Source organism: Dermacentor silvarum, chromosome 5, assembly GCF_013339745.2.
Source record: "Dermacentor silvarum isolate Dsil-2018 chromosome 5, BIME_Dsil_1.4, whole genome shotgun sequence".
NCBI classification, from domain to species: Eukaryota; Metazoa; Arthropoda; class Arachnida; order Ixodida; family Ixodidae; genus Dermacentor; species Dermacentor silvarum.
The window spans coordinates 30,894,617-31,038,795 of NC_051158.1; the positions used below are offsets into that span (position 1 = coordinate 30,894,617).

General features: G+C 47.4%; 2 protein-coding genes and 1 non-coding gene across 3 annotated transcripts; 2 read left to right on the forward strand and 1 right to left on the reverse strand.

The window, feature by feature from the left end:
• The first annotated feature begins 5,760 nt into the window (after positions 1-5,760).
• On the forward strand, positions 5,761-73,470 carry LOC119453222 (serine/threonine-protein kinase SBK1-like). The gene is made up of 6 exons (XM_037715246.2): positions 5,761-6,329; positions 57,764-57,888; positions 59,136-59,324; positions 64,727-64,906; positions 66,359-66,540; positions 67,080-73,470. The coding sequence occupies exons 2-6, from the start codon at positions 57,769-57,771 to the stop codon at positions 67,462-67,464; spliced, it is 1,056 nt and encodes a 351-aa protein (XP_037571174.1). The 5' UTR covers positions 5,761-6,329; positions 57,764-57,768; the 3' UTR covers positions 67,465-73,470.
• On the forward strand, positions 25,597-25,669 carry Trnap-cgg (transfer RNA proline (anticodon CGG)). Its single transcript has one exon. It is a non-coding gene; the product is annotated as a tRNA-Pro (tRNA).
• A 6,580-nt stretch (positions 73,471-80,050) lies between the features above and the next one.
• Positions 80,051-81,818, reverse strand: LOC119454043 (putative Dol-P-Glc:Glc(2)Man(9)GlcNAc(2)-PP-Dol alpha-1,2-glucosyltransferase). The gene is given in 2 exon segments (XM_037716055.2): positions 80,051-80,629; positions 80,631-81,818. Coding segments are annotated over 2 exon segments (1,743 nt in total). The 5' UTR covers positions 81,795-81,818.
• Between the last annotated feature and the right edge of the window lie 62,361 nt (positions 81,819-144,179).

Genomic DNA, 144,179 nt, shown 5'->3' on the forward strand with positions numbered 1-144,179 from the left:
TTTGTATTTACTTTGCGCTTTGTTGTCGGTACTCTCTTCTTTTCACAATTTTTATTTTTATTCATGTATTTTTTAATGATTTTTCTCTGAGTGTCTTGTATTTGGTTTGTAATGCATCCGTGCGCCAGCACTCAGACCTTAGGGTTGTTCCTGGGCACGTTAAATAAACATGATTGATTGATTGATTATTATAATAACGCTTCTTTGCAAGTTGTGTTAAAAACATATCATGTACTTATCCGTCCTATGTAATCCCCCTATGTCATGCCTTTAGGGTAAATAAATGAAATGCAAAAAAAGAAAAAAAAAGTCACATTCCTGAAACAAATTTTCCGAAATACATTACTGATCTCCGAAGCTGATTGTAGGCTCAACGCGTGCGCACACATCACGCTGGGTGCTGCCTCCTCCTAAACGCCAGCAGAAACTCCGGTCATGCCGACTCAAACACTGAAGGTGTTCAAGTCTTGGCTATCTATAAGTGCTATCTTTTTATCTAGTGCCGTCTAGAAGGCGTTTGGCATGTGCGGTCTTGTGGGCGGAGCCTAACTGCGCTGAATTAAGTTCATGCAGAGTATATATATCGCCGAGATTGGGGCCACAAATACCGAATAATAATTTTTTTAATACTGCCATACCAATACAACCACCGGGCGGGCGGTCATGCAATTTTTTTGCATCACCGCTCGAACTTCTCCCATTTCAGGTTCCTGAAAGCGCGCTTCTCCACAATAAGTATCTATGTGCGGGGAAGACATTCACCTGGTGGAGGCATTGGTCGGGACGCTCTGCTGAACTAAACTGCACAGCTCTTTTTATCGCAGTCTTTTACTGCTTATTCTTATATGCTTATCGCAATGACACAAAATTCTTTACGATTAAAGCACATTCCGTAACCAGCACAATGTTACCAGACTTGTGTTCGTGTTCGCAGTAGACAAATAAAACGCGAACACATTAGGGCTAAATAGAACGCGTCATTTCGTTCCTGGCTTAGCGACTTCGCACGGTGAAGGCGCGGTTTCGGCTTGTTCGCACAGTTTCAGATCTGCGCTATCTTTAGTAACAGAATATGTGTGACAGTGCACAACATCGTGCTCTCATACCGCTAAGGGACGTTCTAGTTAATAACTTTTTTTTTTCGCGTCTCGTAATCTCTCGTTTGTACACGATGTTAAGTACTAAATCCAGGCGCGGATCCAGGGGGGATGTCCGGATGTCCTGACCCCCCCCCTCAGATTTCCGCATCGGCCCCTCGCTGACAGGGGGACGGCCCTGTCGCGAAAAACTGAGGCCACCAGCATTCTTCAAAAGTATTTTTCGCGAGTACCAGTGATATCAGCCATGTGGTAGTAAAGCTAGCTCGCTCACAAGCTTAGTTGTATTCCGTCGGGGTGTGGTGTTGCGAAGTTGCCGTAGTTATTTTTCTCATGAACACCTCGACCTCTTGGCGCCGGCGGTGCCTTACTCGTCCCGTCGGTGACGTCGAATGAACGAGGAGACGTCCCTTAACTCCCTTTTGCCAAGCACGCCGATGTCCGCGCGAGTGCCTTCGCGCCTGATCAACTTAGTTGCCCCTTGGGGTGTCATCGGTTGCCTCATTGGCTGTCATCGGTTCCGCGACCAACCTGCTTGATGAAAGAGATCACTTGCTGAAGTGTTCATATACAGGGTTTGTCCGAAAAGTAGTGCCAGTGAGTATATTGTGAAGCGACTATAAGTCGCAGCGCGCTAAGACCAGTTGCGATTGGTGTAGGGGGAAGTTAGCTTACGCACGCGCGGTCGCTCAGTCGTCTGCGACCATCTGGAGAGTAAGGACAAGGTTTTACAGCGTAAGCTGTTATGGGCTCATTCCAATAGCCGTTTCGGGTCGCGATGATGCCGCCGGCGATGGAACGCGTCGGCTTGCACGCGCGACGTAGTCCCAAGCAGGCCGCGTCGAGCGCGTTGCAGTGGGAGCGAATGTGACAGCCGTAGTTGCATTGTCCGCCGCTTGGCTGGGCCGAACGGCGCTAGCCATCGGCGATGGAACGCGTCGGCTTGCACGCGCGACGGCGTCCCAAGCGCGTTCCTGACGCATTCACTCAAATTACTAGGCAGTAACGCTCCTCTAGCTTATGCTGTGACTGTGCTGCGTGTGCCGCGCAGGCCTGGCATTTTTTCGTCAACTCATTTTCATTGACCGTGCAAGCCGTAATGTAGCGCTCCTTGGAACAAAGGACCGCCATCGAGTTTTGTGTGAAACTCGGCAAAGTCTGCAGAGGAAACTATTCCTATTATAAAGACAGCTTTTGATGATAATTGTTTGTCACAACATCAAGTTTACCGGGGGCACGGTCTTTTTAGAAGGCTGTGAAGAGGTCAGCGATGAAGCCCGCGCTGTACCGCCATCAACGACCATCACCGACGAAAATGTGACGCCCGCGAGAGATCTTTTGTACTCATACCCTCGTTTGAGTGTCCGTTTAGTGGCACAGACAGTAAACATTCCAAAAAGTGCCGTTCACAAGATTTTGACGAATAATTTTCAGATGCGAAAGTGTGCGCGAAGATCTCGCGCAAAATGTTAATGGACGACCAACAATCGAACCGAGTTGAAACGTGCCAGGAGGTTTGGAACTTGTGCGAATGTGACCCCCACGTTTTGCACAATGTCATCACAGGTGACAAAAGTTGGGTGTTTGAATACGACCGCGAAACAAAAAGGCTAAGTGCCAAGTGGCACAACTCGGCGTCTCCTCGCCCCAAGAAGACCAGAATTATCAAGTCAAAGGTCAAAAGTGCTCAAGCGACTGAAACGAAGGATTCATCGCACCTGGCCTGATATTGGGGGTGATTCGAAACTTCACCATGACACTGCACCATGCAGCCTGCACTGCCTTCCTCGTGACCCGCTTCCTGGCCAATTGAAAGATGCCAATGGTTCCCCAGCCGCCCTTCTGTCCTGACGTGGCTCTCCCATGCTTCTTCTTCTTTCTGCGTTTGAAAATTCCCATGAAAGGACAACATTTCGCGACAGTTGGCAAAGTCGAAGAGGCTTGCAACAAGGCTATAAAGGGCATTCCTAAGGAGGCCTACCGTCAATGACGCCTTCGATGGTTGGAAATATCGCTAGCAGCCATGTAACGACGCAGGAGGAGCCTATTTTGAAACATTTTATTGTGTTGTACCAATCTGATGAATAGTTTCTTTTTAATCGACATTACTGACATTACTTTTCGGACAAACCCTGTATAAATAATAACAACTAACAGCTAAACTAAGAACTACGCATGGGCAACTTTTTTTTAACTGTAGCACTCTTGTGATCACAGTTAGACGTTGACAATATCCAGTACGAGCGCAGTACGCTACAAGTTTTTTATTGTAACTTCGCAGTTTAATTGTCATACATTAAGCATAGGAGGCTCAAAGCAGCCGGATCCGTTTATCTGAGTGGGCGTTCTTGCGGAGCGGGGCGAAGCCTCGAGCAGCGGCTGCGAAGTGGCGGAGCGTGACGGCCAACGCCAGCGCGCGGGCCTAGGGGGGCGTCGCGTGGTTAGAGAAACGGGAGCAGATGCGCGCCTTGTGTAAAAGGATGGCGTCGCGTGGGAAGCAAAACATGAAGACGCTGGCTCGCGCTCTCGGCTACTACGCCGCATCTTTCACTTGTAGGTGGCCTCGTGAGTCTTCATACGCGGTGATTCGCATATCGTGAACAACCAGCGTAGTGGTTGCCGCGTTGTAGCTCCAAAGCAAACGACGGTGTCTCAGCCGAACACATAGCATCTCCTTCAAGAAAACAAGGTGTCCCAACAGAACTCCAAAGACGGACCCGTGCTTACGCATTTATAACGAACCTGCAACAGATCATCCCAAATTTTATTTTAAGAAACATTACAGGCTAGATATACCAGGTGTTCAAAATTAAGCTTTATGGTTTTCTTAAAATTAGGCACTGGGAGGCACGTGAAGACCACCTGCGCAAATAAGTCATGTGGCCAAGGGGGGCACAAAGTGAGATCATAATTATCGCTGTCAGCAGCCGAACTGACTAAAATTGAATAATTAGCTTTTTATTGAGTGCAGTAATAAACACGACTGCCTCCAAGTTTTCAATACAAACATACCCACTTACTGCAGTCGACAAAAAAATAATTGTTCAATTTTAGTTAATTGGGCTGCTCACAGCGATAATTATCATCTCACTTTGTGCCCCCCTGGCCACATAACTTATTTGCACAGGTGGTCTTCGTGTGCGTCCCAGTGCCTAATTTTAAGAAAAGCATAAAGCTTAGTTTTGAACACCCGGTATTATCAGGCGCTGCCGCCAAGCACATGGCTGTATTGGGTAACGTCCTTTTCCTATAAGCTCGAGAAACCGATACCTGGTTTCGCTACAGGTCTTCTTCCTCTTTCTGGGGTTTTATGTGCCAAAACCAGTTCTGATTATGAGGCACGCCGTAGCGGAAGGCTCCGGATTAATTTTGACCATCTGGGGTTCTTTAACGTGCACTACAACGCAAGCACACGGGCATTTTTGCATTTCGCCTCCATCGAAATGCGGCCGCCACGAATCCCGCGATCTCGTGCTCAGCAGCGCAACGCTGTCTGAGCCATCACGGTGGGCTACAGGTGTTGCTCTAGCCGTATAAAACGCGGTTTTATCGTGAGCAGAAACGGTGAATTTCGGTAAATAAGAAAGGCTACTATCATCATCATCATCATTGATAGAAGCTGACCCCCCCCTCAGAAAAAACCTGGATCCGCCCCTGACTAAATCACTCTAAGAACACGCGCTATGTATTCACCGAATATCACTCCCGTTTCTGTAGTTTTCTTGCGCCGTAATTTCTTGTGGTCATGCACCGTGATGTCAAGAAAAAGCGAACCCATATTAGTTTTAAATATCGATTTTCCATGCCTGCGCGAAACTGAAGCGTCACGAATGAATCGAAGTTCGTTGAAAATGACATATCACAGTTCATCCGAGCTGACGTCAATAAAAATTAACAGCACGCCAGCTATTTCTTATTTTCACATAGAAGAAACAGGCCCGTAGGGTTTCGTAATCTCCCCAAAATATTCGGATGGGCCTAGTCGATCGCTCCAGGCGCGCCAGCTGTCTTTGCAGCAAGATGCCGGCGCCACTTGAAGCAAAAAAAAAAAAACACACACACACACACACACACTCCGAAACACACACGTGTGCGTGAGAGCGCAGCCTTTCTCAAGAACTGGCACCCGGTTTTCTCACGTAGCGCCGTCTATAGTCGCTGTATTGCAAACCCTGAGTCAGCGTTAATGCTCCTACCTACCGATCCCCGCCGTCACTACAACTTCGGCAGCAGGATCCCTTCTTCCCGTCGTATTACTCTTCGTTGCTTCCCCATCGGGATAAAACGTGGGGAAGGGAGGTGAAGGGCCATCGACGGCCCGGCACGTTCCCCCGTGACGCGACACCGACGTCACGCCCGGTGACGTCACTCTCTGCGTCACCACCTCCGCCGTCCCATTGACGTCACGGCCCTCGCCGTCTCCCTTCCCCCTCCTCCTCGTCCTCTTCCTTCTCTCTTCTCCTTATCGGTCTCGCTCTTGCTTCTTCTGGCCGTGTTGCATCCCTCCCGGAGCTTGTTTTTAGCTGCAGTCTCGGCGCAGAGACGAAAAAACTCCGGGTCCGAACACGCCCGCGCCCCCTCTCCCTCGTGCGCGTTCCCTTTCTCCGCTCCCGGAGCCCGAGCTGAGCGCGAACCGTCGCTTCGTCGTCGCCGTCAACCCCGTGGCATTTTCGGGTTTCACTCCGCCCAGTGGTTGGCTGGCTCTCTGGCTTACGTTGCTCGCCTGCACTCACTCCTCGCTCGCTCGCCAGCCCGCCCGCCCGCCGCAGAGCGCAGACACTCTCCTCCGGTAGAAGAACGGCGGGCACTTTCGTCCATGTTGCCCGTGCATCAGCAGAAGCAGCCGCGACCGCATGTTTAGTTCGACGCGGACAGCGGAACCGTTCGACGGGTACCGTCACCATGGAGTCGACGAAGGCTGTGGCGTCCTCGACAGGACCGCTGAGAAGCGGGAACGAAGCCGGTGTCGTCTGCTTAACGTCGTCTGCTGCCGCTGCCCGGTGAGAGGGTAAAAAAAAAAAAGACAGCAGCTCCTGCGTCAGGGGCCTGCGCTGTAGTACGAAAGAGAGAGCGATAGCGCGCCGCATTGGTGCCGGGACGCTTCTCGCGCCTAAAGGTCAAACTGCGCTCCAGTCGACGCCGTCGGCGAGGGCGGTCGGCCGGCCGGACGGACGGACGGTTCGGGGATTTTCTGACGTTTTCGACGCGGTTGGATACGACGGCGCCGGGCAGGTGAGTGCATACTTCAATGACCTCTGTTTTTTTTTTTTTTGCGTTTGTGCCGCGTGTATACAGATACGAACCTTGACCTGAAGACCGGCAGGTATGTGCTATTTAGCCTGACTGCAACCGGCCGCGCCGCTTTGGGAGCGCGAGGTCGGTGTACGCACTTGCGAGAACACTACGGGACGGGACTCTAGGGAACCAGTTTGTCGTCGACTCGCGCCCTTAGTTGACATTTTGTTTCGACGATGTCAAGCTCGGCTAGCGATCCGTCTCACGAACGAAAGGAATTTGCGAATACGGGCCCTACGTGTTGCACTCATAAAGGTGTACTTGCAGGTACTTAAATGCCTTCAGTTTGGAGTGTACGTATAGTTTTGTCCCAACAGTGTTTTTTTTTTCTCGTGTGTTTGCGTGTGTAACGAGAACGAACGAGAGTGATATCGGTAATAAAGCGACGACGAGTGGCAGTTGTGTCAAGAGGAAGTAACGCAAGCCTTGAAGTGGCATCAAAATGACACTTTAGGCTTCTCATTTTTTTTCGTTACGTGAAGGCCCTAACCTCATGATTTACAGAAAAAGAATACTGCAAAGCGTCAGAGCGCCCCAAATAATATACTATATAGTACTTGTTTCTGCGAACCCGTTTTGGTTTCGTTACCCAGGTGGTGGACGTATCATGTCATGATACATTGGCTCGCTCATTTCCTACGATTGCTGCAGTTGCCACATGCGAGTACAGTCGAAAGAAACGTGCGCCGCACTCTTGCTTACATTTTTTTTATGAGCAACTTCACCGTATCCAACATTATAGCTACACGACTTCAGAAAATGTGTTGTGACGTCACGGTAACGTCGATGAAGTCAGGTTCGGCATTTCGAGACAATTGGGTATCTAATTTTAAGTGTTTCCAAACCTTTGTACATGCTATGCGTCGTCCAATGTGTGGTGTGCGAATCCACGCCCCAGCGAAGTTTGCCTCCGAATAACAGGACATGATCTCGAAGGCTACGCTTTTGCTGACTGCATGCGCCGGAAGTGATTGCGGAGCCGGAAACACGTAATGACCGCCACGTGTGTACACACGACTTGGTAGGCGCGAGAAGCGCGTGGTACAGCATCTACAACTTCGAAAATGCGTCAGTGACCTCTTTAAGCAGAAGGCGTGAAGGCAATATCGAGCAAGATAAGATCTCAGTGACAACGATATGTGAAAGGAATGCGTGAATGACGCTGCAAAATTGAAGACATATCGATAACGGCGACCCCACGCGGAAGTGTGACCTAGCTGACGTAAGAAGGTCCACGTGTTTCAGTTTCCTTCGAACGTTGTACGCGTACGATAATTTACTGCCAGGAACGTCACGTGGGTCTCAACATTCCTGAGCTGTTCGTAACGGGAAAGCGGCGTGCACACGGATTTCAAATAAATGAAATTGCACGAAGACCCCGCAAGGTGTTACACGACAAGATCACGTACCGAAAGAACTGCATTTTTCGGGGGTTTTACGTGCCAAAACCAGTTCTAATTATGAGGCACGCCGTAGTGGAGGGCTCCGGATTAATTTTGACCACCTGGGGTTCTTTGACGTGCACTACAACGCAAGCACACGGGCATTTTTGCATTCTGCCATATCTAAAGAGTTGTATACAACATTGACGGTTCCGTAAAGTTAAGTGTAAGTGTGGGCTAACTGATTCCGTATATCATGGCGACCAGCGCTTTAGAACGAAGGACTGTGCCCGCGTCCCCTTCGTTCAAAGTTTACGCGATACCAAGTGTGCGCTTGAAACGTCAAGCGAACATCAACGTACCGAAGGTGTTCGTAACACGAAAGAGCCGTGCGCACATATTTAAAAGAAATGAAATGCGCGAAGTGTTACACGACGAGATGCCCGTCACTTATCTGTCGCGAGGCGTAGATGCCGCTTTGGAATTGCTATGGCTACGGCGGCAGCTGACGATTTTGGTTCCGTGGTTTAAACTTATATTCTTACGATTGATATTACGAGTGAAGATACTAAATTAAAGGTCTTGCTCAGTTAACGAACTTATTTGTTTCAGCTTAATTGCTTTAATTTCTTCTAAAGGTTAAGCGTAAAGTTTTCTAAAAAGAGAGCATACTCTGCCAGCGATCCTACGTTTGTTATACTGGTCGGTTAGCAAAACAACTTTTTTCTGTAGATGACGTCGTACCTCAAACGTTTCAATTCTCGAAAATGCTGCATGATGTGATAAAATAACTAGCATGTGACCATGTGAATTACTTAACAAGCTTTGTACGTGCTCCAATAAACTTCCCCTATACTAGTAGTGCAGTCGGTAGAATTCGGAGTTATCTCTCAAATGCAACGAATTTCAATCATAATCGGTTCACCAGGTTGTCTAATGAGACCATTCGCGCGTTTTACACGTATCGCTCTCAAATGCAACGAATTTCAATCATAATCGGTTCACCGGTTGTCTAATGAGACCATTCGCGCGTTTTACACGTATCGAAATAGGTGGTGTCCGAAATGCACGCCCCAGTGACGGCTTCTTAGTGCCTGATATCGAAGGCTAAGCTTTTGATGACTGCAAACGCCGGAAGTGATTCGTGAGCCGGGACCATGTCATAGGTGCCATGTTCTTAGACACCACCTATTGGGAAGTCAGAATTGCTCATGAGGTAACGCTTCCTCTTAAAGAACAACGCGATTGGCCCATGCTGGCATCCTTCAGTGCTTTCCAACCCCATTAGTCCTGCAATGAAATGAACCATGATAAAACAGCAAACCACGACCTATATGAAACATTAAGTTCACCGCCACTTTCGCTTTTCTTAACGATGTCGGCGTCTTTTAGGTTTCAACTTACTTACTAGATAGTACGAAACTGAGTCGATTATCTCCCACAAAGCGAGATGGTCACTCCTTAGCAGCCATCTTTCGCAAATGCCCGCACGTGTCCAAGACTGACGGGTTGTCACTGGCCTTCTCCTGAGCATGCGCAGATTTGTGTCCCAATTCTTTTCGGTCATTGCGCGACCTTTAAGTTGATAGTCGGCGTTCTTTGTTGTCCATTTCGTTCCTGCTAGTGTCCGCGTGTTGGTACGCCTGCCTGCAGTATAACATGAACAGACACACATCGTGCTCTGTTATCAGGATCAGCCCAGTCAAACACACCTCTTATTACATTGCCTCCGGGATCGGGCCGCCTTCATTCTGCGTCGACACCAAGAGCGAAGGCCGGCGAGTGTCCGCTAAATGCTATTGCATTTAAACATTGCGAGGCAGGCTTACTTAGCATACTTCATAAGAACAGACATTTGGGCGAGTTGGTACAGATACACGGTGGAACTATACAGCGCAACTTTTACGCAGACCGTATAGGACAGGAAGACACACACAAGCGCTGATTGTTGAAGCTCACCACATTCAGAAAGCACTAGGACAGATGCATCAGCCATTCATCAATCGCATTAACAGAAAAAGAAATACAGTATCTTGGCAAGTGGCAAACTCGTTCATTGTGTGTGCACGCGGAACGGAGCGGCATGTGCAAGATGAAGATTTTCTTTTGTTGCGCATGAGTTTTTAAATCTTTTCTTGTGTGCTGCATTGTGGTAATTTTTCCGTATATATGTCTCTGCGTTTTCAATAAAAATTAGCTGCGAGTTCAACGTGTATGTGTGTGTGTGTGTGTCTTCCTGTCCTATGGTGTGGCGTAAAACTTGCGCTGCATATTTCTATCTTAGCATACTTAAAGCACAAATTAGACGCGCCAATTCAGCGGACGCTGAATGAACGCGGGGTGAACTAACGATTGCGCTGTTTTTTTCTTTCCTTTGTTTCTTTTTTTGCTTTCTCGATTATGCCGCACCCGTTTGAAGCGTCGCTTTTACGTCCCGACTATTGTGCACGCTGGACGCGAGAAACCTAAATCTATCTTCTTGCACGAACTGTATTTCGCGACGTAGAATGCCGCGGCAGGCAGGGGGCGCCACCGCGTATCGCTGGCGCGTCACGTGCTATACTATCCTGATATCCTGCAAGTTTCTGGGATGCTTCGCGCCACCCCGCGCTTCAAGTTGTCACGACTCCTTCCTTCGACCACGTTGTTCATAGGAGGAGAAAAAGGGGAGGGAATGCCAGGGATGTTAGCCAGTGTAAATACCAGCTTGCTATACCTGTGCTGGGGAAAGGGTTAAATGGAATAAAAGGTGATAGGATAAATTTACAAATGTAAGGGGGGGGGGGATGCACACAATAAGCGCGACTGCAACGCGCTACAACTTTCAAAGTAGGTCGGACAATTCACAAATCCTTAAGAACTTGAGCAGAACATCCACTTCCTTGAATGCCGAAACCCGTCTCCATCCATGGACCAGTGTTCTATCGAACTTTTTCCTCAGTCAAGGGGCGATCGTCCATTTTTTTTTTTCGAGCGTGGTCGCGATCACTTTTCTTGCCTCACTGTAACGAGGACAGTCACAGAGGAAGTGCTTGATCGTCTTCTAGCGCATCCACAGTTGTCGGCAAGCCGGGCTATCGGTCATTCCAATGCGGAAGGAATAGGCGTTCGTGAAAGCCACGCCGAGCCACAAGTTGTTCAATAAACGCGACTAGATTCCGTCCTTCGAATATTTCGGCGAATACTCCAATTTTAGATTCTCAGAGAAAGTTGGCTAAGACCATCGGCATGGATTTTATAATTTCAAGCGATATGTCGTCGCTGGTGTTAAACTATACTGCGAGATCCAGTTGTGCTTGATGCGAGCGCGTGAAATGTGAACGACAGACATGACGGTGGCATGTCGAAGATGGTGACAAAGGCTGAAAAAAAAATGTTTTGGCGCTTTACTTGCCAAAACCAAGATATGAGGCACACTACAGGGGAAGACTCCGTATTAATTTTGACCATCTGGGAGTTCTTTAACGTGCACTTCAATTTAAGCACACGAGCGTTTTTTGCATTTTGCCTTCAATGAAATGTAGCCGCTGGAGCCGAACCTGCGACCTCGAGCTCGGCAGTGTACAACGCCATAGACACCGGGCTACCGCGGCAGGTGACAAAGGCGTGACGACCAATTTTTGGTGACGAGGGAACGACCGCGATATAATGGCGATGACGGCGTGACAAATGCGAAGAAATGACAACGACGGATCGACGGCGACGGTTTTGGCAGTGTCCGTGCTCACGCCACCGGCGGCGCTTCTATATGGGCCAGATAGCGCCCACACAGAAAAAACCGGGGAAAGTACCGCAAGAATCCCCATCGCTTCCAAAAAACAAAACAAAAATATGCAGATCACACGCACTGCGCCAATCAACGTTGGTATGAGGGCGACGGTGACAATGAGATGACGACGACGATGACATGCATGACGGCGACGAAGGCACGAGGACCTGACGTCATCAATACGTCACGACGACGGCGGCCACTCCTGAAGGCGGTGCGCCGGGTATCAAGGCGATATGGACGCATGCGTGTGGAGGGATTGAGGCGAACAATGCTTCGCATTAAAAAACAGCGCAGTAGCGACAACACGGGTTTTAGACTCGGCGACCGGACATCACCAGCGCGTCGAAGATGAGTATTGACCTGAAGCACCGGAAGAAACAATGAAAGATCACACAATAGGCAAATACACCCACTCTTGTGTATAGATGTCGCTCTTGCTCCCGACGCTGTAAAATCTACGGGACATTACTACAAGTTCAAAATCATAACGTGACGAGGTCGTAAATTCAGAGTACGCACTCGTCATCTATATATATAAATAAATATAAAAGCCTATTAGGGCACATGTTTTCATTTCGAAATACTACGCAGCCGATGCTCAAGGCACGTCCAATTACTAGTAAACTTGAAGAGCGAAGGAAGATCAGGGACGACGAGGGCGGACACGGATAAACACTGGATCGTGTCTTCTCCAGTCTTTCTTGTTTTTACTTGGCGCTTTAAGTTTACTAGCGGTAGGATATACCAAGTAGCCCGCTCTCGAGTCTTGCTTGATATCCAATTACCTGGCGCCCAGGGACCACCACTCGTTTTATGAAATATTTGTTCCCAAAATCTCATACATATATCTACGTTCGTGTTCCGCATAGTTCTGTCCCGCAGGAAGTAAGGCGTAGAGACTGCTGGCAAAAAAAAAAAAAAAAAAAAAAAAAAAAAAAAAAAAAAAAAAAAAAAAACTAAGCGGTATGTCAGTGCATTTCGCGGTAAGTTCGTGGAAGGATGGCCGTCGTGTAACACCTGTCCAAATTAGAAGGCTGTGCGCTCGGAGGTCTAATATTGTGGGATGTTAGGAACGACTTCAGTGACTCGTTTTACGCGCCTCTGTGATCTTAGCAGGAACGAGCTGACGCGTTACGACTTACCACATAAGCCTCCGTTAACTGCACACACACACAAGACTCACGGTGAAAGGGGGTGAAACGACACTTTGCATATTATAGTGGCGCACCTTGCATACCAAGTTGCTGCTGTATGCATGACCAAACATGCAGGAAGTGCCCGATAATTATTCAAACACTAATTGCTGCCCAGATAAAATGTAGAGGCCTGCAGATCGGACTTCCTTTGATAGACAACTATGAGGCACATAATTACCGGTCTCTTTTCATCCAATAAAGCATGTCAAGGGCAGATGCAATTAAGCCCACAAAACCCAAGGTGCAATTTCCTAATTGTGTATTTAGATAGCCAGTTCTAATGTGGTCTACCTTTTCATTTGTCTGCAGTTATCATATGCTACCACAAAAGTTTGGCACCTCAAAATACCGATCTTAGCGCGGGAAACCTAATTAATGAAAAACGCAGTGTAGAGTTTTTGAACACACTGCATGAGCGAAGTTTCATAGCTCAGTAAATAAATTACTAATTAATTCATTACTACACTAACTTAATTAGCTCAAATAACATTTCTTTTTGCTTATAACGTACTCTCCAGGGTCAGAAATAAAGGTAATCGAGTTTTTCTGAATCTTTCTTGATGTGGAATGGTGTTTGCTGATCGTGGGGTTAATTTCGCTCGTACCACAAACGTTCGTTATACGGTCAGAAACGCAGTAGCCCACTTGTCAGAACACATGTTTATTGCATCTTGCAATAAAACGAAAGAAAGGCACTTGCGTGGCCGCCAACTAATCAATGACGTCACAGAACCCACACATGTGCACATACGTCCCATCGCAGAATCGAAGAGGCAACAATCCAACTCCTCAGTGACGTCACAAAGGGCCGCACAAACGCATTTGTCCTATCTAGATGTGACGACACAACACGTTCCGTTAGGCTTGGGGCATAATGTACTTCGGTTGCTGGCCACAGTCAGCCGACGAGAAACCGCTTAGAAGATTAGTGTTTGCGTTAGGGCTAGTACATACTTGTTTGTACTTGTACCCACTTGTACTTATATCATACTTGTACTTAATAAGCAGCGCTGCAAAGTTGAAACATACGCAGAGACGAACACGGCCCAGATTTTGGTTTGCGAACATGATGCTGTTCGTGCGCTTCGTCTGTACTGTTTTCGTCCCTGTGTATCAACTTTGCAGTGCTGCTTACAATACAATATAATAAGTACAGTACAATAAGTACAAGTACGCTTACAAGAGCTTGCTGCGGGCGTAGTTCGCGTACTGTACCGCGGTATTTCTATTTTCGCTCCCCGAAACAAAACTCACCTAGAGGAGTCGTTTATTGATGCTCAATGACATAAACGCCAATCGAGGAAACGGGACTTCCTCATTTCCTGGCGGGATGCAAACGCCGAAGTATTATCGACAAAATTTCAGATGCGAACGATAACGAAACTATACTCCAACGCGTTGTTTCGTGTCCAGGATCACCTGCTGCATTTTGTAACAGTACCTTAAGTCAGACTAGAAAACGTGTACTCGGAACTACTTCATGCTTAGAAGCCAGCTACCGAGGGATTACATGTCGCATTTCCGTGCAATTGCGTGTAAAAGTTCTTATCAGTCATTTCCTTTTCTATTTTAAGCTAACGCCTATGGTACATGTATGATGTCCTATTTCACGTCCAATTTTCAAATTCGCGGCTACGGTTGGACAACGCTACGTAACAAGTCTAAGAAAATAAACGGGACGTACGCTGTTTCGTCGTTTATTTATTTTTGTTCCGTATATTTCTTGCGTTTATTTTTGTGCATGCGTGTTACGTCTCGCTGCCCGAACGAATCCTGCACCTATCAATCCTGCACCTAGTTGCCCACCTTTCAGTCATTCCGCACCTTTGAAAATGGTCAGTTCAATGTAAAAGTGCAGAACCGTATACATGAAATAATATGCATATGTGTTCTACTATATCTTTGCGTGGGGCATGTGAAAATCACAACGTCTTCCGAACGTACCCTGGTGTGCATTGTTTCCGCAACTGGCATCTTCATTCATTTCGCTATAAGACGTTATTTACTAGAAGACAAAGTGCCCCAAACTTCCATATATATATATATATATATATATATATATATATATATATATATATATATATATATATATATATAAACTTTCGCGCCGAAGCCCCACACCTGAATTTTTTTTCTTATTTGGGCCAGATTGGCTTATTAAACGTTCTTAAAACTTGCTGTGTTCAGTCTATGGCTCTTCCAGAATACCAATGTAGTCCATCTTTACCGACAAAAATATTAAACAAGACCTGAGCAGACGGCCCTCAAAATCCATGACGTCATGGCGAAGGTGCGAGAACTTCACCGTGGCGTCGCCACCATCGTTTCGTTCTTGTCTAGTCCGCCAAGCCTCTTATCACGGCGAGAGTTGCTTTTCTTTGCTATCGCAGAATGGTAATCGACGAATACAGCAAAAAATTATTTTTCTCATTTAACGGACCTTCAACAATGCCGTCGCATTATAGAGCGTTTACGAACTCTACATGATAGGCTGTGTGAACAAGTTATCGGCAGGGCCTAAGCAAGCGCTGTCCTATATCTGTAAAACCGTATATTTGTAAGACCGTATAACCAACACCGCATATCCGCATAACCAACATCGCTCCGGCACCCACGGAAGAGCGACATCTTCGAATCACCTTTCGGCCCCGACGAATTGACAACTCGTCGCAACTAGGCACAACCTTTTAATGCCTTTTTCGCGTCCGAACAGCTGCGGATGACAATCTCGCACTCAACGATTATAAGCTCGCCATTGACTGACAGGTCAAGGCGACAGTTGAAACGCCACGACTGACGTCAGTCAGCGGCTTTCTGCGCAAATTCTACAAGCGACCCTCAGTCGCGTCTTCGATTTCAACCTATAAATCTTCGGTTGTCCTTTCTCCTCGAGGTCTCACTTCATACTTTTTTTTTCCCGCTTCGGCAATGTCTCCGTTGTTTGGGAAAAACGGAAGGGCGTAATGCCAGGCAAGGCTATCACCGCCACATCAGCCGTCCCACCTCTGTCATCGACAAGCGGGGGTGACAGAGACGGACAAAGAAGTGGAGGGTGTCATGGGCCTCTCCCGCACGTAGGAGCCCTGGCCGACGCCTTGAAGCTGCCAACCCGTCGTCGGCGCGTTCGATAAATGGGACGGCCCTCTGTCCTTTGCCTGTGTTGTGCTACGCCCGCCCCTGCCCTGTATTCAAGGTCTGCCACGTGCGTGGCAGTTTTTTTTCTTTTTTTTAAAGTGCAAGCGATGTTATTTCTCTTTTTCCAATGGGTGTATACCTATTATGTCCGGCTTTCAAATTTCCATTTCATGGTCGTCTGCTTAGCTCACGTTTCACTTCTGCGTGTTCGGGTTGTCTGCCTCTGCTCGTCTGTTCTGCGAATTTGCTATTGTTTGAAATTGATAGGTTCGTGCAGACGACAGACAAAGGGACATCTGACGGTACAGACGGACAGAAGCAGACGGGGACAAACGTTGTCCGTCTGTTCTGCCAGTTTCCGTCTGTCTGGTCGATTCGTTCACTGTCCGTAGTTTGCGCGTACCTGTCCGTACTACATTTCATCTCACTGAGCAGCAGGCGATGAGAGATAGCATTTTTTATTGCGATAGCAATTATATGGACACTCCAGGCGGATTTTTGCCGTCACCGTGAGGTTCCGCATGAAGTCCAAGGGCGATAAAATCGTCGCCGAGCGCCGTATGCTGTACGTGAGAGTGAAAGCGTGCGAGGGTGAGCCGGCGATCGCGGCCCAATCTCGCCCACGCAGAAGAGGGAGGCTTACAGGAAACGCGTCGTTTTCAGTCGTGCGAAAGGTCGTGGGGGGGGATGGGAGTGGGCGCCGGCGTTGTTCTCCGACAGCAACTGCGCATTTCGCGACCGCGCGCATGAGAACAACCGATCGCGGCTCAATCGCTCGCGTGCAGAGAGGCAGGCAGCGAGGGAGGGAGTGGCGGCGGCGTTTGACTCTGGCACCAACTGCGTACTTTGCACGGTCGCGCGCGCCTTATCTTGAAAGCAATCTGCAGGCGGCTCATACCTTTATGCGTGCGGTGTTCTGGTCGCTGAGTTTGCGTTGAAGCGAGACACAGCACGAAGGTAACTTCTCTCGCTGCTGCTGCCGCCGCGCTTACTCACGCCAGCGATTTTACAGCGAGTGTCCGAAGTTATCGAGTGTGATGTGTTCATGTTTGCCTACGCGCGCTGACACCACGCTTGTTAATTTAGTTAGAAAGCGAATGTTTCCAAGTTTATACGGCTGATGAAACTACTATGCTTACGTCGTTTAGCTATCTACAAACTTGCTATCGGAATGCGATGCTTCGCCTTTCGGGCGAAACTGCGGCTCTTTTTTCTCCTCGACCGCACTACACCCGCCCCCTGGTCTGTATTGAAAGTGTGGCGCGTAGTCTGCCCCCCCCCCCCCCCTTTTTTTTTTGTTCATAGCTATATTATCTTTTGCCAGGGCTTTGCTCGTGTTTGACTCCCACTTGTTCGGTACTTTTGAAAATGTTACTACAGCGAAGCTGCATATGGCTAGCGGATTCGTTCGTCCGTCGCCTGTACGCAGAAACTATCATCAGCAATGGCTCGAGCGGCGTCGTCTTCTTCCCCAGCTGGCTCCATTGCCGCTCATCATTCCAGCGTAGAATTTCACTTTTCTGTCGTCGTAATAGGGAGGCCGCGTTTATGGGGGTAAGAGCCGTTCATTGCCTTACATGACCGACAGATTTAATTTTGAAGCAATATAATTTTGAAGAATCGCAAGCGACAATGCGACAACGGCGGACTGCGGGCATACCGTCAGTGACGTCGTTCTCTCCGTGGCAGCCGAACGTGTGTGTGAACGTGTGTAAATAGACAGTTTAAGCGGACAGCGACCAGCTTAAGTCTGGCTACAATCCTGACGAAGCCCGCAAGAAACACAGCTTCGCACAGACAGCATCAGTCAAACGATGCAGGCTACTTTTTCTTGCCGGCCAAACAAGATGGCGGCTGGGCATAATGCTTGGGAACTACGACGGGAAGGGTTGCCTGCGGACAAGAAAACGTAGTCTCGCCATCTTGTGCCATTAATGTCAACTACGTGGTCACTTTCAAAAGTTACCACGCGCAAAACAATCGCCACATTAAGTGCTTTTTCTTAGCTTCTTTTTCTCGACGCGGGGTGGCGCCAGTAGCGGAAAGCCTTCCAAAGTGTTCCATTATCGGCCCGAAGTTTTTTTCTTAGTTGCCGACGTTGACGATCTCCAATGCTGGCCAGAACAGAGACGCACACCATGCGTTGGGATGAAGGGCAGTGACGAACAATCCCATTCCATGTCTACAAATGCAGATATATTTCTACGGAACGTCTTCAAGTTGGCCAGATCATAGGTATAGCGCTTTTTCACGGAAAGCTCTTATGATAAAAGATTTCGTAATAGCACATTCCAGCCAATCCTGACGCTGGACCTAAGCGAATGCGGTGGGCCAGCGGCAAGAAGCCCCTTACGAAGGGGCTACTCGTAATCGTCGCCGTGCCAACACGTGTGGTGATCGCCGTGCAACGTTTATTAAAAACCGCGATCGGTCCGAACCGACTACCACCACAACAACAGCGAGAGTGACAACACAAACACTCGACGTGTACGTAATCGCTCGTTCACTTTTTACGAAATAACTCGCGCGACTGGCTTGCGTCGCGTGGTTCCCAAACCTCCCCGTCGCGACCGAGCGCTGTTTTCCTCGGGTTTGTTTCTTTTCTGGGCGGCCGACCGCCAGTAGAGCAAGAAGGGTTTGAAGAAGGCGGGGAGGGCATACAGCAGGCTGGAGACGGAGCCAGGAGACACGACTCGAGAGTGAGGTGGAAAGAGAGAGAGAGAGAGGAGACTTAACGCCGAGGTGTTCTAGATAGAGGTAGAGGAGGTTCGGGTGACGGGGCGAGATGGTCGTGCCAAAATGGAAGCTGCGTTGCATGGTCTGTGGTGGTTGGCGGCGGCTATCGAGTATTTTTAGCCGTGGCACGCGGCATACTAGAAGGCAGCATCGCCAACCCTCTGAGAAAAGAACATTCGGACTGTCGGGGGGGGGGGGGGGTGAAGGGGAGCAGGCCAGCCGCTACTGGAGGTCGGAAGTGGCGGTCGGCGGAGACCCACAACGACGCTGCTGCTGTGACGTTCGTCTCAATCCACGGGACCGCGACTTGTCTTCTTCGTCGTCTTTCTCCGGGGGGCGGCTGTCGGAACGGTGGTGACTCGACGCTTCGACCCCTCCCCCCCCCCCAATCCCCTCCTCTCCACCTTTATAAATCCGTTGACTTTCTTCGTTTGTTTTGTGTTGCTTCTTTCTTTCTTTTCATTCTATTTCTCCCTGGCGGTCGCGGAGCTTCGAGATGTGTGCGTACGAGTGTTGTCGCGTGAGTCACCACCGGCTGAGGGATCCTGTCGAACCCATTAAAAATAGTCTGGAGGTGAGAGAGAGGCTGAAGTGCCACTGAGAGTCAGTGGGACGGGGCGCGTTGTGTTGTTCTGTTTTGTGGGGGCGCTTGCGGGCGGTGTGTCGCTCGTCAGCGAAGTGTCGTTCTCTCGCTCACTTGCGTCATCGTGCCCTGCATCTCTCTGTATTCACGGGCTTTTTATAAGCTTGCTCGTTCGAGCGCAGGTTTTCCTTCTGGGAACGACGATCAGAGAGGATATGTATATATGGGACTACGTGTGTATATGGGTGTCCCGGTCGTTGGCGTGTTTGCACTGCGCTCATAGTCCAAGCGAGTTGTCTGATCACTTCGGAGAGCTCTTCTGTGATATTCTGTCGTGTTGCAGAGGCGTGCATTGCCGCGAACGGACCGACGGTGGGAAGGGCGGACACGTTCTGTCCTTGTAGCAGGAGCCACTGTTGTGCTCACCAGAGGGCACTGTAAATGGTTTTTTCCTGTGGTGTAGCGAAGATCGGGAGACCACTCAGCTTAACCGAATGCAATAGGATTCACCCTGTAAGACCCGTAGGCAACGTACACGTTCCAGAAGCGCTTGAATTTAAATTGGACGGAAGCACCAACCAGCCCGCAGTCGAGATAAGCAACATACGTTTAGAGTATTCGTAAAAAAAAAAAAAAGCAGGGAAGAGATTGATACGAACGAATCTGTTACAGGCATAGATAGCGGTACAAGGCAGATAGAAAATAACGACATATTGTAGCGCGAAATCACAATTACAACGAAGAGACACAAACACACGTCACAGTCGCTCGGGCCTGCGAGGTGTGTCTGTGTCTCTTCTTTGTAATCGTGCGTTCGCGCTACAATATGCCGTTAAGCGGACACAAACTGGCCCAACAGCAAGTCCTTCTGTAGCTAGAGAAGTTTTGAGGAAGAGAAAAGAAATATTAAGGAGATGTATACGGGAAATGCTAGAATGAGAAATATGTATAGCATACCTGACGAACTCAAACAGGCTGGGTGACTGTTTGTCGCCGCCCCGTTTCAAACGGGGTGCCAATAAATCATCATCATCATCCCTACGCTGAGGATAGCCGGAGCTCGGAAAGGGGCTGTTCTCGGGCTGTAAGCGTACCAGGACTGATGGGCACTAGGCCGGCTGACCGGGCAGGTATCTCCTTACCCGAAAACGTATTGACGGGTTGCGTTGCCTATAGTTCCGCTAGAGCTTGTTGCCCGGATAGCTGGCTGTGGTCCTTTGAACACGTGTTAGCGCAAGAGACGCAGCACGTAAGAAATGACAGGACTGATTGCTAGACTTCAACTGGGTTTATTCGCAAGTCGCGAAGCCTGACGGGTCGAGCACACAGCATCAATGTGTCGGAGCTGAAATTAATTGCCGGAAAGATAACCAGACCTATATCACTATTGCGCCCACTGAAAAGATATTCGTAAACGATCTGCTCTTGCTAATCTATCACTCGGCGAGCAGGGAGAGAGAGAGAGGAACAGAGGAAAGCGAGAGGGTTGACCAGGAGAAAGTACGTTTTGCTACCCTGCATGAAGGGAGAGAAAAAAATTGAGAAATGATAAATTTACTTATGAAATGGCGAGAGGTCGTCCTGAGGTCGACTTCTCTAGTCCGCAACTTCGCGCCTAGGAGAGGATGGTTACGAGTGGTGATGATGTGGACGGATATGTGTGGATAAGTATATAGTAGCTGTGTGCCGAATAATAAATTTTGAGACCGAATGGAATGCGAATCGAATAGTGCCAAAAGCGAATAATACTGTATAATTTTTTAATAGGTTTCGAATATTGAGCAGTCGTTTTCACAATCAATGTAAAACGACTGTTCACGTCCTAATACCCATAACGTTAGCATTTAAAAGCATCAAATGGAGCGTCAGGAACAAATAAGCAGTTTCTTCGCTTGCGCAGGACTCTTCGGATAGTGCGAATGATCGCACTATAACATGCCTTTCCTTGCTTACGTATCCCGCTACATCACGTAAGCTATCACGTTTTATGTGTATACTATGCCCGCGAGGATCGTACTATTGCTCCAATTTTATGTTCAATTGGACGCAATTCACGCCTTGAACTATTCGTAAACAATTCGAAAAGAACATTCGTATTCACGAATAGCGGCTATTTGATTCGAAAACCGAATTTGTTGATTATTCTAAATTTCCGAATGTTCGCGCACCTGGCTCTTAGATAGTCTTTCAGATGGAGGTTTCTCAGCCGTGAGTATACAAGCCGCGTGCCGGGCAAGAATTGAAGTAATGCGTAAACTGATTCGCGTAGGCTGGATTTATATTCTGGTCAAGGTCCCAACAGTGCGCGTCAATTGGAAGATAGAAAGATGAACATAAAGGGAAAGGCGAATGATCGCGCTAAATTCTACGACGGCGTACGTCGCTATCACAGCCTATATCGCAGATCTATAGACCGCTGGTAGCGAACTATACCGTGTGTCCCAGATAACGTTAGCCAAGATGTTGATGGAAAAAAATAATAAAAAAACGGTGCGAAATACAATTATATAACCTACAATGCTCGGTCGTCAGAATTTGGAAGACCGAAAAATTTTTCATCATTTTCTTTTTCATTGAATAGCTTGGCTAACGTTAGCTGGGATCACGCGTATACAGCGTGATAATTTTTAACTTTTACGGAATTTTTTAAAGATCGCTTGTGGCAGATAGCATAATTCTTGTCGTTGAGCTGGATTATTCCAGGAGGCGGACATTACTGGCACGTGAAGCCGAAACACATGTCAACGAATTAACAAAATTTGACTAATGAAGTTCATAATTACTTTATGGCACAGATTGCAATTTACGGATTGGCCTGTGAGTTTGCAAGACGCATCCACTTGAAATGAATTTCCAGGATTACACCACTTTCGAGATATTATGTTCCAAAATGTGAGACGAAATACATGGGTGTTCCAGTTACTTTTGTACTTCATGCATAAAAGAGCGCTTTGTTAAAAAATAAAAGTGGACCAACAGTGAACCTTTACCGCGAGTTTCATGGCGCATATCTCCAAACTGGTGTCATTCTGGAAATTCATCCCGAATGAATACGCCTGACAATTCCACCAGCTACAATTCGTGAATTGCATGTATGTGCCGTAAAGTAATTAATTAGGAAATTATTTTGTGAATTTTTTTTACTTAGTTCAATATGTGTTTCGATTTTTTTGTGCAAGTAATGCCCGCCTCTCTGAAACAATCTAGCTCAAGGACTAGAATTACGGTATCTCCAACAGGTGATTTTACAACTCTAAAGTTGTAAACGTTGACAGTTAGTTTCGTTTTCCTGAGAATTAGTGATTTTCAACAATTTTCACAAAACTATCCACTGCCTAAATAAAAAGAAATCCCGCTTCCAGCAACCACTAGATTTTATCGTTTTCTTTTAAATGAAACAAACTTCATAAAATCCGGTGCAGTGGTTTCCGAGAAAAACGGTTTCTCCTTTCCCATTTATGTAGCTAGGAGCCCCCGAGCTGATCGCGAGTCTAAGTAATCGCTCGCCACCTCGCGGTCGCGCCGAGAACCAGCCGATCCAGGTTCGGGCTCGAAGCGAAAGAGGATCTTCTATCACGGCATGCCTCTTAATTCTCAAATCGTCGTAATTCCGCCGCGCACAACCCCGAATAATAGTAATTATAATAAAACGGATCGCGGAACGCCAACTTTAATAGCTCTTTCGAGACGCACGTGCTGTCGCGCGGGAACTTTGTGGCGTCCGAAGCTTTAAGTATGATATGTCCCGGCAGAATTGCCGTCTTTCATATGGTTTGCGAGCGCCTTCGCAACGAATATCACTGCAAAGAATTTACTTGGACACCGAAGGAATGTGGGCGTCCCCGACGGCTGATTTGTCGCCAGCGGCGCCCCCACTGCCCTCCGCGGACGTCATCGAGGTTGGCTCTGCGCAAGCGCTAACGGCTGCGTTAGCGACGCACTTGGCGACGGTGCCGACGTCAGGAGTCGCCCTGCGGCAGTGCTCCGCAGGAATCGCTCAACTCGTGCGCTAGTTGGTCAAGAGCAGCAGCGCTTGCGACGGCTGACGTACATGTACGTTGCACTCGATGTCGACCGACGACGTCTTCAACGTCATCTACCGGCGGAGAGGGCGTGAATGTCAGCGGAGGTGCAACAGTGATGAAGCTGCTGTAAACGAACCAATAATTTTGCGGTAAGGGTAGCCGACAGCGCCATTCGACGTTTCTCAACATTGCGCATGCGTAGCTCCTGCGTTTCGCCGCCAACCATGCCGTGAACCTTGGTGTAATAAGGTTGAGAAAGCGTGCACAAAAACATTGGCGACATCTTTTCCTACGTCTGTCTCGAATTCACGTTCAAGTGAAGGTTATCTTCAGTTGAAACTGCGTAGCCTGGCTCTATTGTGAGTGGTATACGGTGCGAGACATTTATAACGAAGTCACCTGTATAACGAAGGATTATGGAGGTCTCGAGCACTTTGCTGTAAAGGCGTTCGCCTGTATTCATAATTTTAAGCCAAATGGTCGGATGACGTATCTGCCCTCCGTGGGGTAAACGAGAGGAGAAGGAAGCGCAGGTGTATAGTCACTGTCATTCTGTCGTCACGCTGACGTCATTCCGTTGTCGTGATGTCCCGGTAAAAGAGTTAAATCTTTCTTTCAGACTGTGACGCTGAAGGCACGCTGACACGCTGTTCTTTCAGCTTTATCGATAGCAAAGGCTTCGATAATCTTGCTATTAAGTCGATCACAAACTCTTTCCGAATACACTGCACTGCTGACACCACAGGTCGCCAGATGGCGCTGCCATTTTCAAGATGAAGCGGTCCCCAGCGCTCTGCCCAGTGGTCGACTTAGGCACCTCTGGCCTCCTTGAAACGCTTGGGTTAAGCGAGAGCAGGGGCAAAATAAACATGTCCACAGTAAATTAGTAAGAGTTGATTGGTGGAAGAAAAGTAGGGAAACGACAAACAACGGAGGCGTGCAAAAACAAAGTTCCCAATCGGGGTTCAAAAAGTTTGGTGATGTAAATTCTTCGTGTTGCTTTTTTTTCATCTTTTTTGTTATTATGAGAGGTCGGACATTAGGCAATATAATAACGAGCTTCGTAACCCACCGCCCCCTTCCCAAGCGGACGCTTCTAGTATCCATCTATTCATCCATGCAGTACCAACTAGCCTGCCGATGATTTACTCTGATACATTAAACCACTGCGTTTGCCTTTGCGGGTCAAGGTCAACACGTCGCGCTGCACTGCGATCTGCAGAAGAACGCAGTTAATCCCAGAGGACGAATTTCACTGTCAGAGCTCACGCCCCCCCCCCCCCCCCCCCACACACACACACACACACACTTCCCCTCCACATTTTTTGTCGCATACTAGCACAGATCGCGTTCTTGCGGAAAGGTTCACGATCCGCTCACCACGTACCCACCACGTACTACAGCGCACTGCGTCCTCTGCTCCCCCACTCTGCGATTACGACGCGAGTGCGCGCTCTTCCGCGGTACGTGCCTAAGTTGGACCCCACCCAAGGTGACATCACTTGCCGTAATGGATTCGGCGGTGAGGGCGGGGTGGTGACGCCGTTGAAGCACGTAATTGCCACGTGGCGTAGTGACGTGACAGTTTTTTGCTGACTTTTTTTTTTTTTGGGGGGGGGGGGGGGTGGAGGAGGTTTCTTTTCTTTTTTTTTTTTCCCGTTTGAAGGTGGGCAGGGGCGGCCTTTGGTTGTGCTTCGCCTCATCAACACCGTGTAATGCAGGAAAAGCTGCTGCGCGATTCGCGTCTGCGAATTTGGAACTCAAGTTCCAGTGACAGGTTCAGATCACTTTACGGAGCAATATGTATCTTACCTGAAAGCTGTATCAGCGTAAAGCAGGAAAGGAAAATAAATTTTTCGCAATCAGTTGTTGGGGTTCGTCGAATCAAGTGCATCGCACTTGATTCAGACCCAACAGACCCAACAATATCTTCGCGACACAATCTGTTACGAACCTGGCAAACTACGTCCTTGCTGACATGCTCAGAACGGCACCTCTGTGCATGTGGACCAAGAGTTCAGTTCTCCAGTTTGTTCAGATAAGGGCGCATTTTGCTTGTCTAAACACGAAAATAGGTTTAAGGTCACACCGGTGGTTGCTGCTTTTCATGATGATGGGGATGATGATCTGTGGTTCTATCCTTTGAAACGGGTGGACAGCTGTACAGAGTACTAGCCGATGCATTATTGCACATAAACACACATATGAAGTTAGGCATACTGCACATCTGGACTGCCGCGCCGTCTGTTGGCATTTGAAATCTACTGCGCATTCACATTTCATCGTCGGTGATGATGCAGCGGTACGTCTCACATAAGGTATCAAGATAGAGAGAGAAACGAAGAGGGAGAGGCAGGGAGGTTAACCCTTTCGGAAGCAGACGTGGCCTAGTGGTAGAGCGCCCGCCTCGGCTGCGGGAGGTTGTGGGTTCGATTCCCACCGCCGCCGGGCCCCCACTGGTTCAAATCGGTACAAGCGTACCCCGGCCTGGCGTTCGGCTTCCTTCAGGGTTGATACGCTTGGGAAAGGAGCCTGCGCCCGGAATTCTCGTCGAAACCCTCGTGAGCACAGAAAAAAAAGGTGATGTTTGGGCCGCTCCCATGGCGGACATTTCCCATGTGGCACCCCAAGCACCCATTGTGGTGGGGATGCCTTCGGGTTGAGAACAAACACCCCTTTCCAAGCGTTGAGGTCCCATAATGGCCGAGCACCAGGCCGGGAGCGCGCTTGTACCTATTTTACCGGTAGGTACCCGGCGGCAGCACTTGCCTCCCACAGCCGCGGCGGATGCTCTTCAAACAAGGCCGTCTGTGGTTGTACAAGAGGCGCCCAGAGACAAGTCCTGAAATCTCTATTGGGCCCTCTTTCGAGATGTGAACCCCTTACGAGAGCCGAGCACCAGGCCAGGGGACATCTCTACCCATTAGAAAAGAAAAAAAAAAAAAAAAAACGGTGGGTTCCCGGCGGCACCGGGATTTCCAACTCGGTACCTCTCGCATACGAGGCGGATGCTCTACCGCCAGGCCACCGCTGCGGTAGGACGTGCCTGGTTTGCTACCCTACACTTGGGGAGGTGAAAGGGGAATAATATCAATCTTCTCAGAAAAATGTCACAGTTTCGCCCTAAGGGCGAAGCAATGAATGCGATAGCAACACAGCAATGTCATACGAAGTAAGGTGAGCGGCTTTGGTAGCAACAACACGCAGAACTGTTGTCGACGCCATCGGCGTTTTGCCCGCGTTAGCTCAAAATGCGTGCGGCGTTGGTGACTGTTGCTGGAGCCTCTGATATAAATAGGCACTTGGTGCCGCAGCTAAACGTCGCCTCCCTTCCCTCCCCCTCCCCCACGGCCTCTCGCGCGTCCGAAGAAGGCGCGTTTGCTCTACATATATGGTGATTGTAAAGGAGAAAAGAGACGCCTACTTCTGCAGCCCTTAAGCGAGCACGGCGCAGAACGCGCGTTTGTTCTCCGCCGTGCGTTCACTCCCCGTGAAAGACGCGCCCCTCGCGCCCTTTCACTCGCACATACAGCGTTCGGCGCGCGGCGCTGAGCCGTGCTCCCTCAAGGGCTGCAGAAGATAGCGCCAACCTTTCCCTTTCCCTCAAGAACCACTTACCACCGGCGACGATTTCATCTCCAAATGACGTCATACGGAACCTCACGGCGACGGCGACGGCGACGGCGACGCCGACGGCGACGGCGACGCCGACGGCAGAAATCTGCTTTTGAGTGTCCATATAATTGCTATCGCAATAAAACTGTGGTGAAAGACTTATTACACGCTTCACATGTAGTGCCACCTGCACCGACCTTTAGGTTACCGTAAGTTAGTTTCTCGTTTAATTCTGGAGAGGATGATCGGGAATGGATGGAGAGTGGTTCATTGCATTCGGATGGAGGGTGCATTGGCGTGTAAGCGTGAAGAGCATCCTTGCAGCGTCTGTACTAGAAATCGGGGTAGCAGTGCAGGGTAGCAAACCGGAAACTCGCATTTGGTTAACCTCTCTTGCTTTTCCTCTTTACCTCTCTTTCTCTCTCTATTGGAAAGTACCAGCTCCGTTGTCCACGGGGACGGACACAGCGTCTGAGGAACGTACGAATGCGCTGCCACTACTCCGCATAACGCATACGCGCATAAAGAGCATGACGTATGGCGCTCCCAACCCTCCTGTGATACCTCCCTTTAGCCACCAAGTGCACTATAGGAAGGGATTAGCCGTGGGCAGAGGGAGTTCCCCTGGTTCGAATTGAATTGCTTGGTTCGGCGTCCCACTAAACTGCAGAGTGGGTTATGAGGCACGCCGTATAGGGGGAATACTCCGGTGTTTCATTTTTGACCCACCTGGGGTCATTCTTTAAACGCGCACCATAGAGTTCGGTATACGCGGGCGTTTTCGGCCGCCGCGGCCTGGAAGCCGACCCGAAATTTAGGGCTCGGCATTGCAACGGGATCGTCCCTTATGTGCGGCTGACGCGATTTGCATAGCTTTCGCTCGACTGCATGGAATCGGAGAAATGTAGTACATGCAGTATGTAGAGGCTGGTGCTCCTGAATCTTACTAACACCCTTTTGTTTCTTTTTTCTTTCTTCCTTTTTGCCTTTCCTTTACACAGTCATCCATCAAGCTGCGCGACGAGCAGTTATAATGAACCAGATCTGATGCCGAGGAAATTAGACGAGTGTTACGAAATCGGGTACGGGGACCACAAATCTGGGCTGCGCTTTCTGGTGCTGGACATTAGAGTGACGGTCGCGCATGTAGGGCGTGGTCCCCCGCGGGCAGCCCACTGGCGGTCACGTGGCGAGCTTTACCACCTCATTAGTTTAGTCCCGGCGTGGGAGTGCGCGCCAACACGCCGTTTAATGAACGATCGTGCTGCTCGGGGTCGTTAAATTAATGGCATATACATATATACGGGGGCGGAAGCCCTCCAGGTTACGGCGAACCGCGCGGTTTCAGCGTGTCCGAAGCTTGGTTGCCATGCAGGTTTTCCGCCTGACTAGCCCACCAAGTTTTCCATAACTCCCGAGTTCCGCGAAGTGTGTTCTCTTTTTTTTCTTACAAATTATTGCTAAGGTTTTAGATTATTTTAGCGTGAAAGCATTAAAAAAATCTACAGACTTCATTGGTTTCTCAACATCTGAAAGCGGACAAATCCCTCGTTAAAAAAAGTACTCTAGTAGTATAGTTCCAAGTCAGTTAATGCTGCAAACACAGCCGTCGTACCCCAAATTACGCTGTCCAACATACTGCACAAAATTTCTGTTTCTGAGCCTTACAAGTGGCGGGCGAACGCGGGAGGCCTCAGCATGGAGCCAACGTTTCGACAAGAGCAATTTTATACGTCGAGACGGAGACTAGTTCTAGAAGACTTGTCTTCGATCTGACGAAGACTAGTTCTCTCACCGAAACGTTGGCTCGAAGCTGAAACATCTCCTGTTGGCTCACTGTAGATCCCTCCAAGGCTCCATTTTCATCTGACACCTTCGCCATTGCTTGGACCTCGCGGCTTTTCTAAATGGGATAGCACGATAGATAAACTTCTTCCACTCTGTAGGTACCGAGTGAAGAAAAGTACGTACACAAGATGAAGAAGTGAAGAAAGTTACGTACACAGGATTGCGCCCGTCCTGTGTACGAACCTTTCTTCGTCCGTGTTTTTCGCGCTGCCCTGTTATGTGTTCTAGAATGCGCCAACTAGCCCAAACAAGAGCTTTACTGTAGGTATACCCGTCCGACGAAAAGTATAAGCCAATCCCGAAGGGACTGCAGTCTAGCACTGCGTTTCAAATAGCCAGACGTGAGAGACTTTGGCACGAGAGAACCACGCGTGTGATCGTGACCTAGCGGTTAGGACATTTAGCTGTTGTGCTGAAGGACAAGAGGTTCGATCCCACTATCGAGTTAGGCATTTCCTTATAGCATTATAGGTGGCATTCACTAAATATCTAACAAAAAAAATGTCACAGTTTCGCCCTAAGGGCGAAGCAATGAATGCGATAGCAACAGAGCAATGTCATACGAAGTAAGGTTAGCGGCTTTGGTAGCAACAACACGCAGAACTGTTGTCGACGCCATCGGCGTTTTGCCCGCGTTAGCTCAAAATGCGTGCGGCGTTGGTGACTGTTGCTGGAGCCTCTGATATAAATAGCCACTTGGTGCCGCAGCTAAACGTCGGCTCCCTTCCCTCCCCCTCCCCCACGGACTCTCGCGCGTCTGAAGAAGGCGCGTTTGCTCTACATATATGGTCATTGTAAAGGAGAAAAGAGACGCCTACTTCTGCAGCCCTTAAGCGAGCACGGCGCAGAACGCGCGTTTGTTCTCCGCCGTGCGTTCACTCCCTGTGAAAGCGCGCGTCCCTCGCGCCCTTTCACTCGCACATACAGCGTTCGGCGGCGCGCGGCGACGATTTCATCTCCAAATGACGTCATACGGAACCTCACGGCGACGGCGACGGCGACGGCGACGGCGACGGCGACGCCGACGGCGACGGCGACGCCGACGGCAGAAATCTGCTTTTGAGTGTCCATATAATTGCTATCGCAATAAAAACCTAAAGTTTGTTGAGCGGACGCGAGCGGCGTCACAGTGTGCACGAAATCGCAAGTCTGAGATATAGGAGGTATGGAAGCGTCGTTTTGATAAATGAGTGTGCAAGGTTGCCCGTGACCTGCGCGTGCTCAGCTGTCGAGACGTCACAATCTAAGTGTGCTATCGCATACTTAAGGCTCATTCACACCGGCGACTGACAGTGGTCGCGCGACCAAGTTGGTCGCAAAGCGACCAGTCGCAAATGGTCGCAAATGGTCGCTTTTCTCGAAAAGCGACCATTTTGGGCCAGTCGCTCACTGCGCGATTTTTCAGTCGCGCGACCGTGGTCGCAAAGCTGCTCAACCAATCAGCGCCGCGCCGAAAGTGATGTGTGTCGTCGTCCACGCCAAATGCAATGCCCGCGTCACGATTTGCAGGCTACAGGCCGGTAATTGGTGTCTTGTCTTGTGATTCTGGGACGCAGCAGTTGCAGCAACGTGTCGAATATACGCGGTCGCATTCACTGGAAGCTAAACAGCAGGAAAAGAAAGCACAACACAAACCCTTTTTCCAGCTGCCGTTCGTTGGATGAGCACGCCACCCAAAGGTGAACAGCGGGTGAACAGCTTTGCTTTAATATTATGCACCGAATAATACGCAATGCGAACTAGAAATTACGACTCGCTCTCTCTCGATAATACTCGTTGTCATGCGCACAAAGTTCGGGCAGGAGGCGGCTTGCGTGGCCGGTCACTTCACGCGAGCGGAGGCACGGGCGCACCCACGAGCGTCGCGTTTTCTTCGGAGGCTTCCGCGCTGCCACAGCTGACACCCCGGCGGAGCACATCAGCACAGAGACGGCGTCTTCCTGTTCGCTCGAATCAAAATCCAGCCATCGCTCGAAACAAAATGCATGGCTGTTGCCGGAACGCGAAACCAATTTACATAGTGCCAGCGAAATGCGCGCTGACTGCGTAGATCCCTAGAATTCTCGCTAAAGAACGAGAATGTCCGGGATTGCGACTTGCAGGTCGCGCTCAGCCGGGCTTGCCGGTGTGAACATCAGTCGCCTTCGGTCGCTTTTTGTTCGCGAGTCGCAAATGGTCGCGCGACCTCCTCAAGTCGCCGGTGTGAATGAGCCTTTAGGGAGACTGCGGTGCCAAGCTCTCGCCTATCCTTATTTATTTTTTAGACACGAGTCTTTCAACCGTTTCAGCGTCCCCGCCTACCATCGCGTAATTCATTATCTGTCGGTTATCGGAAAACATTTTATCGATGGATCGAATTTCTCTAAAGTGGCCGGGCCGAGCCCTATTGGCTTTTGTCGTGGCTTTCGGGGGTCGCTGTATCACGCTAATATAGATGTGATCGAATGTCGTGTTCCCGAAGGCCGACCAACAACAAAACGTTTTACGGCGACAGCAATTATATGCACACTACGGCGTTGCCGTATGTTGCCGTATGTTGTATGTTCCCGTATGTTGTCGTCACTTACTGCCCCATGTGCGATGGTGAATGCGCGGCCCGCGCGACCAGTGTTGGGAGGTCACGTGGCATGCAGGCGCAATATAGGGGACAACGAAGGTGGCGAGCCGAGAAGGCTGCGTGGTGCCTTGATGCGCGCTGTCTTTCAAGCGCGCGCAGTGTTGGAGGTCACGTGATCTCGCTCCGGGAAGAGCCATCACCACCTCGATAGCACAGGGCTTGTCCACTCCAATCCATGACGCCGTTGCTACTTGGCCCGACTGCCATAGAACCTAATGGGGATGCTCCCGAGTAAGCAGGAGTGATTTTGACGTCACTACTGTCGTCACGCCTGCCTTGGCAATGGAAATTTTGGGCCAGATAGCATGACGTCATGGATTGGAGTACGCACGCCTCCCCGCCGCTGGCGACCGTCATTACGCTGACGCTCTGACAGCGAGGGGCTCGGGTTCATCGAGTGAACTCTAGTCGTGCGTGTCTTCAAGCGCGTTACTTCACGCGTCGTAGGTTATTAAGCGCATATTTACCGCAGTTTATACGGCTCGTCAAAATTCTAATATACCTTTCTATATCACTGCCAAGGCTCCGGCCTACGGGTGAAACTGCGAATTCCTTATGCACGAAAAGTTTCGTTGAATAAAGGAATTACTGAAGCCCTCGATACTAGTCGTCTTGGGGGACTGTCGAGACGATCGAGCCTATCCTGTGTGTGTCTGCATCCGGCCGAGCGACGTCTGCGGGACTTGGTCCTTCAGAGAGAGAGAGAGAAAAAAAATTACGCTCGAATTCCTCAGCAGACGGACGAGAGAGAAGCGAAACGGCGCGTTGCACGAAACTCGCACGAAACGGTTACAGCGCGCAACCGTAGGCTTCGGCTGCGGTCTAACGATTTGTGGCAACTCCGTGCAGTTGCAGAATGTGTAGCTCAAATGCAATTCCAATCCTGCTCAAATGCAGCGCTTAATGTAGCTCTAATTATTCCCAAAATCATGCGCTTGTGTAGTTCAAATCCAGCGCTAATGCAGCTCCACTAACGTGACACCTGGGGAAGTGCGAAGCAGTGATGCGCCGGTCCTGCAGTATACCGCTGGAGGGAGGAGCAATCGAGCGCTTGTGGGCTGGTGGCGCCCTGTCTTGCGCTGCGCTGGTACCAGTCTGGCGTTACGGAACCGATTTTAACGAGTTTCCGCCAATTAATGCGTTTAATGCTTGATTATTCCTGTCTTTTAAATTATTCTGAATCACGTTAGTCTATTTCGAACCGGTTTTGATCAATTCTGCACTTTTGACCCTGATTTGAGCACATGTGTGGAGCGCGATCACGACGGTCGCCGACAGCCCGGGCACCATGAAGTGATTCGCACTTTTAAAAATTCGTCGGCCCTTCCACTCCGTGAAGATGGTTAATCAGCGAAGCTGAAGCGTGCGGCCCCGGTGTTTATCACTGGGTTAATCCCGAGGGTTCATTAAAGTACTTCTCAATTATGACGTTAGACACACGTTCGGCTGCGACGGAGAGAACGACGTCACTGACGTCACTGCCCGCAGTCCGCCGTTGTCGCTTGCGTTCGATGTCCCGAGTTTGCTCGGTGGCGCGGTTAGTATACCATTCGCCCGCCCATTGCCGCTTGCGATTCTTCGACATTAAATTGCTTCAAAATTGAATCTGTCCATCACGCAAGACAATGAATGGTTCATACCCCCTTAAGCAATGGCTCATACCCCCCGTAAACGCGGCCTCCCCATTACGACGACAGAAGGGAAGTGAAATTCTACGCTGGAATCATGAGTGGCAATGAAGCCAGCTGTGGAAGACGACGACAACGAACGCGGGAGCAGTGGCACGAGCGCGTGCCGAGCACGAGCACGAGCGCAACCCGAGGGGCGCGCCAACGAGCCAGTTGCGGAAGAGGACGACGATGCTCGAGCCAATGCTGATGATGATAGTTTACTGTACACAGGGGATTTCGTTTAGAAATATTCGATTTCGCCTAGACATATAAAGCTTCGCTTTAAAAAAAACACCGCATATCCACGGGGTGAATGATGATGAGTGGGCGAAGCTCCGGAGGGAATCATCAGTAAACCGTGAATCTTCCGTGTAATTCGCCCAGTCTCGCCGCACTAAATCGAACGATTGACTTCCACCAATGACACGCGCCATATGTGACGTCATTCCTATTTTATTGCGATAGCAATTATATGGACACTCAAAAGCAGATTTCTGCTGTCGGCGTCGCCGTCGCCGTCGCCGTCGCCGTGAGGTTCCGTATGACGTCATTTGGAGAAGAAATCGTCGCCGCGCGCCGAACGCTGTATGTGCGAGTGAAAGGGCGCGAGTGGCGCGTCTTTCACGGGGAGTGAACGCACGGCGGAGAACAAACGCGCGTTCTGCGCCATGCTCGCTTAAAGGCTGCAGAAGTAGGCGTCTCTGTTCTCCTTCACAATCACCATGTATGTAGAGCAAACGCGCCTTCTTCCGACGAGCGAGAGGCCGTGGGGGAGGGGGAGGGAAGGGAGGCGACGTTTAGCTGCGGCACGCAGTGCCTATTTATATCAGAGGCTCCGGCAACAGTCACCAACGCCGCACGCATTTTGAGCGAACGCGGGCAAAACGCGGATGGCGTCGACAACAGTACTGCGTGTTGCCGATGCTGCTGCATGTCCAAGTTTATACAGCTGATAAAGCTAATATCATTACTCCGTATAGCTCTCTACAAGTTTGCTATCGCAATTGATGCTTCACCTTTCAGGTGAAACTGCAACAACTTTTTTATAACAGCGCCCTTCATTATAATTGCACCATCTCCCGCTTAAGGGGACGCTAGCGCAAACGCGTTAGAAACGTGCAGTACTCTAAGGGGAAGAGGCCACAGCGTCTTACGCAGCCGTTTACACATGCCGGAACGTGCACCGCGTTTGCCGACGCCATCAGCGTTTATGAATACGGGGGGGTAAGGTGGAGAGGCCACAGCGTCTTACACCAGCTTCTTGCACGGGCCGTAACGCGCTAGCACAAACGCGTTAGAAACGCGCAGTCTTTCGTTAATGTTGGGTATTTATTGCCATCGTGGTGCGTCTGTCAATGTGCGCTTCGTGGCGTAGTGGTTAGCGCCACGCGTTCAGAAGCGAGGGGTCCCTGGTTCGATTCCGCTACGGCCACAACTCTCGGAATTTTTTTTTCTCATAAAAGTAGACGTGGCTACCTACTACGACTACTACTACTACTACAGAGGAGGGACAGACCCACACCCTATGGAGCTTCGCCCCTAAAACTGACAATTAATTTACCGATGCCACCTTGTTTCTCGCTGTCCGCCCGCCCACACTCGTCGCATCTGCCGTCTCGACGGCTGTGTAATGTAATCGTCACGCTCGCAACATATATTACATATGAGCTTGCTTGTTTGCCGTCGCTTTCAACGAACGTCGTTGTCAGCGTGCGCAACCCACACCTCGCACCTTGGCCTCATGGCTGGCTCCAGGCCAACCAGCGGAACCATGTCGCATCTGGCGACACACACACACAACGGAGTGGCTTTCACTGTATCCATGCACGCGGGTCATGTAGTTCCACGTCGCTGTTGTCGGCACGACACGCTGCATTTTTAGGTTGTCCCATGCTCTTCACGCGCGCTTTGCTCAAAACTCAGCCCCCACCTCTCGTAACATCTCGTTAGAACGGCTCTCACGAGATCTCGTTACAGCTCAGATCAGAGAGCCAGCTTTCTAAAAAAAAAAAAAAAAAAAAAAAAAAAAAAAAAAAAAAAAAAAAAAAACCAGAATGAATTTCTTTACTGTCGTTGTATCTTGCTGCACTTGACCACCGATCGAGGGGTAGGTCCACTATATGTGGTGAAGGTTATGTGCCTGCTTGTGATTTTCTAAAAGTTTATTTATTTATTACTTTATTAATTTACTCGTTTATACGGCGATGTTATGCAAGATCTTAGCAGCGGGGTATACATATAAATACGTAGAAAAAATGCAAGAAGTGAACTTGACATATAAAACTAGTTACTTGACACTAGATTTTTATGACAGTCAAATTATGATGAAAAAAGTGAGATATACTACAATGTATGATGAAAAGAAATAAAAAAAAAGGCAGCGCACTATCTCAGCCAGAACAAAATTCTGTCACTGAAGGTATCTTTCGAAATTCAGCAGCGAATCCCGTGTTATTGTCTTGTCAGACACCTTATTGCATTCCACTACTGCTCTAGGAAAATTTGAATATATTCATTCATTCAATGCATGCGGTAATACTAAATACAAACTGTCATGATTGACATCGCGGAGCTCCGAAAATAAGTTGGCTCACATCAGCAGGAAGCTTGTTGTTGACAGGAAGCGAATCTAACTTGGGTTGAGGGGGCCCTATAAAGGGCCAAGATCAATCTCAACGAACTATCCTTGGCTCGTCTGCTGTCTTGGAATCCGTGGCCATTCGTGACAGAAGATAGAAAGAAAAAAATGTGGTTGATCCCTCTTATATAGGAATCGGTATAGAACACGAAAGTGAAACGTGTCTTCACAGAAGTAGTGTAATGTTTATTGCACATTGATATATAATGTCTATTGGTGTTTTGTGGCTAAATCGCCCTTAGGCGCTGATGCACCCACGCTGACGCCTGGTGGCACGTCTCCTCCATCACGACTACCAACGTCGATGACCATGAGCAACCGTCGTGCATATGGAAGCTGCACTACGCTGCACACGCTAGCACAACGCGAAAGACGAAGCACGTAACTGACACACTAATACAACGCGCAAGACAAAGCACGTAACTGAATCGTCACCGAGTCAAATCAGCGCGTACAGCGCGTCGTAATTGCAGCCTCCGCGATCAACTTCAGAAACATTTTCAGAGCTAATTGCGGAGGCCACGCTCCGCTGTGCTGAGTACGGTGAACGCCACCTAGGTGGCGTTGGTAGTGCTTCTTGATGCCAGCGTCCCTTCGAATGCTGGCATCGAGGCGTCGTAGTGCTGAGACCACCGAAGCGTTCACTGTCGGTGCGCGTTAAGCCCAGACCACACGTACGCTTGTCGACGCGCGTAAGCTCGCGTCTACGCGCCATGCGGTTGCCGCGCCTAGCGAGGAATGGCGGTTTGCATCCACAAATACGCGCGACAGCGCGCGCTCACTCGCCTAACTTGTTTACACCTTGGCAGACGCCACTTCGTATTTCGTTGTTGGCAGTGCTTCAAAATGTTTCGATAGTTATAAACGTAATTGTTATCTTTTTGGAGCTGTTAGATTAGCACAAAAAGTGAAGAAGAAGCACTTTCTTGCATGGTATAATTCTGCTTCACTGAGAGTTGAATGTACCGCGCCGTCGCTGCGTAGCCAGGCGCGGCGACGCGAGCCAGCCCAGGCGCGCGATAACTGAGAGTAGCTGATCACCGAGATCGCGCCGCGTTTCGACGCGTACGAGCCGTGCCGCACCGTCTGCGCATGCGTGGGCGCGCAGACGCGAGCTCGCGCGCGTTCGCAAGCGTACGTGTGGTCTGGGCTTTAGTGTCATAATGCAGTACTTCTCTTTTCTGCTCGTAGGCGGCGGCACCGCCCCGAGCAAGAGCGCGGGTACACGGAGGAGTGTTAGATATATAAGGCGCGTCTGTGTAGCTCTTTGCAAATGCGTTTGTGGCGCAATGGGTTAAGCGCTCGGCGATCTATCGTCGCGGACCGAGAGGTCGTGGGTTCGATTTCCAAATTTTGCATGTTTGTGGAACTTTTTCTTCTGGTTTCTTTCTTTGTATTATGTTCTATGACGTATTTCCGTGACGGAAATACGTCAGTGAAGTCTTGGTGGACCCCGGCATAAAACACTTTCGTGTTAAAAAAAAAAGAAGCAGACGACGCACGCTATATTTGTACCAGATGTGTGTTTCTCCCAGTGCGCAGACGTCCGACTTGCCGATATCGCGTGTGTCCTGAAAAAAAAAAAAAAAAAAAAAAAAAAAAAAAAAAAAAAACCAACAAACATTTCATGAAAGCTTGCAGTCGAAATGCTGCAGCTTCTTCCGATCTCACTGCTATCTACCTCCCACGTTGTTGTCGCGTTCGTCTTTCGTGAATGAGGGAGGCGTGTCTGCCTCTGTCAACGATCGCTAAGAGCGCCGGGAGAGAGAGAGAGAGAAAAAGGAGGCCTTGACCCACTAGCGCCGCCCAACGCCCAACTACTGGAGCGCCAAGGAAATCGAGCGGTCCCCTCCCCTTCGCCAGATTTTTTTCCAATATACGCCACAGGTTGCTTGCGTCCGCTCACGTATAGCCCATCCGTGGTCCCCCAAGGCAGCATACTTGTGCCAACGGCGACCAGTTTCCATATATATATCTCTCCGGACTAACGTACGGGACTCGATCGGTATTTAGTCGCCAACGGGCTCGAAGACACTACGTTCCCGGGCAATTCTTCGATCTGCTACCCGACCCACGCGCTGGAGCAGACGACAGAGCCGGTGGTGGAGCAGACGTCATACAGATGGTGTCTAATAAATCGGGGCCCTACGACAACTCTATCTGGATAACAGAAACATGTCTCGAAGGCTTTGCTTTTGCTGACTGAATGCGCCGGAAGCAATATCGGTAGCCGAAAACACGTAATTGACGCCGTGTTTTGGGCGTCACTTGTACAGGCGAGTAGCAGACAAGTGAACGACTGGAATTTTGAGCTCAAATGAAAGTACCATTCGAATGACCTGAAATAGCAAGTTGCAGTCGTTTTTTTTTTTCTTGCACACTATGCCGCTGAAGTACGTACACTCTTTGTCAAAAGTATGCAGACCACGTTGCCTGCGACCGCTAGGATTACTACAGGGGCTCGAGGGAGTTCTTTTTCTTGTTGATTTTACAGAGTCATAAAGCTGATACTAGAACTTCTTGAAATTTTGCGATTTTCAAGAATTCACGCACACAAAAATCCATGGCCTAAATAAGAAATCTCCTTTTATATGGTCACTAGATTTTAACATTTTATTTTAAATGCACCATATATTATCAAATTCGGTACCGCAGATGTGGAGCAAAACGCTTTTCCCGTTTACATGCATTTAGATACGAGATTCTGTGCTAAAGATTGCTCTAAGCTCGCTAAGAAGCGCAAACATTTTTGCTACGGCAGTATTCAAAGGCTGCAACAGTCCTACTCATAAATTAATGTATAATCTATCAATTTCGTTTCCTGTGTGATAGTATTTTATACCCGTGTTACAAAGTTGAGAAACTATTGTGCTTCGTTTCTTTCACGAAAATTTTCCAATTTTTGCCAGTTATAGTAATGAAATTGCTTCTTAAATTTAGTCTGCTTCGAGACGGCTCTATTTAAATACCTCTTTTAAATGCAAGAAAATTAATCGAGGCTGGGAAACGTAAATTTATTTCTCCGTTCCGGCTCATTTGGATAAGAGAGCGCATGAGGTTAAACTTCTCTCATGGCAGAACAAATGAACATTCTCTCCGATGTGCATAGAATTCAATTCTAATAGATTCAGCGACTGTTGAACAAGGGCATTTCTGCGTTATGCGTAATTTGAGCGGGGAAACCGAAGTGGCCCCGAACACATCTTGGAGATTTCTTTCTTTTTGTTTTTCTATATATGAATATCGCGTTCAGTTTCTCTGGCATACAGATTTTGCACAGCAGAACGAGTATTTCGCAGATTTCGCAGACGACAGCGCGAGCAGACGAAAATGCGACGCTTCCATCGGCTTCCATGCAACACCGGTAGCAGGGAGCGCGGAGTCAAAGAGTGGGGGAGAGCTGTTCGCGTCGCGCTATTTATAACAGGCCTCCCACTTCGCCAGGAGCCCGGAGCGAATGATCATGAAGCGAAGTAAAACAATGAGCGAACAAACCTAACGCAAACAAAATGGCGCGACAGGGCACGGAAAGAGTGGAGGTGCTGCGTTCCGTTTTGTTCCGTTTCGAACATTCGCTTCTCCCGTCTTCCTTGCGTCGTCTGCTCCGCTGCGTCGTCTGCACAACTCGAAGGCCGCAACCACTGTTAGCTCGAAAGCCATTTCCCCGGCCCGTAACCTTCCCCCGCCACCCTTTCCTTTTATTTCTCGCCTTTTTTTCACCCCTTCTTCCTCACAATCTTCCCTTTTATTAACTTCCTTTCTTCGTATTCTGCAGCCTGAAATGCCACCACTTTTCTCCGCTCCCCTCCCGCCCGTCTCCCAAGCGCCTTGTACAGCCTCCGTATCGATCACGTATCCAACACGTTGCCGACGAGAGCTGCTCCTCGGAAACCCGTGACGTCACTGAGTTTCGAGCTCACGGACGTACGCTTCGCAGCGGCAGCAGCCTTGCCGCTTTGCAGACGTGCCGAACGCGCATGACCGCTTTCGTCTGGTACCGCAATCTAATTGCAGACGTAGAATGAAGCTTACGCACGAATATACAGAAAAAAAGGAGCTATACGTTTTCGATTCCAACTTCTGTTACAAATGGAGCTATAGCTGAGAAGGCACGAGTGCGCCTGCGCACGACGTGGAAGGAACAGACGAACGAAAAAAGTTTAGGGAAATGTCGGAAAGGAAGGGAGGGGGTTGGGGAGAGCGAAGTGGGGGAAAAAGGGGTCAGGCCAAGGCCAAGAGGGAATGGAAAAGGGAGGGGGCGGACTACTCTGGTGACCTTCCGTGACGTCAGTGGAGGAACTGCGCGGTGATGGCGTGGGGGGCTTTTAAGTCATCTGCTATAAAAGGAAAGATCCGGATCCGGCCGTCGCTTGTAGCAAACTGAGTAACGTAACGCGGGAGCACTTAGAAAGGAATGGCCACAGTGGCCGTTTATAGCCTTATCGGGACCACTCGCAGTCTTTTTTTTTTTTTCCCGCGAAAGCATATGACTTGTCACCGACAACTATGCCGGTGGTTGGGATGGAGCATAAGAAGGGATGCTGGGAGGGGAGGAGAGGGAGAGGGCTAATGCAGGCTCATCAACTAAACGAAAAGATACGTGCGCGCAAGCGGATGCGTCGTGGCAACAGTTGTTTCTTTTATTCACCGTGACGGCGCCGCTGTCGTATATAGGGTGTCCCAGCCATAGTTTCCTACAATAATCACCAGAGGGAACTGTGGCGCTGCGATCGTTCAACCACCATGAGAATGATAGGCAGTACGTGGATTTGTCTTAACTTCGTGCTTGAAGCTTCAGGCGTTCTTGTGGCTTCATTTATTACTGTTCATCTGGGCCTCAAATGTCCTAAATTTCAAAGCAATTTACGCTTTTCTTTAATACAGAAGGCAATAAGACTGGCAAGCACGCACAACCGCTGCCGATTGCAGTGGTTCCGCTTGTCCGTGCGTTCGTGGCGCAATGGTTTCGATATCGGCCTTCTGTGCTCGTAGAGGTCCTGTGTTCGAATCCTGCCGTCGGACAACTTTAACAATGATTAAACTGTTTATAAGGCAGTACTGTTTCTTAAAAATTATCACTTTGCCAAAGTCACGAAGCCATTAAAAACCAGAGGGACGAAGTTTAGGCAAATCCATGTACTTACCCATAATTCCCATGCTGGCTGAAATGCCCTGATGACTGCTCCCGTGGACATTAGCGGCACAGTTCGCTCTAGCGATTATTGTATGAAACTCTATGGTTCCAGCTAACGGTAGCCAAGTTGTTACACGAAAAACAAATGAAGAGAAAAACACTGTGCAGTATGCGGCTATAATACTATACGGTGTTCGGTTATCCGACCTGTGACGAACGAACAGGTCAGGTTTTGTAATTTTATCTTGCACCGCGTTTCCTGCTTCATGTTTCTTTTAACAGCTTGGCCAACGTTATCTGGGACACACGGTATAGTTGTCGCGTTACGGCTAACTCGTCGTTGGACTAAACGCGTTCAGCATGCAGACGCTCTGCAATTAGTGCGACGTGTCCTCGTTACAAAGAAAAAAAAAAGAAGCTTATCGCGAGACGTTTGGTGCGAGAACCTTGTTGCCAATTCCTGGGACCGTATTTTTGTAACGATCCACGTTCATTGCTGCTTTGTTCTTTTTTTTTTTTTTTCGTTCTTTTCAGCTTGAGCCTCCGTTATCGCCGGAATAGGCAATTCGGAGCGACGAATGATAAGAATAGAAAACAATGAACAGATCGTTACCGAAATTGAACGTGAAATGGATCGTTACGAAATGCAGCGCCCGGGATGGGCCTTTATGCGTACTTACGCATACGTCCGACCGATGGCGACTGCTGTTCCAGATAGTTTGGGTGTCTGTTTTGTTTCTCCAGGAAAGAGCCTTATCTCGGCAATTCCCATTTGAATATACAGGAAAAGAGAAATTGGTTTTTCTTTCTTTATATGGCAAAGGTGATCTTGAAAACTGTCTATTTGGTTTTAAATAGAAACGTGAAAAAAATGGAAACTCGTTGGGGCAAACTTTTGGTCTGTCTGCAACTTGTTTTTTCTCACATTATCAAAAATCTGAAGAAAAAAAAAACGCACACAATGAAAAGCATCGTTTACAATTGTTCTTGACTTTGCAATGAAAACTGATATCACAACCCACTATGCTGCGTCGATTAGGACCTGAAAGTGGATGCTGGAATGGAGAGACTGGAACGCCCATGCATTTCGTCGGGCACTTTGAAAATTAATATCTCGAAGCTGGTTCAGTCCTGAGAATTCGTTCCAAGTGGATACGCCTTGCGAACTCAGCGGCTATAATTCGTAGACGGAAAGATGTGCCGTAAAACAATTATTATAAAATTAATTAGCACAATTGTGATAATTATTCAATTAGATGTTTTGATTTCTCGTGGAAGTATAATGGCCGCCGCGTCGAGTAGTTTAGATCAAGGATTATAATTGGGCTATATCCCACAGGCAATCTTTTAAAACTTGGTGCAGCTAAAATGAAACATCCTGTATTGTGCGAATCAGAGCGCGTACAGAAGTACACAACGATTAGTATCTGCACGCTTGGTTGTCTAACCTATTTAATAAATCATATTAAATTAATTATTATCAAGCAGCAAACAGCTTCCACAGCAAAATAATTTTTCTCTCTTCTCTCCTTTTTCTTGTGCGTGCTTTTTTTTTCTTCTTTTTGGCAGCACTTGTGGCCTACAAACCTTTGTTCCAGGCCATTTGCATGGCCATAAATGGCACACAGCTCAACTACTGCCCCGAGTTTTCGAGAATGAGTGACGTGAGTGCCTAGCGTTTTTTTTTTATAGCTGCGTATACGTTGGGTTACGTTATCTAAACTGCTTCGAGTTATATAAAACGTTCGGGTCATACTTTTTTTCTCCCGTGGTTCTAGGTATAGCCGAAAGCGTATAGCTCTCCTGGTCAACAACCTTGCGTCTCGCTGTCGAAGCTGATCGAGAAATATTTTGAAGCTAATATTAGCGAACTTTGGACCAGCCCGAGCGACGACCGTTAATTTATTTTGCTTAGACGTTTTTCTTATCTCCGGAGCTTTCCGGTCTTTGCCGCCTGACGTCATTAGCTGCGTTTATGACGCGTTTTGTATGACTGGCGACTTCGCTTGAGCGCGTCGCAGCTTGTATAAATACACGCGAGGCGCCCTAATTGAGTGCTTCGGGCTTCGTTCGGTTAGTTTACGCAAAGCCGCTGCGCGTTACGTAATCTATCTCGCTTTTCTGGACGTGTACGAAGTTGTCCGGAACCACCACTCGCCCTGTTCAACAATCTTCGCGTTCATCGGCCGCAGTCGAGGGGATTCTGTTATTGAAGCTAATATTAGCCTCGTAGTCCCGTGGGAATCGTACCCCATGCACGCTGCTTCCAATTATTGGTGACGTCACTAGAGCTAGGCAAACGAGTGTGACGTCATACACCACTGTATTCCTCGCCTGTTGCGGCTACATTCAACTTGTTTTTGTTTTCCTAGCACTTCAGTGGCGTAAATACTTTACTGTTGTGCTGTTGAAGCTAATATTAGCCCTGTCGTCACGTGGGAAGGCATCACCTGGACGGTGCTCCTGCTTTTCGATGTCCGCAAACGGATGTGACGTGGTACGAACCTATATTCCTCGCCAGTTGCTCGCGCTTCGCACTTGTTGATTTTCTTTCGCATTGCTGAATTGTCGTAGATCCTCTCACGATTGCTTGCAGAGTACCGAAGTGTTCGCAAGCAGCAAGTCTGCGTATGTTTGGCTTTACGCTAGTCCTTCACTGGTGTATCTTCATGTTGGGCCTCTAAGCCAGAAGTCTAGACGATCCATCAGCATCTTACAACATATATTTGGCAAGTGGCCTGGGTGTTTATTGCGCTGATGTGCTCGGGAAGCCAGAAGATCGAGTGGAGACTCATCCAGCCCTTAACGAATGCTTTAGTCAAAGTTCACGGCGTTTACTAGGCCCCGCGCTGAACTCTGAAGCCTTGGTGAACCTAGTTCCTTTTTTTACAAACATGACGCGATCGAGGGCTATTTAGTTTTAACTGCGTTGACGTTGTACCAGTGCGTTTGAAGACCGGATAAGGTTTCAGTGTTGTGCCGCGCGCGCTTGCACAGTCTGGTGCATTGACGTTGCGATCTCTAGCCAAAAGACTGCGTTATCCATCAGCGGTTTGCCACAGAGGTCAGGTCAGCAGGGATGCAGTGTTTATACAAACGGAGATAGCTTTTAAGCCGTGCCTGCGCCAACTGCGTTTCGCTTGTTTGAAAGCAACGGGCTCTAGAAGAACGTGCTCGGCGACGCGATGTATAGCGTCCCTACGACGTTCTGAATGACAGCCTAACAATGTGAATATGTATAATTAGTTTTGAATATCGCGATGCATTGGCGCTATTGTGATTACATTATGATAACCTGACGTACAGTGTGGTTCCCTTTTAAAGGAAACACTTAATTAGTATTGCATCCTTCATTGCAGTTAGATTTTGGAATTCTTGGATAATACTTTTTTTGATCAATAGGTTTCTGCCTAACGCATTATATCAAGAATGTCTTCCCCATGAATTCGAAGAAACTTGAAGTTATGTTTGTTTAAATATTGATTCTGTTCTTCTCCTTTCTGGGGTTTCACGTGCCAAAACCAGTTCTGATTACGAGGCACGCCGTAGTACGCCCTTTAATAGTTAACTTCACTCTATCACTTGCGTTGGTCAACGTCGTGACACAAAGAGCGATTATCTGAAAACTTAACTACTAATCAAGTGTTATGTCAGCGTTACCTTTTTATCAAGTCGGGCAGGTTATCACCTCCATTTCTCGCGATTAATTTTCGGGGTCGCACAATCGGAGTAAGTACCGTTTGTCATGGTTCTTCAAGGGCACGGCCTATTCGGTCTTATTTAGTGTGATATTATCATGTGAATCCGGTATACATCGAAACCAACAACTTGCACAGCGGCGTCTATTGCCTTGACAAATGTAACGTAATAACAATTGTCATCATCACTACAGTTACGTGAACAGTAGGACAAACGTGATTTTGTTAACGCTGCCCCTCGCCCTGAGTCAGCCGAATCCACACTAATACCTCAAATTTCTTCGACACGTCACCCTTTCGCAGTCCGCTGCCTTCGACCGCGTTTTTCTTCTCTTGGCGTCTGTATATCGTCGACATTTTTCTGCGTACAATATATTGGCCCTGCTACCCCTTTGGTATTTACCACCGACCGTAGACACAGGTTCTGACAGATGGACGGACGAACAGACGGATAAATATAGATATAGGCAGATATAGACAGTTGCAGATATAGACAGATATGGACGGGTAGATATGAATAAAAACTAAGAAAAAATAAGTTCGTGGTTCTTACGTGTCACAACAACGATATGGTTACGAGGTATACGTCGTAATGGGAGCACTCCGGACTGATTTCGACCATCTGTTGTTCTCAATTAGACAACGCGCAACGCTGTGTGTTGTCTGATGTGCTTTCTTTTGTGTCCCTGTCGTCTTGATTGCGCTACAACAAAGTACCATACTAACAAGCCCATGGTGCCACCTTCGTCGTGTAGCTTGTTTTACACCACGAGTGGGTCGGAAACGACGTGTAGCCGATAGGGAGCCTACTCTCAAGTCTTGCTTGGGATTCCAAAAAAAATTGAGATCCAAGCAAACAAAGAAAAAATAAATTCAGAGCCCTTCTTCCCCTGTCGAGAAAATGGGGGTAAGCGAAGCTTGGTGGCAAGACGACGCTCTCGCAGGCATTTTGCTTCGTTTGCCCTAAACTCAAGGTCGGCGGCTCTTCGCTGACGTTTGGCCTCAGCATCGCGCTCCTGCAACTCGGGGTTTCGCGGCTCTTCGCTGACGTTTCGCCTGGGCTTCGGAAGCCCTGACACTAGGAACTGACCACAAACTTCGCTTACCCCCATTTTCTCGACAGAAGGGGCAGGTGATTTTGTCTCTTTGGGTACCACGTGTGACAAGGGTAGTTCAAGGGCGCTTTACAGGACCCCAAACCCACAGGGGTATGTGCCATTTAGCTTGGACCCTTTCTGCACTATCACCAGGATCGGCCCACCTTTTAGCGTGACACCACCAACACCACCGACGCCGACACTTGTGAGCCTATAAAGCTTCGCTTAAAAAAATCCCAATCACTGTTGGGAATTGGGAATCAAAATGGCTGCCCGTCAAATCTGGCGGCGAGTAGCGCTTAAGATGTTGGAGTTGTCGCCACCCCGAAATAGAGTGCTTGCGTGTTCTCTCGCAGCCGAATAAGCGCGGAGTCCTGATAAGCGTGAGGCCATGGTGTTTTCAAACACGAAAACAGCGCCAACGCGACATTCAATACTGTTGTAGGGTCCACGTGTCTTCTAGGGAGGCACGCGGCTAGGTTCCCGTGTAGGGAAGGTGGCGATAGGGAAACCGCTCGCTCGCCATCGAGCTGAGGGCGGTTTCGGAGCCCTTTAACCGCTTCCGAGTTAACGTTGAAAAAACAAAAAAAAAGGGGGGGGGGGATTGAAGGCAATCTGCATTGTAATGTACAAGGGAGGTCGTACGGGGTTATATATAAGAACCACTTTTCGGCACGTGGTCGAAAAGATCTCTGTGCGCGCGACTCGAGCCGAGACCGCGGAGGCGCTGGCAGAAGAGCAAACAGAGCTCTCAACAAGGCGTGGAGAATAACCCATATATATATTTTTTTAATGCCGAGACCCTGCGGACGTGCCCTCTTTCAACAGCCTCAACGCCGATATAAACACGACCGAAATAAAGACGGAGAAAAATTCAAAAAGACGACGAGACCGAAATACTGCAGCGCGTAAACCTCGCTCGTGACCTCACGCCGTAAGCGTTTACACACCGGCTGTCCGAAAAAGTAACCGGGCGTCTTTACGGGCCGGAGATTGTTTTAAAAGTATATATACAGCTGGTGCAAACAGGGCGGGTGAAAACGAGCCCCGTCCGCCTCTTCTCTTTCTCCGAGGGGCTTCGAGAAAGCGGCGGGTCTCGTCCACTTGCAACGTTCTGCCGGAGGCAACAAGCTGCTTCGAGTTGAGGAGCGCTTCTTGCTTGCGAAATGTGCAAACATTTTCGAACGCGTTGGCAACGGCGAGGAAGCTGTGACGTACGCGTGTCTCTCTAATCTATACACGTGCAAACACGTGTTGCACAAACATCTGGAACGACGTCGGTACGGCGCATGCGCGTTCGTGACAGCGAGCACGTACGAAGGTCGACGGAGGGTTCGGAAAAGTTCTGCGCGAGAAATGGACGTCTAAACAGTCGCCGGACAGGCGGGGGGGCTTCAGCCCGGAGTCAGTGCTTCGACACGGGGATTTCCAACACAGAGCTTCACCTTTAAGAGTTGAACGCGACAGCGTTATCAAACCCCGTTCGCATCGCATTTTTCTTTGAGTAGGCTTCACTGCAACATCAAATGTGGGAAAGCCAGCTTACAGAGACAAAGCTTGCACCAACAATTCTCTTAACGTCGGCTTCACCTTTAAACACAAGTGCATTGCTGGGAAGACATTATTTCAGGGGCAATATAAGCCGTCTTATATCAAAATGTGAAGGCCCTAGGACCTTTCTTTATTATATTGTTTGCTGTTGCCCCGAGGCGCGCGCGTGTCCAAAACGCACTAGGCAGGCTGAGTCCCAGTTTGACGGAACCAGGCATTTTCTGAGTTTGTACCTTAAGTTGTAGAGCTATCGCTCGAAAAAAAATTAATAGGAAGTCATATACCTCATATCCAGTCCTCCTCATCATCATCAATCATCATCAGCCTACTTTATGTCCACTGGGCAGGGCGAAGGCCTCTCCCAAGGAAATTTGTGTGTGTTGCGCTAGCTGATTCCAATTTTTTTCTCCTACAATTTTCATAATTTCATCACATGACTTTCTGAATCAGGGTTCAATATTGGGGTCGTTGCAGTTGGGGAAGGTGTCGTCGCCCTTGATGAAACTGTGCTGCTGAAATTGCAGCAGCTGCTGAAGTGCACTTGAGTTTCTTAGCCGGTGGATAACATTTGACGTAGGTGATAGTTTTGGACTGCGGTTACGAATTCCTGGTGATTTTAGTTAACTTGTACTGAGAGATGGATCACTGTGCATGCACTCTTCTTCATGAAAATAAGCAGAGGGTCGTTGTTCGCTATTTACTGGCGATGGCAGTAAACGGCGAAGTACATGTATACCATATTCCATTGTAGTATGCAGGGTGTTTCAGCGAACACTTTCAAGGATTTTTAAAGGTTGCCGGTGGCAGATAGCACAATTCTATCTCATGAGCTGGTCTACTCGAAGAGGCGGACATTACTTACAGAAAATTGAAATGCATAATCAACTAATTAACAAACATCGCTAATTATTTTAACTAATTACCTTATGGCCCTTATTGCAATTTACAAATTATAGCCGTGCAGTTGGCAAGGCGGATCCACTTGTAACGAATACTCGGGATGACACCAGTTTCGAGATATCAATTCCCGAACTTTGCGGAGAAATATGCATTGGCGTTCCAGTTACTTTCTTAACAAAACGCCGTTTTATCCATTGAAGCACAAAAGTAACTGGTACGCCAATGCATATTTCTCCGCAAAGTTCGGGAATTAATACCTCGAAACTGGTCTCATCCTGAGAACTCGTTCCAAGTGAATCTGTCTTGCGAACTCCACGGCTACAATTTGTAAATTGCAATATCAGTCATGCGGTGATTAGTTAACCGCTTAATTAGTAATTTATTTGTTATTTAGTCGATTATGCATTTTATTTTTTTGTGCAAGCAATGTCCGCCTCTTCGAGTAGACCAGCTCATGAACTAGAACTGTGCTATCTGCCTCAGGCAACTTCTAAAATTTTTTGAAAGTGTTTGCTGAAACACCCTGTACATATTCTATATATATGTACATTCATATAGCCAATATACCATTCTACACATCGCAGTTGTCAGACTATATTTAGGGCGTTACGCCAACGCCCATAAAAAATAAGACGGGGAACGTCTCACTAAATGTCAAATACGATTAGGAGCTTACGTCAGAACCGTTTCTCGTTAGTCCCGACATATACGCACACCCCTAAGTTCGGAGTCAGAAATAGCGCGGGCAATCAGAGCGCTTATGAAAGGGCAACGCTGACGTCTATGGGTGAACGCGTCGCCTTAGGAATGAAATTTTCTCCCAGCTATCGACGTTCTAGCGTATGTGCGCCGCGGATGGTAAACAGACTGTACGCTAGTTCCCTAACGCAGTTAACTACACGTTACGTAACGCGCCCAAGACGTGGTCGAAACCCGAGCCTAATTAGTTGTTTTTCCAGGTTCCCTACACGGAATCAACCTACGCGGATAATCATCTCTGAAGAGGAAGCTCTAGGTCGGCCCCAACTCCGATGCCGCATATTCAAATATAAGTAAACCGCAGAAACGCTTTTCTGAGATGAACACTGGGCCAATTTTAATGAAACTTGTTGCATTTGAGAGCAAAAGTTAAGTTCTAGTGACTGTTGCACGCGGAATTTCGATTTAGGTCCTGAATTTCTTTGAAGAAATTTTCAATAATTAGTAGCTTTAAAAAAAATAGAAGCAAGAAGATTTCAAATTCGTAGCGTGCATAAAAACATGTATCGCAGTTATGGCAACTGAATCTGTTAGAGCACGCAAAGCGGGCAAATTTGATATATCAGTTTATTTCTTACGTGAATTTGTTCAGTTGTTTACAAGGGTATTGCAAACGTCCTGCACACATATTAGTGGTATATGTGGGAGCAGTGTTTAGTCATCAATTTTGTCCCATTTAGATGTACTATTAGAGGCAATTTACAGAATTGTGATATCGCAATTTCATTGCTGATTTACAGAGTTGTAAACTTGATAGTTTCGTTCCCTAGGAAATTTGCGATTTTCATCAATTTTTTATTAAAACATTCACGACCTAAATCTACAATTTCGTTTGAATAACAAAATTTGTAAATGTATATCTTAGTCTAAAGAGCATCTAGTGTTACTGGGTTGCAAAGACAGATGCTGTTCTAATCTGCCTAAACTTTCGCGACTTGTTACAAGATGAAGTGTCGCGTGAGCGCAAGGTTCAGTCCCCACGCATTCTGCGCAGGTGTCGGGTTCGAAGTAACACGCTGATCACGTGACACAAATCGAGCGTCGCCGAGGAGTCGTTCATATCAGAGTCGGAGAACTGTGTACTGGACGCTGCCAAACGCCGCCATCTTGGCGTGTTGATCGAGCCAATCAGAGTGAGCGTAGCCGCCCTACGAGCCAATCAGAGCCGCTCATATGACGGCATTCACCGATATATGGCTGAATTGGACAGTTCACATGCGCAGTTCACATGCGCAGTTCCCTGCGCAATGCGGAATTCCGCCGTATATTGTGGAATTCACCATCGCGTCAGATCTGACTAGCTGCTTGCTACGCCCTCTGACTGGTTAAAAGCGCCAAGACAGTGGAATTAGACGATTTGACTGAATTCGGCAATGTCCGGCATACCACCACAGAACTTCATCTCGGGGCAATCGCTTTGATGGAATGGGTTTCCTTGACTCTTAGCGTTCCCTTCACACACGGTTGTCGGAAAGACGCTATTTCGTGCGCACAGAAGACAAGCGGTAGCCAGTTCGTTTAACCAAAGTTCGCAAAAAAAATGGTACCGTGTGAATGAACTGCGGAATCAATGTACCTTTTCCCACCCAGACAATATCGCTGTCCACGTTCCGCTTATTCCGACAGTTTGTATAATCGAGTTTCCTTTATCTGTAGTTCCCTAGAGGGGACTCGGTCGGCGTATTGTGAACGCGGTGAACGGCTTCTGGCATGCATTGCTCAAGAAAACGTCTCTCATACCGTCTTCAACCAGCGAAACAACACATCGATGGCAAAGACTGAATTGCTGCCGATTGGGTGGTAGAGCGTACACAAACAAAACGCGGCTTGTCTTGGCTCTATCTTCGTAAAAGCTCACTCGTCGTTCCGCTATATGCTGCAAGTGCCGTCTGCTTTCATCGTCAATGTATTTCCCTCTTCGCTTACTTGTTGTCTGGACGTTCTCGCTCCCAAACGGCGTGCCACAAAGTCACGAGAGTGAATAGCGTATGTTTTCTATATGGTTGAGTTGGAAGTCTGAGTCTATTCTTAAGTTTATTTCTTAAAACATGTCAGAATTACAGGGTGTGATGTGGAGGGTAACAGAAGCTCTGTTAAGGCAGCCTTGACTAGCTCCACCTTCCCAAAAACCAAGCAGGACTGACAGGCAAGGCGACTGCTAATACAGCAAAAATAAACTCAGCAGAAAGACACATGTTACACACACACGCACACAAATAATCACCATTGTGCGGACCTAAGTACACATGTCAAAGCATCAAAATTCAAAGAAACCGTATATCAGTGACTGTTGTTGTACATGCATATGAAATCACGCAGAAATAGTACACGAGAAATTAGATAACATTAAAGATCTGAGAATCCAGAAAAAATGATTTAGCAGACAATTCGGCAACACGTGAAGGAGCAAGACGGCACACTGCTCGGCCACTAACTGAAATTTAATAACAAGCTAGAGCCATATGAGCAGAATTGTACAATCGAAAATTACAAGCCAGCGCAGTATTAAGCGATTCCCCCTCTTCTGAACTCACTCGCCGCGACTATAGAGAGCTCCGGCCAGGGATGCCGCCATCTTATTAAGAACAGCTTGTTTGCGATAATCAGCACGTCGTCCTCGTCTGTTACAGAATTGCCTCCTGTGGTCTCTAAAGTATATGACAATGTTGTATTTATTTTGATGGTATTGGCAAAGTGTATGGCAATGTAAACAAAATGCGTGTGCTTCTGCTGCACCGTGCCAATCAATCAATCAATCAATCAATCAATCAATCAATCAATCAATCAATCGATCAATCAATCGTATCTCGTCGCCGCTGCGCGCCGTCCCAGAGCCCCTTCGAACACGGGCACCGTGTTACAGCTCATACTAAATGCGACTGTACATGTATGTAGTACATATCGTGTGAGTAAGGTATTCTTGTTCTGTTCCTTGTGCGCCTCTTCCTTCTCACAATCACTTGTGTGTCTCTCTCCTGTATAAGTGTATGCTCTTTCCACTGTCACATGTCGTAGGCGCTGTTCCCAGAGCTCCTACGGAACGCGAGCTGGATCAGGCCTTTCGCACTTGTTCGTTGTGTAGTCTTTCGTGTGGTCTTTCGCGTGGTCTGTCGTTGTATAGTCGCACTACACGACCTGCGTCGCCATCCCCCTCCCCAGGCGAATCACGCACTATTCCTTTGGTCCCGGGAGGCTTTCTCGACCCTGGGCTTGAATTGGAGGCAACGCCCACCAGTTTTTCTTTGAATCTTTCTATTTATTTATTACGATATTTTCGTGCGGACCTCGCTTGTTTGTTTTGGCAAGCTGACGCCCATCAGCGGAGCGCTCCGACACGCGCAATATACGGTCACGTCTCGGCTGCGTTTAACGGCGGAGCCCCCTGCCCTTCTTCACCCCAGCTGGCGGCAAAGCATCTTTTCTTTGGCCGCGAATCGCGTTTGCGCACGTGACTCGAATCCGGAGGACATCGCGGACCTTGAACACAGCCTTGGATGGCTGCACGACTGCGATGATCACGGCAGCCATCTTGTAGCCCAATCAACTGAAACAGAGGGGACAGAGAGAGAGAGGGAGAGACGAAAGAAACAGCAACTGAGCAGGCAAGGAAGCAATGAAGCAAGCGAGCAAGCAAGCAAATAAACAGACATAATTGATTCCTCCTGCACTGGATTCGCTATTCACCGCATGCAGCAGCACGCTTTCATAGCGTACACTGCCATCTTGCTTTTTCGCTCGCTTCCTCCTCGAATCGTAACGCGATATTCGCAATACACGACTTTTTCTGTCCATTTGCCTGTAAATGTCAGCGCGCACAGTCAATAAAGCAACAAAAGAAATGTACACATGGACACAAGGGCTGACTTGCCCAGTATATACGCATGACCAGACGTACACGCGTATCAAGTAAACATCAGTTCTATATCGTTTACGTGTGGTCGTGTTTACATTGGAGAAACGGGAAGGTGTATTAACCACCGTTTGAAGGAACACATGTATTCTCTTATCAAAGGTAAGTACTCACACTTGGCCAAGCACTGCAATGAAGACCCGCCGTGGTTGCTCAGTGGCTATGGTGTTGGGTTGCTGAGCACGAGGTCGCGGGATCGAAACCCGGCCACGGCGGCTGCATTTCGATGGGGGCGAAACGTGAAAACATCCGTGTACTTAGATTTATGTGCACGTTAAAGAACCCCAGGAGGCCCAAATTATTCCGGATTCCCCCACTACGGCGTGCCTCGTAATCAGATCGTGGTTTTGGCACATAAAACCCCATAATTTTTTTAAGCATTGCATTGAATGGGCTTGGCAACCTAACTTCCGTGGCACTTTTTGTTTACTACAGAAATCGACTAACGCGTGAAATACCCGAAGCGTTTTATACCAAGAAACGAGCAGAGAGCTGCGTTTGGCCAGCCGTCAGTGGCATAGTTTGTCATTGGATAGATGGAAACAACTTTATTAAAAATCCGGCGAAGTTTAACGACCCGGGCTCAGGTCTCCCATGAGGGGGGCCTCGAGGCCTTGCCTCGTCGCCGCCTCCCGGGCCCGCTGGACAGCCCACTCTTGTGTCTTGAGGTTGGAGCTGCGCAGAGCGGTGGCCCACTTCGACGCAAGAGCCTCCGGAGCTACTGCCATTTTCGCTGCTATAACAGGACATTCCCACAACATGTGCGAGAGTGTCGCTCTAGTTACCTGACATAACTTTCAAAGAACACTCGGGCATTGCGCGGGGAAAATGTGCCGCAATCGCACCGGACTGGGGAAGGTGTGTGTCTGCAGTTGTCGCCAGACGACTGCCTGGCGACGTTTCAGTGTTGGGTGAGGTGGGGGCAATATCTTCCTGCTTAACTGGTAGTGCATGGTGATGTTATATCTGACTAAGCGTCCTCGCGTGTTTCGCATCAGGAGGTCCGAACTCGAAGAGGGTGTCTCTGACTCTGCGCGGCGGGTCAGTTCTCGCGAAGGGCGGTGTGCCACCTCGTTCTAGTTAGGGAGGGGGGGGGGGGGGGGGCTCGTCGGTGTGGGTGGCGACGTGCGCTAGGAACCACATGATCGCGGTGCTATCGAAGTGCTGTCGACCAGTTTTCCTTACGATCTGAAGAGCTTCGGAGGAAATGCGCCCCCGCGCGTAGTTACGAACTGCAGATTGTGAGTCGCTAAGAACTACCTTCTAGAGGGGGTCGGTAAGCGCAAGCGCAACCTCTTCCGCTGTTTCTGGGTGTTATTGGCATGGTGGCATCAGTGACGCATAGTTTCGTTTTCTGTCGGCATATGGTGAGGGTGAATCTGAAGATGATGGCGTAACGGGAGAAACGGATGGACAGGCGCTGCCAAACCCGGTTTCGAGCACTTAACTGATGTCGCAGCACAAAACAGTAAAGCAGCGAGCCAAAACGGAAAATTCGATTTGCTACCCTAATCTGGGGGCATGGAAGTGGGAGGTCAAAAGATAAAGAAAGGAAATTGAGGAAAGACAGCGCCAACATAAGCAAGCGCACAGTCGATTATGAGTGGGTGGGTGGGTGGGCAGGTAGGGTAGGTGGCTGGCTAGGTGGCTGGCTAGGTGGCTGGCTAGGTGGCTGGCTAGGTGGGTGGGTAGGTGGGTGGGTAGATGGGTGGGTGGGTTGGTGGGTAGGTAGGTAGGTCGGTCTCGTCTAGCTTTCTTAAAAAGAAAGTAATGTGAGACCGACAGTGGAACCGAACCTCTAGCTGCCATCGAGCACAGCAGCCCGGTGCTCCAACCATTAGGCCACGATCGCATTTTTTTTTGTATTTGTTTTGCTTTTTATCAGTACTTCCCTCGTAGCACGCTCCGTAGAAATTGTGCGACGTTCATTCATTAAACCACCCTCCTAGGGACTCACTGTAGAACCCACATAACAAATAATTCGTACATGCACACTCAGCAGCTCTCACTAACTCACTCAAACACTTTAATCATTCGGTAATCACTGAGTCACTCTCATTCTATCGCTTACCGAATCAAGTACTAACTCACTCTTACCCAGTGATGTCGCTCAGTAATTAACAGCCACAGCGCGTCCTGATTGGTGCATCGGCAGGAGCGGGCTTTCCGATTTATAATATTCTCGTGGCGTCTCAGTCTATCCTGCTTTCCGCGTCCAACTGGAAGATCTGTATTGACGCGAGGGATTCCGCAATCGCGCGGTCGGAATCGTGTGTGTCGCAAGCGTTCTTCCGCGCGCTCGTTGCAAGCGGAGAGCGACTTTCGTGTCAAGCACGACAGGTGGCGCGTATTGGTGACGTCACGATCTCTCGTGAAGTCGGTTCGGCTGCTCCCACTCGCACGCGGGAATGTGGAATCGACGACGATCATCGACCGTCCGGGTCGTTCACTGCTCGAATTTTCTCGTGTTCGGGGATGATAGCGTCACCTATCGGAAGGTGGCAGACTTTCGATGACCTGGAAGCACGGGATTAGCGGACGTCCAGGAGTCATCCATTTATGACGGATTTTCGGTCTGGGAAAAATCAACACTTCGTCTTACCGTGAAGCTGTCAGTTGAAGCACTAATACGCATGTTTTGATGTCGTTTTCGGTTTAGGATGCCTTAATGACGACGTGTTCTGTTAAAGCCTGCATTGAAGTACCACGTGCATGGAATCTATTCAATATAAAAAACACTAAACGTTTGTTATATGAAGAAACGCGCAATCAGTATTTCGTATTCGAATCCACTGTGCGCACGTTGACAGGAGACTCTTCCGTCTAACGTGAAAAGCTAGTAGTATTGTGGGCGTATACCTCTGGCAACGATCATAGCCATAGGTTAACAAATGCCTAATGCAGCTAATCGGACTTAACACACGTCAGGCACGCCCGGCTCGCTCCGTTCAATGAGGCTCAGTAATTCGAACCAACTTGCCTAGCAGCCGATTCTTTCCAACTGCCAGTCAGTGGTGGTCAGTGGTCAGTGGTGGGATAAAGAGAAGTAAATTTCACGCCGCGTAAGTAACCTATAGAGAATAAATTGGCGTTTCATATGTCAGTGTTTTTATGCCAAGGGTGAACAAATTTCTTACGCACCTTTGCTTACTAACGCTTCGCAATCAATATTTTTTAAAGTTCTGTCATTCAATAGTCTACTGGGTGTCCGTCCAAACATGCCTGTTTTAGGAAAATTTTATTTATTACATTTATGTATTACATAAAGCCGCATTCGCTCTAAGGGCATTGTAGCGAGGGGGAATTATGCACATACTTTACGCATTTGTGAATGTAAATACAAAACACAGTGTCACACAAAGCGAACAAGGCTTTATAAGCAGGCAAACAAAAGCAAAAGATCGCTAGTTGACACCCGTATAAAAAAAAAAGTACAGAATCAGGTAAAAGCAGCGCTATAGAGCTTGAACACACATATAAAACTGAGAATTCGATGGGATGCTTGCAACGGTTTCAGGAAGCTTGTTCCATTCAGCTTACTGCAGGAATTAAGCTTCTTTTCTAGTTCTGATTATGATAAGCGTCATGACTTCCTGCCTGGCATTCATTATTTGTTCGCAAGTGTGTCTTTTGCAGCCTAATTGCTCAGCGATTATTTTTGTTTCTTCCGAATGGTTAATGGCGTTTCCGGATATATTTCAGCCAGATACGCACCCTGTTGCGCATAGATCGAGGCATTCACACTTAGGGGCGATGGCGTGGTTTGTTGGCCCGACAGCCTTTTCACGCAAGATGCACGTATGTATAGCTAAATAAATAAAACCTCAACGGTTGCACGAGTCTTTGAAACTGTCTCAAGGAAAAAGTGGTACAGCACGGTGCATTGGTGAGACGAGGTTAGCTGATGATGTCGGCGCGCTGATGATATTGACGGTACAGCTTTATATGAGCGGTGCTATGAGAAGACCAGTTGCCTAATGATCCCCTGAACGTATAAGGTCTATAAGCTGTCGGTAGACTTCATATAGACTGATTTGCCTTCCTATCGGCATGTTAACTTGCCTAAGAAATTGATCGACAGTCAACAGGGACAAGTCTACGTTATTTACTTTGCCGATTTCCGCTCTGCCGTACAACCGATTTATAGATAAATTCATGTAAAGCCTTTTTTTTTTCTTTTAGTCGATTCCCAGTCCATAGACACTCGATAGACAATGTTATAAGTTTATTTCTTTTAGGCAGTCCCAGTCTTATACTGTGTATAAATGAATGTGAGCAGTGTATATCTTTTAGTCGATTACTTGTCTATATAAATGTCTATCGACAAAAGTTGTTAAGGCGTGTATTTATTTTAATGTGCGCCTTATCTATAGCCTATTTACAAAAGTCGTTAAGTTGTGCCAGTCATTTCACATTTCACGGCCTACAGACGTTGCATACCCGAGCGCTTACATTCGCAGGTCCTTCCCTTTGTCAATCAATTACGGTCATTATGATTTTACCAGGCCATGTTTGACGGTTTATATTGGCAGTACACTGAGTGGGAATTGTGGCGTGTGCATTGTTTTCTGCAATATCAGCATCGTACGGTAGTGGTCGAGTGCGCCGTGTTAGCTCTGTAGTTACTCATAACCTGAAATGGTTAAGTTGTTAGAGAACGGCATCGGTTTTGCATCGACGTTGACGGCCGGGAAGCAGCGCACAAAGTCAAGCGCTGCTCGAATTAACTTTTCACATACTGTGCAAAGTTTTGGGTGCTGGAAATCAAGGGTAATGAAAGCACTTGTTAATATATGACATGCGTAAAAACAAATTACAAATAAGCCCTGATTAAAAAAAAGAAATATGAGCTCGGAAGTGCAAGATCATGATGTTAAATGGAGCTAGGCAATGGAGCTAGATTGTACGATTCTCGACATATGAAAAATCACCTGCTTCACATTTGCATTCTTCTTCTTTCGACAAACTGCTAATTGCGATGTTTAACACCTGCGACGCGAACACTGTAGATTGAAATGTCTTCACTTGAACGTCTCAGCAGTACGCGCCTGAAAAATGCACGTGTCTCTCTGTTCTCTCGCCACATTTTCGTTTTGTTTTTGCAGACGTGATGGACAAATCTAAGCAACAGGCCACAATCCACAAGGTCCGCGAGCTTCAGCTGGAGGCGGTCCAGATGGAGGAACACTATGACGTCATCAAGGAAATTGGCTCCGGAGACTACGGCAAGGTGAGTTCCTCCCGCTTCGACATCAACTTGGCTGTCGCATTTCTTTCGCACCCCATCTGGCTTCGCGGTTGCACCGCGAAATCGCCAGAGTATTTGATTGAATAAATGATTTTCCTTTCTCTTTCGGTTCAAGAAATATAGTATAGCTACAGCAAACAGCTGCGATTAACGCATGTTGACGTAACCAACAGCTCCGTGACCTTAACAGTACATGGCAGTTAAAGCATGACGTTGTTAAGGCATTTATTCCAGCGAAATATTGTAAAATAAAGCAACAAAATATGAATGAAATGCTTATAAAGAAAGGATGCTAGGTGCTACTTTTGCAAAGTGTACTCAGTGCAACTAAGACAAAGTTCTTCTTCACAAAGAAGTGCAAATGGGAATTAAAAGGAACAGTAATTCCGATAAATACAATGTCAGTAACGTTCTATTTAATAGCGCATGACATCGCATGTGTCACAGAAGCAGTCATGTTTCGTACTACAGTAGATTCCCGCTTGGGTCTCCGGTACGACGTTAATTTATGTTTATTTATTAAACGTTTTCCTATAACTATAAAACATTGATTGCAAGGTGAGGCCGAGAGGAAGTCAATCTTCGTAGCTATAAAGCAATTCACAAATCTGATGGCATTCACGTGACTGGCCATCAGAATCCGACTGACGCGTACCTCTTAAACACTCGGTCATACACAGTCCAATTGGAACGTGAACATCCCAACCAGTCTGTGTAGTGGATACGTTATACGCTACGCACTGTAAAATAATTTGCACCCTTAAAAATAAGGGTGCAAATTATTTCTCTCTCTCTCTCTCTGTCTCTTGCACCCTTAAAATCAAGGGTGTAAATCAGTAAATGACTCACATCCTTACGCCCTTTTAAGTGTAAAGGTTTGAAATATAGACCGTACTTACACCCTTATTCACTTTTAAGGGTGAAAATTATATTATTGTGATTCAGGGGATTTCCTTTTTCTTAGAACATTAACTCGAACTTATCAAATCTTTAAAACACTGCGTTCCTGTGATTTTCCTTTGATCTCAAAATGTTTTCTTTAGTATCTTTTTGGACTCGACTATAATCATCCTTCTAATTCCGTCCGATTCTTGGGCAACCACACGTAGCCTGCGCCATCCACGTTCAGAGGAAACATAAACCAGGCAATAATAAGCTTGGCCTATCGCGCCATGAATGAGGACCACCGTCGCCGACCGGCGTGTCTGTCCGTGCGTGTGTGCTCGCAGGTGGTGCTGGCGCGGCACCGCGAGACGGGCTCGCAGGTGGCGCTCAAGGCCGTGCCGCGTGCAACCACGACCCTAAGGGACTTCCTGATCGAGTTCCACTACAGCTACTTCTTGTCGCCGCACTCCAGCATACTGGACACGTACGACGTCTGCTTCGAGACGCCCGAGCACTACTACTTCGCGCAGGAGGTACGTGTATATGTATATATATATATATATATATATATATATATATATATATATATATATATATCAGTTATCTCAGTTTCCGTACGAAGTTTCGGAGTTGACGTACCAGCGCGGAGGTATTCGCACCAAACTTTGAGGAAAGACTCATTCATTTCTCCACAAGCGTTCATTTTCTCCCAAAGTAATTTGTTACACACACACACACACACATATGTATATATATATATGTATATATGTATATATGTATATATATATATATATATATATATATATATATATATATATATATATATATATATATATATATATATATATATATATATGTGGAACAAATTACTTTGGGAGAAAATGAACGCTTGTGGAGAAATGAATGAGTCTTTCCTCAAAGTTTGGTGCGAATACCTCCGCGCTGGTACGTCAACTCCGAAACTTCGTACGGAAACTGATATAACTGATAGCTGAAGCAGAATTTATGAGAGCGGGATTGTGTGGTGTGGGATTTCATGCCTTCCGTGTATACGTTACATTTAGGAAAACGTCAATTCATGTCAGCGATTTTCATGCTTTCAATCCGGGGACAGAGCTGAATAATTGAGGACCAGTAAAGAAAGAATGAAAATTTTAGCAATATTTGGGGGAAATGTTGAGTGCGCAAGTAATAAATAAAAAGTAGACTCTCAAAGTTGGTTTATTGTATTCCGAGCAAAATGCTTTCCCTGCGCGCCCCACGCCAAAATTCCCGAAATCAAGCTTCCTCTTGAAATCGCAGGTGGCGATGCGAAAACCTTGCGTGAACTGGTTTTGCTTTTGCGCATTGAACATTTATGGACAGGAGTTCAAGCAATGCAGGAGAGCTATACGCAAGATATCTGTGCTGTAGCCATCATTTAAACAATATTTAGGGAGGCATATATTGAGCGACGCGGAAGTCGCGGGAAGGCCAACCAGGCAACGCCGAGCATAGCCGCTTTTATAAAGGGTTAATGATTATGACAACGATGAATTTGATAATGATGATGACGACGACGACGACGATTAAATGAGCATTATTTTTACTGCGATAGCAATTGTACGGACACTCCAGTCGCGTTTTGACCATCACGTCGTCGCCGCCACGCTGCCCCAAATAGTCAAATGTGTGAGGACGATGAGCGTCCCGCGCGCCGTGCGCTGGCGGTCACGTGACGTGCAGTGGGTGCGAGGGCGAGCCACACGCGAGGGCGATCCGAGAGAAGAATGGCGGCTTGACGCCTTCCTCCATGCTTAACGCGCGCCATCTTTGCGCGCATCCAATGCTGGAGGTTACATGTTAGAAACCGCGCGGCCGCACGGCCGGCTGGAGGAGGAGAGCGCGCGCCGCCTGCTCTATAGCCCTGCCGTGGCTGCCCGCCCTTGCACGTCCGAGCACATACGCGAACCGCGAGCTGTATGTTGGAGGTCATCTATACCCCGAGTGCCAGAGAGAAGAGCGAGCAGTGCAAGGGATAGCCGAGATGGCTTGTGGCTTCATGCGCACTGTATCTTGCCGCGCACCTGTAGTGTTTGGAGGTTTTGCGGGCGCGGCACGGTTCAAACGGCGAATCGAGCAGCAGCACGAGATGTCCACTTTTGGGAAATGCACACGCGCTCCTGGCTGCCGGCGCTCGTGGCGTCAACGTTGTGACAGCGGCTATTCGCGGTCGTCGAGTGAGATCTGTTCGTGCTTGCCTGCGCGCGCGTTAATACGCCGTGCTCGTTTAGTTAGCAAGCGAATGTTTATCGCAATTTGTGCGGCCTGTAAAACTACGAACCTTACTGCGTGTAATTGTCCAATCCTTTGTTTCGGTATGAATGCTACGCCAAACTGCGACATTTTTTTTAACGTGGCGGTAACATTTGCTAACGAGTTCGTCTTTTAACCTTTCTGCCGTGTCTCTTACTGTTTAAGTTCGTGAAGTACTATACTACTATAAAGAACAGAACAGACATACACCATGAACGCTAAACTATTACTGACGTTTACTCTACAACAGGCAGAAGTCGTAATAAACAAAACCTTTACCGATCGATTTTGCAATAACGCCTCCCAATATTTGCAAGCAGTATCACGCCAAAGAGCATTAGTTAATGTTCAAATAGTTTTCTAAAAAGCGGAGGCCACGCTCCGCTGTGCTGAGTACGGTGAACGCCACCTAGGTGGCGTTGGTAGTGCTTCTTGATGCCAGCGTCCCTTCGAATGCTGGCATCGAGGCGTCGTAGTGCTGAGACCACCGAAGCGTTCACTGTCGGTGCGCGTTAGTGTCATAATGCAGTACTTCTCTTTTCTGCTCGTAGGCGGCGGCACCGCCCCGAGCAAGAGCGCGGGTACACGGAGGAGTGTTAGATATATAAGGCGCCTCTGTGTAGCTCTCTGCAAATGCGTTTGTGGCGCAATGGGTTAAACGCTCGGCGATCTATCGTCGCGGACCGAGAGGTCGTGGGTTCGATTTCCAAATTTTGCATGTTTGTGGAACTTTTTCTTCTGGTTTCTTTCTTTGTATTATGTTCGTGTATGTTCGTGTGACGTATTTCCGTGACGGAAATACGTCAGTGAAGTCTTGGTGGACCCCGGCATAAAACACTTTCGTGTTAAAAAAAAAAAAAAAAAACTCTCGCGATGCCGCGCGTGAAATTCCGCACAAGCACAAAACAGAAAATGACCTTCATTCTCGCCTTATATATAGTCTGTCTCGCTGAAGGTCAAGGGTAGCGATTTCTTGTACGTGCGCGCGCCCTCTTGAGCCAAGGTTATAAAAACAACCTAGTTGTAGGGACGCAGCTGTAGGACTTACAAGTAGCTCCCCATACACAATATTACCGAGACAGGAAACTCCGTTGTTTCGCTCTCACAAACACGGTAACTGAAAGGGGAAAAAAAAAACCAAGTGGAGACAAGCTACACCGGTAGTCGAACATCGATAACTGCTCTATCGATTAAGTTTCAACAAAAGATGGTAGGATACGGAGGGTTGGAATCAGAAATATCGTTTATCGATGCCACCTCGTCCGACGTTGTTGGATCCCGCTGTTGACGAAAGCACTATTTTCTGCCCCGTCCTATTTACCCAGCAGCTAAGGCACGTTAAATACGACTGTCCCGACAGTCATGTCGTCGGGACCGAGAAAAAAAAAAAGCAAGACTAAAGGGTAGGAGTGGGCGCTTCTGTCGCAGTCGGTCAGCGCAGAAAGCTAGCGTAATTTACGAGCTTTTGGGGCTAAGCAAGGCAGCAGCAGCCGGCGGCCTCCTTTGCTCTTTCTTTCTTCTTCGTTTTTGTTTTACGCTCTGTGAAAGGCAAGAAAACACGTGGAGCTCTCTTCCCTGTGCCTTGCAGCATTTCTGCCGGATGCGCAGGGCTGTGTAACCGCGTCCAGTTCTGGACCGACGAACGGAAAGGCAGTGTACGCGCCCTGTCCCGGTGATTGCAGTTAAAGCATGCGCGGCGTGAGTAATGCTCGAACTGACTGGCTCCGAAATAGCAACGCTGCTTTTTAGCCTCGCGTCAGTTGGAAGTTCACTTCGAAACGCTGCTTTATTTTAGTCGCCATCGCACGCCCTTATAAAGGCTTGCCTGGTAGGGAGATTGGCATAGACATCTAGCAGAGGTCTGTGTGAAACGCGTACAAGTTCACTTAATAAGATGTGCACAGTGCAAGCTGGACTTTGGGGCACTCACTGAAGTTCTTGAGGAAAAGATGAACAAGGCCATAAGGTTTCTCGATATTTACGTAAGCAGTTTGGTGTAGACATCTAGCAGATGTCTGCGGGAACCGTATGCATTTTCAGCGAATAAACATTCAGCTGAACGTTCAGAACCTTCGTGAACGTTTCTGAAGAACATTCAGCTGGACTTCGTTGGCCATTGTTATTTTTGTTGAAAACGAAATGGCGCTGTAGTGATTCTTGCATCAGTCAATCAGATTTATAAGTCACGTTTTCAACGGCTGAACATATCAACATAAGTAACCGTTAGAGTTTTACTAGATTCGCGTCGAATATTTCGTAAATTAATTATTTCCCAACGGTAACTTTTGGTTATAGCTGAGCTGAATACTGATTGCCACTTGCGGGAGAGCGAGCGCCTGTTTTTTTTGTAACAAATAATTTCAGTGCTGCTGGTACCGATGACCCCAAATTCAATTTTCGCTCCGCTCCACCAGCCACTGAGCGGTTATGGAGTTCTGCTGCCAAGCATGAGGTCGCGTGTTCGAATCCTAGCGGCCGCTTTCCGAGCCATAGTCGCTTGTGTAGCGATTTATTGATGTGCATTAAGGAACCCTGGGCAGTCGAAGCCGATCCACTGCCACACGCCGATCCACAGTCATGGCGTATCTTATAGCAAAGCTATAGCTTTGAGGTATTAAACATGATTAAGACAGTCACTGGGTCACTATTTTCTTTCAATGGCTGCTTACGCAGTCACTTCTTCAATCTTTCCAAAGACATCGATCCTTTTACGAAGCAGCCACATTTGGCCCACTGCCATGACGCTATGTGGTCTACGCTACAGTGGCTTTTGTGGGTTCGTCGCGAGTCGTCTTTACGGAACGCTTCCTGTTTTCGGCTCGTTGTCATCACCACTGTCGTCATTATCTCCTCCATCTTTCTTAACCGTTTCCTTTCCCTCACCTTCATGCATGCCCCACTGCTGAGTAGGTGGCCAGAACGCGCTGATTCAGGCTGAGCTCTCTACTTTTCCTGACCAATAAATCTATCCCTCTCCCCTAATTCGATCGTCAATACTACTCGACCGCCATCGATACCTTAACGACCCTATGCCTAACGCTCATGTGCTTCCTGAAGTTAGAAGTCATTGATTTGAAATGACGTCTGCTATGACAATCGATCTCAAATGTCACTTAACTCGCATATCCATAAATCTCGCATGGTCAAATGAGTTCGCCTGCAAAATATCCTTGCTAATTAGAAATTATCTGATGCATGGTCTTGACAATACACTGTGCATGACATGCTTGCACACACAAAATGGACATTCAGAAAGTCAATAAATACACTGGACAGATCCAGAAATGCTGTCATGCTAGAAATATTGGAAAACAAAAATAGAAAGCGAAATATAACGTTCGTCATAAGTGCATCATAATTTGCTGTCTTTTTAGTTTGTTTCATTTCTTATGGTTTCAAGATAGAAATACTGAACCGAGCACATGTTTTTGTGGTGCTATGATTGCACAGTCACGACAGTCTCTGCTTATATGACAGATAATTGCAGAAGCTGAATTTACATTTTTATATTTCGCTACCTCCTGCCTGCCTAATTCCTAGCATGGCTGTGACAACGCTATGTGGCCAGAATTGTTCCCAGATACTCGCTCGCCGAGATCCACTGCCGCGTGTCTCACATGCCTGCTTCTTCTTAAACCAGGTGGCGCCATACGGGGACCTGTGGCATGCCGTCGAGTACTACGGCGGCATCGATGAACGCGACCTCAAGGTTATCCTGAGGCAGATAATCCCAGCCCTCGAGTTCATGCACAGCAAGGAGCTAGTGCACAGAGACGTCCGTGCCGAGAACATACTCATCTTCAGCAAAGACTTCACAAAGGTACGCTCAGGAAACGTCCTTTTGAGCGGGTTTTCTTTCTTCAATTTACAGTGCTGACGCTAAATACGAGTCTATAGGCACAAACTCATTTTGGTGCGGGCTATAGTTGGCTCATCTTCAAAGCTAATGTAGGAAAATTCACGAAGCTGAAACAGCGGTGACGAAAAATCAAACACGCAGTACAGAACGAGTGCTGTCTGGTCAAACTGGTCAGATGTGTCAGTGATCGAGCACGTCGGCAGAGCAACGTGAAAAAATGTGTGGCGGTCACGTGGATGCCCATTGCAACAACTGATACTGGATCCTTAAATTTTGAAATAGTTTTTTTTTTGAAGAATAGTGAAATTGAAAAAAAGAAAGGGAAATTGGTGGAAGCAGTCAATGGACCGGAAGCTGGCAGTAGAACGTGTCAGTGTGCCATGTCTTGCCCTGATATATAAATACGTTTTTGAGAGAGTACTGTTAATTGATACTCTCATGTAATGTTGTAGACGTGCTCAAGCTGGGTAGAAGCTACAAAAAGCTAGCGTTCAGCAGAAAAAAATAGACAGTGCTTTTTCTTTAGTGGCGATGTGTCACCTTGCTTTGTAGGTACAACGGTTTTCTTTGCCGGCATACTTCGATAGCGATCACGCATACAAACAAGGCTTCCGAGCTTTTAAAACTAAAATTTACCTCGAAGCTCGTACTTAGTACGCCGCCTTCGCTAGCGTTGGCTGTAACATAATAAAACCACCTTTATGGCTTCTTAACGAGGGCTAAAGCTACTTCGAGTTACCGCAAACACCAGGCGCCTTTCCATAAGATTGCAGCAATGGCCTAGGCAGAGAGCGTTAGAATGGCTATTCCTTCTATGCGTACGTTAATTTCACAAAAAACGTTTTGAGCAGATTCCGGGATATAATGGCGGCAAAGGTAAGCCAAGTGAAACAACCAGTAGTCAATCAGAACACAAACCGGCAATAAAATGGCACTGACAAGAACAAAAAAAAATAAAAAAAAAAAATAAAACAGCACTGATATGGCCGACAGACTACCAATTCAGCGATTTCGTATGATCATGTGTGTTTTGTAGGTGACCCCTTATGTTTATACGATATTTTTTTAATGACGCTATTAGATATAGCGAGTTGTTGGCGCCAGACTTAGGGTAAAAGATGTATATCGCAAACCTTAACACGCTCACAAAAAGAAAATAACGACAGGCTCTACACCAGCAAAACGTTACAGGCGTTAAGCTATATTCACCAGTCTCGTTCTAGGCAAGGCCTAGAACGAGACTGGTGAATGCGAATGGTGCATGGCGTGGAAATTTTAGCAGAAATATTTTGTCCAGGGAATGCAAAGCATGTTCGTATGACCGGCGAGCTTTACAGCGGCCCATTCTTCACGCTGCACTGCTCCTCGCCTCGTCTTGTGGTTCACCCTGTGTCGTTCGTCTTCTCGCCCCAGGTCAAGCTGACCGACTTCGGCCTCACGAGAAAAGCGGGCACGCTGGTCAAAAAGCGGACGAGATCGCTGCCCACCTGCCCGCCAGAGATATGGGAGGCGGTCCACCTGGAGGGCTACACCGTCGAGCTGGGCTCGGACGTCTGGCAGATCGGCATGCTCATCTTCTCCTGTCTAACTGCGAGGTAGGCAGGAAACGAAGTTTTGCACGAGAACTACATTGCAGATCGGCAAAATATGTCACAAGTACACCTAATCGCACAGAATGTGAGATTATCGACCACAGCGAGGTTGACGTTTGAACGAGTTGGTACGGATTTATTATGAAAGAATATGGGTTGCTTGTGGTGTCTCCTTTCCTTGATCTTAATTGGCTGTTGCGCTATTTTCATTTAACATCGAGCGCATACACGATGACCATATATCTCGAAGCGGTGAGAAGCACTGCCAAAATCACTTTGCTTGAACAACATACGGCACAGTGCCAGTGAGAAACCAAACAGGGCAAAGGTAACGTCGAGAGCTCTTGAAATATGCTGAACCTAGCGTCAGAAGCAGTGCGGGCTGGCCCGTTGTTCCACTACGTTATTGTGCTAGGAATACGTGTACCAAGTGCACAGCTGTTCGCGTGCATGCTTTTGCATTGATTTGTTCGTTCGCGCACTCTCGCAACTTGGAAGAACGAAGTCCGGATGCACCCGCTAACGCAACTCTTGACTCGCAGGTTTCCCTGGGAAAAAGCCGACATCACGGACAGCCGCTTCAACGAGTTCCTCGACTGGCAGAAACGCAAGACGACGAGGACGCCGCGGGAGTTCAAGCGGTTCACGCCCCGACTGCTGCGCATGATGCGGCGGCTGATGGAACCCAAGCCTACCAAGAGGTACCCCGTCACCGAAGTGAACAAGTATTACGGTGACCGGTGGCTCATGGTGCGATCCCCGCGGACGTCCAAGGTCTCCGAGATCTGGGACCCCGCGACGGCGGCGGCCGTGGCGGGTCACGACAAGAAGCTGGGCGACGAGCTGCTGCAGGAGTACGGCAAGGAGCAGAGGATCCAGAACTGGATCATGTCCGGAGCCGAGGGCCAAGCCAAGGAGAGCCAGTAGGAGAAGCCGCACGCCCGAGTGGCGGGTTCTCGACGATCTGAGCGGGTGGTTTCTCTGCGAACACGGAAATGGCCGCAGCCGTATCTTTCGAGGCGTGCGTATTTTAGAGCAGACAACAGTGTGTAGGAGCAGATGACCGGGCATGCATCTCTTGTGAAGGATAAGGAAAAGGTGATGTCCGTAATCGGATGTTGGTGGATTTGCTTGGCTCGGCTCGGCTCGGATGGATTCCAGGTATACCAGGATATTCAACTCGTGAGATGTGCACTTGGCATATGACTGGAAGCTGATGACAGAGAAGACGAGGCTGCGAAAATCTAGAATGGGGACCCGCTGAAGCGATGGTGGTGGTTCTCGGCATTGAGGCTGTATTACTCGTGGCAGACAACCTGGAATGGTACACCGGCTGCTTGATTTATTGGTAGATCGTCACTGGAACATTCGTCGCATGAACAGTGCCTGTGTTCCCAAGCAAGAGAGACAGAGCTGAGAAATCATCACGTGTCTGTGCAACGCGTCTTTCAGCAGCAGAATGCTGACGAGAAATCTCGGAATTGGCTCGAGAGTCCGTGATCCTCTGGCAGTGGGTGACGACATATATACACAAACGTAGTGGGGCACCGCGCCAGATGCCTTAAGCCTTGCTGTTAGCAGGACCACAAGATTACGGAGTTTAAGGAGAGACACAAACGTAGTGGGGCCCTGCAAGTTTCTCTAAGACTCCGAGATGCCGAAGTGACACCCTTCATAGGCAACCCAACTCTCCCTCCTGAAATACAAATGACGTCGCAAACAAAGGGTTTAGCCGAGAAGTTCATGACATCAAGAATTACGCGGCAGACGACGTAAAAAACAACGAATTCTGGAGGCGGCGCGCTGGATTTCTCACTTGAACAACCGAGGGCAGAGTTTCTGGAATCTTACGGAAAATCTCACACGTTCGAGAATTGTCATCAAGCACCGCTTATGTCCATTCCAAGTGCGGAAGAATTGCAACAGCTTCCTTTATTAGACTTTTGCGCTCCAGGAAACGGTAGACAAATAGTCGGGAAGCCGTTAAAGAACGTAAAACTTTGCCCGAGTTGATAATATAGATGTCCCGTCTGGCTCCATCCCTGCTCTGCCATTTCGTCTTCCGAGATCATGTGTCCGCCGCAAATAGCTGTGGCATTTGTGGATGCGTCTACCGAAATCCCTCGGCGTCTTTTCGACATGTCTGCTTCAACGCAGTATCGGCGTCTACAACTGGTGGACGCGACAGACGAAACCAGTTTATTGTCTGCAGCCGATAATCTCAAGTGACATTGCAGGTAACCTGCTGCCTTCTGCTGATCGATCATTATTGAGCAGACGACGAAGTACAGAGACGCCATCTGGCGGCAGTTGCTCACGCCCCTGGCATCCGCTATGCGAAGAAAAAAACTTTGCTTAGTTGAATCGCCCGCCTTGATGTAAGGCACAGTGACGTCATCACCTACCAACGAGTCGTGAGTCGTGGTCTTGACAGAGCTAGACAATCTGTGCGCGAGTGCATTACGAAGTGCGGTGTCTGTCGGAAACTGTCAACTGTGAACACTTGTAGTCTTGTCAGTCGTGGTGACTTTTTGCGAAGTTTTGTCTTTCGCTTGCTGCTGAGATTGTGTTGGCGCTGGCGATGTCATGTTATTCGCGAGTGTCGGGAAGGTTGGCGTAAGACTTCCAAACATGCATTCAGCCAAGATATAATGCCACTGCATAGTGTTCAAAACGAGGCTGAGGTGAAGAGCGAACCGATTCTCTTGTTTTGTTCGTGAGAAAGCATTGCCGCCAGCGACGATAGTATTCCATAAAAAGATTCCACAGCTGATTTCGATTTTCGAAGAAAGCAAGGACAGATCTTAAAGATAACGGTAGAAATCGTCAAGGAGACTTGCTTTAGGAGCTTTTTTCTGTCCTTCGAATGAATCGTGTGTACATTTTCTTTATAGATTGTAGCGATTCAGTGTCGTGCTCTGAATTAAGGCTATACAGTATCTGCTCCTTCTGAAAAGTATTGATGCGGTGTAAACGTAAGATCTCAATAGCCCCGATCCTGTTGACAATGTTTCCTTGTATCACTTGCGAAATGGTTCAGTGCGTACGTTTGTGTTCCCGTCGCTTGCCTTACAATTAACCTAGTTCTAATGGTTGCGGGAATGATTCTCCCTCGTTCAATAATATCGAACCCCCCCCCCCCCCCCCCTGTTTGCGCCGACGTTTACCATGCCGGAAGACGTCGATGAAACGCTTTATTTAGCTCAATGACCGTAATTTTAGTCAATGCACGTAAAACCTCGTCCGTGAAAGAGTCGTAAAAAGCGGCTGTACGAAGCAGTGAAGTCTTAAGTGAAGCCAGGCCGTTTGGACGTCTTTGAATCGTACTCGTGATGTCAAACAGCTCCGGAAGGCGTGAAGTCGCAGATGATTTTTTTTTCAAATGTAGGCAGTGGACCTGCGTCCTTTTTGCGATGAAAAGAAAAACACACACACCTGCGCGAGTATGGAGACGTGGTGCACTTTGTCTAACACAAAAAGAACGCTTACACGAGTTCAAAAAGCAAAGTTTTCATGGCCTACAGCTGCACGGCTTTGTGGACCGCTATGTCAAGGTCCCCGAGCTGTGAAGCTGCGAGGAATGTTTGAACAGGCTTCATTCAGTACAAACTGCCCGTGTCTTGCGTGGAAAGCTAAATTTTTACTCCCAACCCACTCGAGGTGTGGACAAAAGCGTATTTTTTACCACGTCGACGTACCTCTCAAAGTTTTTTGCCCGTCGCGCGCACGCGAGACCCTGCGACAGACTGTAAGACGCTCACCCTGAGGCCTACGAGGACCTTTGAATACAATTGCTACTTTTCGCTCATCAGAATACTAAGACATCATCCGTATATTATTCTAAAACATAGGAAAAGACCATTACCATAGTGACAATGCGCTTAAAACAGACAAGAGCCGTACTTGCTATTGACGCCCATTTTTCACTGCGCAATAAATATCGGACGAGAGACAGGGTCCTTTCAGTTCGGTGCCACAATTTCGACAAGAGGTCTTCGTGTAGGATTTAACCGAAGGTGAAGGCTCTCAAGATGGCAAGCTCTGTTATCTTTACGGCCTTTCACGATAACAATTCCGCTTGACGAAGGCCTTCACGTTAAATGAACGTCTTCACATTCGGCCACGGCCTTTACGATCAGAGTTCCGGTCAGCGAGGCCCCTTCGCGTGCAACGAATACCTCTACGAAAATAAGCGCTCTTGTCTCGGTTGCAGTCTTGACGATAACAAGCTTGTTTGACGAAAGTCTCGACCCTTGAAGCAGGTCTTGTCCTCAGTCTTGACCATGACAACTGCGCTTGAAGGTCTCAAACTTTGAGGAAAGCCATTGGCGAATACGGATCCTTTTGTCAGAACGTTGGCACATGACTAAGAAATTCAGTTCCCTCGCTGTCCCATATTATCTGCGCAAGCTCCCATCTTCGCAAACGCCACTGCGTCGGCTTTTCTTATTGCGCCGTAGTGCGCAAAGTACATCATCCAAACTTGCAGCAGCTTGAAGGAAGATGAATAATTTGGAAGACTTTGAACGCTCAATCTAAGTAACTTAACCTTTGCAAGAGCAGAAGCTCGCGTTATACCACGATACGTTCAATTCTCACAACTAAGAGAAACGAGTGACGTGCGGCAAAAAGAATGCACCGACGCGGTATACCAGCAACCAGCAGTAGGCTTAACGTAGCGTAGGAGGAAACTGCGGGGCTCATTACTTACAAGCAGTGTACAGCCAGATCCGCTGATCGCACGGCTGTCTTCTCACCCACTTGGGTGTATACATGCCTTAATTATAAACCGTTCTGAAACGTGCAAATGTCTAACTACTTTCCTTCCCACTTCAAGAAACTCATCGCTCACACTCCCCAGCAGCTGCACATTCAGATATATTTTTCTCCGCTGCGCTAACCGTTGCCGACGAATATGTTAGACATAGCCACCTTACGTAGAGAGCGGTGTATTGCGTGCGTATACTTATATACTGTCCAAATAGCAAGTGTGCCCAGCAGTAAGACGAAACAGTAGGAATCATATACGTGGGGGTTCACGATCATAAGTATTACGGAATAGCCTACGTGCCAGTCGTTGTCTGGCCAAAGTTTCGTATTTGGTGTCGTGAGTGGAGAATGTACTAGCGTCTTTCTATAGAGCAAACCGTTAAATGTTCACACCATACCCATCACTACTGCGTTCGTCGTCCGCCGTGTCTAGAATGGGAATGCGACGTAAGTGTTTGCACAAGACTACTGTCCTCAACTCTCGTGACGGTGTGGCTCGAACTTGCTTCTCTTTTTTGCAACAGTTTTCGAAACGGAAATGCCCCTTGTACCAACTCAAATAATGCCCGTTTACAGGCGCCCTTTTTCGGAATATCGTTTCTATCCAATTTTGAATGCGCCAATAGACTGAAGGCGGGAGGTCTGAATACGACTCGACATAGTATTCGCTTCGCAAGCGTACTTCGAAACGTCGTTCCTTGTATCCGTGAAGTGTCGCCGGGAACATTCGAATACAGTTAAACCTTGATTTACCGAAGTCGGTGACAGTAGGGAAGCTTTAGCTCGGGGCTCCTATCTAAATACATGAGAAGGGGAAAATTTGTTTTTCTCGGCAACCACTGCAACCCATTTTGATGAGCTTGGTTGTATTTAGAATAAGTCTAAATCTTGTGACCACAGCAAGCAGATTTTTTATTTAACTTGTCAATCTTTTAACAAAAATAGCTGACAATCGCAAAATTTGGAAAACGGAACTATGATGTTAACTCTAACTGGGCAATTGAAAGTTACGAATTTGTGAATTTCGGACCTCTGTGTTTTTCTTGCCGATTCCAGTGATTTCCCTTAAAAAATTAAAGGCCATAAATAAAAAATTGTCTTGTTGCAGCCACTAGAATTTAACTTTCACTCCTAAATGCTATAAATTTAATTCAGCTCACTTTGTTGCTTCGATGTTATCAACCCATAAGGCACTATGAATATGTGTCGGGGAATGAAAAAGCACCTGGTTAAATCGAAACTTTAGTAAAATCGAAACTTTTGTGAAGCCAGATTTTGCTATAATCGAGGTTTGACTGTGTTCGCACGCCTCGTGTGTTACCTATCGTAACCAGGCGATTCCATCGCGTACTAGAAGGTGCCCGCGTACAGGCATGTTTCGCAAGCAATTTATATATCTTCGCAGAAGTCGACGAGGAGCGTTGCGGCGTGGCCCCGAGATCCGCTCCTCTCGGAGGCCTTGATAATAAGTAGCCTACTTACCAAATACCACGCGACCGCATCTCGTCGAGGAGTGTCGAGCCGAGGCATGTTTGTGGGCACGGGAGTCGACACGAAAAACCGTGCCACTCTTCTCGAATACGCCTGAGACGCAAGTTTTAATCTGTATGTACCGTTTCCGGATATACGCAAAACACAACCGACGTATCTTCTAGCACACCCGGCAGATGGCGTTAGAGACGTTCCCTCTCTGCTGCCACCTACTGGCGTACACCTTAATCGTGCTATGCGAGGCCAACCCTTGCGTCTCGCACCTTACTGTCCCACACATATCAGACCCACTGCATTCTTTTGTTCACTTTCCAGGATGAAGCTAAGAAAAAAAAATATTTTTTGTAAAGCAATCGCAGTCTCGAGATGACGGTCACCCAGCCCAAACATACGATGTCGTTGTTCTAAGCGACACGTGCCTCTCTACTGACTAATAACGTGTCTTAAAAAAAAAGAAAAGAAAAGGTGTTCGGTTTAAAAGGAAGGTGGCTCTCGGGCGAATGATCCTAAACAAAGAGTGTTTGTTGTCGGCAGTTTTTTTTTTTTTCTCGTCTTTTTTTTTTCTCTCGACTGGTGTCCGTATGTACGGCGATTGCACGAAGTGTTGATGTTGTTGTTCGTCTTTTGTATTTACTCGTGATATATTTAATAAAAACTTGCCCGATGTGAGAACGGCCCGGTGTGTTTCTGCAGTACGACAGTTACAGCTTTCGCGCGTATTAAGCGTCGTAACAGTAAGATTCGAGGTGCGTGTGTGTGGTGGTGGTGGTGGTGAAAAACTTTTATTGCTCTCAAAAGAGAGAAGTACATGGAGGTATGCATGAGCCGGTCCTTAAGGGTCCGGACCTTACAAATACTAGCGCGCACGATGTGTGTGTGTGTTGTGTTTTGTGTCGAGCTGCTAGTCGCGCGACAATTTGCGCGTATTCGTGTACTTCTTTCACGCTCGGGAGAACACCTTTATGTAGCCCATATTGAGCAACACAAAGCTGTATTAGGAGTTTCTCGTGTTGATCTACAATTTTCTCATTGACACTTTTCATCTAATTATAATATATTAGAAGTTGATTAACGTATTATGACTAGTTATGTAATTAGGCCGAATGCAAAAAATAATCTGAGTGTCGCCAAGCGACGGCAAACGTAACCTTGGTTCTGTCCAGCTGCGTGGCATTTGCATGCTATTCAACGTTGGGCTAAAGTTACGGGGGACGCCCTGTATTGGGTATGCATTCACTTCTATGTACTACTTAAATCCACACATCACAAGTAATCTTTCATTCCTCCGTGCATTGCTCAACATTGTACAGACTTTGTGACAGTGCTGTGCGTGTGGAGTAAAATAAACTGACAAATCGATGCTGTCGTAATTCAGTACATTGAAATGGGTCACCGCATTATCAGCCGCTTTCTTTACAACTTGTTCACTCTGTTACACCTGAACTATAAACGGTGTCACCAGGCACAGCTGTATTCCTGCAGGCAAGCTAGAACAGCATGGTTATGCGTAAGTATCCCTTTCCACCACTCCGAAATGAAGGTGGTGCACATTTATGGTCAGAATATTAGTGTCGCTCTTGGAAGCCTCTGTTATCCGCGTGTTCCTTGTCTGCGCAAGCTCTCGTCTGCGTTCCAACTACTCTCTCGGTAAACCCCCAAATGAAAACGGCTAAGCCATTTGGCCAAGCGTCTAAAGCGCTCGCTTGCCCGCGAGGAATTCATAACTCGAGGGACCGCTCAGCGGCGTTCAATTGGACGTTAATGCTTTCGCATTCACAACTCACAATAAGTGCTTAGGTGTTCATGGATTTCTTTTTTCTTACGTTCTGCCGGCATAGCTTCCCAGACTTGTTATTCACAAACAAGATCGGACACATCTTCAAGCAAAAAAATAATGAAAGCTCGAAACGCTGGACAAAAGAAAAATGGGCAGTTTCGCCAGAAGGGTCAAGCACTGACTGAGGTAACACGGTTCAGCGTTCCGCTTGAATTTCACGGACAGTGTCCTAACTGTATGCGGGCCCGACTAACGAGGACGCGAGATACGCGGATGCGCTAAGATTTCTGGCACCCTTAAAAGCTTTAACAGGCCGTGTAGGGCCTGTAATGACATCGCACGGGCGCCACTACGCTGCCCGTAAAGAGACCTGCCAGTAAAGTTACACCACTTTCACGTTTCAACACTGATGTTCTTTTGCAGTTTAAATATTCGATAGTCTGAGAAGATTTAAGATTAAAAAATGTGGTTGATCCCTCTTATATAGGAATCGGTATAGAACACGAAAGTGAAACGTGTCTTCACAGAAGTAGTGTAATGTTTATTGCACATTGATATATAATGTCTATTGGTGTTTTGTGGCTAAAGCGCCCTTAGGCGTTGATGCACCCACGCTGACGCCTGGTGGCACGTCTCCTCCATCACGACTACCAACGTCGATGACCATGAGCAACCGTCGTGCATATGGAAGCTGCACTACGCTGCACACGCTAGCACAACGCGAAAGACGAAGCACGTAACTGACACACTAATACAACGCGCAAGACAAAGCACGTAACTGAATCGTCACCGAGTCAAATCAGCGCGTACAGCGCGTCGTAATTGCAGCCTCCGCGATCAACTTCAGAAACATTTTCAGAGCTAATTGCGGAGGCCACGCTCCGCTGTGCTGAGTACGGTGAACGCCACCTGGCGTTGGTAGTGCTTCTTGATGCCAGCGTCCCTTCGAATGCTGGCATCGAGGCGTCGTAGTGCTGAGACCACCGAAGCGTTCACTGTCGGTGCGCGTTAGTGTCATAATGCAGTACTTCTCTTTTCTGCTCGTAGGCGGCGGCACCGCCCCGAGCAAGAGCGCGGGTACACGGAGGAGTGTTAGATATATAAGGCGCGTCTGTGTAGCTCTCTGCAAATGCGTTTGTGGCGCAATGGGTTAAACGCTCGGCGATCTATCGTCGCGGACCGCGAGGTCGTGGGTTCGATTTCCAGATTTTGCATGTTTGTGGAACTTTTTCTTCTGAGCGAAGGTATGAAGTAACAGCGCGTAATGAACAAGGACGAGAAAGGAACGAAGACCACAGGACAGCGCTTGTCCTGTGGTCTTCGTTCCTTTCTCGTCCTTGTTCATTACGCGCTGTTACTTCATACCTTCGCTCAACTATGAACCAACTAGCCCTCATCAAGTTGTTACTAATGCAGATTTTTCTTCTGGTTTCTTTCTTTGTATTATGTTCGTGTACATTGTAAGCTGACGTATTTCCGTGACGGAAATACGTCAGTGAAGTCTTGGTGGACCCCGGCATAAAACACTTTCGTGTTAAAAAGCATGTGCTGTGAATGCTATGTTTCGTGGCATTTGTTTGTGGACGGCTATTCTCAGAATTATGAGGAACAACTTGGTCAAAAACGTAATACCTGGAACGGGCAAATTAAGGGTTTCGATAGTGTAGCAGCATAACCCGCATATTTATTTTATTTAGAGAACACTGCAGACCATCAAGAGGCCCTAGCAGGAGTGGATATAGATACATTCAAGTAATACAAGTATACGCGTACATACAATACAGATGGATCAATACAATTACACTAAGTGCCATAACAACAACAAAATAAGGTAGAAAGATTGATAGCAAAAAACAAACTAAACGAGGGAGCCTTTACAAACCTATAAGCTCTACAATGAAGGACCCAATTGTTAGGTTAGGCTATACAATCAGGGTAGTAAAAAGCTACCAAATACTGTACCAAAAACAAGGCAACAACATCCCAATAACAAATGAGCGCACAAGGTATACCAACAAAGCAGAAAAAAAAAGACACTGCGTCCTATGTAACCATTTGCTCGATTATCTCGGTGTTGTGTACCCACGCCGATGGAAGAACGTTCCACATATTTACCTCCCGTGGAAAAAAAAAAGAAAGAAAAAATGGCGCTGAGAGGGGTAAGGGACTCAGCATGGCGATGCCTTGTTTCTCGTGTGAAGATGGGCGATATACAAACCTCTGAATTTAAAGCTAGTTTCCTGTGCTTCAGCTGAAAAAGAAACTCTGAATCTTACGCCGAAGCTGCAGTGTTTGAATGCCATGTTGACGCATTAAGGTGGTCGGGCCGTCTGTCTTTCGATACTTTGAATAAATAAACCGGATAGCTTTCCGCTGGATCCCCTCGAGTGCATCGATGTTAAGCTTCGTGTGCAGATCCCAAAAACAATAGCTGGATATTCAAGCTTCGGTCGAATAAGCGACGAATATGCTAACTGTTTTGCATCGACCGGTGCTCGTTTTGTTTTATGTCTGAGGAAACAGTGTTTGCGGAAGGAGGACGCGCAAACGTTTGATATGTGTGAATTACATTTCAATGTGTTTATTATAGTTACACCCAGGTATTTGAAGTTTGTGACCTCAACGAGTCGCTGTGATGCGAGTACGGAAAGGAAAAACAATGGAATTTTCTAGTTATTTTCATGAAAACAGATTTCTGGGCATTAGAACCATGTCCTATTGTTCACACCATTGATGAATTTTCTGTAAATTGTAATTACGGAATGCTTGATCCTCAGAACGTTTAACTTCATTAAATAACACACAATCGTCAGCAAAAAAAGTCGGATACAAACTGGCTCACTAATTACATCAACAATATCATTTTTGTATATCCAGAACAACAAGGGCGCAAGGACACTTCCTTGTGGTACACCTGATCTCATTGGTAGCTGCTGTGAGTAATGGCCATCAATACTTACAAACTGCAATCTGTCGCTTAAATACGCTTCAATCCAAGAAACTATGAATTCTGGTAAGCCTAGAGATTGAAGCTTTAATATTAGTACGAATAAGCATAGCATACGTATACCTAAATAAACTCGGAGCTCCACGGCAACGCCGACGGCGAAAATTCGCTTGTAGTGTCCATATAATTTATCTCGCAATAGAAGCATTCGCATGTATAGACGTGCTCCCGAGAAGTTGGTAGATGTCCTCTGTGGAAAAACAAAACAGTTACCTTGTGGCGAAGGTATATGATTGTGCTCTCGAACAATCCAAGGCTTTTCTTTTCCTCTCCCCTTTCGTTTAAATGCCTCCCAATTATGTTTTCAGTTTGCATCGTTGAGTTGTTTGTTTATTGCCTACAGCACTTGTGTTCAAAAAGTTCAAGAAATTCTGGGGTTGTACGTGCCACGACCCCGATATGATTTGAGGCGCGGCCCAGTTTCAGTGCGCTGTTGGCAGCCTTTAAACATGCCTAAGCAGACGACGCGCGCACCTGGCGGTTATCGCTATGACGTAAGTCACAGCGGGCCGCCTCCGGGATTTTTCAGCATGCCGCAGGCGGAGCCTTATCTCAGAGGCCATGCCGAAGAGCCGCGCGTTCTAGATCATTCGTCACTTCCGGCGAGCGGAAATGGTGGCGTTCTTTTTAGTTTCGGTATCAAAACCGACAGTTTTGATACCGACAGCCCGATAGATGCAGTGTACGAATTTGTGGTATTTGCTTTGTTTGGCGTGGAGTTGAAGGTTCTCGAATTTGATGTCTCACTGTTTTCTTTTAAATTTATATAAGCTCGGAAACTTCTGCAGAAACTATTACGGGCCTTAAATGCGTAAAACTTAAAATTCTCTCTTAAATGCGACAAGGTTTGTTCAGGCCTGTTCAGCGGTCGCACAAGGAAAGCGCTGCTGCGTCTCACGTGCCTAACAATCAGACAATCGGCGGTATCACCAAGCTAAATGCTTCCTCTTATTGACGCCAATACAAGTCCTCCATAGCACTACTAACACTGCAACGTATGATAGTGGAATGGAGGTACTAGTGTCACATCTACACACTCGACGGTGGTTGAATGCACTCAGCACTAAACTTATTCGGCGTTATTCGACTTTACCGAACGCCGAAAATGCTTTGATGCGCGAGTACGCCGTCAAAGTGTTTTGTATACCGTGGGCAACGTAATGATTTTGTGCGCTGGTGGCGACGTTTACATAGGGCACGAACCAACCCTGACACATTAAACGGCGAAGAGGTTCGATGACCATTCAGAGTGCCCGTACGACACCGGTGTAAGAAGCTCGAATACAAATCAGGACATAAATGCCATCGGCGAGAAGGATCAGAAGAGCGAACTTGGGGCTGTCTCTCTTTTTTTATTTATTCGCAACAGACATAAGGAAACCGACAAACAATGCTGCCAAAGAAAGCATACGGTAAATACCTGGCATTCCTTAATCGCAATACGATAAAGGTAAATGAAAATGGAAGAAAGAAACTTGGGAGACGCTTAAGGTTCGCCTTTAAGAGTACACCACGTAGCATGTAAGAGTACAACGCTTCCTGGCAGCTGCAGCCTCCGCGGATGCGCGGAGACGAGCGTCACCTCGCGGCGCTGCAAGGAACCCAGCACCGCTCTGCGATTGGTAGAAACGCACCGCGCCGCGCTATGGTTGGTAAAAAACTTTCGCTTACGGTCAGCTCCCGGTCAACTCACGAACAAAACTGACGACACCGGATTTTCTGCGCCACGGGGCCCTTAAAAGTATCGCTTTAAAACGACAACTTGCCGTCGTGGGTGTCCGTCCTATAAACCACCACATGGTCCCTGCGATGGTCTAGCGCGATTTCACGAATATACCTGTCCTTTAATTTGTACATTTCAATTAAGAAAACACACCTAGCGGCTAGTTTTCGCTAAGCGTTTCCTTGGCTTCTTGTTTTTGTGACTAGATGTCGTTGGCACCATTTCTGAAGGCCAACAAACGACAATAGTGACCATAAACTGCAACGGAGTGCTCGCCTAACGTGAAGAAGTTGACTGTCGCTTTAGCATGCGCTAAAGAGGATGAAGGCGAAAGCCTGCGCACTCACGAGACATTCATTAGATTACTTGACATTCTCATTCAAATGCGTTGTTACTTCCTATTACTTTTCTCCCAGCAAAGGTGGTTCGAATCCCACCAAAGGCCGTGAATTTGAGTGTCTTAATTAACTGTATCCTAATTAACTCTGTCTTAATTAACACTGCCTTAAGTAACACCAAAGGTCGTGGGTTCTACTTCCACTAAATGTCATGGTTTCTAGTGATTAGCTCTATCTTAATTAAGGTAGAGTTAATTAAGGCACTAGAACCCACGATCTTGTACCAACAGATGGTGACACCAAGTGGCATGGTGGGACCATGAATTAAGGGCCATAACGCACGACATCAGCTTTTTTCGACCGATGAGCCATCTAAGGCTCCCCACCCCCCCCGTCTTAACAACGTCCTACCAAAAGAAACTTTGAGCCGTGCCGTCAATGTTCCACACGACGGCGCGGGAGAGGAACATGTACAGCATCGCGCAGTACGTGACACTGTTCAGCACCAGCTCGGCGAAGAGCTCTCGGCAAGTTTCGCCCCGCACGTGAAGACGGAAGAAGACGTAGGGCACGATGAAGTAGCGAAACTCGAGCATCTCGTGAAACGAGGTGGCGGCGAACACGCACGCGAGATACAGCGCGCGCCAGAGCAGCTGGGTGTGCTCCAGCCTGCGAAGGACGGCGTAGCCTGCGTACACGTAGGCTGGCACCAGGCAGCAGCGGACTAGCGGGCCCCTGCCCATGACCTGAGTCCAAACGTGGAACGTCAGGTGACGGTTGTCCAGCAGGGTGTAAGGATGCAGGTGTGTGCAGTTCTGGACGGCGAGAACCGAGATTAGCGTTATTACCGCGTACAAGAGCGGTCTTCGCGCAAGGCTCTTCCGGAAGTCGGCGATGACCGAAGGTCTGAGTAAGTGAGGGGCTGCGTGGAAAAGCGTGAAGACCAAGTAGTACCCCATCTGAGGGGGGTGGAAGCAGACACGGTGATGCTCGCTGGTCCCCCACAACGACGCCGTCGTTGAAGACGATGAATGCGGCGAAGCAGATGCCAACGAGACAGTAGCCGAGGCAGTCCATAAGTGCCCCGCGCAGGTCGTCGACCACGATCGTCCAGACGACGTGGAGACGGTGCTTGGGTTGCAGTTCTTGGCGCGACGCTGTCGTACGGCGGACGCCATCCTTGTTGCTTCCTTGGCGCTGTCCCTGAACGCCGTTCTCGTAGTGTTCTTCTCGGCATTCATGAAGGCCTTTCCTGCAGTCTCGTGGAATATTTCCCTGAAATATATTCCTGCAAACTTCACAGTTCTTGCAATCTCCACCAGGACATCGTCCTTGGACGCTGTTCTCGCAGTCTCTCGAAAACTGTTCGTGGACACCGTTCTCACACCTTCCCGGTATGTGTAGTCGCGGGACGCCGTTCTTGTCGCCTTGTGGAAGCATTTCTAGAACCACGTTCTCGTAAGAGGCCTGAAAGCTTGCCTCGAACGTGTTCAGGACCGCGAACCCAGCCGTCATGGCCACCCACACCACAGAAGACTGCCGGAAGAATACGGCCACGGCTCCGAAGGTCACCGCCAGCCAGTGCCTCCGGTGGAGGTACGACAGGTACATCAACAGGAGGAAAAACACGCCTCCTGGGTCGGTGTAGTAAACGTGGGTCAGTGACTGGAGAATGGGGAGCGAGTTGACCGCGGCGCTGACCAGAAGTGGCTTGAGACGCATGGGGTCGCCGGGTCGAGCCAACACGGCGGCGATCGCGTACGCCGCGACCCAGTTGCCCAGCCCCAAGATCATGTTGGTGCAGCGGAGGGCGTAAACGGTGCAGAGGTTCGCTGAACTGAAGAAGCCAAGCACGAAAAGCAACATCATGGACAGAGCGTAGACTCCCGGAAGCGTGGTGACTCCTTCGTCCCAGTGGCTGTAATTTCCGGCGCAGTAATTGAACGCCATGGGGACGTGCCAGATCTCGTCCATGTATGGCTCCGGTTCAACTTGGTAGATCACGAGGGACACGGCGACCGACGAGAGCGCGACGACCGATAAAGTCGCCAAGAAGGCGCCGTGACGCGTCCTCAGGTTGGAAACTAGGCCCCCGGTGGAGTACATCTCTCTCTCTCTCTCTCGGGAATCGCTGGCTTGAACGATACGCATATGACTGCGCTTCAGCCGAGAGCGTTTAAGTAGGCATTCAAGGGTGCGTAGTTGGTGACGCAGGCGAAGGTGTTGGTCACCGTTTTAACGCAACGCCGGTGGTTCCGAAAAACAAACCTCGAGAACACGTGTGCCGTCTGAGGCGGCACGCACAAAAGCATCCATGGTGCATGCAACTGTTCTTTTTTTTTTTCGGGAAACACGTGAATGCCATATTTCAAGTTACTGCAAAAGCAAAGCAAGAAAACAAGAGGTGCCACAGTTTGGTTTAACAGGTTACTTTAACCATGAGGCTTGTCACCGTTTTCGACCGAGATGGTGAGTTAAATAACGGGCATGTTGCTTTCACGCGTACATGTAGAAAACAGCCTGTGCGCTCCACACGAGAGACTTTGTGTGAACGCCATCCGCCCGCCGCTATATCTGGATGCGTGCGTTGTAGTGTTTCATTTCGTTTCTTTTATTGCGATAGCAATTATATGGACACTCCAAAGCAGATTTCTGCCGTCGGCGTCGCCGTCGCCATTGCCGTCGCCGTCGCTGTGAGGTTCCGTATGACGTCAATGGAGATGAAATCGTCGCAGCGCGCCGCCGAACTCTGTGTGTGCAAGTGAAAGGGCGCGAGGGACGTGCGCTTTCACGGGGAGTGAACGCACGGCGGAGAACAAACGCGCGTTCTGCGCCGTGCTCCCTTAAGGGCTGCAGAAGTAGGCGTCTCTTTCCTCCTTTACGATCACCATATATGTAGAGCAAACGCGCCTTCTTCCAACGCGCGAAAGGCCGAGGGGGGAGGACGAGGGAAGGGAGGCGACGTTTAGCTGCGGCACCAAGTGCCTATTCATATCAGAGGCTCCGGCAACAGTCACTAACGCCGCACGCATTTTGTGCGAACGCGGGCAAAACGCCGACGGCGTCGACAACAGTTCTGCGTGTTGCCGGTGCTGCTGCATGTCCAAGTTTATACAGCTGATAAAGCTACTATCATTAGTCCGTATAGCTGTCTACAAATTTGCTATCGCAATTGATGCTTCGCCTTTCAGGTGAAACAGCGACAACTTTTTTTATGGGGGTCGAGGTTAAGAGAGAGCTAGTGATGGCCGCAAGTAGCGATCGTTGTATTGTTGACTTCTTGCAATTCAGATGATCTCGGGCGCTTACGGTCAGCTGGAGACGCAGGTATAACGCTCACCTTTGCGCCTGTGTCCACAAGGAAACGGACACCACAACCACGTTTGGTGACGAAGAAAGCTCAGTGAGGGGCGACTTCCGTCGATATTGCAGCATTGGTCGCCCTCAGTGCTGGCCTCTGACACAGGGCGCAACGCATTTGCGCGCACCGTCACCATGTTTCATGTTACTGTCCGGGAAATGTCAAGAGTATGGTGCGTCAAAGTATAGGGCCATAGAAAAGAACAGTTGGTATGTTATACATTCTAGGAGCAACCAACAGCGCAGTAGATCGCCTACGACGCAATGAAAGACGCGGACAGGGCTTTGATGCCTTCTCAGACAGCGAGCCACCTGAGATTAAGCCACAGAAATTAAACTTGCTTACCATGACGGCAGCCAACGGAGAGTCAGGGTGGACTTGTGGCGCCCTCTAAAAGCGAGTTTAAAAGGAAACAACGGAAACTAAGGATCGATTAAAAAAAAAAAAGAAAAGGTCGGCTGACTTTATTCAGTTCAAAGAGAAAAACAGAAAGCTGCCCGTGAATTTATCGCGGACTTGCACATTGATCTAGTGATGAAGGTTGAAAGAAGGCTGAGAAATTGCGTTCCGGGCGTTATTCTGTTTTTCGTGCGAGAAAAAGAAGCAGAACCTGACCTATGCGAATTCCCGTGGCACACTGGACGCGCTGCAAGCCGTATCACAGTGTGGGAAGTTCCCTACAGGTCCTTATGCTTCACTCGAGTGCCTGTAATACGTTAGCATTGTGAGAGCCTATTATTCGGTCACTTCTTATCGACATCCGTTTGACTTATCCAGTCTCAGTGTCATCTGAGAGCTTTGACATTATGATTTAATGCTGCTCTCTAAGAACCGACAGCGTCACCTAAGGTCTCACGATGATAATGATGATGATTATTATTGGGTTTTACTTGCGCAAGGTCTACCAAAACACAACAGCACAATGAATGCTTAATGCGAAGCATTTTTTGTCTCGTACCAGACACATTGCGGAAGGTTGGTAGGTAGGTTGCTTGTCTCGCGCCGTTCCGGGACTCGTCAATAAAAGAATTTAAGCGTCCGATGGTGCGATCCAACTTCCTTTTCTAACACGACAGTCCGATGCTTTAACCATTAGGATACAATCGCTTCTTTAACCAGCGAGGCTGTTCTTAGTCGACCCTTCGCCGTCTGTCCGGCGTTACGCAGGTCACGTGACCAGGAAAGGATGAGAGCCGCGCTGGGGGAGGGCAGGTTACGTGACCTGCAGAGGAGGAGAGGCGTGCTGCGGGAGGAGGCGACCAATGAGAGGCCGCGCTCACTTTTATCAGCTCTGCGCCGCAGCCCACATGAACAAAATTGGTAGCAGAGATACGATTACGCTACCATCAAGCGGTGGTCAGAGGCCACGACGTTGTATTTCAGTGGCTACCTGGGCACTGCAACATCACTGGCAATGAATGTGCCGACAAAGCTGCCCGTGAAGCACATGATGAATGTGAAAGAATCTCAATACCATTGTCAAGAACGCATGCAGCGCGGCACCTCAGCAGTATTGCCCATGCTATAACTCTAAGAAAATGGAATGCGCCAGAGTTTACCAACCGGCGCCTATATGCCATGGACCCACAGATGCAATTACAACTTTTACCCGGTTTTAAACGACAAGAAGAAACCTTACTGTGCCGCCTGCGAATAGGAGTTTCCTTTACAAACTCCTATTCATTCCTAATTGGAATGGCGGACAATGCCAACTGCAGCACATGTGGTGTTGAGGCATCTCTTATGTGACCAGACATCTCTTATGTGACTGCCCCAGATACGAAGATGAGATGATTGCCCTTCGGACGGCTTTGGGGCACTTAGACGACAGGCCTTTTACGGAGGAGAAGATCTTGGGCCCGCGGCCTCGAGCGTCTGCTATGTGCAGGGCTACAAAGGCGCTGCTGCGTTTCTTGAAGTGCACAAGCCTGTATGACCGCCTGTGACGAAACTCGGCGATGAACGCTTGACTGTGTAAATGTGCAGGATGCGAACTTCTCTCTTCCTTCTCCTCTTTCAATCCCTTCTCCCCTTCCCCATTGCAGGGTAGGCTACCGAGCTCAGCCTGGTTAACCTTCCTGCCTTTCCCTTATGACTTCTCTCTCTCTCTCTCTCTATTAGGTCACAGACGTTGCCGGAAATCAGTCGTGAAATCCGGCGTAAAACACTTTCATGTTAAAATTGATGTACGACACACCGTTCCAAAGTATGCCACTCATTTACGAGTAGGAGTGTTGCAAAACTCTCGTCAACTTGATAATATGCCAAAAGCTGTGAATTCTTATATCACATTTGTCCGCTTGAGATGCTCTAACAGGTGCAATGGACAACTGCGATATTTGGTCTTGGTGCAGAGATATGTATTTGCAAACAAAATGCTTCCATTTTGTTATTTCCATTAATCAATCAGTGAATCAATCAATCGAAACTTTATAAAACTTCATTTCAATTCTAACTTACCAATTTGCGGCAATTTTTGTGAACATTCCAGGTGTTAAATCAAGTTTGTGCTGCCTAGAGTTCCCAGAATTTAACTTTTGCTTTCAAATGCAACACATTTCATTCAAATCGATGCCCCAGCGGTTGTCCCAGAAAAGAAAAAAAAATCTGCGTTTTACACGTATTTGAATGGGGAAATCTGAGTTTGCCCGGAAGTAAAATTGTGCTGCATAGAATTCCTAGAACTTAACTGTTACATTCAAATGCAACGAATTGCATTCAAATTGACGCAGTGGTTGTCCCGGAAAAGCGTTTCTGCGTTTTACAAGTATTGGAATAGTAAAATCTGAGCTGGCCCAGAAGTATATAGCTTCATCTTTAAATAGAGAGAGCAGTTGCCCGCACGGCCAGCTTACATATTACAGCCTCAAACGCAGCAATGAAATGCACGGATAATTGTCAATCTAGGAACTGTCCTTCCTCGCGCGCCGTGTTTGGAGCGCAAGAAGTTGCGGGCAACTGCTAAGCCGAATTGAATGAAAGAGGCTGCATTCAGCCTCTTTCATTGCATTCGGCTTAGATGCACGAAAGAAAAAGTTGGGTATCCTACGCCAACCACTGCGAGCAGAATTGCCCTTTGCGGTCTCAACATTGTTTTACCCGAAATTGTCGAAATTCAGCGTACTTCAGCAATTCCCTCCTATTCCCTGAACCGATTTACTGCGACCGAAATACGGGCTCCAAACGTGCCGTGAAAGTCATCGCTCTTCCGGTAAAAAAAAAAAAAAAAAAAAAAGAAAAAAAAAAGAAATGTCTGTTCTCCAATCTTCCGCGCAGTGCGAAAACATTGAGTGAAACCTCAGTGAGCATTATTTCGCTGGTCACTTTGAACACTTATTGGTCGAAACCGGCGCAATTCACAAAGTTTTTCATGGAATAAGGCTATGCTATCAGTACTGGTTGACATTGTAGTTCTGTGTTAACGACATGCCCCGTAAAGTATTTAATTAAAAGCAGATTATTAAAGTTTACGTTATATGTACAATCGTATTGATGGTTACTGTGCAAATTTTGCACAGTAACCCTCAATACGATGCCCACCGCAGCAGATATGATGCTTGGTCAGGAAAAAGATTATCACATTGACCGGAATCATATAATTTTAAAGACCGATGCAGTCGTTGCAAAAACACGCGGATAAAGGTTTGGAGGTCGCGTTGAAAAATTTTCTTCTACTTCGCATCGCGCACGTTGGTAGGCTGGTGCGCTGAAAACTGTGCACAACGAGATAAAAATATGTGAGCCAGAAAAACATGGGTACGAGCCGACTGCACCGGGAGCAGTGTTTTATCTCCTTTTTTTCCACAGCGTCCTTGCCTCGTGTCAAATGTTTCACGGGTGAGAAAGAAAAAGCCATATACAAAATTTAGAGCCTCGTGTTTGCTTTAAATCAATTCGTATGCTGAGTGATTTAGTAATTAATTGGTTTGTTGATATGATTAACGATACAATGATTAGAGATGAAATGTTTCAGGAGATATTGAGCGGGAGGGGAAAAGCTTTCATCTTTTTTTTACAGGAAATTTTAGAAATTTTGAGACAAATTGTAACTCCCTAAAATAGCTTACTTTTATTATTCCAGCAATAAAAAAAGTAATAGTCCTTAAATACATGCGATCATTGCGCAGAGAACGTGAATTGCTATCTGATAACTGAGCAATATTGGCAATCTGATATTGATATCTGATATTGATATCAATATTGGCAATCTGAAAAGGTCACTCGGTGTCCGAGTAACTCTCGCTGGACACACTTACCTTAGAATCGGCCGCGGCTGCTTCCACATTCCAGTTTTATTGCGCGTAGACGTGCTCTCCAACACGTTTACTTGTGAGCCTGTTGGTAAGCCTTTTATGAACATTTCCAAGCCAAGACCAGTTTCCTTCACAAGTGGCAGATGGCGAAGGTATTTGCAGCAGCCTAGAATTGCTGTACGTGTCAGTGGCTGATTAGTGCAGAGGCCTTGAAATTAGGTTGACAGTTCCACGTGATTCGTGGAGTCCCAGACGCAAGCCTTGGCCGAAACCCAGAGCGCGTCTTGTATTCCGCGACGTTTGAAAGCTACGCTATGCGCTTTCAAAACGAAACTGAAAGCGTATAATGAAGACACTTGAAAACTACGCTGCCGTTTTATTGTCGTCATCGTCGCTTTTAGAATTTTATGCTGCACTGCAGAGAATGACAATTATAAGTGCGTGTGGAAATTTTATTGTTTTTTTCCCCACTTTTTTCTTGCTGCAAAAAGTAAAAAAACAATAAATAACGTTTTACCGCCCAATTTTTCCGTTTTCCCCCCCGTAACCTACATCTCTAGTCAAGAGTTGCCTGACAAGCACAAAAAAATCGTTCAACCCGCAACGGCGTTGAAAGAAATACAACATTATGCACAAACAAGGACATAAAAACCAATATCATTCTGAAAATATGTAAAGGAGAGAAAGAAGACACATCTATACCATGTTTGAGTGTTGACGGTAATACTCTGACGTCAGACGGCCTGAGGGAGGAAAGCTTTAAGCATACTTTCAGTCGGTCTTTTTTCAAGAGACAGCTTGGGCACTAACAGCTTTTCTTGATACTTGTCAGAGCAATATGATGCCACACGCTGAAGTTGCGGACTGAGGCGTTGATTAAGTCGAGGGTCTGACTAAACCTCGTCTGGTCGGAAAGTGTCATGGTTAAAACAGGAAACAGACGCCGAGCAAGGTGAACAAGGCTCCTGTGTGGGGGCCGAAACGTCACTTAGGGAAAAAAAATCACCTTGGTCGGCATCTGTTTCCTGTTTTCGCCATGAGGCTTTCATTCTTTGTTATGTCATGTAGATAGAACAGAATCTATTAGCCCTGATGGAATACCAACAGTAGTCCTTAAAGAGTGTCATGACACCATTGCTCCGTGTATACTGAACGATCACTTTCAAGTTTTCTCTTGAAACGGGTCTTATTCCACAAGAGTGGAAGACTGCGAATGGGACACCTGTGTTCATATCGGCCGATAAGAAACTCAGAGAAAACTATAGGCCTATTTCATTTACGTCAGTATTTTTATTTATTTTAAATGTACCGGCTGCTTCTCGGCTAATCACCTGTTGTGGGTACGTGCGTCATTGTACGCAAATCATCATCATAATGAACATGTCGCGACCATCTGAAACAGCTAATTCGTGTTGGCATGGCAGATGTATGCGTGCGATCATGGCCAAATTGAGTAGAACGTGATGTATATATCCTTTTAAGGCGTTAGCATTCTTAGGGTACTTCACGCAGTTTCCTATGTATATATGTATGATTGTATCTAACCACTTATTGATTGTATCACGTAGCCTATGCGTCCTACAGCTAGCTTCAGCTGCGTACATCTAGCTTTTGAATAATAAAAATTGTTATAGAAGGCCATTTTGAAGCAAATGTCCTAGCTTCGCAGTAGCTAAATTTCGCCAACTGTTCATTCAAGTCGCTAAAAACAGTCGCCGGTCGCTAAATAGAAAACTTGGCCGCTAAACATACAAGGCAGTAGCTAAATCTAGGGGCAAAATCGCTAAAATGTCTATGCGGATTACACGCTGGTAAATTAAAAAAAAAAGCAAAGCTGATTTTGTCTTTTCACAGATGTTAGGTTAGACGGCCCCAGAACTGCTTGGCGAGAGCCTCCTCTGCTATGCAGGCGGGCAAGACGCGTCCCGCAGGAGGCTGGCACCGCTGCTTGCGTCATGTGCTGCAGAGCGTGGCCGCCAGACCCGAAAGCAAATCCTTATTTCCCACGCGGCGAATACGTCATAAACAAAGCATACTTATGAGGAGACAGACAGGCGGACGGACGGGAAAGCGGGCGGGCGGGCGGGCGGGCGCGCTGGCGGACAGGACGGACGGACAAACAGGACGGGCGGGCGGGCGGACGGACGGACGGACGGACGGACGGACAGGACGGACAGTAGTTTTCCGAAGCAGGAAAATATATCGGGCATTTGATCTGCATATTCGAAAGCCGTATATACGTACCCGGATTCAAACGCGCTGATTAAAATGGAACTTCCCGGCAGAATTAGGCGTACGGGGTGTGCCAGAACACGTTGGCCACTATCGTCAATCTCTGAGGCCACGTATGCTAGATCGTAGTTTTGCGCCCAGCCTCCCCGTGGCGCCACCTTCGTGTAGGCTGAAGAATACGCGCACGCGCTTTCAGGTTGGTTATTGTGCGTGTGGAGGCGTTGGGTGAACTCGTACCACTGGTTCGTCAATCGCACTTGTTCACCGTTGGTCAATCACTGGTAATTGACGAGATTTTGGGCGTCTGCAACGATCGACTCGCAAAGTAGTTGCACATGACGTCGAACACGCAGACCGTCTGCTGGGGTAGACGCGGTTTTCGGCGCACATTTGAGCTCGAGAAAGAAGCCAGGTGAAGAAAGAAAAAAGAAAAAAAAAACGTGAACGGGCGTGACGACAATATTACGTCGAAATATCGCGGCAGCTCGATCGACGAGTACTAGAGGCTTCGCTACGGCTTCGTTGTTTCGTCGGCTGCGTTCATCGTTTTGACATTGAACGAGCATGTTCAGTGTACGGCAGTGTTGGCTTTGTGTGTGCTGTCTTTTTTGTCGCTACGGTAGCCTCTATTCGTGAGCGCTTGTGCTTAAACAGTGGATGCAAATGTTCTAGGTGTGCAGAGAGAAGTTCCCTTCAGTGCAATGGTGCTTCTGCATTATGCAAAGCCGACTCGTGCTGCCGAGTCAAGTAGACGTCCCGTTAGGACCCGGTGCAATTCCTTTCCCATCCGTTTTTCCTTTTATGGCGTATTATTACTCACGCAGGCAATCGTGTTAATGAACCGAGTCTCCGATTGTTCCTTTCCAACCGGCCGGTGTGCCTCAACTAGACATGTATTTCTGAGTCCTCCCTAATATTCCCGCATATATATTGCTAGTAAAGAGTACTCATTGATATGGGTTGATATAAATAATTCCACACACATACACACACGCGCGCGCGTGCGCACACGCACACGCACACATACACACACACTTTTTTTCTTTCTTGGAGCTTTACTTTCTGACAAAGGCATGCCGCATCGCAGTCACCATCTATGCTTGTCTGCACATTGGAACGACACGACAACAACCTGCTTATGTCCCAAGTTAGACATAATTTTCTTCGACATATGTAATTTTCATTTGAATATTTTTCACAGCTGTTATCCAAACACAAAACGGCAGGGGTCTAAGAAACGTTGCATAATTCGAATTCCAAAAGCTAGCTGCGCCGCAGCACTTTATGTTATGCGGCGAAGCATATCAAAAGCGGGACTGGGTGCCTACTACATGTAGTACGAGCTAAAAAAGAAAAAAAAAAAAGAGCCCTACCGCCGGCTCAAGTGTAGACTCAACCACACCAGCTAAACGATTTGCTTCATCCAATACAATAGCCGTCAGAACTCGTCGCACATGCGCTATGAGCGAACACTTAGCGCGCTTTGCGCTCCAGCCGATGTGCGACGTCAAATCTAGAGCAAGGGTGCCTGGCCTTTGATGCAAAGCAGCTTCTCAAAAGGCGCATTGATATCTTGGTCGATTGCGCAGTTATACGCACGCCTGTTGGCGAGCGAGTTCTCATAGTTCTGTGGTCATCGGACATCGAAAGGACATCGACTGACTGTGCCATAAATGGGCGCCGTCACTACACGAAGAGCACTACTGGTGTAAAAGTGTCGTTCCTCTCTTCCCCGCCCCCCCCCCCCTCTCCTAAAAATTAGCTTTCTAAAAAAAAAAAAAAAAAAAAAAGACAGCCTTGACTTGTATATGACCAACTCTGCCGGCTAGGAAACCACGAATGCCACCTAGCTATAACTGAAGAAAGAAAGAAATTAAATCAAATTACGGGGTTTTAGGAGCCAAAACCATCATCTGATTATGAGGCACGCCGTGGTGGAGGGCTCCGGATTAATTTGGGCCACCTGGGGTTCTTTAACGTGCACGTAAATCCAAGCACACGGGTGTTTTCTGCATTGCGCCCCCGTCGAAATGCGGCCGCCGTGGCTGGGATTCGATCCCGCGACCTCGTGCTCAGCAGCCCAGCACCACAACCACTGAGCCACGACGGCGGGTCAATTGAAGAAATAATTCAACAATTCATGAAGCCTGAACCGCATCAACATCTGCTTGATAAACAATGTATTACTTTCGTACAGACGGGGCCGCACTTGCCGCCTCAATAGAAGGGGCTTAAATCGCCACAGCAGCATCAGAAACAAGTTCGAAGGGCTGACAGTACAGTGCAGTTATCAGACTCCGCGGTGCTCGTAATGTGACCGGAGCACAGTAGGGCGCATGCGCACGTATAATTAAGGAACGCGTACCAAGCCCCTTAGCGGTCTCATATACGGTGCGCGCAAGGAAGGCGAAACAAGTCCTCAAATCGCCACAGCGTCAAACGTCAATTTCGTGGTTATTACTTGTCGGCGAAAAGATAAATAATTGCTGCACTGTCGCCACAGCCTCGTCCGAAATAGCTCTGAAGGCCTGTCAGTACACTTATTACACGTATGGTTGCTCGTACTGTGACAGCAGATGGCGGTTGTACGCATGCGTAATTAAAGACGTTTATAAACTGCGCAAGAAAACGAAGACACAAGAAGGAAAACACACACGACACCACGAGCGCTCGTGGTGTCGTGTGTGTTTTCCTTCTTGTGTCTTCGTTTTCTTGCGCAGTTTATAAACGTCTAAAAGCTATGAACCAACTAGCCCACCAGAACGTCCTACTGAAGTAATTAAAGAACACGCATTATATACAATTTCCCCTTTCAACTCTTGGAATGCTTCACCGCAATACAGTGCGTATGTTTTGCCATCTAACAGAACTGTACCGCGGAAAAGCTGACTTTAAAGAACCGAAATAAGCAACGTCGTTTCGTCTAAGTCGATCCGTCTCGCATTCATGCAGGCCTTGCATTGACGTTACCTTGACATCTCATACGACGAGTGATTGAGCCTAAGGTATAAAACTATTCTGTGTTGATTTCGTACGAATCTTGGCTACTGGCATATTACATAAAGTTAAATGATCGTATTCCTCGAGAGGCCTCTCCAATCTGTTAATTGGATCAAAGTATGGTATGGTATGGTATGCCTTATCTGATGGCGCATACCCACTGCGGGGGATTGGCCAAGATTTGGGTGGGATTAGGCAATCTTTTTTAATACTAAAATCGGTAAAGCTAAATGGAGAAAATGAACAAAAATAAAATATTTAAGAATTCAAGAAAATCTATTTGAAGCATTTATAAATTCCTCCACGGCTGAGCAAATATCCCTGTGGCACTTTCCAAGAGAGGAGGCTCCTAAAGAAAGGATGTTTAGAATAGAAAAGCTTAAACCAAGCTGTGTAAATTTTGATTCTAGAATATTTTTCCTTAAGGAAGAAAAACGTCGGCAGAATATGAAAAAAATGATCTATTGTTTCATCTTCTCCACAGAATGGGCACAGAGGGGAGGGCACCAGACCAGCCCTGTGACGATAGAAGTTTAATATTGGTACCCGACAACGTAATCGGGTAAAGATGACTTCAGTTTTTCTGGTGTGAAAGGAATTTTTGGGCCAAGGGAATAGGAGGTGTCGATATTCTGAGAAATTAGCTACAGCCGGGTTCAAGAAGTCTTGAATAATTGAATATCTCCTGAATCTAGTAGTCGTTAGGTAAGCTATTGTAGGAAGTAATCGTAATACAGGGCCACTGAGGGCCGCTCTCGCGAGACTGTCAGCCATTTCGTTCATGACTAATCCTTTATGTCCAGGCACCCAAAGCAATCTAATTAAATTTATGTGGGCAGGCACTAGAAAATGAAATGTACGTAAAAGGTTAGTGACACTATTTGCTGTGAGCGAGGAACATAAAGATAAAGAATCTGTTATTATTACTACCGCTGATATTGATGAATTTAGTTTGCGTAGGGCTAGAACTACAGCTAGAAATTCAGCCAGAAATACGGAAAAGAAGTCCGGAATCCTGATTGCGAATGACCAATTTAGAGCAGGAGAGAAAATGCCAATTCCAGATTTTTCTTCACACTGTGAGGCGTCTGTCGCAATGACCGTACTTATTGATAAACTTAATAAATGGTCTTGTAATAGGCCGTTTAATATATTATAAGAAAGGAGTTTTGCGTTGTTTGGGTAGATGTCATCATATATGATTTGTAGGTTTTCTCGCACATCACAAATAGGCGGCACCTCCCAGATACGTACATTTAAGGGATTGATTAATGTTTGTACGAAGACCACCTGGGGTGTATGAAAACGAGGCCAGTGTATTCCGAAGAATAGTGCAGGCTGGGAAATGAATATGTATTCTAATCTTGTAATAGGGGATTCATACAATTTTAAGATTGTTTGCACCGTCAGTAAACGAAATCTACACAATATTGAGGGCAACCTGACTTCTTGGTGTAGTATGTTATTGGCAACACATTTGGGTAATCCACAACACAGTCGTAGGGCTTCCCGCTCAAGCAGAACAAGGGGACGTAATTTGTAAGCTGGCGCACCGGAAAATAATACACATCCAAATTCTAAAATGGGCCGCACATACATTTTATATATCATTAAAAGTGGATCTCTCCGCATTCCGGACCGACTGTTGCACAGCTTACGAAGCATACCAACGGCTCTCACTCCTTTTTTAACTATTTGGTCAATATGGCCGAGCCAGCTGAGGGAACCGTCATATACTACACCTAAATATTTCACAGACTCCACTTGAGGTATAGTCTCGAGGCGATAAGATAGCGATATGTTAACAGGATTGTTAAGAGGGAAAACCAATATCGAGCATTTTCTAACGTTAAGTGAAAGGCGAATTTTGTTTAACCAGGTTTCTATGGCATAGAGGTAGTTTTGTAGTCGATAATATAGAGAGTGGATATCACTGTCTGATGCGAAGAAAGCAATGTCATCTGCGTATACGTATGTTTGTACATCTTGATGAAGAGGAATGGAACACATCAGAATGTTAAAAAGTAATGGTGAAGTGACAGCTCCTTGAGGAACACCACGTGATTGATTATAAATACTCGAGGAAAAGCCTCTTAGAGAGCAGTAAAATGTTCTTCCGTTTAAAAATTCATCAATCCAGTTTGAAAAATAATTTGGAATCTCTAGACTTCGCAATATGTCTAATACGATTAAGTGTTCGACGCTGTCGTATGCTTTGGAAATGTCTAACGTCACGAGAGCACCTATTTGCCTCTGTCGCCGTGCTAATTTTATTCTACTGTCTAAGTCCACGTGAGCATGCCAAATGGAACATGATGGTCGGAATCCAATTTGGCAGGGGCTAAGCAAGTCTTTCTTCTGTATAAATTTAATCATACGGGCATATAGAATTCTTTCGATTAATTTAACCAAATTTGAAGTTAGGGCAATTGGTCTAATATTATCTATTGTATATCCTTCCCCATGATTTTTAAGAATTGGATGATTTTAGCGATTTTCCACGCAGACGGAATCCATGAAAACCGAATTGAGTAATTTACAACAGCTAAAAGGTCATTAGAAGCTTCCTTAAATAAGATTCTGATCATAGCAGATGTTACCCCATCCACGCCGGGAGCTGAATCTGGAAGCCGCTCCACAATTTCAGCCAATTCCAACATACAGATTTCTGTAAAATCATCTGATGCCCTACGTAAGCGAGAACAACTTGGCAATACGGAAGAAAATCTAAGCTCTAGTCCCTTCGCAATTTCTTCTAGTGATTGTTTTATTTCATCGCTACTTAAGATTATAGAGTCAATATTAATTTGACGCGGAAGAACTTTTCTACTGCGGAGAAATCGGAACAATGCGCGCTTATTTTTATTGTTAGACAGGAAATCAAAATGCTTACAGTCGAATTCATCTTTGGCTTTTGAAACTGTATGTTTAAAGACTGCTCGAAAACATTTGTAGTCACTCCAATTTTGCGGACTCTGGTTATGTAATAATTTTTTCCAAGCAGCTTTTCTCTTTCTGTAGTCTCGGGTGCATTCTTCATTCCACCTAGAGCTGTAAGAATTTCTTTTATTCAATCTAATCTCAAATTGAGCCTTTTTTTTTTTTTTAGAGTTTTCCAAAGCGGGATCAAAGCTCGCAACAACATCTTCTTTTTCTTTCTGGGGTTTTATGTGCCAAACAACATCGCAAAAGACTGTGCGCTAATTCGACGACGTACGACGATCCTTTTGCAAGCAGAGTTATAGTAGGATCGTGAAAACACTTCATAAAGCAGTCAATAATTCAAGGTGCGACAACGATATACATACCATTGTTTTTATTTCCCGATTATAAGCTTAAATAAACATCCTTGTTTTCTCAGTCGAAATTAAAACGGAGTTCTAGAGATTCAATGAACTCGCTCCTGACAGAGCTGTACTACTCCTTATTTTACAGTAGAACTGACCAGGTTAATGAGGTACAATCATGGGCATCATGTACGCGTAATTCACTGTAGCCACAGTGTGTCCGTACCTTCGCCACTTGTGTTGCTTCTCCACGCTCTGAGCACTCCGTTCTGCGCATTCCTATATTTCAAAGAAACCGCGCCTTCATAATGCAACGTGAACGTCAGGTCACGCGACTTCCGGTCAGCTATCAGCGATCGTGTATTTTTGTTTTTGTTTCGTTTCTCTGCCCGTCTCCTTCTCTTGACCTTACGCGTGCGCCGAAAGCCGATTTCCGAAGTCCGAAGTAGCGCTTATCTTGGAGGCTGTGCGCAAAACTACATTGCCGGCCTTCAAGATTGGTACCGTAGCGTAGAATTTCAGCACACTGGTGGCGTCATCCGGAGACGCTGCGCAAAACTACAGGATAACATCTGCAGCCTCCAAGATAAGCGCTACTTCGGACTTCGGAAGGCGGCTTTCGGCGCACTCGTAAAGGCCAAAAGACCTTACGTCAGGTCACGCGACTTCCGGTCAGCTATTGGCAATCCTGTATTTTTGTTTTTGTTTCGTTTCTCTGCCCGTCTCCTTCTCTTGGCCTTACGAGTGTGCCGAAAGCCGCCTTCCGAAGTTCGAAGTAGCGCTTATCTTGGAGGCTGCAGATGTTATGCTGTAGTTTTGCGCAGCGTCTCCCGATGACGCCACAGTGTGTGCTGAAAATTCTACGTTACGATACCGATCTTGGAGGCCGGCAATGTAGTTTTGCGCACAGCCTCCCGATGCCGCAACCATCGTGTAGGCGGATAAATTCGGCGCACGCGCTTTGTATGCATGACTCCAGGTACAGCGTCAAGAAGTCCAGGTCTGTTCAAGGAGTAAGGAGGCTCTGATGAAATGCGCTAGCAATTGACAATAGTTCACACGACTGTAAGCATAGTCGCTCTTGGCTCCATTCTTGGCTACATGTTCCTCGCCACCGGGCTCTACTGATGTACACAGTATATCGCCAAAAGTGGCCCTAATATGTACATATACCAATTATTCAGTTGGGCAAACTTCTGGGGAAAAGCTTTTGCCACTATACAATATACAACGACAATGGCGAACTGCGAATCGACGCCACGCATTCTCGGATTCGTTGTGATGGAGCGATGCCCCCCTTTCGCCCTGAGATACGTCTTGCTGTGATATATATATATCGAAGACAGGACATCAATTAACACAGACATCGCTGCATGCATGTACCTTTGTCGAGTGACAATTTCTGCGATGAAGCAGTGATGCGACTGACCCAAAACGTACGACACGACCGCTTGCAACTGTCGTTTTGCGACCAAGTCGGTTACGCGCCCTCAGCGACTTGCCAGTGTGCACTATCGCGCATGGTTTCGAGGTTCTCGGTTAAAAAGAAAAAGAAAAACAAATGTGTCTCCGTTGGTGGTATCGAACCATCATGGTCGCCAAACACAATGCTAGCTCTACCCGTGCTTCCGCTCCCTCCTTCCCTCCCTCTCCTTTCTTTTCATTCCTTGATACCCTTCCCAATTTGTAGGATAGTAAACCGAACGCGCTGTGACATTTGTACCCCTGCAGGATCGGCCCATATCGTAACGGTACAGAGAGAGAGATAGATAATTTATTAGAAAGGCAGAGAGGTCGGCCTGAGCTAGCATGCTCTAACCTAGCTGTTACTCTGCACAGGGGAAAAGGGAGAGGGGAAAAGGAGTGATGAAAGATGATCATGAGGACAGGAATGTGGTATCACTAACGGATCACTATGGACAGGAACACGAACACAGTGGTTTCCATAAAGCCTTTCGTCTAGTCCGGTGATCTTCAAGTAGTCCAGAGGAGTCCTTCTAGCTATTGTTGCACGATTACACATCGCGGTACAGAATGTGTACCTGCCAATGCCTGCTAGCGCAGAAGCCAGCGTCTTCCACTGTGATGCGCAAACAGGACAGTCACAAAACAGATGGAGAGTCCAGACACTTGACATAGTTCATAGTTCGGGCTGTCCTCACGACGGATAAGATGTGCCTATAGCACCGACTGAAAGCGACGCCCAGGCGAATCCGGTGAAGCATGCTTGCTTGGCATCGCTTGACTTTAGCCGAGAGGCGAAAAGTACTGCCAGGGTCTATTTCCCGCAGGCGCCTGTATACCGATGGTCCGGTTGAGCCCAGTAATCTGCTGTGCAATCTCGCATGAGGGCAGTCAACAAAGAGTTTACCTCACATCGCGGGTATGGAATCTTCGTCGACGGCTAGTTGTCGCATTCTTCGCCAGAGTACAAGAAGTCACTCGCCAAGCAATCGCCGTAAGTCATCACACTGTCACCGTGTCGTCTCGCTGCCTATCCTCGCATGACGCCATTTGCTCGCATTACACAAACAAGTTGCTCCATCTGGTGACGCTTTGCAGAACCGCAAGCGATGTTGGATGGTCAGCTGCCTGCAAGATGACTCGCATAACATCGGTTTCCATAGTGCGTGGGATAGCAGCTGCATATCCTTGTTTTCTTTCCTCAACTCGCGGGAAGATCCCATGGCAACAAGTGTCTCGATCTTACGTTGTTCTCCGCAGATAACCAGTTGTAGCTCGGAGGGAGGCTATGGGAAAAGATTATGAAAAAGAGGTGTACTAGAAGAGAAACTTGGGCGAGTTGGTGGGAATTCATGTTTAGGAAAATAACAGCGAAAGATAGACAAGGTGAGTCAGCCCCAGTGTAGTGTTCTCCTTTGCCTGTGTCCTTTTCTATCCTGAGCTGTTATTTTCCTAAACGTAAAGAGGTTAAATTTGGTAAATTTTCCTAAACGTAAAGAGGTATTTAATTGGTTAAGCACGTCCCACTTGAATTTTAATAATGCCTGTGAGATCACCGAGAAGCAGCATTAGAAATCTGGAAACGCAATCAAAGCATATGACTGAGTAATTGCCCACAATTTTCATTTTCGAAAAATTCAATGACCAAGGTTACAACTACTAGACTCTGTAACAATGACCTGCCATAACTTGTAAAAAGGCATACCAAACATTGTTTTTCTCAGAATGGGTGAGTTGTGAATATCACTCTGGCGTAAAATAAATATGAACAATAGACGATCATAAACCAGATTCAGTTGACACGTGATATCTCTTCTCGATGCGAAGCTGTGAAGTTGCAAACTTGGTTCGGCGGTTTTCTCAGATTTACAAATGTTAAAGACATTTTCCAGGAATTCGGGGCCTAAGTCAAATTTGTGCCATTGACAGTCGATAGACTTGGAATTCTTCATCGAAAATTATATGACAAGGAATCAGGGGGAAAGAATAAATAAATGAAACTCATAAATCTGAAAAGAGGCCCTCACAAAATTGCTTTGTCGAAATGCTGTTGTGTTTCTATTACCTTTTTGTCCGGTGTTAATAGACTTTTTGTTGCGATGTAATTCACCTATGATGCATGATTCGCGTAAGAAGATGTAGGCGCAGAACCAGTGCCATGATTGCGTACCGTGAGTTCTCTATTTCGACTCGGCCCACTCATACCACGTTAAATCCTCATTGAGAGGAAACTATACGTCGTAGCGAACTCCGACTTCCCTGTTCAAATACGCGTGAAACCCAGAAGGACTATCAATATTGCAACCGTCAAACTTATTCGAACCGAGATTTGTTCCATTTAAAGGAGAAATCTGAGTTCTACCGGCTCGTGATGTACAAGTTTTATTTGGCGCCATAATTTTACGAATTGTGGCGAAAATCGATAAAATTTCGCCGAATTTAACCACCCCGTTTGCAACTCCGTAAATCGGCACGAGAAACAGATATTGAAGTTTTATAACCTTTACCTAGAAAAGGAGTATAGTGAAGGAGCATTTTCTATTACTTCTTTTTTTGCGTTAAATGAATGTATACACGACCTTGAACCTCTAGAAAAAAATACTGATAAGCCTCATAGTGCCCTAAATATGATGACACATAAAGTGCGCAGGAATAAGGATAAGACGCGTATATTTAATCAACGTGTGCGTTTGAAGAAAATTTGGTGTGAAGTGAGCGCATGGGCCAATCCACTTCTTTGCTTGGTCCCCGTCTTTCTTGCCCTGTTTGTCCGTCATGCAACTCTTCCCCAGCCCGCCCATCTAGCCTCCACTTGTCTGCCCTAAAAAGGTTGACAGTCACTTGAGTACCCTTACGTGATTTTAATGCGAAAGCATGAGGACTTGCCTAAGTTGTCACTTTCAATTAAAACTCCACCTTAATACACCTTAATCCAATTTTGGGAGTGGGCTAGGTCGTTTTTTTTTGGGTTTGACTGTTCACTGTGGCATTTCGCAGTGTGAGCCGCGGCAGGTCGAGCGCGGGGGAACGTGACGTCATCACTTGATCACGTGGGTTTTGGTACCATCGGACGGTAACGCCGGACACTGGATTTTCTGCTTCATGGGGCCATATAATGCTTTCGAATGAATAATTTACTATGTTACCTTTTTCTACGTACCAGGGGCCGAATTCACGAAGCTTCTCGCACGATTAGCTGAGATTCTATCTTATACGAATAATTCTTTATAGCGTAAGATGCTCTTGTGAATACGCGACCCCAGTTTTGGGTCTCGTTTCCCAGGAATCGTACGTGTCATGACGCAGAAGATATAGTCACGTGGGCGCAGAACATCATGACGTTTTGACACTCGCCCCAGTGGTCTGCTATTCTACTGCCTGCACATTTCACGGTCCGACATAGCAGCATAGCAAAACGAGGTACGCGGTCAGTTGGTACGACAGAGGCTTGGCGGCGAGAGGGTGTCCAGGCAAGGATGTCTCATACGGGCGTCACGCGGCGCACTTTAGATCGCGATCGAGCACGATCCGGATCGAGTTTTCGGTCACGATTGCCTTCTTTGCTCAGTCAGCGGAAGGGAGCCAATCGCGGCCGAGAATTCCGATCCAAATAGGACTCGATGGCGATCGAAAGTGGGTGTGCGACACCGATGTTATGCGTCCCCTAAGCGCTTTAACTGTATACAATATGCACCGCCGGGGTGGCTCAGTCAGCTAAGGCGTTGCGCAGCTGAGCACGAGATCGCGGGATCGAATCCCGGCCGCGGCGGCCGCATATCGATGGAGGCGAAATGCAAGAACGCCCGTGGGCTTGCATTGTAGTGCACGTTAAAGAACCCCAGGTGGTCAAAATTAATCCGGAGCCCTCCACTACGGCGTGCCTCATAATCAGAACTGGTTTTGGCACCTAAAACCCCAGAAAGAAGTAGTATACAATATGCGTCGTGGTGACGTAGTCTCGAGCGGTTCCGATAGTATGCTGTAGTACGAAGAGCCCGAGTCTGAACACGTCGGATCATATGAGGGCTTGGTTTACTTCCGTTATTCAGGCTGCACTGGGCGCACTGTTGAACTACGAGTGCACGCGAATGATAATCTTCGTTTGGTTGTACGATAAATAACACGCCTGCAGGGGCGCGGGAGAGGCTCCCAGAAGACTGCAACTCAGACGACAACTGACCTCCGCAATCGACAATCGAGGCCTGGAATTATTGCCTGACAAATGTGCGGCGTCTACGCGCGAGCCCCTGACATGTTACAACATATCAAACAACGGTCAACCGATAAAGTGTGCCGGAACATACAATTTCTTAAGGCTAATTACTGACTGAGACCTCTCGTGGTGCCCCCTATGTCGTACACGAAGAAGCGGTTGACAGGTACCCGTCATTAGTTAGGGCAGTGGGTTATGAGTGACGTCCTGCAGGGAAGGCGGTGGGGGTCTTCTAGTTAATTCTGATAACTTGGTTTTCTTTAACGTGCACCGGCAGCATGGTGTGCTGACGTTTATACATTCATCGGCCATGTGATTGCGGCCCTCGCGACAGTGAATCGAAGCACAATGCGATAGCCTCTAAGTGACAACGGCACACGTAATATCCCGTCTTTGCAGACTTATAAATAAAGCCTCTTAACTCAGTAAGAGCGACTTTTTTTTTGTATTGTAGAAGGGAAATTTACTAACGCAGTTCAAATATTTCTTTTTCACCTTAGGGTCCCTTTAACATAGAATCGACAGAAGTTTTACAGGACTTGCATACCGGTAGGAAAAACGTAATGTAGATATGCGAGAAGACATAAGGAGACGCGAGGTAGCTCGATTTTTTTTTTTTTTTTTTTGGTAGCGACAGGCACATATCAAAGAAACAGACAACGAAACCAGAGAAGGCATCAGGGAAAGTAACCATTACACTTATTGAAATGCAGAAATAACAGCGAAAAAAGTAAAGGTGGTCGAAAAGACAACATGCCGCTGGTGGAATCTGAACCCACAACCTCCTGCGTTAAGCATATGCGGTGCTTTACGAATCAAGCTACCGCGGCGGCCATACTTACGCCCGTTTTCATGAGTATTTGCGTACAACTGCAAAGGAATAAACGTGTGAGTGTTAGCCAGCGTCCTTCGCGGCCGTGCCGGTGGATGTGGAACATTCTTTTGACTAGTCGCGTAGTATACGTGAGTTTAGCAGCAGGAAACTGGCCAATAAACCCTCGCATGCTACACCTCACGCCCCCGAGGCTACCAAAGTTTATCACCATCATCATCACTGCAGGACGAGGGCCTCTCCCTGCGATCTCCAATTATCCCTGTCTAGAGCTGATTCCAACTTGCGCCCTGCAAATCTCCTAACTTCATCACCCCACCTAGTTTTCTGCCGTCCTCGACTGCGCTTCCCTTCTCTTGGTATCCATTCTGTAACCCTAATGGTCCACCGGTTATCCATCCTACGCATTACATGGCCTGCCCAGCTCCATTTTTTCCCTCTTGATGTCAACTAGAATATCGGCTATCCCCGTTTGCTCTCTGATCCACACCACTCTCTTCCTGTCTCTTAACGTTAGGCCTAACATTTTTCGTTCCATCGCTCTTTGTGCGGTCCTTAACTTGTTCTCGAGCTTCTTTGTTAACCTCCAAGTTTCTGCCCCATATGTTAGCACCGGGAGAATGCAATGATTGTACACTTTTCTTTTCAACGACAGTGGGATCGCTCCAAGTCAGGATTTGGTAGTGCCTGCCGTATGCACTCCAGCGCAATTTTATTCTTCTGTAAATTTCTTTCTCATGATCAGGGTCCCCCGTGAGTAATTGACCTAGATAAACATACTCCTTAACAGACTCTAGATGCTGACTGGCGATCCTGAATTCTTGTTCCTTCGCCAGGCTATTGAACATTATTTTTGTTTTCTGCACATTCATCTTCAACCCCACTCTTACGCTTTCTCGGTTAAGGTCCTCAATCATTTGTTGTAATTCAGCCACATTGTTGCTCAACAGGACAATGTCATCTGCAAACCGAAGGTTGCTGAGATATTCGCCGTTGATCCTCACTATTAAAGTCACCGAAGACATAAATACACCGAAGTCTATATCCTCGGTAAATGCAAAAGTGCGAGAAGAATAAGATGTAGAATTCGTAGGCCAAACGAATGACACAGCAATTTGAAACGTGCGTAATCTGTAGCGACATCGACATACATACGTTTCATGCGTCTATCAGCAATGCAGACTACTACCAAGCAGAAAACTTCCATCGTCACTTATAGCTTATCTCTTGTTGCGTTCATCTTTCTGCATTTCTTTATCACGTCACTGTAAGGACAATAAAAGATATTAGTAAAACAAACTAGCCTTTCTGGCGACCAGTAGTTATCACGTGATCCGAATTTACGTCATTCTTTGGCGCGTTCAAGACTTCTCGTCGGCTCCTAAAGAATACAGCTAATGGCCGAGGAGCGATTACAACCATGCGACTGGCAACTAATCAGGCAAATCGGGGGCTCTACACGACGTCGCGCGCACGCGAAGGCAGTTGAAGTAAGGATGAAACTTTTTTTTTCAATTTTTTTTTCAAAGCGAAGTGCAGTGAGCTTCCAGTGGTTTGCAGGCGAAGGACGACCTGCATTCCTCGGTAGAATCGTGTCCTTCTTGAATAGAAGCAGGTGGTGGCGCTCCGCTTCACGTATAATGTATTCGGCAAAGTTTCTACAAAGCTCATAACCGGCCATCACCCAATGTTGCAGACGGCGACAGCAGACCAGCTACCAGCAGAAGCTGGTAGCAGACGTCGTTTCAAAAAGCAGGCCTGCTGACGCCCTACGTCTGCTCATCTAAGATGTCGGTGTCACAGCTCCACGGCACCGCTCAGGTTTTTGTTTTGTCACACTGCGACCGTATGGCTGTGGTTAATAAGCCGCAGAACTGTTAGGTCATCGCGGTATCGGAATGCGGGAGCGCGTTTGATCTAGTGAGAGGTACGAACGGCATCACGGCAAGTACCCTCTCTCCAAGCGAGACATCTCTACAGTCGCTTGTTCTATCAGCCTCCGCCAGAACAGTTATATGCAGGAAACTTGAGCGTTCACACTCGCCATAGTAGCTGAGCGCTAATACTGAGCAGTGAGGTATTTGAAGTCACCACGCAGAAGTGTGAGATGGAAAGTACGAAATGCCTGCAGCACTGACTATAGCTGCAATATTTATTTCCAAACACCCTAGTCTAAAAAGTTCATTAGTCCAAACAAGGCCGTCTATGCAGCAAGAAACCATGCCCGCCCATTTTACACTTTAGTGTAAACCAGAGTGCCAGTATAGGTATTGAACTGCATCGGTGTTTGCGACAGCTGGGGTATGCTACCATAACTGGGGTGTGGTCCGCAGTCCAGGCACTTCTGCGAAAGTATAGGTGGACAAGCAGACGACACAAGGACAACGGCAGTGTTCTGTGTTCGTTAAAAGATTGGCGTACGAGTCGTACGAGTATTCTGAACCTATAGGAACAGCTTCGGCGAGCCATACTGTTGCGAGTCGCTGCACGCAACTCTGCTGAGAGAAACGATCGCCAATCGAAGGCACCCAGCGGGAGGGAAGACAGGCAGAAGTGAAATGACAAGCGTAGCCGCCAGGTCGAAGCAGACGATATAACGAATAGACGAAGCAGACGATATAAAGGGAGCAACCGCGCAGGGGCAGGTGCTAGGGTTAGCTGTGGGATCCCATGCGGTATATAGAATCTGAATTGGGAGAAGAGATATATATACACATAAGTGGACGGGCATTCGATGGAGCGTGTGGTGTCTGTGCGGGTGTGGGGTCAAAGGAGGAGAAATTGCTCCGTGTTGCACATGGTGGACACAAATCGCTGTGCGGCTGTAGCTCGTCGCCAGAGGGCGCAATCACTGGCGGCGGCGGCGGCGGCCCTGCAAAGTCCGATCCCAGCTCATCCCTCTATCGGACGTCGTGGTGCGTTTGTGCACTTGAATTCGTTGCGAGCTGCTCCACCGGAATGCCGCTGCCGCAATCTGCAGCGCGTGTACACACACACATATGCGATGACAAGTGCCTCAGGGGAGACCCAGCAGTGACTGGCCTACATCTTAATGCGTGACGGCCACTTCGGGAGGGGTGGCGTTCGTGCAGTGCGGCAGTGTTGATGCTATCTGGTCTCCATTCTTGCTTTTTCTGTCCATTCTTCTTTGGCGTTTATTGTTGGCCTCGTGCCTCAGATGGAGTGGGCAATTTTCGCCCGTTTTTCTTTCATTGCTGGCCATTCCAGCAGTGTTTCTTCTTGTTCTTGTTTCTCGTTTTCTTCCGTGTTCTTTGCCGTAGCGTGATGTCGAGCTATGTAGTTGTGATAATTTGGCTTACGTGGTTGGTAGGGGGAATTTCTGTGCCGGAAAGGAGGTTGCTGTGGTATTCTGCTCTACCTCGGCGTCTTCGAGTCGCCGCTGTTTCGGAGTGAGAGTAGTAGTACGCCTGCTAGAACGACACCTGTGTCTGGTTCAGGCATAGCTCCGGTGCTTTAAGCGAGGTTTCGGCCTCCACGACCTCGTTCTATGAGGTTGCATTTTGTATACGCTGTGCATAAACTGTCGTGCACTGTTAAAGAGAACACACGAGCTTGTGGCTCTCGCTTCGCTGGCGCTCTGGCTGCAATCTCCGGCTGGCTGAAGCTGTAACAATGAAATGCACTGCAGACGTGTATATAGATAGGTGTCACCGCCACCAACCAAAAGTCGTCTGCTGCAGAAGCTTGCCAGAAGGGAAATTCGGACGTGATCCACATTCGCGTCTTTTCTTTAGCAGTGAACAATACTGTATAGCTTACGTACACTGTGCCACGTTTCTAGAACAAACAACGCTACTATCAATAAACAAGACATATGGGGACCGAATTGTTGCGCATGTATACCAATGTGTCGGTTTCATCCACCACCTCAGCAGATGGCGTTTTCGTTGCGGCTAAGCTAGTCACAATTCAGTTTAACCTACCGCACATAATAACACCAATGACGATAGAGCTTGCTGCCGACGCGCTGCTGCAAAAATACGTCCAACAAGAGCGATTTTGTGAACGGGTGATATCACGCGACTGTAAGGCAGCACCTCAGATTTTGAAGCATGCCATACAGCACCAGACTTACGTGCAATTGATACAAGCGATAAGAAAGGATCAACAGCAATCACTCGATAACGAACACGACATAATATTTCAGTTGTTGCCAGTACATGCCAGCATTTCTGGAAATGACTTCGCCTACGAGGCTGCACGATCTGCCCACGAAGGAACCTGAACGTTTCCGATGTCCCCTATCAAAAACAGGCACTGCTATAGGTGAGCAAGAGAGAGATCAACATTTATTTGTATTTGGGCTGGACACCTTCCTCGTATGGTGGAGCCCTTGCTTAGCCTAGGGCCTCATTGGCTCGCGCCACTGAACGTGTCTGCTGGATCAGCCATCGCTGCTCCTGCTGGTCTGAGCTGGTCAGCGCATTCTCCCCGGAGAGAGTTGAGGATGAAGGAATTTTTTTTCCTTTATAGCGTGCTATCAGTCGGGGTTATAGCAATGTTGCCTTTGATAATGTAGACGTATATTATACATGGTGGGTCACAGGGACGTCGAAAAGGTCGAAAACGAATTGTGCATGGTGTGATATACGGTGTGATATATAAACTAATTCTTAAGCATTCTTTGGAGAATGTCACACAAGAACGCTGCACGTTCACTGTTTCGTCGACTGTACGGCTATCGAGCACATTGGGCACTTGGACAACTCGTGCGGGGTTTTCCGCACCACAATTATCAAGAATGACAGCGTCCGTTCGTGCATTTCGGAGGCCCCAGCAGGCAATAGTATACACAACGGACGAAGTCATGACGCTGTGCGCATCTTCATGAAGTTGTTCTTGAGAAGGTGGCCGTGGTCCGGTGCGAAAGTTGTGAAATTTCCACTTTTATTTGTCTTACTTCCTGTTTTGAGCTCTTACCTTCCATACATTCCAACATCTCCTCATACATTCCAGCAGGTGCCCAGTGAAAACACGTCGTCCGTAGGACATCCGAATCGTGTCCGTGTACCATTTCGGAAACAAACAGGACATACGCCGTGGTGTCTACAGTTTCGAAGATCCTACCACGGACGTCCCAAGGATATCGCACATGGCCTTTTCTCGGCCTACAGCTGAATATATGTCCTCCAAGAGGCTTTGTCTTTTGAGTTTCTTCGTAACAGAATTATGTTTTCTCGAGTGTTCAAATTACAGTTCGAAGCTATCTTGTCGGCAGCTCTTGTGTACGTCATACTCTGCGAATTTTCTTACGCAGCTTACTTTCAAACGTTCAGTTACTTGAATGAGCTACGTGAGCATGGTGGAAGGCCTAGAAGAATGACGTGTATAGTGCACATTTGCACACCTACGTGCGGCGTGTAACGTGTGCACGCAATGTACCTGTTCTCGATGCGTGGGCACTCTGGCCGTTGAATCGCAGCGTGCGCTGCGAAATTAACGTAGTAGGCATTGTAGAACTCTGCAAAAGGCCCCGGCATATGTGGGAAAACTCACGCTGCATGTCCCCGTGACGTATGTCCCTATAAAGACAGGTTCTTGTGAAGATATCGTGCACGCAAGGGCAGCCTTGGTGCGAATGAAGGACAGAACCGTTTGTACACAAAAGCGATCGGAGATCGCAGGGAGAGGCCTTCGTCCTGCAGTGGACATAAAATATATAGGCTGATGATGATGATGATGATGACACTACACTCTCACGAAAGGGAATAAGTTAGAAGTACAACTGGGGAGAACTCGAACGAAAACATAGTCGTAGCATACAGGAATTAATAGACGGGACACGACCACAGCCAACCTTCCGAGCAGCGCAGCTTTGGTTTGGTTTGGTTTGGTTTAGTGCCTATATATGGGTATGACGCAACCCACTACGGGGGATCGTCCATAAATCGGGAGGTAGTAGGGAAAAAGGGGAAAAAAGCTTAAATGGTGTTTTCTAAATTAAGAATGAGATATAAATGAATACTAATCATTAATATCAATTTTCAGGCTGTATTATTTTAAATCTTGAAGTTGATGTTTTCGTTTTCAATGCTGAGGAAAATATAATGCTAAAGTTAACATGGCAGTCTCCTTGTTTCCCTTACAAAATTAAATGTGGCATCACATACGTTCCAGTTGCAGAATCATAGTACCGACGCTCCGAGAGACAGTATCACAGGAAGCGTAATGTCCAATCCAGGTTGGCGAAGGGGACCTTCTAGAAGTCATTTGCTGTGCACGTCGAACGTACGACATTCTATAAAGAAATGTTCCATAATTTCAGGCTCACTGCAATAAAAACACTGAGGGGAAGGAGCCCGACCAGAGCTGCGGGAATAAAAATTAAGCATGCGTATTGGCAACGCATTCTTGGCAACGCGAGGCTCGCCTCCATGCGTGCCTCGCGCTTTCTTCTACCTGTCTTTTGTTCGAGCTATCGCTTGCCTCTTCTTCTTGCGTTTGTGTTGCCGTCGTTGAGCACGTCTCCCAACACAATGACGACATCGCGCGCACATCGCGGTCTCTCGCGGACATGCAAGGGATGTCCGCGCAGGAGGCAGGGAAGTGCGGCCAGACGATCATGCGAGGAAGGTATACGCAGGACGTATTCGACACAATCCTAGTATGTCCATGTCCTGACAGTGGATGTCCGCAGGATATCTATAGGTCGTCGTTGGTGCCACTGCGTGAGTTGAATCAGCATAACTTGTTTGTTTCTAACGTAATCATTACTTGAATTCCGAGCAACAGCTTTTGTTTGTGATGTTCTGAGAACCAGCTAATGATAGCTATTTGAGACGAAACAAGATGAATATACTGCTATACAATAAACTTGCGATAAGAAAATGGATTTCAGAAGGCATGATATATAAGCATCCACGAGGTCATTCAAGAAGCGGGAGCATAGATGGATTTATAAGCACACGTATTTCATTCCGTGCACACTGGCTGAACGGCCATACGGGACTCGCACGCTGACACTATCTATCGCCAGATCTCCCCTCATTATTCTTAGCGCAAAACTTCATAGGCTGATTGCGACACGTATCGCGATTTCCCAAGCACAGCTTCAGAGAACCCACCGCCGCACAGGAACGCTTCTCAGCGTTCACCTCTCGAGCCGACCGAGTTTCCACGCTGAATTGCGCGTTCGCGGCCGGATCGCCACTTTCACGTCGTCTGCACGTATACGAAGCTGGCTTGCTGGCTGACTGGCTTTGGCTGTGACACGCTCCCAGACTTACGTCCCTTCCGTGTGCGCGGCCACACGACACCCGCGAACTCGTATCTCGGAGCACGAAATTTGCACACAAACGCACGCACAAAGACCGAGTGAATTAACGCCGCCACTGAGCAGCGGGAACGGCCTCGCGAACCACCGACCGTGACCGTGAGCAGAAGACAATTTCTTCACGACGCACGTGCCGTCGTCTGCTCAGTCGACAGTTCTCGTCGTCTGCTCTCTCTCTCTCGAAAGCTTTTGTCGAGCGCTTTGGTTATTTGCTTCAGCTACATTTTGTTATTGTTGTTGTCGTCGCTCGACGACTACCACGAACAGGCAGTGGCGGATCGCCGATGTTTATGGCAATTGGGATAACCCCATTTCTGGACCGTGATACGGAGAACCGTGAGACTGTGAGGCGGCAAAAGGAAAGCCCTCCCCCATCAAACACCGCTTCAAAAGCGAGCTCTGCGCGCTTTTCTTGCCAGGTCCGCCTCGGATGTCGCTGTCTTCGTATGTCGCGGAGCGGTTTCGGTTTTCGCGATTGTTCGCACGCGTGGCGGCGCGCGCGTCTCATTAGGCTTATTTTTAGCCTCCTTCTGGCCTCGGCCGTCGCGCCAACGGCGAGAAGTAGATCTGCTGGCCGCCATCTTGTTTCTCTTTTTGTCGTTAATTCCGTATAGGCCGTTGGTGGCGTGCGTGGCATTGTGTCCCTTTACATTCTTTATGGGGCTTCGAGCTTGTCAGCGGAGAAAAGCCGCAATTTTGCAATTACACGTTGTCAAAAAAGGCCAGAGATGAGCAACTCGCGTCAACGGCGCTTGGAAATAACAGAGGCGGGCGGCGCACGTTAGGTTAGTTTGCACTGGCCAACGCTACCAAAGGCATGTATAGCTGTACAGTCTGTTCAGGATCCCCTCCCCCGCCCGCCTAATTGGAGGCCGTCCGTGGACAAGAGCATAGATAGCGCTAACGTCGGCCAACTCAGCGACGTTCGCATAGCGCTCTGATGGAGATGAATGGTCATTCCAAGCCCGCGGATGGAGCCACGTGATGTAACTTAACGGCTCTATCGGCAACGTGCGCCGGCATACTCTTTGATCTGCACCGCCTGGTTTCTATTAAAAGCAGCGCTACGCTCCCGTCAGAGCAGTGCCGTAGCTCTAAATTGATCGTCGAGAACTTGTCCCCCTAAAGGCATCTAAAAATTTCCGCGCGGCGTCGCCTATGTGCCCGAAGTGACGTCATTGGCAACTTCCAGACGAGACGTGAGGGACACAGTACAGAAGAAACCAGCTGGCCTAGCGATTCAGCAGTGATGAAGAAAAAAATAAGGAAAAAAGTAAGTAGAGCTTGAAGAAGACGACGAGAAAACGTAGCATTAAAGTTCAAAAGATACAGAGACACGCAGGGTTTTCGAACGTAACGAACATTGTTAACGGCATGCGTAGCTCCATGTAAAATGTATTCTGCGCGGCACTACAGCGTCTAACTCAGATGCTAGCCTGGCAGATCCTAGATTGAGTCGAGAAGTAAAAGAAATTCCTAAATTCTATGTTCCAACGTCGTACACAACCGGTTGACCCGGCCAATATGCTTTCGAGAATCGGCAAACAATTGCTCACTCTACGCTTTTGCACCTATTGGCAGACGACGTGCCCACGCCTCCGCTGTCGTCTGCAACGACAGATTGCAGAAGACATGAAAAAAAAAGAGAAGAAGGAAACAGAAGGTAAAGAAATAGATCGTCTGCAACATTCCAGAAAAGGCTGTGGTAGAAATCTCCTGTCCTGCATATACATATAGCAGACGACGACGTGCACCTCCTCGCATTCTCGGGTGGTGGGTGGCTTGTTTTCGACTTTGTTGATTCTTTCCCACATACCTGGCGCTTATTCATCCCGTTGTCGGGAGCGAAGGGGCATCACAGCCCCGGCGTTTTAATCCCGGTGCCGCCGGTCAGCGAAATGACGGTTATCGACCGGCTTCCTTTCGCGACGCGTAGTCGTTATTACCAGCTATCCGCTCGCCAGCGCGCGTCGAGTCAGCAGCTGGCCCGCTCCTTTTGACGCGTCCAGTTCTTCTTCGCGGTCCATATTTAATGACGCTTCTTTCGTTGCACCTACCCTCGCCTCCACATTTTCTTTCTTTGCTATCCATTATCGCACACCATTGAAGCCGGCGATTCCTACATACCTTTGCTGCTGTTGTAGCTGGTGTCGTTGCCTCAAAACATGGCTCGTGCCCACGAAGCGGATTGGCCACACTGGATGGATTGAAACGTACACTCAACAATGTACAAAAGGGGTAAAGGCGAACATTCAGACCGAAGCATTTCGCAACTGAATGATAACACAAAGTTTGAGAGGGCCTATACATAAACTAAGAAGCTCGAGAAGAACTTAAGGACCGCACAAAGAGCGATGGAAAGAAAAATGTTAGGCCTAACGTTAAGAGGCAGGAATAGAGCGGTGTGGATCAGAGAGTAAACGGGGATAAGCGATACTCTAATTGACGTTAAGTGAAAGAAATGGAACTGGCAGGCCATGTAATGCGTAGGGTAGATAACCAGTGGAGCATTAGAGTTACAGAATGCGTGCCAGGGGTAGAGAAGCGCAGTCGAGGACGGCAGAAAACTAGGTCGGGTGATGAAATTAGGAAATTTGCAGGTGGAAATTGGAATCAGCTAGCGCAAGACAGGGTTAATTGGAGATCGCCGGGAGAGGCCTTCGTCCTGCAGTGGCCATAAAAATAGGCTGATGATGCTAGATAAACTTAGAAACAGAGATCAAGTGTCCCACGGTCGGTACCCTATAGAAGGGCAATCTTCCGGACGCTTCAGTGAACTTGTGCAGAGGATTAATCATCGACCCATTGCTTGTGCCTAATTGGCAAGCACCAAACGACAAAATGTTTGGTGTTGCAAGTGCTAAACCCAGATTACCAGTTGGAAATATCAGGTACATTCGGCGCAGGGAGAATCGGCGGCAAGAATGAAATAAATGGTCAACAGTTTCGGGTTCATTACAAAAAGAGCAACGGTTAGTTATGGATCTATGAAGGTAAACATTTAGGCGGGGAACTCTACAGCGGAAGCTTGCTGACGTCACCTCGCATTGGCGTGACAAGCATTCGCTCGTGTTCCACCGCAATTTTAGATGTCGAAAATCATCTGCGGAAAGGATGGATGATTCATTACAATTTAGTACTAATAAAAGGCGTTTAAATCTAGCTCCTGGTTATAAAAGAGAAATCAGGAAGAACATTTAAGACCAGACCATTTAGTGACGACGATGCGAGCGAGTCAGCTGACTCATTTAAAAAGATTCCAACTATGGCCGGGCACCCCAGACAAGCGGACTTTAGACAAATTGCTCGCGGCAAGAGTCGAAAATATACTCGGAAGGTGTCACCGATTAATAGAAGATAAATGTGTACAGACCTGAAGCGCGTCTGCAACAATTAGTACTTTAGATTTCTGTGGACCCAATTTTCTGATGGCCAGAATACTTGCCAGAAATTCTGGAAGAAAAATTGGGAGTGTAATCCGCGAGACGGAGAGCAAAAGACCAGTAAGCTCATTCGAAAAGATGCCAACGCTGGCGTTCCCTAAATTTTGTGTTGCATCCGTGGAAATAAGGAAGTGAGACGGAAATTGGTTAAGATGATCTTGAAGGAGACCTTCAAGTATGCGCGCAAGGAAAATTTTTGGGTGTTTTGGAAAAATGTAATCAAAAATCAGTTTCACCTTCAACGAGTTCGATTTTGATAATCAGGATAAATCCTGATTTATCCGATTCGGATAAATCAGGCTGGCTAGACGAACTTGAAGTTTTGATAACATTGCCTGAACAAAAACAACATGTGGCTGTCGATACTTCCGCCTATCTGTTCTGAAAAATGAATCGGGAGAATTGATGAAAACGGGTTCCAAATGGGAGAGGGATGCACCGTAAAGATTCAGGAATATCAGGACAGTCGGTTGCTTAAATCTGGACTCAAGCGGAATAATTCCAGCCTCCAGATAAAGCACATTGTCAGCCACCGAACTTCGCAACCCCAGACAAAGATGAAGCGCTTGCCTATCCAGTAGTATTAAAGGTGTTATTAGCCTGTATGCTGCACAGCCTGAAAAAAAAAAAAAGAACGTGCACAGCCAAATTCGAGAATGGGGCCGACGTAGAGCTTAGAAATCATCAGCAACGTAGCCCCACGCATCCCTGTGTTTTTATTACTGAACCGGCGCAACAATCTCATTGCATGTTCTCATCTACTAGCATTTGCTTCGGTTTGCTGCTGCCAGTTTAGCTTACCATCATAAGTTATCCCTAAGAACTTCAAAGCTGCAACTTGCGGTATCGGCTCATTTCGATAATGAAGAGAAATAAAAATGGGATTTCACAATGGAAACACAAGTAAGAAGCATTTCTTGAAGTTAAGGGGAAAAGACAGTCCGTCCAGCCGCAGGAGTCGTTCAGACAAATATGATTGAAAAATTGGATTTAACGTATTGATATCCCGTGATGAGGAGAAAAATGCAATGTCATCAGCCTAGAGATAGAGTTGCACATCCTAATGAAATGGGACAGAACTTAACAAAATATTAAGCAAAAGTGGTGAATGAACTGATCCCTGTGGTACGTATACATCTCGTCTGTTTATATGTACCCGATGTCACCCCATCATTGAAACAAAAGAATCCTCTACCCGAAAGGAACTCTTGAATGCAGGCCACTAAGTACTCCGGAACAGCTAGCTTGCTAATCTAGAAATCAAGATTCCATGTTCGACAATGTCATATGATTTTGCAATATCTAAAGTTACCAATGCCGATGCACCTCCTGATAGTCCTACGAGTCGAATGCGGCTTTCTAAATCAACGTAAGCTGACCATGTGGAACATTGAGGTCTAAATTCTATTTGTCTCGAGCACAGAATACACTGAAAAGAAGTAAATTCATTGAGGCGGATATAGATTCTGACTAGATTCGATGTAAGGCCGAATGGCCGAGTGTTGTCGAAGACATATCCAAGGTGTTGATTTTTATCTAAAAGCATAATTTTCGCAATTTTCCAGGAGGTCGGAATCCATGTATGTTGTATGAACAATTAACTAGATTCAAAAGCTCATTAAAGATAGAGTTAAACAATAGTTTAACCACAGCATTTGTGATACGATCTTGTGCAGGAGCCAATTGGTGTGTAGCTAAGACGACATCGGATAATTCCGTCATCGTTACTTCTACAAACTCTGATGTCGAACTTTTAAACCTCCTAGGTCTGGGACACTGCGAAGAAAAGTGTGCTTCAAGCCCTTTCGCGACATCATCTAGTGAATTCGCCGCTTATTCGGAAGATAGAACAGCAGAATGTGAGCATACGGACTGTTGAACAGATTTTTTGCTCCGTAAATACCCCAAAAGTGCCGAGATGCTTTCTGGTTATCACAAAAATTACTGCAGTCCATTTTTTTTGTTCATCTTTAGCTATTGTCACAGTTATTTTAAACACAGCCGCATAGAACTTATAGTCCATCCAATTTATCGGTGAATGATTATATTCGAGACTTTTCCACACTGCTTTTATTCGCCTACAATCCCGTGTGCAGTTGGGCTACTGTTGTTTACCACACCACGTGACCAGCAACTCTTTCGGCCCCGACGAAGTGACTGATGTCTTTTTTTTCGTTGACGACGAGTTTATTTTGGCGCGCCGATCGTGAGGGTTTGATTGCAGCTGCCATGGAAGCTGTAGTGTGTGAGGGATGCTGTTGCGAAGAATGAGCATTCAATTGAGAGACTCAGTGTGACGCGAACGCCCTTTCAGCATAGCCGGGGTGGTAGAGATGAGAGAGGCGGGTGACAGGAATCCCTCCACTAAGCAAAATGTTGCATTTGGGCGTTTGCCATGCCAATCAATCAATCAATCAATCAGTCAATCAATCAATCAATCAATCAATCGGTCGGTCGGTCGGTCGGTCGGTCGGTTTGAAGTTATCTCCCGTGACATACCCAGCATTTCCCTTTCCCTCCACACAAATCAAGTGATAGCAAAGTGTTTAGCTCGTCCGACGTCCCGCCACTGGTATTCGCCAGTAGCGTTTCATCCACACAGAGAGAAAGATCGTCCATAGATGTTCGGTCGCTGACGAGAACGCTCATCTAGTCTTTCGCAGGATCCCTCAGGTACAAACTAAACCGTTCTCCGCAAGTCCTGTGTGTCCCGTTAACAGAACTTATCGCTTCTCCCACACGAAATCGTCCTCGGGCACAGCGCAGACGAAGAAGAGGTGACCGCGCGCCTGGACCCGTCCCTTTTACGGTTACTCGCGCCGCAAACAACCTCGGTGGGCCTGGTTGTGGATATACCGCCGTCTCCGCCCATCGCATCGCGTCTACGCGCATTTTTTTTTTTTTTCACATCGTACGTGTGTACCTGGCCCGTATTACTATCATTACTACAATTATCGCGTCGTGGACCCGAGCCCCACCCGACCACCCAGTGGTCTCTCGAATCGTTCGCTAGCTCCCACCCGTAATCTCGGGATGGGTGCCGTCGATCCGCGCAGCAGCTCATCAAGTAATCTCGCGACATCGAAGACTGAGCTTCCTCGTGGCAAGCGTTCCCACGGCTAACGAGACGTTCTCCGGTCGACGTACGTCGTTAAGAGTCGAGCGGTGAAATCGTTCTCCATTACAGCGCGAGTCCAGGGGGGAGCCGAGAAAATGTGATAGACCGAAGCGAGCCGACCAGCAGCTGTCCGCATGCGGCCTGGGCGTATCGTATAGACGCGTGTATAGACCCTTTGTATCCGTGATGTGGCAGCAGTGCATCCACGACGCCAGAAATGTTCCGGTCATGCATTTTGACAGTCAAGTTGGTCAACGAAAAAAATGCATCATTTTCTCGTAATGCACCATAGGCAGATGTATACTTGATGCGTTCAACTGTAAGGAAAGTGCCCCGTACGTCGAGTTGAAGTATTTTTATTTATTTACAGAAATACTGCAGGCCACATGGCCCAAGCAGGAGGGGGCGAAACATAAGCTCATAAACAACAATACAAACCAATCAATATCAAAAAAGGAGAAAATAAATCACATTCAAAATAACAAATTGTCACAAGCGCTAAGAAATGCAATGAGAAAATGTGGATAGAGAAACAGAAACATTATCAAGCGGATTGCAGAGACCAAGATTTCAATTTATACATAGACAATACGCAGTTAGGTGACAGATTAGTCCCGTCATTAATTGTTTGCAGAAAGAATGAAAATTTAAATACATTTGTTCTGGCAAAATAAGGAGTTAGAGAGAAGTATGTATAGCTTTCTACGAGGCCGAATCAGAAAGTCTTTGCCCATATTTTTTCTATTAGTCAAAGTAAGGTATCATCATCAGCCTATATTTATGTCCACTGCAGGGCGAAGGCCTCTCCCGGCGATCTCCAATTGCCCCTGTCTTGCGCTAGCTGATTCCAACTTGCGCCTGCAAATTTCCTAACTTCATCACCCCACCTAGTTTTCTGCCGCCCTCGACTGCCGCTTCCCTTCTCTTGGTGAAAAAATGTTCCAGAAGCCAGGGGAATTCATATTCAAACGTATAGCTTCACTGGCTTTACTCAACAATAAAACAATAACAAAGCATAGACGTTTCGCCACCTATGCGGGTGGCATCGTCAGTACACAAATGGCGTCCCATGAAAGAGTACATCAACTTATATCTTGCCGTAAACATCCGGCAAAGGACCACGATTACTGTTGCATGCATTTTGATTATGACGGATGAACCATGATTCGATGAATTTCCTTGGGCCCCATCGTTGTTCCCGTGCCAGCGTCGTCACATTATCGAAATCGAACACGTGTCCTTTCGTCAGGCAGTGGTCGACTAATTCCGTCTTGGCACGTGTTGAATGTGTGGCTTTGGTGACGTCCCTGGCGTGTTCCTTGATGCGAGTATGACGTCGTCGCCCGGTCTCACCGATGTAGCAGGCATCACAGTCCATACAGTTAACTTTGTACACAACTCCGCTTTGTTCGTCGGAGGGGGTGCGGTCCTTTGGTTTTGGGAACACGTTAGCCAGTGTGCGCGTGGGTCACCTCGTGTTACTTCTCTTGGTATCCATACTACGGTAAACATAGCGCAAATAAGGTATACATACAGGTAATTACAAATATACGTACCATTCTACGTACCACACACTAATTTTCCATATTGTCCCCACACCGGTTCGGACACTTGTCCCATCTCAACACTAAATTTGAGATGCCCCTGTGGTATAAATCGTCCGGCTGACTGTGGGACTACCGTCGGACTGCTTCTTCGTTGCAAGTGAACTCACAACGCCACCACCTCACACTTCTCAAAGAGAGACACCTTTCCCCCCTACGTGGGCTGTATTCCCCTGTGGATTTCGATGGGCGTTCGTCCCTTGTGCCATAGAAAACGAATCACTCCATCCGACAATATAATTTTTTTTTTTACGTCCGTGCCTCATTTAAAATAAATTGTAACTGTGGACACACCTCTTGTTACTGTAACCGTTGCGACAGACTTTGAGGGAATGTCTAATAAAAGTTGTTCTTGTCAAGATGTCCGTTAGCCAACTTTCAGCGTAACATACGTCAGCAGGGCTTACTGAAGTACTCCTAGACGTCCACGGCTACAAAATATCTTGATCAAGACAGCTGCTAGACTTTTGAATTATCCGTTCAAGGCTTGGACATAAAATAGCCGCTTCCGTGTTTTATGGGGATGCACAATATGGCGCTGATTAAGCAGGGCTTCAACCACGTCAGATAGGAAGACACGGCCGCGGTCGCCTGGAGGGCCATGTCGAAGAATAAACCGGTCAAGAAGGAAGGATGCAACGTACCGGGCAGCGCTGGTGGGCAGAGCCGCAGTTACGGCGTACCATGTGAGGTGGTCGACGGCGACGATAACCCACCGGTTACCTGCAGTAGTGAATGGCAGGGGCCCATACAGATCAATGCCGACACGGTCGAACGGACTGGCAGGCCACGGAAGCGGCTGTGAAGAACCGGTCGTAGGACGAGGGGCTTTTTTTTTCGTCGCTGACACTCAGGGCAGGCACGAATAAACTGGCGAATGAAGGTGTACATCCCACGCCAGTAATATCGATGCCGAAGACGTTCGTAAGTCTCGAAGACACCGGCGTGAGCTGATTGCAGGTCCGACCGAAAAGCTGCGCAGATATCCGAGCGCAACGTTCGTGGTACGACTAGAAGCCACTTCCGACCACCTGGCGAATAGTTGCGCCGGTACAGGAGGTCGTCACGAATAGCGAAAGGAGCGAAGCGATCCATTGATCCTTGCGCTGTGCCGAGGAGACGGTGTCGATGTCTAGAGAGGAAAGTGTGAGTCCAAGCGCTGAGGGGGACGCAGCCTCCGCAGGGAGATGTGGCCGGGAGAGTGCATGCATCTGCATGCTTGCGGTCGGAACGGTAAACAACGCGGATGTCATAGTCGTGAATCCGAAGAGCCCAACGTGCAAGGCGGCCTGATGGGTCCTTCAGTGAAGACAACCAACACAGCGCGCGTTGGTCTGTGACAACGCCGAAGGCGCGGTCACATAAGGACGAAACTTGCTGAGTGACCAAACTGTTGCCAAGCATTCTTTCTCGGTAGCACTGTATAGTTTGATTCAGCTTTAGTGAGAGTTCGACTGGCATTTGCAACGACATATTCGGCGCAGGTTTCCGTTGTACAATAACTGCACCGAGACCGACACCGCTTGCATCCGTGTGCACTTCTGTTGCAGCCGTGGGGTGACGTTAGAAGACGGCGGAGAGAGTAGAACGTACGCGTGCTCGCACTCAGAAGACCACGACGATATATCGCTGGCGCTACTAACGAGCTGTGTCAGAGGTGACATAATGGCGGCGAAGTCACGAACAAACCGGCTAAAGTAGGAGCAGAGTCCTACGAAGTTCCTTAACTCTTCGATTGTCGTCGGTTTGGAAAAGTCGGCGACATCAGGGAGTTTAGCTGGATCGGGAAGTATATACAGTTCTTGGACACAACGTGGCCGAGAGTCGTCAGCTGCCGCGCAGCGAAGCGGCACATCTTGAGATTGAGTTGGAGACCAGCATCCTTCAGGCATATCAGGACGTGTTTGAAGCGCTCAAGGTGTGTTGCTAAATCGGGAGCAAGGACGCCAATGTTGTCCAGGTAGCAAAGACATATGTGCCACTTTAAGCCGCGCAGGACTGAGTCCATCATGCGCTCAACGCAAACGCAAACGCAAACGCTCACACAACAATTTTCATGCTGTGCTGGTCACCGTCGTCGTCGTCTTCTTTGAGTAAGCGAATTAAAAGGATGACTCGGCGAATTAAGAGGATGAGTAAGCGAATTAAGAGGATTACTCAGAAAAATTAACAGGGGTGACCAAGCGAAGTAAACTAAGTGAATTAAGTCGGATGACTAAGCAAATTAAGAGGATGAGTAAGCACATTCAGAGGGATGACTAAGCGAATTAAAGGAGATATGTACGTCATGTGTCCGTCTTTAATGCATCGGCACTTGGGCTTTCGCTTCAAGTCGTCTTAGAGGTAACATAAGAGACCCTGTGAATTTCGGACGTGGCCGTGAACCAAGACATGTTCGCAGCTATATATATATATTGACCGAAACTGTTGGGTAAATAAACCTAAGATAACCGCGAAGTTCTGCTTCTCATTTTTCTATATATATATATATACAGGGTGACCCAGCATCACGCAGCACGATTTAATACAGAGGAACGGCGTTACGCGAAGCAAACCTAGTGCGTATTGTTTCCAGTACAGTGGAGTAGCAGCCAGTAATATTTTCGTTACGGATATTTAATTAGTTAATTGTAATTAATTTTCTAACTCGAGAAGTACTGTCCTGATTATCAAAGTGTCAATGAGAAAATTGTAGAGCAACACGAAAACTCCCGATACAGCTTTCTGTTGCTCAATACATGTTACATGCAAGTGTTTTTCCGATTGTGAAGGGAGTCCGCCAATACAAGCAGAACTGCCGCGCGACTGGTCGCTTGAGGCACTTTGGCATTATATATATATATATATATATATATATATATATATATATATATATATATATATTCTAAAAGGCTTTATTAGAACTCGGAGCAGCGCAGCGGTGACCGTCAAACAAGGAGGCCACGGCTTCCAAGCATGAGCGCCGTTGCCGAGCAAGAGCGCTGGACTCACTAGCGTCTGTCTTCGCTACAGTATATATAAAGATAGAGAGAGAGCGCGATTTTTAAAAACTAATGTTGTTGGAACTAGAGCGCTTCGGTGTCTAGCCCCATCTTTCCGTCCATTTCCTCGCCCCCTTATAGTTTTAGTAATCACGAGAAAGGTCGTTACCGGCGTCCATATACGATAGCGCGAAGAAATTGGCCTGGTGGGGGGTCCCCGCGCCTTATCAATATAGCACATGCCGTATACGTAAGGTTTACAACACACTGTTGAATATATATATATAACGAAAAAAAAAGGTTACTGACGCGCAGTAGCACGATAAAGCGCCCGAGAATCTGCCTCACTCACCTGCCTCAATTCGCAGAGGCATGACGAGAGCCTAATCCAGGTGGACGGGTGATGCACCCCTCCCCCCCCAGTTCCCACCCTCTCCCCGCCCCCCTCGCAGTCACGGTAATCATCTTAACAAGCCGGGCACGCGCTGCCCAAGTGCGGCGATTACCGTTTCTGAGACGCAGAAGCGACGGTGATGGCCCGGCAATTGGGTCATGCTATAGTGTTTCGGGTTTGGTAAACGAGTGGAGAGGAGCAAAGGACTGCGGAGTGAGATTTTTCTTTCGTGCTTTACCGTTGCGGTAGCCCGCGTGCACTGAGCGTGTTCAAGGGCGCGCTGTGAACGACCTGAACCGGAGACGCCGTTTAAATCAGTTTATTCATTAGTCGTACTCGCCTGAGCAAAGCTATACAAGTACGAATAGTTTAAATGAACGCCGAAAGGGGCAACGTTAGATCAATTCAGACTGGTAACTTGTTCGTTTAGATAACTGGCTTTCTTTATACGGCGGAAGAATGCTTGATTACTGGATAAAAGGAAAAAAACGTGAACGCCAGACGCTCTTTATCTCTTTAATTTCGTGCCCTAACAGCAGGGCCTGTAGCCAGCGTCACCGTGGCGTGACAATTTTTTTGCCGATTGTTTCGTTTCTGTAGAACACGGTGTAATCAATCTTGATTGATCTGCATTTAACTAGCACCGGGAGAAGGCGGGCAAGAGCTGTGACACCACGGGGAGCTTACGGGGGGGGGGGGGGGGGGGGTTGAGATCGAGCTTCATTGCGGTGTCACCATCCGTATTTCGTGTTTGCGTCTTTTTCTTGTTTCTTCCAGATGTCCACTTCCCGCAGGACTGCTCGATGTTTCTTTCACTGCGATAGCGATTAAAGGCTCCAAACTAGGCTTCCTGCGTTTATCCGTGATTCCAGTTACTTCGTCATCGTTATCGTATCATCCGCGTGAGGCTACCGCGTCATCCCCAGATTTACCCTCGTAATGTGACGAAGAAGATAGAGATAACTCTGCACCCAACCGCCTATCATAGGCACCTTGCACTGAAGCTTTCGACAGTGACGGTAGTGTCGATTAACCCACAGCCTGTAGCTAGATGTGGAAGCAGAAGGGGGAGGGACGCGAATAAACATCTGTCAGGACACCTTCATTCGCTGATCACCTGACAAGAGCGTCCGAGATGTAAAAATGACCCTGCGCGAAGCGCTCAGCAAGCAGCACGATTGGCGAGGTTTGCAATCGAGATCAGGAACAGCACAAACATTTCATAGCTTCGATTCGGCGATGAAGCATCGGTTTTGTCGTTTCGGAGGTACTTTCATTTCTTCGTACCCCTAGCGGCCAATGTCGGCGACGCTGGGGTGATACATGAATAATATAAGCGTCGCAGCGCCCTCTGGCCTGCGCGACGTGCGCATAGTATTCCAAGTGGCGTCGCTATAGGATTCTCAACTTCACATAGAGAGATAGGTGGACGTGCTAAGCACTGCGCTGTCACGTATATACCTTCGGCGCTTGGTGTTGCGGGGTGTTGCACTGACCAAGGCTCAAAGATCGGCGGCGTCTGAGATCGCATTTCGGAGGCCATAAAAGACAATAATGCAGCGGCCGAAAAAGGGCGTTGCGCGGATCTCGAAGGCGTTGTTCTTGAGTGGACAGCGATGTCCGATGTGAGAGCCCGTCGCTGCCGCAGGCAGAACCGGGAGATAGCTTAAGCTTGCTGATATTTTCTTGTTTACCCTGACTGTTTTTTCTTTCTTTTTTTTTTTCTCAGAGAGGCAGTGTTGAGTCTATCCATGCGGCTCCACGGCAGCTCGGTTCTTCAGTAGTGAGCGCGCCACATCACCACGGCGTGATTTCTCCCTTTCTTTGACGAACCGGGCAGATACATGTATAGCATGTGCGTTGTTGAACAATGCGGACCAAGGAATGACATCTCTCAGCAATAGTTGACAAAAAATATCATACTGATTATGCAGCTGTTGTAATTGGAATGTGAAAAGTAACTTTAGGTATGCGGTTAATTAAATGCTGTACAACTAAATGTCATACTTGCCATTATGTTTATTCGCATCGTGTGCAACGTTTAACCTCATGAAACGTTTATGGTCATGCACCACAAGCGTCACAGCTTTAATCTCGCGCAATTTTTTTTAATATTTGTGAACTACACCGTTCACAAGCTGCCGAAGTGCTAACGCCCATTCACGCAGTTGCACAGTATGACAATGACACGCAGTGATGTTACGAGGACGGAGACGATGCGTGACGTTTGCTAACGGAAGAATGGCGATTTCAGGTGCGTGTACAGAGAGAGAAATAGGGGCCGAGAAGTGCTGAAATATTTAGGTTCTTTCGAGGCCCGGCGCCACGTTAACTTTAGACGCCGACTATACCTACAGTCCGCGACAAAAGTTTACGGACCGTGGGACCAGGGAAACGCTGAATGTCCGCGCAGTGTGTCACCGTAGCGAGTTCAACCGCACCACCGTCAATGTTGTTCGCATATACGTATAGCACAAGCTGGAAATGCGAATGCCAGGTTGCGTTCGCAGGCTACGAAAATATTCAGCTTTTCAAAGATTCCGCAGTCTTGAAATTTTTGGAACGCTCTGCAGACGCTGGTGTATCTGCAACGTGGAGTGAATCTGCAGGCCATTACTTCGACTATTAATTTCTGCAAGGTCATCTTTTTGCTTTAGAATTAGCGACCGTGAAGAAGTACAGTACCGTGAAGGTCTCTGAGGCTTGAAAACCAGGAATTTAGCCTCAGTGGTCCGCACGAGACCGATAACGCTTTTTTTTTTAGTTCACCTTCCTGAAGTCGAGAAAAGGAAGAGGTAGGGGTTGGGGGTGCGTTTCGGTAACGGTCAGTTGTGCGTGCAGTTTGGTCAACGCCTGGATCACACGCACTACACAGGAGACTCGATTCTTCTCTCATGGCTTCACATCCAGTTCACTGCGAGGCATAGAACCAGGATACCTGCCAGCGGTCTTATCAAAACGAATGGCTCCCTCAGCAGCGTGCGTCCAACCGAGCTAACACGTGTGCGTGGTCACCGCTTCTCTCAAGGTTCCAAAGAGAACAAAACAAAAGTAATAAAGACGACTTCCCGCTTCCTGAAGTCACGAAGCAGCTTCGCTAGCGAGACCGAGAAAGTAAAACAAGAGCAACGTAAAAGAAAACAAGCGGAGGCGACCCGCTGCTTGGCTTTTTCACCGCATTTCGCACGAAAAGCTTGACGGTCGGAGGCATTGGTGCGTGTTCTGCGCAACTAAAGAGCGCAACACGTTCCTGGCGCCCCCGCTCCCCAAAAGCATCATCCCACCTCTTAGGAACGCGCCACTCTAAACCTACTTGAGCAAACGCCCGAGGATACGCGCAACTGCACGCGTCCAAATAACTTCATTAGGGGCACGGCGGATTATAAAAGAAAAATAATGTGTAGGGACAGCGAGCCTGAGTATTCGCGCGCACGAAAGCCAAAAGTGAAAACGGCATCCGCGTATCGTCTGCAAAACCTGGAAGCGAAAACGCACTGCGCTAAGCCTAACGAAAAGAAAGAAAAAAATGGTCGTCTGCAAGCGCTCCGAAGCGACGCACAGGCGCGACGCCGTCGTCTGCTACTGCGTTGCAGAAGGCGCGAGCTCGAAATCAGTCGTCTGCGACCGACGAGGTGTGTTTCCCGGGTAATTGCGTTTGAAAAATGGACTTCTAGAACGGAGACGACGGCCGCTTCATTGTTGGCGAAGCGTTATCGCGACGCGGGGTAGAGAGCTTGACATGCTCGGACAAGCGGACTAATTGAGATCTCCGATAGAGATAAAGAAGGGTCGCTCGAAACTCGGGAGAGCGCGCGCTCGGCTGCCATGTCGGCGTCGTCTGCTGGCTTTGCCTTTCCATCTGCTAAAACGGTCTCTCTCGTTTCTTCTGGTCCTTATCGTGCACCCACACCGACTCCCGCCGTCGCATGACTGAACCGTTCGCTAGCGGCATGCGCACCTAGCGATGTTGGTAACTAGGTTGCGCGGTGTCGAGTTTCATTCCTTTAGCGCAGGCCGAATTATAACGCATATCGTACCCGCCGCGCTCGAAAGCAACGCCCCCGTGCGGAGCAACAGACGAACGACCCCGACGGTCCTGCCGTCTGTCGGCCAACGGCCTCGGTTATTTGAGACATTATGCCACCGAGCATGAAAGAAAGCTCCTGGTGCACTACCGCGAATGTTCGTCGTTAATAGCACCGCCCCTCACCCTACCTCCCAGTCAAATTATACATTACAATTGGTCCTACTCCCTCAGGAACTTAGGTGCTCGCTATGACAGCTTAGAGCGAGTAGCAGCAAACACCGCCACTGGGGTTCCCTTGTGTACGGCCTTGTGTCTCGCAAACGCAATAGCCCGGGAGATTTTGGGCGAGAAGGCAAGAGGGAGGGAGGGAAAGTGGGGGTCTCATTTGTCTGAAACGACCAAGTCCCTTTCCTTGAGATATGACCATAAGCACAGAGAGCGTCTCCCTGCGCGCCATTTCCCTGAGAACGGTACCGCGCGTCTCAGCAACAACTTTCTTGACGCCTTGTGCCGTTTTCATTGCTTTTTTTTTCTTTTCGGCAGTCCTTGAACAGAATATCTCACACTCACAGTCAGCGCCATTAGGAAAGCTGGGTACTGCCTCGAGAAGTTTTGTACCCGCGTAGGTTGCATTCTCTTAAGAGCGTTTGCTGAATGTCTACAGTGCTTTCTTTTCCTTTATATTTTCTTTTTTTTTCTTAGTCTTTCTTGTTGTTATCGCGAACCCAGGAAGAAGCAGTGCTTTGAGAATAGCACCATGTAACAGAAACAACACTCCGATAAATTTATCTTTCTTATTTTCTTTCTCTGATACGTTGAGCAAAACTTCTCCATCTCTCTTTGGGCTTTTCAGTGGCAGTTAACGTCATTAAACAACGAACCGGCTTTGCTGTGAATCTTTTGTAGACGCGTAGCTTACATTCCTTGAAAAAAAAAATGTTCTGCTCTCTGGACACTGGTCCATAGAGCAATTTACGTTAAAACTTATCGTTCTTTAATCGCGGTGTTTACAAACTTTCAAAAGCGACCGCCTTTTAAAAGCACTGCCATGTATGCTGCGCTCTGTACTAAATTTTCTTGTCTGTAAACGCGGGACCTTTCGGAGCAGCGGACCGTACCTTTCAGCGGCTGCTATATCATGACGAATGGAGGCCACTCCCTTATAATTACAGCTTTCTTCGAGTCAACAGCGAGCGCACCTAAACAGGGGGCATGTGGTAGTCCAAACTAGGTGTGTGTTGCGAAAGAAATACGGAAAGGACGTTTGAAGGTCACAGTTGACTCGGTAATACGTGACGGTCGCCGACGTACGTGCAGAGAAGGCCGCTAACTATCGAGGTCGAGGTCTTCGTCTGTTCGTCGTCTGCACGTCGTCTGCATGTTCGTCGTCTGCTCGTCTTCTGCTACTCTTCTGGGGGCAGAATCTCGCCCGTTGAAAGCAAACCTCACATCACAGGTGCAAAGCCTCGGTGCTGAGTTTGAGTCAACAGGGTCAAGAGGTACGAAGTCAACGAACAACTAAAACATAGAAATGAAACTAAGGTTATACTCTGTCAAGAAGATAATTATCTCAATGGGTACAAAAAACATGGCAAGGGACAAGGAAACTTGACAGCAGCAGTAAGAAGGGTACCATGCCAAAATGTAGCAACCATTTTTTTACTTCTTAACCTTAACTCACCATCCGAGGGATGCACGTATATGCAGAACTCTTATATTTTTTGCCGTCTTCTCTCTATATATCTTTGCCGTTTCTTCTTCCTTTTTTCGGAGGGGGAAAAAGGGAGGGGTCTTCATTATACAGAGTCAGCAACCAACTTTATGGTTTCATAGCAACTTGTTGCTCCTTCCCCGTTTCTCTATATTTTCCTGCGGTATCTCGAGGTGGAGCTGGGGACCCCGATATTATTATCTCTCTCTCTCTCTCTCTCTCTCTTTTTTTTTTTTTTTTCTGCGTTGGCCAAACCACCGAGCGAGCCCTCTGGTTCGGAAAATCGGCATTCCATTGGCCCTGTACCGTGTAAGCACCGCGTGTGCGTTATTTATTCGTTTTGTTTTCTGGTTGTCCGGAAGATAGAAGCTTTCGATCGAGGGCTGTTATTTTACCGACGAATCACGATTTAGAGCAGCGTTGAGACGCGACCCGCCTGCGCCGATGTCTCGGGCAATTCCGAAGCACGGTCCGAACCTGCCGGGGGAGGTGTGCCGTGAGGGGGCCTCGAAAACGAAACTATACACCCCACCGATGAATGTGCGTTGTGTCGTCAGGCGATCGCGGTGGTGATGCGCGAGAGAAAATAGTTCCTTTTCGGTAGCCAATGAGTCGCATTCTTGCAATACGGCAATATCTATGCCAAACGTCTAAACGTGGTAAATTTTACTTCAAAGGTGTATCCTCTGGCGTTTTAAAGGTAGCTAGATCGCCACTATTTGTCTTAAGTAACGGAGTTTGGACTGGAGTTTGGACGTTATCAATCTTTTTTTTTCGTCAGGCCTAAGGTAGGACGTTAGTTGGAATAAACTTCTGCACGGAGGAATAACTGTCGTGTTACGAAAGGTTGCGTCTTAATACTCGCGCATACCTCAGGACAAACGTTTATAATCTGAATTAAATACGTGTTACTTGTGTAAGATGATGCCTAGTAAGTTAACTGAATTTAATTGTGCGCGGTAATTAGAAATTTTATTGCTATCTGCGCTGCACTGATTTGGTCCTAACAAAATATGTAAAACCATTCATGCCCGCGCTGCTAGGCTTTACATAGCATGTAATTTTGGACATTACTCATCCGGTGATCTGTCGAACTTCAGAGCAATGCACCATTGTAACTCAATGACCAGCATTTTCAGAAAGTGCTATTTCGAAAGATGAGCTGAATTTCGAAAATTTTCAATTAGAAACGTGGAGACGGTACTCCCTTCTAATAACATAAGCATTTATGGCACTTAAGTTTCCGTTTCAGTTTTAGTGCCGGACCAGTAATTCCCAGGGATTCTCGCTTGGTTAAAAGACTGTTATTATTAATCGTATCAAACGCTTGAGTGAAGTCAAAAAAAAAAAAAAACTGAACACACAAAGTAACCAGTATCGACAAAATGTCGAATGCAATTGGTTAGTGGTACTAAAGCTAAGTTAGTCGAACTGCCATTGCAGAAACCAAGTTTACGAGACATTAGCGAATCGAATTTGTTCGCGTAACTATTTAAATGCTTGCAAAATAACTTCTGTACAACTTTGCTAATCGACGAGAGAGTAGAAATACGATGGTAGCTAAATATTTGAGTTTTATCACCTTTCTCATGAACTGGAGTTTTTTTTTTTTTTTTAGCGAATTCGGAAGCATACTGCATGCAAAACACGATTAACTAAGATACACGCCATTCGAGAAATTAGCGGTTCAACTAATTTTAGATGAAATACAGAAGTAGTATCTCCACTTTGTCGTAACTTCCCTGCTGCGTTATGGCAGGTTTTTGGTCGGAACCAAGGATCTCTGAAATAGTGAAGCACTGATCTTTGAAAATATCAATGTTTTAGAATGCAGCCCACAATACACAAGCGTAATTACGCTGGTGTATTGGGGTGAACTTCGATAAAAGGCCGAGAGAGATATATATTTATTATGATAGAAAAGCTGAGAGGTCGGCCTGAATCAATGTTCTGACCTGCTACTCGGCGTTGGGGTTAGGCGAATGGGCGTAGAAAGACAGAATAGAGAAGACGTTGCTTACGAGGATGAAGATGGTGGTGAAAAACTTGCACGGTCCAAGACTCTTCAAGGTCTCTCGTCCAGTCCGCTCTCAAGCAAAAATTTGTCGAAAGCCTTCAGACTATCAGGCTGATTTCTTCATCATTCGTGCCTGAGTAGTACATTTGAGATTTCGGGACAGCCGGTCACAGAGATAACCACAGTCTCGTTCCTCTTAGATTTGAAATTAAAAGAATTTCATGTTTTATTGGTTGGAGAACATTATTTGTCCCTGTCCAGGATAATACTTCGGGACTTCGACATTTGAGACATCATGCAGGCCTCAAGTGATTCAACGTTATTTGTTTTCATAAGCTCACTCCTTTCAATCGAATGCGTTCTAGTTTGTTAATGTTCTTTTTAGTATAAGGGCTTGCACACTATAGAAGCGTACTCGAGTTTTGTCTTATGTGTGTAAATTATGTTAGCAGTTTTACGTTTGGTGGAGAATTCCTAAGCCTATGCTTCAATAAACACAGCTTGCGGAATGAAGAAAAACAACTGTTAGTTATGTGTAAATTCCACATGGAATTGTTAGTGATTGTTACGCGTAGGTGCTTAATTGTAGCCATTGACAGGCTTAAATGGTAATACCGCCAGTTTATACTCATACTCCAGTGCACTCCTCTTGCGTGTTATTCTTCTCAGACAAACAGTTTTGTAGTAGTTGTTGTTAATATTGTTATGGCACAAAACAAGTGTGGAGGTGGAATCGTTCTCGACAGAATTCTTGTTTATGTATCGTTGTCTCTCTTGTAAATATTGTAAATACATATTTATATGTCGAATGCCGAATTCATTGCACCGAATGGAGGATGTTATCTATATTAGAATTCAGTTCGTCTTGATCACGCGGAGATGTAATTTCGCGCAACAACACACAATCATTAATATTACGCCGCTGCGGGCGGAAATAAATGTGTGCAATAATATAAGCATGATCGCCGTTACGCGAGCGAAACCGGCTGGCATGGCAAAATACGAGTGCAGACGACACCTGCTGCGTGGATCGCACGCGACGCCGCCATGTTTGCTCCGCGTTAGCTGTCGTCTGCACTTCCTCGGCAATAACTCTCGTCTGCTCGGCAATTTTCGTCGGCGTCTTCCGTTTTTTCCGCGCGCATCCATGAAATAAAAAACAAAATGAGAAGAAAAATACTGTCAGGTCCAAAAAAAAAAAAAAGAAAACGACAGCAAGAATTTCGAAAACAGCGCACAAAAGGCCTCGGTTTCGTGATTGGCTCGAAGAGCAAGCATCTTGAAGGGGCGCTTGCAAGCAACACAAAACAAACACCAGTTGCTCTTCCATCCGGTACAGACGAATTATTATATTTTTGTTTGCTCCCTTGTTGATTCGCCCGTCACCCGTGGCATAATTTCCTGGGCGGCGTCGGGGCGCAATTGTTCGGCCTCACGCATTTTCGTGCGCGCTGCACAGCTGTCACATTCCGGGCGGAGAAATCTAAATTACGGTGTCAGTGAGCGCTGCCTCAACATTCTCATGCGCTTTAGTATTTTCGTTTTTTTTTGTTTTTTTTTTTTTTTTGCTCGCGGTATAGCCGCCTCACAATGGCGTTGTATTAGTATAATGTGCACTGCTTCCATAGGGCGTGACGTCTACTGAAAACCTGGCTGTTTGCTTCATGGGTGGTGGAATTTCATTTCGTGTTGCGTTTGGTTCTGTAATATTTCTGAATGGAAGTACCGGTTACAGTTTAAGTGAGACACACTTTCAAATCCGACGAAACTTGCGCTTCAGTCAGGTGACAGTGGTTTTTCAGCCGCCATTGTGAAGCATAGTACCGGTTTCAGTTTAAGTGAGACACACTGTCAAAACCGACAAAACCTGTGCTTCAGTCAGGTGACGCTGGTTTTCGGCCGCCATTGTGAAGGATAGACACAGGCTTGCTGTCATAACCGGTATGCGTCAGTTGCCCCAGCGTGTGTTTGTATATTTCTTGCTCTTTATTCGGAGCTTTTTCATTGAAATTCGAATGGCCGACCTTAAGATGCATGTCGCTATGCAAGAAGTGGGTCTACAGGTACAGTTTCGGCCGTGTGGTATGCTAACGTCAGTGCGGAAAACTTAATGCGGCGTTCAGTGCACCGACTGGTCTGTTTGGAATGCAATTCCTACAGACATTAAGATTACTTCTTCTTTGTATTCCTTTTAAGGAAAATTAAAAATAACATTGTTAGAAGAGATGCTACCTCTGTGATCTCTTTTCTTTTTCTTTTTGCGGATGCGTGTTTTGCAGTATTTTTGTTGCAATTCCTACAATGTATACATATCTTCACTCTTGGTGCTTCTATTGATTTTAAGCAAATACTTTCTTGTTTTATTGTTAAAAATTCCCGAGTTATACGATATTGCTATTGTGTTTTTACGCCTCTGTTAGCTTATGATAATTAAATAATATTTTGATTAGCACAGTTCTTTCTTTTATTGCTTTATCTTGCGATGTTGTATGCATATATATCATTCTACTGTATGTAATCGCTTGTTGGATGCATCGTTCTGGGCCGATATTTTGTAGCGATGCCTTATGACTTATTCTATACTAGTCTTATCATCCACCGCTCACGGCCGGCTGATCCCGTTGATAACGCGAGCGGACCGTCGCTCTGACGACTGACAAAGCGCGATAAGCGCGAAAAGGCATTAGCACCGGAAAAGCATCGCTACAAAATGCCGGCCCTGCTGTTTATATCACTATCTTGTATGCATTGTGAAACAGTATAGGTCCGCCGGACCGTTCTACTTTGGGACCTCCTAAGGAACTGCTGAAAATGTAGGCTTATTTTTCTTTTGCGCAACAAACAAACTTCGAACTTCGTCTGTGAACTCGGCCGCTTCGTGGCCGTGGCGATCGTTCGTCCGTACTTCACACTAATTGCAACAGTTACGTGCATCTTAAGGGAATGTGTACAGCGCACACGCGGCAATAGCTGTCCGTTTTTCACACCCAAGAACCACACAGCGCCATCGCGAGCTGCGCGTCACTCGCCTAAAGTCATGCAGACGACAGCAGTCATGCTTCTTGAGTCAAGGATGATAATATATGCCGGGCAGCGGTGGCTGTCATAAGATTACCCGTTCGTGTGGCTGAATACTTTCCCTATATATATATATATATATACCAGTGAAGCATAGAATCACAGGAGCCGGCACAGAAATAGTGCAAAGAACAGAAGCACGTAGGAAAAATATAACAGGACTGTACTGACGTTTCGGCCGGGGTCCGGCCTTCATCAAGAGCCTTCATGACGTATATATATATATATATATATATATATATATATATATATATAGAGAGAGAGAGAGAGAGTTCTACCGGTGCTAACATATGGGGCAGAAACTTGGAGGTTAACAAAGAAGCTCGAGAACAAGTTAAGGACCGCACAAAGAGCGATGGAACGAAAAATCTTAGGACTAACGTTAAGAGACAGGAAGAGAGCGGTGTGGATCAGAGAACAAACGGGGATAGCCGATATTCTAGTTGACATTAAGTGGAAGAAATGGAGCTGGGCAGGCCATGTAATGCGTAGGATGGATAACCGGTGGACCATTAGGGTTACAGAATGGATACCAAGAGAAGGGAAGCGCAGTCGAGGTCGGCAGAAAACCAGATGGGATGATGAAGTTAGGAAATTTGCAGGCGCAAGTTGGAATACGCTAGCGCAAGACAGGGGTAATTGGAGATCGAAGGGAGAGGCCTTCGTCCTGCAGTGGACATAAAATATAGGCTGATGATGATGATGATGATGATGATGATGATGATGATGATGATAGAGAGAGAGAGAGAGAGACATAGATAGATAGATAGATAGATAGATAGATAGATAGATAGATAGATAGATAGATAGATAGATAGATAGATAGATAGATAGATAGATAGATAGATAGATAGATGACGGCCCTGGATTACTACACCCGTACATAGGATATCGCAGCATGCTCCGCACTTTGTTTGCTACCCTCGTTCTCGTGTAGTTCATCATGATGAAATCCGGAATGACGTCACACGACAAAAGTTGTAGCTCCTGCAACCAGGGCCTCTTCCCATCGCCGCTTTCGCTTTGTAGTAGCATAGTCCTTTTAGTATCTTTTTTTTTTTTTTTCAAAAAGCATTACAGAAATCTGGTAGCCGTCGACGACGTACGCCTTCGTGGCGCAAGCGCGGGATCATGCCAATACATTGAGCCAATAATTGGTTCAATATATTGGCATGCTGGCAATATATTGGCTAAGCCAAAAAATGAACCAATACCAAACTTGGTTCATTTTTCTTGCCCTAAGTACTATAGGACGCAAAAGGGACGAAATGAACACTGGATATGAAGCGGACACGAAGTGACACAGGAGGATCGCAATAGTACCCAGTACCCTACAGTACTTGGCGCAAGAAAAATGAATGCACAACAACGAGCCCAATTAATAGCTTAACCAAGCTTGGGTTCGCAGGGCCATGTTATGCAGCGAACACGCTTAGTATATGTCAGAACAGCGCAGCGAACTCGAGTAATGAGACCTCAGGCAAAGCCCAAAGCGACCCCACAAACTTCTTATACGCGTGTCCTGCGCTGGCCCGCACCTGTATCCTTCACGATGGTGCCGGGAAGCCAATGTGCGCGCAAGGTTGTCGGCATTATGCAAGAGTTTCATAGGTCACAGAATAATTACGACACTCAACGAATAGAGTATTACAATTTTTACATGCGTAATGCGTATCCTCTTATTCCAACAGCTTAAAAATTTAAACTGTTTTATTCCAAAGAACAAATCCTATGGGCGGGCAGTGTTTTTCCGCGTATTTCGTCAGCATCGTCGAAGGAACGTGTGCAGTGCTTTTTTTCTTTCAGGTTTCAGATGCTATGACCTGTATTAGTAAACACTCCTATTACTAGAGGAGGCATAGTAAAGCCAGAAAATACAAAAACAAGAACAAAGAACACAAAAAACGAGAGACTGGTGGCGCCACCTATATGAACTTTCAACACCAGCTCCCCGTGACGTCATCAGCGCTCGCGGTCAGGCGCCGCATTCACACTGGCGATGCTACGCCTATTTCACCGACGACCATATCGAGTTTCTGCGTCGGAACGCCGAGTATAGTTCAGAGTGAACAAAATGCTCAATGAAAGCATCATTGAGCCTTCTTCGAGTCCCTGGGCGTCACATGTGGTGTTGAGTTAAGAAGAAGGACGGCACGTGCCATGGCACTTCTGTGTAGACTACCGTCATCTGAACAAGATTACTAAGAGAGACGTCTACCCGCTCCCACGTATCGACGACGCCCTTGACTGCCCACTACGGTTCCAGCTATCTCTCTCCTATTTATCTTCGTTCTGGATACTGGCAGTTTGCTGTTGACGTATGTGGACAGGGAAAAAACCACGTTCATAACGCCCGATGGCCTATACCAATTTAAAGTGATGCCCTTTAGATTATGCAACGCTCCGGCCACCTTTCAGCGTACGATGGACTCCTTGCTCCCAGGTTTGAAATGGTCCACATGTCTCTGCTACCTCGGCGATGTCATCTTCTTCTCGCTAATGTTCGACACTAGCTCACCTTGAGCATCTAGCAACTATACTTGCTGTTTTTCGAAAGGTGAAGCTGCAACTCAACTCATCCAAATGTCGCTCAACTCATCCAAATAACTGTCCTGGGCCATCTCGTCGGCGCTTTCGGAGTACGTCAGCCTGATCCCCATAAAACTCGCGCTGTACGAGAGTTTCTGGTCCGCAGACGTTCGAAGTTTTGTAGTGCTATGTTCGTACTTTCGTTGTTTTGTTCAAGATTTTACGGCCATTGCTAGACCTCTCACTAATCTTTTGAAGAGAGAGAGAGAGAGAAGTCATAAGGGAAAGGCAGGGAGGTTAACCAGGCTGAGCCCGGTAGGCTACCCTGCACTGGAGAAGGGGGAGAATAGATTGAAGAGGAGAAGGAAGAGAGAAGTTCACAGTTCACACCTTGCACATTTACAGTCAAGCGTTCATCGCTGAGTTTCGTCACAGGCGGTCATGCAGGCTTGTGCACTTCAAAAAACGCAGCAGCGCCTTTGTAGCCCTGTACATAGAAGACGCCCGAGGCCACGGGCCCAAGATCTCCTCCTCCGTAAAAAGCCTGTCGTCTAAGTGCCCCAAAGCAGTCCGAAGGGCAATCCTCTCTTCTTCGTATCTAGGGCAGTCACATAAGAGATGTCTGGTGGTTTCCTCAACACCACATGTGCTGCAGTTGGCACTGTCCGCCATTCCAATTAGGAATGAATAGGAGTTCGTAAAAGAAACTCCTAATCGCAGGCGGCACAGTAAGGTTTCTTCATGCCGTTTAAAACCGGGTAAAAGTCGTAATTGCATCTGTGGGTCCATGGCATATAGGCGCCGGTTGGTAAACTCTGGTGTATGCCATTTTCTTAGAGTTATAGTATGGGCAAGACTGCTGAGGTGCCGCGCTGCATCCGTTCTTGACAATGGTATTGGGATTCTTTCATATTCGTCATGTGCTTCACGGGCAGCTTTGTCGGCACATTCATTGCCAGTGATGTTGCAGTGCCCAGGTAGCCACTGAAATACAATGTCGTGGCCTGTGACCACCGCTTGATGGTAGCGTAATCGTATCTCTGCTACCAATTGTTCATGTGGGCTGCGGCGCAGAGCTGATAAATGTGACTGTAGGGCTGCCTTTGAATCACAGAATATAGCCCAATTATTTGGTGATTGTTCGTGCACATAAAGCACTGTGCTACGGAGGGCGGCAAGTTCAGACCCTGTCGATGTTGTGACGTGGCTGATCTTGAACTTCTTGCAGAATGATGCCGACGGAATAACTATATCGCACCAGTAGAGCTGGTCAGAGTCTAAGAGCCATCTGTATAAATGTGAATTCGATCAGAGTAAGAATCATGCAGCATATGTAGAGCAGCTTGGTTCAGGGCACAAGTTGGCAAGTCGGACTTCTTTGTAACTCCTGGAATGGAGAGGGGCACTTGTGGCTGCCGGAGACACCACAAAGGACAAGATGGTTTTGCGGCAGGCGTGAAGTCCGATGGAAGAGAAGATCGATAGGAGGTTACAATACCTGAAAAGTTGCATCTGGTCTACTTTCCGAGAGAGAAGCAAGGGTATAGACTGTAGTCGGGAAAGGTGTCAAAAATGATTTCGAATGGCCAGCCTATTTTGTACAAAAAGAACCATTGGTTTTTAGGGATCACTGTTGAACACGACCTCTCCTGGAGCCCCCATGTATCCTACCTAAGGAAAAGACTCCTCTCGATCAGTCACCTCTTCAAAGCCATCGCCGGAAAAGCATGGGGACCATCGGTGCGTTCTATGCTGCAACTATACAAAGCGCTTTTTATGGTTTTCTTGCGTTACAGCACCCCGGTGTTGTCAAGCGCCCGGAGGGCTAACCTCAGAGTGCTTGAGAGCATGCAAGCTCAAGCACTTAGATCTTGTCTTGGCCTCCCGCGATGCGCTTCAACAGCTGCAACAATTGCCATCGCCAGGGAGCATCCCATCAGAACGTATGTCGCCACAAATCTTTTGAAGAAAGGCGTACAATTCTAGTGGGGTGCTTCAGGGGCCACCGCCTTCTCTCGTCTCGTCACTGTTCTCACCTCACCACCCATCCTCGCCCACTTTGACCCTGATTCCCCTAGAGAATTACGTACAGGCACCAGCGGTCATGGCGTAGGTGCTGTCCTAGTCGAGCATCAGCGGATCAGGATCGCGTTATTGCTTATGTGAGCCGCCTCCTATCACCGTCGGAGCGCAACTATTCGATTACGGAAAGTGAATGCCTTGCTATTGTCTGGGCGGTTGCGAAGTTCCGCCACTACCTCTACGGTCGTCCTTTCTCCGTTGTCAGAGACCATCATGCTCTCTGCTGGCTCTCATCCCTATAGGATCCTACAGGCAGGCTTGGTCAATGGGCTTTGAGGCTCCAAGAGTTTTCATATTCCGTGGTTTACAAGTCTGACCGCCTGCACCAAGACCGCTGACAGCTTGTCGCGTCACCCTGTTGACTACTCCGACCACTCAAACACTGACAGTTGCTGCTTGCGTTTTCTAAATATCACAGCTCTTTCATGTTGCCGACAAGAAACGTTGTGACGCCGACATCAAAGCGCTCATCGACCGTTTTGAACATTCGCCGGCCGGTGCAACTCTACGCATATCCTTCCTCCGCGACGGTATACTCTGTACCGTCGTAATCTTCATCCGGACGGTTCTGCTTTTCTACTTGTGATACCTAAACACCTCCACTCTGCCGTTCTAGAAGAGCTTCACGACGCACCAGCGGCAGGACATCTCGGCGTATCTCGAACCTACGGTCGAGTACCCCGTCGTTTTTTTTTTTTTTTTTTCTTGCCGGGCCTTGCAACGTTCCGTACGATGTTACGTCACCGCTTGTGACGTATGCCAACGACGCAAAAAGCCATCCCAGCTCCCCGCTGGTTACCTGCAGCCACTCGATATCCCGGCCGAGCCCTGCCATCGTGTCGGCTTAGGCCTTCTCGGCCCCTTTCCGGAAACTACATCAGGGGACAAATTGGTTGCCGTCGCTGCGGACTACGCGACCCGCTACGTCATAACACGCGCTCTTCCGACCAGTTGCTCCACTGCTGTTGCGGACTTCCGCCTGCACGATATCATTTTGATGCATGGTGCTCCGCGTCGAATGCTCACTGACCGTGGCCGTACGTTCTTCTCCGAAGTCATTGACGACATCATCCGTGTCTGCTCTATACAGCATAAATTTACCCACTCCTACCATCCACATATGAATGGCCTCACTGAGCGCTTGAACCGAACCCTTACAGACATCGTATCGAAATACGTTTCAGCCGACTACCATCACTGGGCCCTTACTCTACCTTGCATTACCTTCGCTTACAACTCTTCCCGTCTCGAAACTGCAGGCGATTCCACGTTCTACATTTTGTATGGGCGAGAACCGACGCTACCCATAGATACTGTTCTTCCATCCACCACAGCTTCAACTAGCGACTATGCCCTTGATGCTATCGCCCTTGCTGACGATGCTCGGTAACTTGCACCCGCTCGTTCGCAAATGTCTCAAGACAAACAGAAGAACCGCTACGACCTTCGTCACCGTGATGCATATTTTTCGCCGGGAACCCTCGTGTTGCTTTAGTCACCATCTCGTAAAGTTGGCCTTTGTGAAAAGCTACTCTTCTGTTACGTAGGCCCATATCGCGTTCCTCGCCAAGTGACCGATGTCACCTATAAAATCATTCTAGAAACTTCCACTACGCCCTCCGCTGTGACAACCAGTGACATTGTCCACATCGCCAGACTTAAGCCCTACAGCTTTCCACGCGCCTTGGATCTTTAACAGCACCGGGACAGTGCTTTTGCCACCCGGGCTGGGGGTTGTTAGTATTACGATACCATCAACAGATGCTCAATAGACGAGACGCCACGCGAAAGACGATGAAGTGTCTCGGCTCTTGGCGCGAGCGTGTGTCTGCCTGGCGGTCTGGCCATAGAGAAACATGCATACGTATGTTTCTGTATGGTCTGGCTCCAGTGTAAATACAGTGTAAATAGTCTCTCTTGTCGGTGATTTCCACATATAACAATACTTTTATATAACTGACGTCACACTAAAGTGTATCGGCGACAGGGTTTCGGTGCGAAAGTTAATGACGAGTAGTTTCATAATTAATTTTCTCAAGTAATATTACACTTCTTAATCTTTCGATGAAGCTTTGTATAATAATTCCATTACTAAAACTGGCTTATAACCTTACTCTGTGGTGTCCCTTCAAGGTGTAAAAGCAGTGCAGTTTCTGAAGTTCTCCCTTATTATTATGTACCCTTATTCGAAAATACCGAATTGTTCTTTTCGAATACGAATACGAATAGTTAGTGCGTAATATTCGGTTCGTATTTGAAACTTCCAATATTCGCCCACCCCTAACACTACATACATACATACATACATACATACATACATACATACATACATACATACATACATACATACATACATACATACATACATAATGCATACATACATACATACATACATACATACATACATACATACATACATACATACATACATACATAATGCATACATACATACATACATACATACATACATACATACATACATACATACATACATACATACATACATACATACATACATACATACATACATACATACATACATACATACATACATACATACATACATACATACATACATACATACTGAACACTAAAGAAAAAAATTCAGAATCAGAATCGAAAACACAATTAATCTTTCAGGACTGTCACGGAGAACACAAGTCGCCGCTGGCTTTTACTGACCTTTCCATGGATATTTTCTACCATCTTACACCACCTTTAAGGATGCACTGACTTTGGATTGTCATCGTTTTCGCACTGCCTTTCTCTGGTTTGAGGATGAACACGAAAATCGCGCACACTGGAGTGAAGACGCAGTTCATGCGTTTAATTTTATCGACCACCCAAAACCCCTAACAGAAATAAAGTTTACACTGCTACCATGACATTGCATATAGTGTACACGTGCGAAAAGTGTAACCCGTTGTGACGAGTACACTGTCATTTTAATACTATAGCCACGAAAGAAGGTAGCTGGGGGACATCATATTAAGCGCGAACCGTTTAGAACACAACTTTCGGAGAATCGCCGAGACAGAAACGTTACTCGTCCCGGCTCGTTTTGTATTCCTCGGTATTTTCTGGCTCGCTTTTCCTTCATCACCACTCATACGCTCTCAAAAGAGCTCACCAGGCATCTCGGTACGCGGAAAAAGAAGACAGCACAAACGCACCTGGGGCGTATTTCTGATCCACAAGGCAGGTAAGCAGGGTCATTGCGGAGGGTGGGAGGGCTGTTCAGAACCTGATGTATGTACAAGGACAACGGACCAAAGTGCAAGCCACAACAGCCCTACAAATCGACCCCATAAGGGGTCCTCAAAGCGAGATATACTGATCCTCAAAGCGAGATATACAACACACCGGGCGGATCGGGCGACGCCGGTCGGCGACGCATCTTCAGACCCATGCATCAGACGACAAAACCCACGCGGTGGGTTGTCGTCGTTGTCCCCGAAGCCTCTCCTTGCTTTTTTTTTTTTCTTTGATAAACGTTGAACCCCTCACGTTCTTAATATCTGCGTCCCTTCTTCCCACGTCTTGTTTCTTTCTTACTCACGACCATAAACTTTCAACCCTACACGTTCTTGATATATTTCCTCTTTCCTACCATCTGTTCTTTTTCTAGCTTTCTCTCTGTCTTTCAACTTTCAACCCCCCCCCCCCCTTCCTCTTGATATCTCTGTTCTGTCTGCCTTTCTTTGCTTTATTCTGTCCCTAAGCTTTTCTCTCTTTCCCAGCTCCTAATATATCAGTCATCCCATCTCAACTGCTGTGTTGTTCTCATTCCAGCGACTTCCAAAGGCTTATACCTCAAACGTGTTTCGAAGCATACGATTCCGTAAAAGGACGCTGGCCTTCTGAACCTTGTACGAGTACTATAGTATAACGGGAAGCTACATCTCAGAAGGACTCCTTCTTGGGCAAGCTTGTGAGGCCTGCTTATCACTATTTTGGACACACAAGGAGACGTACGAATGAATGAATGAATGAATGAATGAATGAATGAATGAATGAATGAATGAATGAATGAATGAATGAAGAGCTTCATGTATGTCTCCTTTCGCGCCAAAAATTGTGTTTAGTGGTAAGCTATATTTATTTATTTCATTATATCCTGAAGACCTGTTGTTATATGATTATTTTTATATATAAAAACACACACAAACATTGAGAGGGAAAGGGAGAGGGAACAGGCTGGCAACTGCAACCGAGAAGGGCAAACCGCCTGCCTACTCTTTAGGGAACGAGGGTCCGGGACCTTCATTTAACGCAAAAGAAATTAAAATAGCATATCAGTACACCTTTAATGACTTTCCTAAGAGCATGTAGTGGGGTCGGGTTACCGTCGCTCTGCGCCATTATCGATGCGCAATCGGGGACTCGACTTCAAGGTTGATTCCAAATTCAAAGGATGAATAATATCGAAGGCAATAACGGAATTGTTACAAATTGCCACCCCCCTCCCCCTAAGGGGGCCTTTCGATGTACCGAAACGCCGTGGTTGAGAGTTGGGCTCCTCGAAGGGCCGGCCTTTAATCGCCATCGAGAGCAGTGATGGCTGCCATAGTCGGGCACTCAAGTCCGTTCGACGCGGTGGGTGTCATTGCAAATGAACCGCGCTGGAGGGCCGGGTAGGGTTGACCACCCCGATGAGGCCGACGCAGGTCTATATATGCAACGTATGTCTACATCTGCCTGCAGACGTTGTACCCCCCATGCACTGGCCTAATCACCAGAGGGCCGCGCTTTGCAAATACGTGCACTGCCCGCCGAGCAGACAAGGTTTACGGCATAATGCGGCAAACGAGCGGCGAGGGTGTTATGCACGGTGAGGGGGAGATTCTGCGTTGGCAGGGGCTGCTTGCTTGCAGCGGCGGAGGTCTGTTTCGATGCCGCGAAAAAAAAAAAAAAAAAAAAGTCCAAGCGAAGCGCGTTGCTCGCATCAATCAACGCGTCGTGCAGTGAAGCATGCTGATGGAGAGGAGGAAAGCCCGCGAAGGCACGCAGATTAGGTATCCTTCTTCGAGGCGGTGGCGGCGGGTAACAATGCGCCGTAACTTCGTAACATGCGCGCGCGGCGGCGCTAAAATGGCCAACGGCTCGCAGCTGGCGCCCAAATGGCTGATGAAGAGGAAGACGCCGGGTGGAGGGTGGCGGGGTAATGCGGTTTAAGCGTGAGCGCATTGTCTTGTTTACGGAGAGGCGGCGGTGGTGGCGGTGGGCAAAACAACTACGCGAGTGGCAAGCGTAATTGAATCTTCGCAGTCATTTTTAGCACACGGTGTATAACGGCTGCACGTATATGTACGTGCATACTTTACGTTGGGAGAGCGAGACGGAGATTCCGTTGTCCCGATTTGATACGCGTGACCGCAGGAGTCTGTGTTTGTGCGTAGCAAGTGTGTGCATGCGCGTGTAGACTTGTTTTTTGCATTCGCGCATGTATGTGTGTACGCATTGTGCGTGTGCGCTTGCGAGTGTATGTGTCATGCAAACGCTAGCGGTGGTTGTCTTGCATGTATGTTTGCTTATGTGCCTGTTATCACGTGTGTAGGTGTGTGTTTTAAGTTAAGCGTGCATTTTGTGTCTGTGCGTGAGTGCGCGTACGACTGTTTGTGTAAGCTTGCGCGCGCGTGTTTGTGGGTCTGCGTATGTGTGAGTGCGAGTCCTTTTGTTTGAGCTGTTCTCTGCATACTTGTGCGTGCGCATGCGCAGATGTGTGTGTCTGTGTGTACTCTCTTCGGCATGTATGTATGTATGTCGAACGCCGGTGTTGCAGTGCACGACCGACCCCCACCTGGGTGGCTGATGGCGCGGTGGGCTCAGTGCAAAGAAGTGACGGGTAATGAGTCAAACGTGATGGATAATTAGTGGAGAGGCGGTGCGCACTTCTTAGCCTAATATACGGGTGCTCGGATGCTTTATTTGCTCGTGTCTACGGTACCTCGTATCGCAATCGTGCACACAATGCTGGCAGCACGTCGGCGCGCCGTTAGACCTTCTATATACCAAGTAGAGTCGGGATCGTGCCGATCGCCTCCTACTGGGACGCGTGTTTTCTTTGCCCTCTCAGAACAGTACGCATACACTGCGTTCAAGACATATAAGAGCTTCAGGAGCTGTTCACGGGTTAATAAAGTTGCTACAGTGTCGAGACCAGTGTCTGTGCTGTCTCATTGTTTACATGGTCGGCAGTTTGTAACGCGCTGTCTCTCTCTTCCTGCGATAACTAAGGTTTCAGATAGCTCAATGAGATATACCTACACATATATCCTTTGCATACTTCATTTATTCTTTGTTATTAATAAACAAGCCATGTGCATTGCAGACGTCAGAAGCATTTCCCATGATTAGTTCCGAGGATGATGTGCTGGGGAGCCCACAAACATGTGCACAAAACAATCAGTTGAGCGACCGAAATCGAGACGAAAACAAACTTGTGAGTGCTTATTATGCACTTCTTCCTCATCTGTGAATTACCATCAACCCACAGTGGCGGCTCAGGGGCTAAGACATTGTGCTAATGAGCACGAGGTCGCAAGTTCGGTTCCTGGCCGCCGCGGCGCTATTTGAATTGGGACGAAATGCACAAAACGCTCGTGTACTAGCCTACATTTGCGTACACGTTAAAGAACCCCAGGTGGTTAAACTTATGCCGGAGCCATCCATATAAAAATAAAAAATACGAGGTCTCTCATAACGCCACATGTGCACGTTCAGGTCATGTAAACCTCACAAATTATATCGCCATCGTTATCATGATAGCTATGTCTTTACTTTTCAGTTCCTGTGCGCGCTAATCATCATATCGGTCTCCTTCGGGGTCCTTGTCAAGTCTCTCGGGTTCAGTAAAGGTACACCTGACTGCTGCCCTACTAGATAAAGAAAAGAACAGAAAATATAACGTAATGAACCGCCTCACACGACCTGCTAAGCCGCGGTCCCACGCTAACTGAATGTTTATAAAAACAATCCTCAAGGTTTGGCTTCGCCCGAATGTGTCTGTTGCACTGCACAGCAACTGTTGTCACTGTGTGCATCTGAGCAAGCGGGAAAATTTTTTTACCTATGGTGGCGATTGGCTAGGTTGCTTGCTTGCTGTGCTTTGTTGTGCTTTCCTTTGCTTGCGTTTCATTTCTGTGCTTTTCTGTGTTGTGCTTGGCTATAATTTACTGTGATGTACTTCGGTTTCTTGGGCTTTTCTTGCTTTCCTTTGGTTTGCTGTGCTTTGCGTTTGTTTGCTGCTGTTTTTTGTGCTTTTCTTGATTGGTGCCCTATGATGTGCTCTTGCTTTGCTCTGGTGTGATTTTGCTTCGTGTGCTTTCTTTCGGTGTGTCCTTGCTTTGCTGTGCTTTAGTTTGCTTGCTCTGCTTTGCTAGCTTTTGTGTATTTGCTGTGCTTTATTTTGCTTTGCATTGCTCTGCTTGCTTGATTTATTTTGCTTTTTGCTTGCTGTGATTTGCTTGCTGTGCTTTCTTTTGCTTTCTTTGCTGTGATTTGCTTGCTTTTCTTTGCATTTGCTTTGCTTGCTGTGCTTTGGTGTGCTTTGCTATGCTGTGTTTTAGTTTGCTGATGTTGTTTTGCTTGCTTGGATTTGCTTTGATTTGATTTGA

Coding starts and splice junctions, on each gene's coding strand:
- LOC119453222 (XM_037715246.2), top strand. CDS start 57,769: ATGGACAAATCTAAGCAACAGGCCACAATCCACAAGGTCCGCGAGCTT. Junction 57,889..59,135: donor GCTCCGGAGACTACGGCAAG/GTGAGTTCCTCC, acceptor GTGTGCTCGCAG/GTGGTGCTGGCGCGGCACCG. Junction 64,907..66,358: donor TCAGCAAAGACTTCACAAAG/GTACGCTCAGGA, acceptor TTCTCGCCCCAG/GTCAAGCTGACCGACTTCGG.